The sequence below is a fragment of the Rattus norvegicus genome, chromosome 11 (genome assembly GCF_036323735.1).
Source record: "Rattus norvegicus strain BN/NHsdMcwi chromosome 11, GRCr8, whole genome shotgun sequence".
NCBI lineage: Eukaryota > Metazoa > Chordata > Mammalia > Rodentia > Muridae > Rattus > Rattus norvegicus.
In genome coordinates, this window is record NC_086029.1 from 68837220 (window position 1) to 68981398 (window position 144179).

At 40.0% G+C, this 144179-nt stretch overlaps 2 protein-coding genes across 7 annotated transcripts; both read left to right on the forward strand.

Annotated features, from left to right (window-relative positions):
* The first annotated feature begins 19427 nt into the window (after window positions 1-19427).
* Cd200l1 (CD200 molecule like 1) lies at window positions 19428-86424 on the forward strand. 3 transcript variants are annotated; one of them, XM_039088891.2, is made up of 6 exons: window positions 19428-19572; window positions 23232-23531; window positions 49956-50294; window positions 51381-51680; window positions 68464-68578; window positions 70054-86424. In XM_039088891.2, exons 1-6 carry the CDS (start codon window positions 19509-19511, stop codon window positions 70175-70177), a joined length of 1242 nt encoding a protein of 413 aa, XP_038944819.1. In that variant the 5' UTR covers window positions 19428-19508; the 3' UTR covers window positions 70178-86424. The 3 variants fall into 3 exon arrangements, with proteins under 3 accessions (XP_038944819.1, XP_038944820.1, XP_001065185.4); XM_039088892.2 differs by lacking the exon at window positions 70054-86424 and adding an exon at window positions 56632-56684; XM_001065185.7 differs by lacking the exons at window positions 19428-19572; window positions 23232-23531 and adding an exon at window positions 43367-43493.
* Window positions 78981-106351, forward strand: Cd200 (Cd200 molecule). 4 transcript variants are annotated; one of them, XM_006248325.5, is made up of 6 exons: window positions 79022-79278; window positions 87598-87679; window positions 91323-91649; window positions 93640-93912; window positions 96075-96218; window positions 105020-106351. In XM_006248325.5, exons 1-5 carry the CDS (start codon window positions 79171-79173, stop codon window positions 96215-96217), a joined length of 933 nt encoding a protein of 310 aa, XP_006248387.2. In that variant the 5' UTR covers window positions 79022-79170; the 3' UTR covers window position 96218; window positions 105020-106351. The 4 variants fall into 4 exon arrangements, with proteins under 4 accessions (XP_017453362.1, XP_006248387.2, NP_113706.2 ...); NM_031518.3 differs by having other exon boundaries at window positions 79096-79182; window positions 105020-106349; XM_017597873.2 differs by lacking the exon at window positions 87598-87679 and having other exon boundaries at window positions 78981-79182.
* The last annotated feature ends 37828 nt before the right edge of the window (window positions 106352-144179 follow it).

Here is a 144179-nt window from a genome sequence, read left to right on the forward strand (position 1 = left end):
AACTCTTCAGGTAGCCATTTACTATCCTGAGTCTCAAGACACATTTCTGACTTTTTACCTCCTGGGGGCTGAGGTTAAAGATGTACAACACCATACGTTCACAGACTTGTTTTCAAATGAGGAAGGAGGTGTTACTAGGTATTACTAGTGTTACTTTGCTGTGATGAAATACCATGTGCAGATGCAACTTGGCGGGGGGGGGGAGGTTTATCTTCCTCACAGTTCTGTGTAACAGTTCACTGTCAAAGCAATGAGGGCAGGAACTTATACAGTGAAGAAACCTGGAGGCAGGAGCTGGTGTAGAAGCCACAGAAGGATTCTGGTTACTGGTTTGCTTCATAAGGCATGCTAGGCTAAGAATGCAACCATTAACAATGAATGGGCTGGCAGAATACTGCAAATACAGAGGCGAATGAGAGCAGCAAACCACTGAACTGAGAACGCGACCCCCGTTGAAGGATTCAGAGAAAGGACTGAAAGAGCTTGAAGGGGCTTGAGACCCCATATGAACAACAATGCCAACCAACCAGAGCTTCCAGGGACAAAGCCACGACCCAAAGACTATACATGAACTGACCCTGGGTTCCAACTGCATAGGTAGCAATTAATAGCCTAGTAAGGGCACCAGTGGAAGGGGAAGCCCTTGGTCCTGCCAAGGCTGGACCTCCCCAGTGAACGGGATTCTTGTGGGGAGGGTGGTAATGGTGGGAGGATGGGGAAGGGAACACTCATATAGAAGGGGAGAGGGAGGGGTTAGGGGGATGTTGGTCTGGAAACTGGGAAAGGGAGTTACAATTGAAATGTAAATAAATACCCAATTTAATAAAGATGAAGAAAAAAAACCACAATGAATGATCTGGGCCCACTACCCTTCATCACTAAAACAATTATAATAGGCAAATAATCTTGTTAATGAATAACCATCTGGTGTGGGGCATGAACTTCAGCCTCATTTGGAAGCTTAGCTGGGAAACACGATACTGTAACTGTTAGAAAAAGACCTTCATCATCAGATTCAATGGATTTTTCACTTCTTTGCGTCACCCATCTCTTAATGCTTCCTCTCTGTGCACAAGAATCAGGTAAGTGTATTTTCTTTTATGTATGTTTAGCTGGAAGTGAGTGGCGAATAAATATTAGGTCACAGGACATTTACTTTTGCTCCAGTAGGTAAAGAGGATGTATGCTAGTTTCAGTTTGCTAACCATATACCTATAAAATCACACAGCTAGCAAATCATGTAATGTGAACATACTTGAAACAGTGACTATAGAGGATAGAATGATGAGAACAAAGGCAGGAATACAGATTCTGAGGTGTGTACAACTTGCTCAAATTAGATGATTTCCTCTTTATCTCCTTGATGGAAGGATAAAAAGGCAAAAGACAAGCTAGATCCAAAGCATCTCGTCACAGAATCCCTTGTCTTTGAATTATACCCTGTTTTCAAAATCAAGTATGCAGACCATGTAATGTTAAAAACCTTTTCGTATGTATTAAGACATTTTTATTATATAGACCAGCCTAAAAAAAATGTGCTTTATGGAATTCTCCATGATTACAAGCCGAGCTTTTGTAAGAATTCAACAAACGTTGTCATAGTAATTTTCTGTTTTCTTCAGGTTAAACAATAACTAGTTTCTTGAAGAATTCAGGTGAGGCGTCTTGAGAAGTAGCTCAGTAGATAAGAGTTAGGAGCACATGGCACTCTGTAAGAGAACCCAAGATCTGTCCCAAGCACCTACATCAAAATGCTCAAAAGCACCTTAAACTCAGGTGAAAAGATCGAAAGATCTCTTGCATCCTCTGTGGATCCCTGGGCACACATCCCCATCACAAGCATAATTAAAAATCAGGATTACATGTTTAAAAAATAATTGAGGAGAGAAAACAAAAACTATGCTAAACTGAAAAGAGAAACTGAGGTTTAGGGACAAAGCTTCTGCTTAGCCTGGATAATGTCTGGAGTTCAATCTTTAGTATCAATAAATAATAAATTAGTATTGACTATGTTTGATGAGGAAGACTTCTGTCATGAAATAGCTCAGACTATAAAGGGAAAGAGAATCTGGGAGCAAGTGATGATGAGGGGCTAGACAGTTCGGAAACTGTTGGGTAATCAGTGATGGACAGCTCAGATATTTATTTACTTATTTACTTATTTATTTTTGCTTGTTTGGGTTTTCGTGTGTACTGTTCAGTCCTTTCCTGAGTGCAAGGAACAAACTACATATGGAAATTGCAATGTTTCTGGTGACATATAACTGTCAGATGACCTTGTGTTCTCATTTTATTCAAAGCTATGGAACTGGTAACGTTATACCTATTTTTTTAAATTAAAAATGATATGGTGCAGGAAAAGAAAGAATTTCCAGGAGACCTCAGTCTTAAAAATTAGACCAAGTAAAACATGAGCACAGAACTGATAAGCACAGGGTTTCTCTCACAATAAAGTTGCCTCATGCATTTGAAAGGTCCCTGATACTTTTATACAGTTTAGATTCACTATATTGATTTTTAAAGTATTTGATACAAAATTGCTTGTAATTTGATTGTGAAGATGAAATGAGGGAAAAGCTTATGTCCTAAAATGGATCAAGGTGTGTAGGTTATTTTTTTTTAAGATTTATTTTATGCACATGAGTACACTGTTGCTCTCTTCAGACATACCAGAAGAGGACATCGTATACTATTAGAGATGGTTGTGAGCCACCATGTGGTTGCTAGGAATTAAACTCAAGACTTCTGGAAGAGCAGTCAGTGTTCTTAACTGCTGAGCCATCTTTCCAGTCCCATGGTTGTTTTTTTAATTTTCATATTTAAATAAAGCAGAGACTAAGGAAGATGGACAGCGTTCCACAGCAGAACCCAGACGTCTTTCCTTTTACTCTCTATAGCATATCTCCCTATACTATGGGTTTATTTTATCTGTTGTTGACTTAAAAAAAATAGATGACCACTTGGGATCTATTCATTTCTGTTTTTTTTAAATTTCTTGATAGATATAATCAAAATTTTAGAGGAAATTTAGAGGAATTCATTAAATCTCAAAGTGTCAAATTTATAGCGATTACAAATAAAGCTTCAATAAATATAGTTGAGCAAATGTGCTTGTGGTTCAGTGGGACATCTTTTGAGTATGTGCTCAGAAGTGGTGTAGTTGCTCTTGAGGTAGAACTTTCTGAGAAACCACCAAATTGTTTTCCAAAGTGGTTGTACAGTTTGCCCATCCATCAGCCATGAAGTAGAGTTCCCCTTGTTTCACAACCTTGCCAGCATGCACTGTCACCTGAGTTTATGATCTTGGCCATTCTGATAGATATAAAAGATGGAATCTCAGAGTCATTTTGATTTTCATTTCCCTAATGACTAAGGATGTTGAACATTGCTTTAAATGGTTTTTGTCCATTTGGGATTCCTATATTTAAAATTCTCTGTTTAGCTCTGAACCCTATTTTTAATTGGGTTATCTGGATGTTTTACTGAGCATAAGAAGCAAATAAATTGCTAATCCTAAGGCAGAGAGTTTTTTTAGAATACTCTGCAGAAGTATGTGACAATATATCTATATCTCTTAACAATGGATCTCATTTTCAGAATCTTCACAGAGGATAAAGGACAATTAAGAAATGGCTGTGCTGATTAGGAGATGACATTTGGAATGTCACAAATAAAATCCAAAATGAGAGAGGGAGAGGGAGAGGGAGAGGGAGAGGGAGAGGGAGAGGGAGAGGGAGAGAGAGGGAGGGCGACAGAGAGGGAGAGGGAGGAAAGGTGACCATCTTCTGAAACTTCACAAGTCTAGCAAATGTTGAGCAAATCAATTATCTGGCAGAAAATCCAAGGCTCTTTGCCTCACAATATTGGCACTTACAGTCATAGATATGGAGAAAAGATTTTCCCACCATATGTAAACAGGCTTCAGTGCAAGATTCTGGAACCCAGTGCCTCCTTCATGACAGGTTTGACATCCAAGGAGTGACATTTGACGATGGATCCTGCTGCAGGTGTCTGTTTAACACTTTTCCACAAGGCAGCCATGGAACCTGGCTTAACATTTTAAGTATATAACATCTTCCTCAAGGGTCCCATAATGCGGGGTAGACATTGTAGAGTTATAGTTTTTAAGGCCACTGTCCAGAGAAAGAAAGTTAGGTAATAAAACACTGATGGTGATTAGTTCAAGTTACTTAGACAGGACAAAAGCAATGGAGGCCAATGGACGGTTGTGCCCCGGCAGCACTGTCTCTCACCTAACATCATCTCTTTACATTATGCTGTACTGGCTTCCATTAAATGGAAGGAAAACGCAGGAAAAGTATTTGAGTGTTGTTACTATTCCAGGATGAAGACATGAGAAAAGAAAGAGACATCAGTCAAGAACAGAGAAAGGTAGACACTGTGGAAGTTAGGGTTCAAGCTAGCAGGGTATCTCAGTACTAGTGAGAACGTTAGAGTTCCACATTATGCCTCTGTAATTATGAAGTGCTGAGGATGTGTATAATATAATTTATAGATGTGTTAAAAGAGCAGGCAGTGGACAGAGGAAAAGGTACTGGAAGTTTAATGATATATGTGAGGAAGTATCAGATAGGGATGTGTTTTCAGCATTTGTATGTCATATAGAAATTGGGATAAATGCCATGTTCTCCCAGGAGAGATTTTGGTATGACTTGCTTTTGTTTCCCTCTCTTTGCCTCAGCTGTATCTGAACAAGTAACTGAACTCCAGTCTGTGCCTAGCTCTGAAGATCTTCATAACCTTCATTGTGCTGCTGTGGGAAAGCCTGCCCCTGGAATCTCCATTTACCCATCACAAGTCACAGTACACCCAGCACAAGAGTACCTTGCTCAGAACCCCAATGCCACAGTGGCTGTCACTAAAACCTACAACAACTCTTTGAAAACTGCGAGGATCTTGAGTGTCCGGGATTTGGCTGTGTCCATGACTCACCCTGTGAGATACGAAGAGACGATAGTCCCTCTGCCAGGAAATCAAGGAGGTCAGTAAAAATGACAGTGGAATTAAAGGAGACTGTAGGTGCTGGGAAAACAGCTGAGTCTATAAAACTCTTGTCATGAAAGCATGACTCCAAATTCATGAAAAGCCAAGCGGAGGTGTGTGTCCTTGGAATCTCAGTGCTGGGGATGCAGGGGCAGGCCAGTCCCTTGGGCTTATTGCTTAGACAGCCTAGACTAATCAGTGACCCTCTGCTCTCAGTGAAAGTCTCTAAATTAAAATAATGATGACAAAAACACAAGTCAGACCGTTCCTCTGGTTGATATTTGGCTTTCATAGCACATAAATTACACAACCACATGCATACAATAAGCATGAACTTACATATGCACATGAACTTACAGAAGCATAGATATGCACACACATATACACACACAGGTAAGTTTTCAGGCATTCACTTACACATGTAGATACATGTGCTCACATATACACACATGAGAGGAGAGATAAATATCTTTTTAAAAAATCCATCATGACAAGTATTTGTGTAAATCAACTAATTTTGAAGAAGTAAACCAATACAATGTACACACATGATTAAGGAATCATAGAATGAGGGCTGGTATGGTAGCACCTGGAGGTAGAAGCACAGGGATCTATGTAAATTCAGAGCCAGCCTGGAATGAATATACCAGGAGCAAAACCTCTATAGTTAGACCCTGTCTCCAAAAAGCAAATAAACAAACAAGCAAAAAAAAACAAATACTAAATTAAACAATCTTGACAGTTTTTACCTAACCCTGTATGCTGCTTTTTTCCTATAATATAATAAATATAATATAATATCATTAATATATATATGTATGTATACTCACAAATTCTGTCATTAATACTTTTTGTTTCTGTTTTCCTTTATTTGGGGCTTGCCAATAGCTAATTTTTATCACATTATATATATATAATATTAATATATATTAATATATATTAAGAATCAAGTTGGGAAGGAAGGGGTTTATTCAGCTTACATTTCCACATTGCTGTTCATCACCAAAGGAAGTCAGAACTGAAACTCAAGCAGGTCAGGAAGCAGAGACCATGAAGGGATGTTACTTACTGACTTACATCCCCTACCTTGCTTTCTTGTAGAACCCAAGACTACCAGCCCAGGGATGGTGTCACAAACCAGGTGCCCCCCATCACTAATTGAGAAAATGCCTTACAGCTGGATCTCATGGAGGCATTTCCTCAAGGGAGGCTCCTTTTTCTGTGATAACTCCAGCTTGTGTCAAGTTGTCACACAAAACCAGCCAATACAATTGACCCCTTGTCAACTTGGCACACAAACACATCACTATTAAGCCCCTACCATTACTTACTTATTCAACTAAATTCCACAGTCTTTACAAATTCTTAAATATTAAAATTTCCATCCCTTTAAAATATCCAATGTCTTTTAAAATTCAAAGTCTTTTTTTCAATTCAAAGTCTGTTGGCTCCACGAAAATACTTCCTTTCTTCAAGTGAGAAAAACATCAGAGCACAGTCACAATCAAAATAAGAATCAAACTCTAACCATCCAATATCTGGGATCCACCCACAATCTTCCGGACTCCTCCAAGAGCTTGGGCCACTTCTCCAGCTCTGCCCTTTGTAGCACACACCTTGTCTTCTAGCTGCCGGTTCTCTGCTGCTGCTGCTGTTCTTGGTGGTCACCTCATGGTACCTGCATCTCCAAAACACTGTTGTTTGCCACTGCAACCAGGCTTCACCAATAGCCTCTCAAGGGCTCTCTTCATGGTGCTAAGCCTCAGCTCCTTTGCATGACCCTTTCAGTCCTCTGCCATCAATAGCAAATGAGGCTGCACCTTCACCAATGGCCTTCCATGGCCTCTCACAGTGCTGAGCCTTGGTGACTCTTCATGACGCCTTCTGGCCTTCAAAACCAGTACCACCTGGGTGACTCTTACACATTACCATGTCCAGCTCTGCATGAGGTACAACCTTAGCTACCTCACAACTCCCAAAAAACACTTCCCAGAAGATTTCACCTCAATGATGCTGGTCTCTTCTTAATCACTGATAATTTCTTACCTCTCGCTAACCGGCATCAATAGTTACAGTAATGCAAAGGCTTGCTTTAATAGTTCTGGTATCTTGTTAATCACAATAGATTCTTCAGTTCCAGTTAAACAGATTCTTTAATCTTCCCTCTGAAATTTCACTAGCCAGACCTCCATCGTTTGCACTCTTCTCAAGCTTTTATAGAACATTCCACAGGGCTCTTTTCTTTTTTTCTTTTCTTTTCTTTTCTTTCTTTTTTTTTTGGCTAATTTTTTTTAATTTTTAAAACGTTCTTCATTGGATATTTTTTATTTACATTTCAAATGTTATTCCCTTTCCCAGTTTCCCAGCCATAAGTCCCCTATCACATCCCCCTCCACTTCTTCTATAGGGGTATTCCCCTCCCCAACCACCCCTCTTCCTGTTGCCCCCAGACATTCCCCTACACTGGAGGGTCCAGCCTTGGCAGGACCAAGGTGTTCTCCACCCATTGGTGCTCAACAGGCCAACCTCTGCTACATATGCAGCTGGACCCATGGATCTGTACATGTGTACTCTTTGGGTAGTGGTGGAGTCTTTGGGAGCTCTGGTTGGTTGGTATTGTTTTTATGAAGTTGCAAGCCACTTCAGCTACTTCAATCCTTTCTCTATCTCCTCCAGTGGGGGACCCCATTCTCAGTTCAGTAGTTTGCTGCTAGCATTCGCTTCTGCATTTGTCATGCTCTGGCTGAGCCTCTCAGGAGACAGCTACATCAGCACTTCTTGCCATCAGCAATATTGTCTATATATTTTGTGTGTATATGGGCTGGATCACCAGTTGGGACAAGGCTCTGAATGTCCATTCCTTCAGTCTCTGCTCCAAACTTTGTCTCCTTATCTCCTCCTATGAGTATTTTGTTTCCCTTTCTAAGAAACGCTGAGCCATCTGCACTTCGGTTGCCCTTCTTGAGCTTCATGTGTTCTGTGGATTATATCTTGCCTATTTCGAGCTTTTGAGTAATATCCACTTATCAGTGAGTGCATACCATGTGTGGTTTTTGTGACTGGGTTATGTCACTCAGAGTGATGTTTTCTAGTTCCATCTATTTGCCTAAGAATTTCATGGGGTCATGGTTTTTGATAGCTGAGTGTACTGCATTGTGTAGATGTACCACATTTTCTGTATCCATTCCTCTGTTGAAGGGTATCTGAGTTCTTCCCAGTTTCTGGCTAATATAAAGAAAACTGCTACGAACATAGTGAAGCATGTGTCTTTCTTGTATGTTGCAGCATTATTGGCATTATTAACATATGTCAAAGAGAGGTATAAGTGGGTCCTCAGGTAGTGCACTATCTAATTTTCTGAGGAACCTCCAGAGTAATTTCCAGAGTGGTTGTACCACTTTGCCATCCCACCAACAATGGAGGAGTGTTCCTCTTTCTCCACATCCTCACCAGCATCTGTTGTCACCTGAGTTTTTGATCTTAGCCATTCTGACTGGTGTGAGGTGGAATCTCAGGGTTGTTTTGGTTTGCATTTCCTTGATGACAAAGGATGTTGAACATTTCTTTAGGTACTTCTCAACCGTTCGATATTCCTCAGCTGAGAATTCTTTGTTTAGGTCTGTATCCCATTCTTAGTAGGGTTATTTGGCTCTCTGGAGTCTAGCTTCCTGAGTTCTTTGTATATTTTGGATATTAGCCCTCTGTCTGATGTAGAATTGGTAAAGATCTTTCCCCAATCTGTTGTTTGCCATTTTGTCCTAATGATGGTGTCCTTTGCCTTACAGAAGCTTTGTAGTTTTATGAGGTCCCATTTGTTGATTATTGATCTTAGAGTGTAAGCGATTGGTGTTTTGTTCAGGAAAATTTCCCCTGTACCCATGTGTTCAAGGCTCTTTACCACTTTTTCTTCTATTTGAGTGTATTTGGCTTTCTGTGGAGGTCCTTGAACCACTTGGACTTGAGCTTTGTACAGGGCTATAAAAATGAATTGATTGGCTTTCTTCTACATACTGATCACCAGTTAAACCAGCACCATTTGTTGAAAATGTTGTCCTTTTTTTTTTTTTTATTAACTTGAGTATTTCTTATATACATTTTGAGTGTTATTCCCTTTCCTGGTTTCCGGGCAAACATCCCTCTCCCCCCTCCCCTTCCTTATGGGTGTCCCCGTCCCATCCCTCCCCCCATTGCCGCCCTCCCCCCAACAGTCTAGTTCACTGGGGGTTCAGTCTTAGCAGGACCCAGGGCTTCCCCTTCCACTGGTGCTCTTACTAGGATATTCATTGCTACCTATGAGGTCAGAGTCCAGGGTCAGTCCATGTATAGTCTTTAGGTAGTGGCTTAGTCCCTGGAAGCTCTGGTTGCTTGGCATTGTTGTACTTTTGGGGTCTGGAGCCCCTTCAAGCTCTTCCAGTTCTTTCTCTGATTCCTTCAACGGGGGTCCTATTCTCAGTTCAGTGGTTTGCTGCTGGCATTCGCCTCTGTATTTGCTGTATTCTGGCTGTGTCTCTCAGGAGCAATCTACATCCGGCTCCTGTCGGTCTCCACTTCTTTGCATCATCCATCTTGTCTAATTGGATGGGTGTATATGTATGGGCCACATGTGGGGCAGGCTCTGAATGGGTGTTCCTTCAGTCTCTGTTTTAATCCTATTCCTCTCTCTTCCCTGCCAAGGGTATTCTTGTTCCCCTTTTAAAGAAGGAATGAAGCATTCACAGAAAATGTTGTCTTTTTTTCCCACTGGATTGTTTTAGTTTCTTTGTCAAAGAAAAGCCAGAGGTGTGTGGGTTCATTTCTGGGTCTTCAATTCTATTGCACCGATATACCTGCCTATCTCTGTGCCAATATCATACAATTTTTATCACTATTGCTCTGTAATATCGCTTGAGGACAGGGACAGTGATTCCCCCAGAAGTGTTTTTACTGTTGAGGATAGTTTTTGCTATCCTGGGTTCTTTGTTATTCCAAATGACTTTGCAAATTGCTCTTTCTAAGTCTATGAAAAATTGAGTTGTAATTTTGATGGGGATTGCATTGAATCTGTAGATTACTTTGGGCAAGGTGGCCATTGTAACTATATTAATCCTGACAATCTATGAGCATGGGAGATCTTTCTATCTTCTTCAATTTCTTTCTTCAGAGACTTGAAGTTATTGTCATACAGATCTTTCACTTGCTTGGTTAGAGTCACATTAAGGTATTTTATGTTATTTGTGATTATTGTGAAGGTGTCATTTCCCTCATTTCTTTCTCAGCTTGTTTATCCTTTGAGTAGAGGAAGGCTACTGATTTGTTTGAGTTAATTTTATGCTCAGCCACTTTGCTGAGGTTTTTTTTTTTAAATCAGGCTTAGTAGTTGTCTGGTGGAACTTTTGGGGTCACTTAAATATACTATCATATCACTGGCAAATAGTGATATTTTGACTTTTTCCTTTCCAATTTATATCCCTTTGACCTCATTTTGTTTTCTGATTGCTCTGGGTAGGACTTCGATTACTATATTGAATAAGTAGGGAGAGAGTGGGCAGCCTTTTCTAGTCCCTGATTTTAGTGTATTGCTTCAAATTTCTCTCCGTCTAGTTTTATGTTGGCTACTGGTTTGCTGTATATTGCTTTTACTATGTTTAGGTATGGGTATGAATTCCTGTTCTTTCCAAGACATTTATTATGAAAGGGTGTTGAATTTTGCCAAATGCTTCCTGAGCTTCTAATAAAATGATCATGTGGGTTTTTTTCTTTGCATTTGTTTACATAGTGGATTAAGTTGGTGGATTTCCATATATTGAATCATCCCTGCATCCCTGGAATGAAGCCTACTTGATCATGATGGATGATTGTTTTAGTATGTTCTTGGAATCAGTTTGTGAGGATTTTATGAAGTATTTTTGCATCAGTATTCATAAGGGAAATTGGTCTGAATTTCTCTTTCTTTGTTGGGTCTTTGTGTGGTTTAGGTATAAGCGTAATTGTGGCTTCATAGAAGGAATTAGGTAATGTTCCTTCTGTTTCTGTTTTGTCGAATGATTTGGACAGTATTGGTTTTAGTTCTTCTATAAAGTTCTGATAGAATTCTGCAATAAACTTATCTAGTTCTGAGATTTTTTCAGTTGGGAAACTTGTAATAACTGCTTCTATTTCTTTAGGAGTTATGGAACTATTTAGATGGTTTGTGCGATCCCGATTTAACTTTGGTACCTAGTATCTGTCTAGAAAATTGTCCTTTCCTCAAGATTTTCCAGTTTGGTTGAATATAGGCTTTTGTAGTAGGATCTGGTGATTTTTTTGAATTTCCTCAGATTCTGTCCTTATGTCTTCCTTTACATTTCTGGTTTTGTTAATTGGGACACATTCTCTGTGCCCTCTGGTTAATCTGGCTAAGGGTTTATCTATCTTGTTGATTTTCTCAAAGATTCAGCTTCTGATTTTGTTGATTCTTTATATAGTCCTTTTTGTTTCTACTTGACTGATTTCAGCTCTGAGTTTGATTATTTCCTGCCTTCTATTCCTCTTGGGTGCATTTGCTTCTTTTTCTTCTAGAGTTTTTAGGTGTGCTGTCAAGCTGCAAATGTATGCTCTCTACTGTTTCTTCTTTGAGGCACTCAGAGCTCTGGGTTTTCCTCTTACCACTGCTTTCAATGTGTTCCATAAGTTTGGTTGTGCCTTCATTTTCATTAAATTCTAAAAAGTGTTTAGTTCTTTCTTCCTTCCCTTCCTTCCTTTCTTTCTTTCTTTCTTTCTTTCTTTCTTTCTTTCTTTCTTTCTTTCTTTCTTTCTTTCTTTCTTTCTTTCTTTCTTGACCAAGTTATCATTAAGTAGAGCATTGCTCAACTTCCATGTGTATGTGGGATTTCTGTTGTTATTGTTGCTATTGAAGACCAGCCTTAGTCCGTGGTGATTTGATAGGGTGCATAGGATTATTTTAATCTTCTGGTATCTGTTGAGGCCTGTTTTGTGACAAATTATAGGGTCAATTCTGGAGAAGGTACCATGAGACTCTGAGAAGACGGTATATACTTTTGTTTTCAGATGAAATGTTCTATACATATCTGTTAAATACATTTGGTTCATAACTTCTGTTAGTTTCCCTATGTCTCTGTTAATTTTTGTTTCCGTGATCTGTCCATTGATGAGAGTGGGTGTTGAAATCTCCTACTATTTTTCTGTGAGGTGCAATGTGTGCTTTGAGCTTTAATAAGATTTCTTTTATGAATGTAGTTGCCCTTGCAGTTGAAGCATAGATATTTATGATTGAGAGTTCATCTTGGTAGATGTTTCCTTTGATGAATATGAAGTGTCTTTCCTTATCTTTTTTGATAACTTTTGGTTGAAAGTTGTTTTTATTCGATATTAGAATTGCAACTCCAGCTTGTGACCATTTGCTTCAAAGTTGTTTTCCAGCCTTTTACTCTGAGGTAGTGTCTGTCTTTGTCACTGAGGTATATTCTCTGTATACAAGCGAAATGCTTGGTCCTCTTTATGTATCTCGTCTGTTAGCCTATGTCTTTTTATTGGGGAATTGTGCCTATTGATGTTAAGAGATATTAAAGAAGAGTGATTGTCGTTTCCTGTTATTTTTGTTTTTAGAGGTAGAATTATGTTTGTGTGGCTCTATTCTTTTTGGTTGTAAGGAGGTTACTTTCTTGCTTTTTCTAGGGTGTATTTTCCCTCCGTGTGTTAGAGTTTTCCATCTACTATCCTTTGTAGGGCTGGATTTGAAGAAAGGTATTGGGTGAACTTGGTTTTGTCATGAAATACCTTGGTTTCTCCATCTATATTAATTGAGAGTTTTGCTGGATATAGTAGCCTTGGCTGGCATTTGTGTTCTCTTAGTGTCTGTATGACATCTTCTCCTGATCTTTTGTAGTCTCTAGTGAAAATGTGATGTAATTCTGATAGGTCTGCCTTTATATATATCTTGATCTTCTTCTCTAACTCCTTTTAATGTTCTTACTTTTGTGCATTTGGTGCTTTGACTACTATGTAATGGGGGAAATTTCTTTTCTGGTCCAATCTCTTTGGAGTTCTGTAGAATTCTTGTGTGTTTATTGGCATCTCTTTAGGTTAGGGAAATTTTCTTCTATAATGTTGTTGAAGATATTTACTGGCTCTTTAAGTTGGGAGTCTTCACACTCTTCTCTACCAATTATCCTTAGGTTTGATCTTCTTATTGTTTTCTGTATTTCCTGTATTTTTAAACGTAGAAGCTATATCAGTTACTTTTCACATTGCTGTGACACAATACATGATAAAAGGGGCAAAATGAAGGAAGATGCTATTTGAATTCATGGTTCTAGGGTACACAATAGTGAAGAAAAAACAGCATCAGCAACATGGAACTCTAGTCATATTGCATCTACCATCAGAAAGCAAACAGAGATAACTATTGGTGCTCAGCTCAACTTCTCCATTTTATTTTGTTTGGTTTAGACTATGGAGTGGTTCCTCCCATATTCATGGTCAGTATGTAGACACAGCTAAAATTAATAGTCATTGGAGAGGTGGTATAAACCTAATACACTAGAAGCTTTCTCTAACATGTCCACATTAGAAGTTGATTTAAATGAAATCACTAAATAACAGAGGACATAGATATCCAACTGCTCATTTCTGGTCATCAAGTCAAGCTTCCAGTATAAGGTTTGGATTATATCTAATTGAGTTTTTGGCTAAAGAGGACCCATGGAAATCCCTAACAACCAGGCTGATGGCAAGATTAGAGGTTGCTCTCCTCAAACTCACATCAACGCCCAATTGATGAAGACAGAGTTCATTGAACATGGAGAATATGAACTGGTGCTTATACAGAACCTAGACATGTTTTTAATTAACAGGACTAGCACTGCAGAGCTTGCTTCACTCTTCTGCCCCTTCTCATGTCATTACTACATTCTACCGTGGACCATTTTCCTACACTTGACACCACAGCCTAGGCTTGCTTCTTTGTGAAGTTGATGTATGATGTCTGATGTATCTATGCCTCTGTTTGTGTCTGTATTCTTCACCCTACTTCAGAGGAGAAAGTCTGCTATTGTATATACTCATATCTTATTCATTTCCACTGCTGTCTGCAGGCATAGAACAAATACTCTAAATCATAGTACTGCCTGCTTAGAGTATTCATAATGGCATATTATTATGGATTTATGCTTCATTTAATGGGTCAATTGATTGGGACAGGATCTAGTTCTGTAGACCAGACTGGTCTGGGAATTATATAACCAGGTTTTGTTTCACACATACTTCAATTAATTTGGATTGCCTACCAAGTAATGGGAATACAGACATGAGACACTATGCCTGGCTTAGAGTTTATATTTCATATTGGTGCCACCAATAATGGATTTCATAAACACATGATAATAAATGTGTGTGTACGTGTGTGTGTGTGTGTGTGTGTGTGTGCGTGTGTCTGTAACCCATTATATTCAGTTACCTTTAATATTTTCACTAGAATACATCTACTTACTATTTTATGGTGAACTTTGCTATGTACTTGTTGTCATATCATTGGCAGTTAAATGATACTTTACTGGATATTGTTTTTCTTTAAATCTACTAAAGTCTTAGTCCTAGATTCAGAGATGAGTTATACAACAAGAGAATGAAAGACGATATGAGTAAGCATACAATCCAAAGAACATATATTTCATCAAGACTAATAGAATATTTTTGAATGGAATATTGTAATAAATGGAAAAGTGAATCAAAAGAAGGCTGTAGCATATGCAAAAACATAAATAAGTACCAAATAGTCTATTAAACTTCACATGTATGAAATATTAAATATTAAAGGAATGGAGATCTGAAGGTATGATTATGAGAGTTAGAGAGTATTATGCTAAGCTCTATATTTGGAAACACTTTTAAAGTGGCATTAAAAATAAACATAAGTAGTGGCCTGTGTACAGACAGGTCCCTTCCATTCTGGATGAAGTGGGATGTGACAGGACAACATTGTGGCCTGACCCCAGCACTCAGGAAGTGAATACGTAGATGGTAGAGCAATGGGAGAGAAAGAAGCAATTGTGTAAGGGGTAGGGAAATGGAAGACTAGAGAAACCCAGCAGTTTGTGAACTATGAAGTAAGGAGTAACTGGAGACATGGGGGGACTGATCTTCTTGCTCCTTGGGAAATGGTGAACTATACTGTCCATTGAAGGCTTAGATTTTTCAAATCCTACTTTAGTAAGGGTTCTTAAACACTTCAACCTCCCTTCTAGCCCACTGACCAAAGTTAGGGGAGATTGACAGTTAACAGGACAAGGAGGATATGCCCCTGATTAGAAGTGCTCCAAGCCAATGGACCCAAGAGACAAGCTAGTGTAGTCATTCTAACATCTAACAAAATAGACATCCAACCAAAATTAAACAAAAGAGATGGGAATGGACATTTCATACTCATCAAACGAAAAATGCACCAAAATGACATATCAGTTCTGAATATCTATGCCCCAAATGCAAGTTTGAAAAAGAAACATTGCTAGAGTTTAAATTGCTTATTGAACTACACACATTAAAAGTGGGAGACTTCAACACCCAAATCTCACCAATGGACTCATCATACAGACAGAACTAAACACAGAAATAATGGAGCTAACAGATGTTATGACTCAAATGAACATAACAGATATCTACAGAACATTTAACCCAGACACAAAAGAATATACCTTCTTCTCAGCACCTTACTGAACCTTAGCCAAATTTGATCAAATCCTCACTAACGAACCAGTCTTACCAGATACAAGAAAACTGAAACAACCCACTGTATCTTATCAAACCACCAAAGATTAGAAGTGGACTTCAACAAAAGAAACAACAGAAAACCTACAAACACATGGAAACTGAACGGCTTGCTACTCAATGACCACTGGGTCATAAATTAGAGAATTTTAGAATTCAATGAAAATGAATGCACAGCATACACAAACATATGGGACCCAATGAAAGCAGTGCTAAGAGGAGAGTTCATAGCACTAAGTACCTTCATAAAAAACAGGAAGATCTCATACTAGCAATTTAACAGCGCATCTGAAAGCTCTAGAACAAAAGGAAGCAAATACACGCAACAGGAGAAGATGGCAAGAAATAATCAACTAAGAACTGAAAGCAATAAGATAGAAACAATCAAATAAAAAACAATACAAAGTGTCCCCGCCAGCGGGCACCCAGTTATTCAGGGTCCCGAAGGGGCGCTACCCTTGGGCCTAAATGGGGGGCGAGAGAAGGAGACCAAGCAAGATTCTGTTGTCAAGGTCTCGTTTATTGAGAGAAATGTACAGCATTTAAAGCTCTGAGGCAGGAATAGAAGCAGGAAGTGAAGCTTAGGGTGGGGGAGTTTGGGAAATGCCCAAGGATATAAGGTGAATCACTACACTGCAAGATATCCTCCTATAACAAAGAGGCAACAGTCTTCCGGGGACATGTTCTTTGAAAAGGTCAAACCCTTCTCAGGAATCTGCTCAGGGACATCCGGTGTTTTGCTGAGGCTGAAACATCCTGTCATTGCTCCCAGGGTCTTCCTGGGAGAGGCTTTAGTTCAACAATCTCATGTCTGTATGGCAGTCATTTCAAGGTTGAACCTCTGTGGCCATGCAGCCCAGAGTCACGTAGCCACCTTGAGCTATGCAGTCACAAAACGGCCAGGCCCAAATCCAATATGGCTCACTACACCAAAGATTCAGTTAAAAAATGATTTGGACTCTTTCTGTCCTTAATTGATTTCAGTATCTATTTTTAAACAGAAATGTTTCTCTGGGATATGCTTGAACTGTGGGAGGACTTTAGAACTTTGAGCTAGAAGAACTATTGAGTGTTAAGAACTCTGTGGGGAGAAGTGCAAACAATCCTGAGAGCTCAGAGGAGACAACTACTTCTGCCCACATTCCTGACACAAGAGGAACCCACCTAGTGCCCTCTGTTCCCTCTGGGAAAGAACATTCTTATCCTGGAATCTTGTTGGACCCCTCTCTAGCTCAGCATGAAGAGTTTCAGCACAATTTGATATGAAGAATACTAAAAAAAGAAACAAATCCTCTCCAATTTTGTGTTAAACTATCAACAAATCAGGCTCAGGGTCTGAACATATACGACCTTTAATAAGTCCTTGACGATTTGTTTCTGGATACTTTCTGAGAATTTCAGATGAGGTTATCTTTTAAAAATCTTTCCTACCAGGATGTGGCTGAACACAAACTTCCCATAGGGGTAGAAATATGAGAAGTTGTCCTAATGGGAATAGAATTGTTCATTGGAATAAATGAGCATCATGGTTTGAAAAGGTAGGATTGCCATAGAGTTCTGTGTTTGAATGCTTGGCCCATAGGGAGTGACATTAGTAGGATGTGTGGCCTTGTGGGGTAGGTATGGCCTTGTTAGAGGAAGTTTTTCTCTGTGGAGGCGGGCTATAAGATCTTATATATGCTCAAGCCAATCCCAGTGGAATGGTTTTTGCCTTTTTTTACCTGTGTATCGGGATGTATAATTCTCAGCTCCTCCAGCACCATGGTCTCCAGTACCATGTCAGCCTGGTCACTGCCATGCTTCCCACCATAATGATAACAGACTAAGCCTCTGAAACTATAAGCCAACCTCAATTAAATGTTTTCATTTATAACATTGGCCTTGATCACAGTATCTCTTCAGAGCAAGGAAACCCTAACTAGGACTGTGTATAAGAAAACTTTTTTCCCTTATATAGTGCCTCAACATCTATAGATTGTAGTAAAACAGGATCACATATGTCCCACTCAGATGAACAAATATTTGATAACAGGTGCTGTAGAGCTTTCTTTAATATCTTAAACTGTTTACAAGAATAGTATCTAAACCCTGTTCCCTATTTTATGATGAAGCTTATGTGAACTTAATAGCCTATCTGTCACTCAAGATAAGAATCCATTTCATATCTTTCTCTTAGCTCCTGATTTCCTAGATTCAAAATAGGAACCCCAGGAAAGAACTCATGGTTCTTGGATCCCATATGAGCTTGACCCATTTTTCTGTCTGTAGGTATAATTTCTGCATTACTATTCAATTCATACATGTACCATTTCACTACTGCTTTTCTGGGTCTTATTTAATTCTCTGTCCCCAATACAAAGACCTCTGAATTATATCATAGCAGAACCCCCCCACATCACCTCTGGATCATACGTTTATGAAAAAAAATCTGGAAGGTAGGAAACCTGTGGAAAAAACTAAAGGGTAGGAAACCCAGGAAATTAAAAAACTTTTGCAATAGAATATAAATTAAAATTCTTTTTTCGCTGGGGATTTAGCTCAGTGGTAGAGCGCTTACCTAGGAAGTGCAAGGCCCTGGGTTCGGTCCCCAGCTCCGAAAAAAAAAATTCATTTTTCAAAAAATTTCACATCATGAACACTGTATGTGCATAATTTTCCCTTCCTCTTTCTCACTCCAATACCTCCTCTCTCTTCCCTTCCTCTTTTCCTCTTAAATTAATACACTGTGTCATTCTGAGTATCTGAAACTCTTCAGGTAGCCATTTACTATCCTGAGTCTCAAGACACATTTCTGACTTTTTACCTCCTGGGGGCTGAGGTTAAAGATGTACAACACCATACGTTCACAGACTGTTTTCAAATGAGGAAGGAGGTGTTACTAGGTATTACTAGTGTTACTTTGCTGTGATGAAATACTATGTGCAGATGCAACTTGGCCGGGGGGGAGGGAGGTTTATCTTCCTCACAGTTCTGTGTAACAGTTCACTGTCAAAGCAATGAGGGCAGGAACTTATACAGTGAAGAAACCTGGAGGCAGGAGCTGGTGTAGAAGCCACAGAAGGATTCTGGTTACTGGTTTGCTTCATAAGGCATGCTAGGCTAAGAATGCAACCATTACAAATGAATGGGCTGGCAGAATACTGCAAATACAGAGGCGAATGAGAGCAGAAAACCACTGAACTGAGAACGCGACCCCCGTTGAAGGATTCAGAGAAAGGACTGAAAGAGCTTGAAGGGGCTTGAGACCCCATATGAACAACAATGCCAACCAACCAGAGCTTCCAGGGACAAAGCCACTACCCAAAGACTATACATGAACTGACCCTGGGTTCCAACTGCATAGGTAGCAATTAATAGCCTAGTAAGGGCACCAGTGGAAGGGGAAGCCCTTGGTCCTGCCAAGGCTGGACCCCCCCAGTGAACGGGATTCTTGTGGGGAGGGTGGTAATGGTGGGAGGATGGGGAAGGGAACACTCATATAGAAGGGGAGAGGGAGGGGTTAGGGGGATGTTGGTCTGGAAACTGGGAAAGGGAGTTACAATTGAAATGTAAATAAATACCCAATTTAATAAAGATGAAGAAAAAAACCCACAATGAATGATCTGGGCCCACTTCCCTTCATCACTAAAACAATTATAATAGGCAAATAATCTTGTTAATGAATAACCATCTGGTGTGGGGCATGAACTTCAGCCTCATTTGGAAGCTTAGCTGGGAAACACGATACTGTAACTGTTAGAAAAAGACCTTCATCATCAGATTCAATGGATTTTTCACTTCTTTGCGTCACCCATCTCTTAATGCTTCCTCTCTGTGCACAAGAATCAGGTAAGTGTATTTTCTTTTATGTATGTTTAGCTGGAAGTGAGTGGCGAATAAATATTAGGTCACAGGACATTTACTTTTGCTCCAGTAGGTAAAGAGGATGTATGCTAGTTTCAGTTTGCTAACCATATACCTATAAAATCACACAGCTAGCAAATCATGTAATGTGAACATACTTGAAACAGTGACTATAGAGGATAGAATGATGAGAACAAAGGCAGGAATACAGATTCTGAGGTGTGTACAACTTGCTCAAATTAGATGATTTCCTCTTTATCTCCTTGATGGAAGGATAAAGGCAAAAGACAAGCTAGATCCAAAGCATCTCTTCACAGAATCCCTTGTCTTTGAATTATACCCTGTTTTCAAAATCAAGTATGCAGACCATGTAATGTTAAAAACCTTTTTGTATGTATTAAGACATTTTTATTATATAGACCAGCCTAAAAAAAATGTGCTTTATGGAATTCTCCATGATTACAAGCCGAGCTTTTGTAAGAATTCAACAAACGTTGTCATAGTAATTTTCTGTTTTCTTCAGGTTAAACAATAACTAGTTTCTTGAAGAATTCAGGTGAGGCGTCTTGAGAAGTAGCTCAGTAGATAAGAGTTAGGAGCACATGGCACTCTGTAAGAGAACCCAAGATCTGTCCCAAGCACCTACATCAAAATGCTCAAAAGCACCTTAAACTCAGGTGAAAAGATCGAAAGATCTCTTGCATCCTCTGTGGATCCCTGGGCACACATCCCCATCACAAGCATAATTAAAAATCAGGATTACATGTTTAAAAAATAATTGAGGAGAGAAAACAAAAACTATGCTAAACTGAAAAGAGAAACTGAGGTTTAGGGACAAAGCTTCTGCTTAGCCTGGATAATGTCTGGAGTTCACTCTTTAGTATCAATAAATAATAAATTAGAATTGACTATGTTTGATGAGGAAGACTTCTGTCATGAAATAGCTCAGACTATAAAGGGAAAGAGAATCTGGGAGCAAGTGATGATGAGGGGCTAGACAGTTCGGAAACTGTTGGGTAATCAGTGATGGACAGCTCAGATATTTATTTACTTATTTACTTATTTATTTTTGCTTGTTTGGGTTTTCATGTGTACTGTTCAGTCCTTTCCTGAGTGCAAGGAACAAACTACATATGGAAATTGCAATGTTTCTGGTGACATATAACTGTCAGATGACCTTGTGTTCTCATTTTATTCAAAGCTATGGAGCTGGTAACGTTACACCTATTTTTTTTTAAATTAAAAATGATATGGTGCAGGAAAAGAAAGAATTTCCAGGAGACCTCAGTCTTAAAAATTAGACCAAGTAAAACATGAGCACAGAACTGATAAGCACAGGGTTTCTCTCACAATAAAGTTGCCTCATGCATTTGAAAGGTCCCTGATACTTTTATACAGTTTAGATTCACTATATTGATTTTTAAAGTATTTGATACAAAATTGCTTGTAATTTGATTGTGAAGATGAAATGAGGGAAAAGCTTATGTCCTAAAATGGATCAAGGTGTGTAGGTTATTTTTTTCTTTTTTTTTAAGATTTATTTTATGCACATGAGTACACTGTTGCTCTCTTCAGACATACCAGAAGAGGACATCGTATCCTATTAGAGATGGTTGTGAGCCACCATGTGGTTGCTAGGAATTAAACTCAAGACTTCTGGAAGAGCAGTCAGTGTTCTTAACTGCTGAGCCATCTTTCCAGTCCCATGGTTGTTTTTTTAATTTTCGTATTTAAATAAAGCAGAGACTAAGGAAGATGGACAGCGTTCCACAGCAGAATCCAGACGTCTTTCCTTTTACTCTCTATAGCATATCTCCCTATACTATGGGTTTATTTTATCTGTTGTTGACTTAAAAAAAATAGATGACCACTTGGGATCTATTCATTTCTGTTTTTTTTAAATTTCTTGATAGATTTAATCAAATTTTTAGAGGTAATTTAGAGGAATTCATTAAATCTCAAAATGTCAAATTTATAGCGATTACAAATAAAGCTTCAATAAATATAGTTGAGCAAATGTGCTTGTGGTTCAGTGGGACATCTTTTGAGTATGTGCTCAGAAGTGGTGTAGTTGCTCTTGAGGTAGAACTTTCTGAGAAACCACCAAATTGTTTTCCAAAGTGGTTGTACAGTTTGCCCATCCATCAGCCATGAAGTAGAGTTCCCCTTGTTACACAACCTTGCCAGCATGCACTGTCACTTGAGTTTATGATCTTGGCTATTCTGATAGATATAAAAGATGGAATCTCAGAGTCATTTTGATTTTCATTTCCCTAATGACTAAGGATGTTGAACATTGCTTTAAATGGTTTTTGTCCATTTGGGATTCCTATATTTAAAATTCTCTGTTTAGCTCTGAACCCTATTTTTAATTGGGTTATCTGGATGTTTTACTGAGCATAAGAAGCAAATAAATTGCTAATCCTAAGGCAGAGAGTTTTTTTAGAATACTCTGCAGAAGTATGTGACTATATATCTATATCTCTTAACAATGGATCTCATTTTCAGAATCTTCACAGAGGATAAAGGACAATTAAGAAATGGCTGTGCTGGTTAGGAGATGACATTTGGAATGTCACAAATAAAATCCAAAATGAGAGAGGTAGAGGGAGAGGGAGAGGGAGAGGGAGAGGGAGAAGGAGAGGGAGAGGGAGAGGGAGAGGGAGAGGGAGAGGGAGAGGGAGGGAGGGAGAGAGAGACTGTCCTGGGAGGAAAGGTGACCATCTTCTGAAACTTCACAAGTCTAGCAAATGTTGAGCAAATCAATTATCTGGCAGAAAATCCAAGGCTCTTTGCCTCACAATATTGGCACTTACAGTCATAGATATGGAGAAAAGATTTTCCCACCATATGTAAACAGGCTTCAGTGCAAGATTCTGGAACCCAGTGCCTCCTTCATGACAGGTTTGACATCCAAGGAGTGACATTTGACGATGGATCCTGCTGCAGGTGTCTGTTTAACACTTTTCCACAAGGCAGCCATGGAACCTGGCTTAACATTTTAAGTATATAACATCTTCCTCAAGGGTCCCATAATGCGGGGTAGACATTGTAGAGTTATAGTTTTTAAGGCCACTGTCCAGAGAAAGAAAGTTAGGTAATAAAACACTGATGGTGATTAGTTCAAGTTACTTAGACAGGACAAAAGCAATGGAGGCCAATGGACGGTTGTGCCCTGGCAGCACTGTCTCTCACCTAACATCATCTCTTTACATTATGCTGTACTGGCTTCCATTAAATGGAAGGAAAACGCAGGAAAAGTATTTGAGTGTTGTTACTATTCCAGGATGAAGGCATGGGAAAAGAAAGAGACATCAGTCAAGAACAGAGAAAGGTAGAAACTGTGGAAGTTAGGGTTCAAGCTAGCAGGGTATCTCAGTACTAGTGAGAGCATTAGAGTTCCACATTATGCCTCTGTAATTATGAAGTGCTGAGGATGTGTATAATATAATTTATAGATGTGTTAAAAGAGCAGGCAGTGGACAGAGGAAAAGGTACTGGAAGTTTAATGATATATGTGAGGAGTTATCAGACAGGGATGTGTTTTCAGCATTTGTGTGTCATATAGAAATTGGGGTAAATTCCATGCTCTCACAGGAGAGAATTTGGTATGACTTGCTTTTGTTTCCCTCTCTTTGCCTCAGCTGTATCTGAACAAGTAACTGAACTCCAGTCTGTGCCTAGCTCTGAAGATCTTCATAACCTTCATTGTTCTGCTGTGGGAAAGCCTGCCTCTGGAATCTCCATTTACCCATCACAAGTCACAGTACACCCAGCACAAGAGTACCTTGCTCAGAACCCCAATGCCACAGTGGCTGTCACTAAAACCTACAACAACTCTTTGAAAACTGCGAGGATCTTGAGTGTCCGGGATTTGGCTGTGTCCATGACTCACCCTGTGAGATACGAAGAGATGATAGTCCCTCTGCCAGGAAATAAAGGAGGTAAGTAAAAATAACGGTGGAATTAAAGGAGACTGTTGGTGCTGGGAAAACAGCTGAGTCTATAAAACTCTTGTCATGAAAGCATGACTCCAAATTCATGAAAAGCCAAGCGGAGGTGTGTGTCCTTGGAATCTCAGTGCTGGGGATGCAGGGGCAGGCCAGTCCCTGGGGCTTATTGCTTAGACAGCCTAGACTAATCAGTGACCCTCTGCTCTCAGTGAAAGTCTCTAAATTAAAATAATGATGACAAAAACACAATTCAGACCGTTCCTCTGGTTGATATTTCACTTTCATAGCACATAAATTACACAACCACATGCATACAGTAAGCATGAACTTTCATATGCACTTGAACTTACAGAAGCATAGATATGCACACACATATACACACACAGGTAAGTTTTCAGGCATTCACTTACACATGTAGATACATGTGCTGACATATACACACATGAGAGGAGAGATAAATATCTTTTTAAAAAATCCATCATGACGAGTATTTGTGTAAATCAACTAATTTTGAAGAAGTAAACCAATACAATGTACACACATGATTAAGGAATCATAGAATGAGGGCTGGTATGGTAGCACCTGGAGGTAGAAGCACAGGGATCTATGTAAATTCAGAGCCAGCCTGGAATGAATATACCAGGAGCAAAACCTCTATAGTTAGACCCTGTCTCCAAAAAGCAAATAAACAAACAAGCAAAAAAAACAAATACTAAATTAAACAATCTTGACAGTTTTTACCTAACCCTGTATGCTGCTCTTTTCCTATAATATAATAAATATAATATAATATCATTAATATATATATGTATGTATACACACAAATTCTGTCATTAATACTTTTTGTTTCTGTTTTCCTTTATTTGGGGCTTGCCAATAGCTAATTTTTATCACATTATATATATATATAATATTAATATATATTAAGAATCAAGTTGGGAAGGAAGGGGTTTATTCAGCTTACATTTCCACATTGCTGTTCATCACCAAAGGAAGTCAGAACTGAAACTCAAGCAGGTCAGGAAGCAGAGACCATGAAGGGATGTTACTTACTGACTTACATCCCCTACCTTGCTTTCTTGTAGAACCCAAGACTACCAGCCCAGGGATGGTGTCACAAACCAGGTGCCCCCCATCACTAATTGAGAAAATGCCTTACAGCTGGATCTCATGGAGGCATTTCCTCAAGGGAGGCTCCTTTTTCTGTGATAACTCCAGCTTGTGTCAAGTTGTCACACAAAACCAGCCAATACAATTGACCCCTTGTCAACTTGGCACACAAACACATCACTATTAAGCCCCTACCATTACTTACTTATTCATCTAAATTCCACAGTCTTTACAAATTCTTAAATATTAAAATTTCCATCCCTTTAAAATATCCAATCTCTTTTAAAATTCAAAGTCTTTTTTTCAATTCAAAGTCTGTTGGCTCCACGAAAATACTTCCTTTCTTCAAGTGAGAAAAATATCAGAGCACAGTCATAATCAAAATAAGAATCAAACTCTAACCATCCAATATCTGGGATCCACCCACAATCTTCCGGACTCCTCCAAGAGCTTGGGCCACTTCTCCAGCTCTGCCCTTTGTAGCACACACCTTGTCTTCTAGCTGCCTGTTCTACGCTGCTGCTGCTGTTCTTGGTGGTCACCTCATGGTACCTGCATCTCCAAAACACTGTTGTTTGCCACTGCAACCAGGCTTCACCAATAGCCTCTCAAGGGCTCTCTTCATGGTGCTAAGCCTCAGCTCCTTTGCATGACCCCTTCAGTCCTCGGCCATCAATAGCAACTGAGGCTGCACCTTCAACAATGGCCTTCCATGGCCTCTCACAGTGCTGAGCCTCGGTGACTCTTCATGACCCCTTCTGGCCTTCAAAACCAGTACCACCTGGGTGACTCTTACACATTACCATGTCCAGCTCTGCATGAGGTACACAGCCTTAGCTATCTCACAACTCCCAAAAAACACTTCCCAGAAGATTTCACCTCAATGATGCTGGTCTCTTCTTAATCACTGATAATTTCTTAGCTCTCGCTAACCAGCATCAATAGTTACAGTAATGCAAAGGCTTGCTTTAATAGTTCTGGCATCTTGTTAATCACAATAGATTCTTCAGTTCCAGCTAAACAGATTCTTTAATCTTCCCTCTGAAATTTCACTAGCCAGACCTCCATCGTTTGCACTCTTCTCAAGCTTTTATAGAACATCCCACAGGGCTCTTTTCCTTTTTTTCTTTTCTTTTCTTTCTTTTTTTTGGCTATTTTTTTTATTTTTTAAATTTTTCTTCATTGGATATTTTTTATTTACATTTCAAATGTTATTCCCTTTCCCAGTTTCCCAGCCTAAGCCCCCTATCACATCCCCCTCCACTTCTTCTATAAGGGTATTCCCCCTCCCCAACCACCCCTCTTCCTGTTGCCCCCAGACATTCCCCTACACTGGAGGGTCCAGCCTTGGCAGGACCAAGGTGTTCTCCACCCATTGGTGCTCAACAGGCCAACCTCTGCTACATATGCAGCTGGACCCATGGATCTGTACATGTGTACTCTTTGGGTAGTGGTGGAGTCTTTGGGAGCTCTGGTTGGTTGGTATTGTTTTTATGGAGTTGTAAGCCACTTCAGCTACTTCAATCCTTTCTCTATCTCCTCCAATGGGGGACCCCATTCTCAGTTCAATAGTTTGCTGCTAGCATTCGCCTCTGCATTTGTCATGCTCTGGCTGAGCCTCTCAGGAGACAGCTACATCAGCACTTCTTGCCATCAGCAATATTGTCTATATATTCTGTGTGTATATGGGCTGGATCACCAGTTGGGACAAGGCTCTGAATGTCCATTCCTTCAGTCTCTGCTCCAAACTTTGTCTCCTTATCTCCTCCTATGAGTATTTTGTTTCCCTTTCTAAGAAACGCTGAGCCATCTGCACTTCGGTTGCCCTTCTTGAGCTTCATGTGTTCTGTGGATTATATCTTGCCTATTTCGAGCTTTTGAGTAATATCCACTTATCAGTGAGTGCATACCATGTGTGGTTTTTGTGACTGGGTTATGTCACTCAGGATGATATTTTCTAGTTCCATCTATTTGCCTAAGAATTTCATGGGGTCATTGTTTTTGATAGCTGAGTGTACTGCATTGTGTAGATGTACCACATTTTCTGTATCCATTCCTCTGTTGAAGGGTATCTGAATTCTTCCCGTTTCTGGCTAATATAAAGAAAAACTGCTATGAACGTAGTGAAGCATGTGTCTTTCTTGTATGTTGCAGCATTATTGGTGTATATGTAGAAGAGATGTATAAGTGGGTCCTCAGGTAGTGCATCTAATTTTTTGAGGAACCTCCAGAGTAATTTCCAGAGTGGTTGTACCACTTTGCCATCCCACCAACAATGGAGGAGTGTTCCTCTTTCTCCACATCCTCACCAGCATCTGTTGTCACCTGAGTTTTTGATCTTAGCCATTCTGACTGGTGTGAGGTGGAATCTCAGGGTTGTTTTGATTTACTTTTCCTTGATGACAAAGGATATTGAACATTTCTTTAGGTACTTCTCAACCGTTCGATATTCCTCAGCTGAGAATTCTTTGTTTAGGTCTGTATCCCATTCTTAGCAGGGTTATTTGGCTCTCTGGAGTCTAACTTCCTGAGTTCTTTGTATATTTTGGATATTAGCCCTCTGTCTGATGTAGAATTGGTAAAGATCTTTCCCCAATCTGTTCTTTGCCATTTTGTCCTAATGATGGTGTCCTTTGCCTTACAGGAGCTTTGCAGTTTTATGAGGTCCCATTTGTTGATTATTGATCTTAGAGTGTAAGCGATTGGTGTTTTGTTCAGGAAAATTTCCCCTGTACCCATGTGTTCAAGGCTCTTCACCACTTTTTCTTCTATTTGAGTGTATTTGGTTTTCTGTGGAGGTCCTTGAACCACTTGGACTTGAGCTTTGTACAGGGCTATAAAAATGAATTGATTGGCTTTCTTCTACATACTGATCACCAGTTAAATCAGCACCATTTGTTGAAAATGCTGTCTTTTTTCCCACTGGACGGTTTTAGCTTCTTTGTCAAAGGTCAAGTAACCAGAGGTGCGTGGGTTCATTTCTGGGTCTTCAATTTTATTGCACCAATCTATCTGCCTATCTCTGTACCAATATCATTCAATTTTTATCACTATTGCTCTGTAATATCGCTTGAGGACAGGGACAGAAGTGTTTTTATTTTTGAGGATAGTGTTTGCTATCCTGGGTTCTTTGTTATTCCAAATGACTTTGCATATTGCTCTTTCTAAGTCTATGAAAAATTGAGTTGTAATTTTGATGGGGATTGAATTGAATCTGTAGATTGCTTTTGGCAAGGTGGCCATTGCAACTATATTAATCCTGGCCATCTATGAGCATGGGAGATCTTACCATATTCTTCAATTTCTTTCTTCAGAGACTTGAAGTTATTGTCATACAGATCTTTCACTTGCTTGGTTAGAGTCACATTGAGGTATTTTATGTTATTTGTGACTATTGTGAAGGTGTCATTTCCCTCATTTCTTTCTCAGAATGTTTATCCTTTGAGTAGAGGAAGGCTGCTGATTTGTTTGAGTTAATTTTATGCCCAGCCACTTTGCTGAGATTTTTTTTTATTAACTTGAGTATTTCTTATTTACATTTCAAGTGTTATTCCCTTTCCCGGTTTCCGGGCAAACATCCCCCTCCCCCCTCCCCTTCCTTATGGGTGTTCCCCTCCCAACCCTCCCACATTGCCGCCCTCCCCCCATAGTCTAGATCACTGGGGGTTCAGTCTTAGCAGGACCCAGGGCTTCCCCTTCCACTGGTGCTCTTACTAGATATTCATTGCTACCTATGGGGTCAGAGTCCAGGGTCAGTCCATGTATAGTCTTTAGGTAGTGGCTTAGTCCCTGGAAGCTCTGGTTGCTTGGCATTGTTGTACATATGGGGTCTCGAGCCCCTTCAAGCTCTTCCAGTTCTTTCTCTGATTCCTTCAACGGGGTCCTATTCTCAGTTCAGTGGTTTGCTGCTGGCACTCACCTCTGTATTTGCTGTATTCTGGCTGTGTCTCTCAGGAGCAATCTACATCCGGCTCCTGTCGGTCTGCACTTCTTTGCTTCATCCATCTTGTCTAATTGGGTGGCTCTAAATGTATGGGCCACATGTGGGGCAGGCTCTGAATGGGTGTTCCTTCAGTCGCTGTTTTAATCTTTGCCTCTCCCTTCCCTGCCAAGGGTATTCTTTTTCCTCATTTAAAGAAGGAGTGAAGCATTCACATTTTGATCATCCGTCTTCAGTTTCGTTTGTTCTAGGGAACTAGGGTAATTCAAGCATTTGGGCTAATAGCCACTTATCAATGAGTGCATACCATGTATGTCTTTCTGTGATTGGGTTAGCTCACTCAGGATGATATTTTCCAGTTCCAACCATTTGCCTACGAATTTCATAAAGTCGTTGTTTTTGATAGCTGAGTAATACTCCATTGTGTAGATGTACCACATTTTCTGTATCCATTCCTCTGTTGAAGGGCATCTGGGTTCTTTCCATTTTCTGGCTATTATAAATAAGGCTGCGATGAACATAGTGGAGCACGTGTCTCTTTTATATGTTGAGGCATCTTTTGGGTATATGCCCAAGAGAGGTATAGCTGGATCCTCAGGCAGTTCAATGTCCAATTTTCTGAGGAACCTCCAGACTGATTTCCAGAATGGTTTTACCAGTCTGCAATCCCACCAACAATGGAGGAGTGTTCCTCTTTCTCCACATCCTCGCCAGCATTTGCTGTCACCTGAGTTTTTGATCTTAGCCATTCTCACTGGTGTGAGGTGAAATCTCAGGGTTGTTTTGATTTGCATTTCCCTTATGACTAAAGATGTTGAACATTTCTTTAGGTGTTTCTCAGCCATTCGGCATTCCTCAGCTGTGAATTCTTTGTTTAGCTCTGAACCCCATTTTTTAATAGGGTTATTTGTTTCCCTGCGGTCTAACTTCTTGAGTTCTTTGAATATTTTGGATATAAGGCCTCTATCTGTTGTAGGATTGGTAAAGATCTTTTCCCAATCTGTTGGTTGCCGTTTTGTCCTAACCACAGTGTCCTTTGCCTTACAGAAGCTTTGCAGTTTTATGAGATCCCATTTGTCGATTCTTGATCTTAGAGCATAAGCCATTGGTGTTTTGTTCAGGAAATTTTTTCCAGGGCCCATGTGTTCCAGATGCTTCCCTAGTTTTTCTTCTATTAGTTTGAGTGTGTCTGGTTTGATGTGGAGGTCCTTGATCCACTTGGACTTAAGCTTTGTACAGGGTGATAAGGATGGATCGATCTGCATTCTTCTACATGTTGCCCTCCAGTTGAACCAGCACCATTTGCTGAAAATGCTATCTTTTTTCCATTGGATGGTTTTGGCTCCTTTGTCAAAAATCAAGTGACCATAGGTGTGTGGGTTCATTTCTGGGACTTCAATTCTATTCCATTGGTCTATCTGTCTGTCTCTGTACCAATACCATGCAGTTTTTATCACTATTGCTCTGTAATACTGCTTGAGTTCAGGGATAGTGATTCCCCCTGAAGTCCTTTTATTGTTGAGGATAGCTTTAGCTATCCTGGGTTTTTTGTTATTCCAGATGAATTTGCAAATTGTTCTGTCTAACTCTTTGAAGAATTGGATTGGTATTTTGATGGGGATTGCATTGAATCTGTAGAGTGCTTTTGGTAAAATGGCCATTTTTACTATATTAATCCTGCCAATCGATGAGCATGGGAGATCTTTCCATCTTCTGAGGTCTTCTTCAATTTCTTTCTTCAGTGTCTTGAAGTTCTTATTGTACAGATCTTTTACTTGCTTGGTTAAAGTCACACCGAGGTACTTTATATAATTTGGGTCTATTATGAAGGGTGTCGTTTCCCTAATTTCTTTCTCGGCTTGTTTCTCTTTTGTATAGAGGAAGGCAACTGATTTATTTGAGTTAATTTTATACCCAGCCACTTTGCTGAAGTTGTTTATCAGCTTTAGTAGTTCTCTGGTGGAACTTTTGGGATCACTTAAATATACTATCATGTCATCTGCAAATAGTGATATTTTGACCTCTTCTTTTCCGATCTGTATCCCCTTGATCTCCTTTTGTTGTCTGATTGCTCTGGCTAGAACTTCAAGAACTATATTGAATAAGTAGGGAGAGAGTGGGCAGCCTTGTCTAGTCCCTGATTTTAGTGGGATTGCTTCAAGTTTCTCTCCATTTATTTTAATGTTAGCAACTGGTTTGCTGTATATGGCTTTTGCTATGTTTAGGTATGGGCCTTGAATTCCTATTCTTTCCAGGACTTTTATCATGAAGGGGTGTTGAATTTTGTCAAATGCTTTCTCAGCATCTAATGAAATGATCATGTGGTTCCGTTCTTTCAGTTTGTTTATATAATGGATCACGTTGATGGTTTTCCATATATTAAACCATCCCTGCATGCCTGGGATGAAGCCTACTTGATCATGGTGGATGATTGTTTTGATGTGCTCTTGAATTCGGTTTGCCAGAATTTTGTTGAGTATTTTTGCGTCAATATTCATAAGGGAAATTGGTCTGAAGTTCTCTTTCTTTGTTGTGTCTTTGTGTGGTTTAGGTATAAGAGTAATTGTGGCTTCGTAGAAGGAATTCGGTAGTGCTCCATCTGTTTCAATTTTGTGGAATAGTTTGGATAATATTGGTATGAGGTCTTCTATGAAGGTTTGATAGAATTCTGCACTAAACCCGTCTGGACCTGGGCTCCTTTTGGTTGGGAGACCTTTAATGACTGCTTCTATTTCCTTAGGAGTTATGGGGTTGTTTAACTGGTTTATCTGTTCCTGATTTAACTTCGATACCTGGTATCTGTCTAGGAAATTGTCCATTTCCTGAAGATTTTCAAGTTTTGTTGTATATAGGTTTTTATAGTAAGATCTGATGATTTTTTGAATTTCCTCTGAATCTGTAGTTATGTCTCCCTTTTCATTTCTGATTTTGTGAATTTGGACGCACTCTCTGTGTCCTCTCGTTAGTCTGGCTAAGGGTTTATCTATCTTGTTGATTTTCTCAAAGAACCAACTTTTGGTTCTGTTGATTCTTTCTGTGGTCCTTTTTGTTTGTACTTGGTTAATTTCAGCTCTGCGTTTGATTATTTCCTGCCTTCTACTCCTCCTGGGTGTATTTGCTTCTTTTTGTTCTAGAGCTTTTAGGTGTGCTGTCAAGCTGCTGACATATGCTCTTTCCTGTTTCTTTCTGCAGGCACTCAGCGCTATGAGTTTTCCTCTTAGCACAGCTTTCATTGTGTCCCATAAGTTTGGGTATGTTGTACCTTCATTTTCATTAATTTCTAAAAAGTTTTTAATTTCTTTCTTTATTTCTTCCTTGACCAGGTTATCATTGAGTAGAGCATTGTTCAATTTCCAAGTATATGTGGGCATTCTTCCCTTATTGTTATTGAAGACCAGTTTTAGGCCGTGGTGGTCTGATAGCACTATGGGATTATTTCTATCTTTCTGTACCTGTTGAGGCCCGTTTTTTGACCAATTATATGGTCAATTTTTGAGAAAGTACCATGAGGAGCTGAGAAGAAGGTATATCCTTTTGCTTTAGGATAGAATGTTCTATAAATACCCGATAAGTCCATTTGGTTCATGACTTCTCTTAGTCTGTCGACATCACTGTTTAATTTCTGTTTCCATGATCTGTCCATTGATGAGAGTGGGGTGTTGAAATCTCCCACTATTATTGTGTGAGGTGCAATGTGTGTTTTGAGCTTTAGTAAGGTTTCTTTTACCTATGTAGGTGCCCTTGTATTTGGGGCATAGATATTTAGGATTGAGAGTTCATCTTGGTGGATTTTTCCTTTGATGAATATGAAGTGTCCTTCCTTATCTTTTTTGATGACTTTTAGTTGGAAATTGATTTTATTTGATATTAGAATGGCTATTCCAGCTTGCTTCTTCTGACCATTTGATTGGAAAGTTGTTTTCCAGCCTTTCACTCTGAGGTAGTGTCTGTCTTTGTCTCTGAGGTGTGTTTCCTGTAGGCAGCAGAATGCAGGGTCCTCGTTGCATATCCAGTTTGTTAACCTATGTCTTTTTATTGGAGAGTTGAGGCCATTGATATTGAGAGATATTAAGCAATAGTGATTATTGCTTCCCATTATATTCATATTTGGATGTGAGGTTATGTTTGTGTGTTTTCATTCCCTTTGTTTTGTTGCCAAGACGAGTAGTTTCTTGCTTCTTCTAGGGTATAGCTTGCCTCCTTATGTTGGGCTTTACCATTTATTATCCTTTGTAGTGCTGGATTTGTAGAAAGATATTGTGTAAATTTGGTTTTGTCATGGAATATCTTGGTTTCTCCATCAATGTTAATTGAGAGTTTTGCTGGATACAGTAACCTGGGCTGGCATTTGTGTTCTCTTAGGGTCTGTATGACATCAGTCCAGGATCTTCTGGCCTTCATAGTTTCTGGCGAGAAGTCTGGTGTGATTCTGATAGGTCTGCCTTTATATGTTACTTGACCTTTTTCCCTTACTGCTTTTAATATTCTTTCTTTATTTTGTGCGTTTGGTGTTTTGACAATTATGTGACGGGAGGTGTTTCTTTTCTGGTTCAATCTATTTGGAGTTCTGTAGGCTTCTTGTATGCCTATGGGTATCTCTTTTTTTAGGTTAGGGAAGTTTTCTTCTATGATTTTGTTGAAGATATTTACTGGTCCTTTGAGCTGGGAGTCTTCACTCTCTTCTATACCTATTATCCTTAGGTTTGATCTTCTCATTGAGTCCTGGATTTCCTGTATGTTTTGGACCAGTAGCTTTTTCCACTTTACATTATCTTTAACAGTTGAGTCAATGATTTCTATGGAATCTTCTGCTCCTGAGATTCTCTCTTCCATCTCTTGTATTCTGTTGGTGAAGCTTGTATCTACAGCTCCTTGTCTCTTCTTTTGGTTTTCTATATCCAGGGTTGTTTCCATGTGTTCTTTCTTGATTGCTTCTATTTCCATTTTTAATTCCTTCAACTGTTTGATTGTGTTTTCCTGTAATTCTTTCAGGGATTTTTGTGTCTCCTCTCTGTGGGCTTCTACTTGTTTATTTATGTTTTCCTGTAATTCTTTCAGGGTTTTTTGTGTCTCCTCTCTATGGGCTTCTACTTGTTTATTTATGTTTTCCTGTAATTCTTTCAGGGTTTTTTGTGTCTCCTCTCTATGGGCTTCTACTTGTTTATTTATGTTTTCCTGGAATTCTTTCAGGCATTTTTGCGATTCCTCTCTGTAGGCTTCTACTTGTTCTCTAAGGGAGTTCTTCACGTCTTTCTTGAAGTCCTCCAGCATCATGATCAAAAATGATTTTGAAACTAGATCTTGCTTTTCTGGTGTGTTTGGATATTCCATGTTTGTTTTGATGGGAGAATTGGGCTCCTATGGTGCCATGTAGTCTTGGTTTCTGTTGCTTGGGTTCCTGCGCTTGCCTCTCGCCATCAGATTATCTCTAGTGTTACTTTGTTCTGCTATTTCTGACAGTGGCTAGACTGTCCTATAAGCCTGTGTGTCAGGAGTGCTGTAGACCTGTTTTCCTCTCTTTCAGTCAGTTATGGGGACAGAGTGTTCTGCTTTCAGGCGTGTAGTTTTTCCTCTCTACAGGTCTTCAGCTGTTCCTGTGGGCCTGTGTCTTGAGTTCACCAGGCAGCTTTCTTGCAGCAGAAAAGTTGGTCTTACCTGTGGTCCTGAGGCTCAAGTTCGCTCGTGGGGTGCTGCCCACGGGCTCTCTGCAGCGGCAGCAACCAGGAAGACGTGTGCTGCCCCTTCTGGGAGCTTCAGTGCACCAGGGTTCCAGATGGTCTTTGGCTTTTTCCTCTGGCGTCCAAGATGTGTGTGCAGAGAGCAGTCTCTTCTGGTTTCCCAGGCTTGTCTGCCTCTCTGAAGGTTTAGCTCTCCCTCCCACGGGATTTGGGTGCAGAGAAATGTTTATCCGGTCTGTTTCCTTCAGGTTCAGGCAGTGTCTCAGGCAGGGGTCCTGCCGCTCCTGGGCCCTCCCCCACGGGAGCCCAGAGGCCTTATACAGTTTCCTCTTGGGCCAGGGATGTGGGCAGGGGTGAGCAGTGTTGGTGGTCTCTTCCGCTCTGCAGCCTCAGGAGTGCCCACCTGACCAGGCGGTGAGGTCTCTCTCTCTCACAGGGTCTGGGAGCAGAGAGCTGCTGCGGGCCAGGATCCGCGGGTGTGGGACTTCCGGTAAACACAGAACGTGCCCGGTCCTAGAGGAATTCTGCTTCCGTGTGTCCCAAGCTCACCAGGCAGCTTTCTTGCAGCAGAAAAGTTGGTCTTACCCGTGGTCCGGAGGCTCAAGTTCGCTAGTGGGGTGCTGCCCACGGGCTCTCTGCAGCAGCAGCAACCAGGAAGACCTGTGTCGAGATTTTTTTTTTTTTTTTAATCAGGCTTAGTAGTTCTCTGGTGGAACTTTTGGGGTCACTTAAATATACTATCATATCACTGGCAAATAGTGATATTTTGACTTCTTCCTTTCCAATTTATATCCCTTTGACCTCATTTTGTTTTCTGATTGCTCTGGGTAGGACTTCGATTACTATATTGAATAAGTAGGGAGAGAGTGGGCAGCCTTGTCTAGTCCCTGATTTTAGTGTATTGCTTCAAATTTCTCTCCGTCTAGTTTTATGTTGGCTACTGGTTTGCTGTATATTGCTTTTACTATGTTTAGGTATGGGTATGAATTCCTGTTCTTTCCAAGACATTTATCATGAAAGGGTGTTGAATTTTGCCAAATGCTTCCTGAGCTTCTAATAAAATGATCATGTGGGTTTTTTTCTTTGCATTTGTTTACATAGTGGATTAAGTTGGTGGATTTCCATATATTGAATCATCCCTGCATCCCTGGAATGAAGCCTACTTGATCATGATGGATGATTGTTTTAGTATGTTCTTGGAATCAGTTTGTGAGGATTTTATGAAGTATTTTTGCATCAGTATTCATAAGGGAAATTGGTCTGAATTTCTCTTTCTTTGTTGGGTCTTTGTGTGGTTTAGGTATAAGCGTAATTGTGGCTTCATAGAAGGAATTAGGTAATGTTCCTTCTGTTTCTGTTCTGTCGAATGATTTGGACAGTATTGGTTTTAGTTCTTCTATAAAGGTCTGATAGAATTCTGCATTAAACCTATCTAGTTCTGGGATTTTTTCAGTTGGGAAACTTGTAATAACTGCTTCTATTTCTTTAGGAGTTATGGAACTATTTAGATGGTTTGTGCGATCCCGATTTAACTTTGGTACCTAGTATCTGTCTAGAAAATTGTCCTTTCCTCAAGATTTTCCAGTTTTGTTGAATATAGGCTTTTGTAGTAGGATCTGGTGATTTCTTGAATTTCCTCAGATTCTGTCCTCATGTCTTCCTTTACATTTCTGGTTTTGTTAATTGGGACACATTCTCTGTGCCCTCTGGTTAATCTGGCTAAGGGTTTATCTATCTTGTTGATTTTCTCAAAGATTCAGCTTCTGATTTTGTTGATTCTTTATATAGTCCTTTTTGTTTCTACTTGGTTGATTTCAGCTCTGAGTTTGATTAATTTCTGCCTTCTATTCCTCTTGGGTGCATTTGCTTCTTTTTCTCCTAGAGTTTTTAGGTGTGCTGTCAAGCTGCAAAATGTATGCTCTCTACTGTTTCTTCTTGGAGGCACTCAGAGCTCTGGGTTTTCCTCTTACCACTGCTTTCAATGTGTTCCATAAGTTTGGTTGTGCCTTCATTTTCATTAAATTCTAAAAAGTGTTTAGTTCTTCCTTCCTTCCTTCCTTCCTTCCTTTCTTTCTTTCTTTCTTTCTTTCTTTCTTTCTTTCTTTCTTGACCAAGTTATCATTAAGTAGAGCATTGTTCAACTTCCATGTGTATATGGATTTCTGTTGTTATTGTTGTTATTAAAGACCAGCCTTAGTCTGTGGTGATTTGATAGGATGCATAGGATTATTTTAATCTTCTGGTATCTGTTGAGGCCTGTTTTGTGACAAATTATAGGGTCAATTCTGGAGAAGGTACCATGAGGCTCTGAGAAGACGGTATATTCTTTTGTTTTCAGATGAAATGTTCTATAAATATCTGTTAAATACATTTGGTTCATAACTTCTGTTAGTTTCCCTATGTGTCTGTTAATTTTTGTTTCCATGATCTGTCCATTGATGAGAGTGGGTGTTGAAATCTGCTACTATTATTGTGTGAGGTGCAATGTGTGCTTTGACCTTTAATAAGATTTCTTTATGAATGTAGTTGCCCTTGCAGTTGAAGCATAGATATTTAGGATTGAGAGTTCATCTTGGTAGATGTTTCCTTTGATGACTATGAAGTGTCTTTCCTTATCTTTTTTGATAACTTTTGGCTGAAAGTTGATTTTATTCGATATTAGAACTGCAACTCCAGCTTGTGACCATTTGCTTCAAAGTTGTTTTCCAGCCTTTTACTCTGAGGTAGTGTCTGTCTTAGTCACTGAGGTATATTCTCCGTATACAGCAAAATGCTTGGTCCTCTTTATGTATCTCGTCTGTTAGCCTATGTCTTTTTATTGGGGAATCGTGCCTATTGATGTTAAGAGATATTAAAGAAGAGTGATTGTTGTTTCCTGTTATTTTTGTTGTTAGAGGTGGAATTATGTTTGTGTGGCTCTATTCTTTTTGGTTGTAAGGAGGTTACTTTCTTGCTTTTTCTAGGGTGTATTTTCCTTCCGTGTGTTAGAGTTTTCCATCTACTATCCTTTGTAGGGCTGGATTTGTACAAAGGTATTGTGTAAACTTGGTTTCTCCATCTATGTTAATTGAGAGTTTTGCTGGATATAGTAGCCTTGGCTGGCATTTGTGTTCTCTTAGGGTCTGTATGACATCTTCCCCGGACCTTCCATCTTTTGGAGTCTCTAGTGAAAATCTGATGTAATTCTGATAGGTCTGCCTTTATATATAACTTGATCTTCTTCCCTAACTCCTTTTAATGTTCTTACTTTTGTGCATTTGGTGCTTTGACTACTATGTGATGGGAGAAATTTCTTTTCTGGTCCAATCTCTTTGGAGTTCTGTAGAATTCTTGTGTGTTTATTGGCATCTCTTTAGGTTAGGGAAATTTTCTTCTATAATGTTGTTGAAGATATTTACTGGCTCTTTAAGTTGGGAGTCTTCACACTCTTCTCTACCAATTATCCTTAGGTTTGATCTTCTCATTGTTTTCTGTATTTCCTGTATTTTTAAACTTAGAAGCTGTATGAGTTACTTTTCACATTGCTGTGACACAATACATGATAAAAGGGGCAAAATGAAGGAAGATGCTATTTGAATTCATGGTTCTAGGGTACACAATAGTGAAGAAAAAACAGCATCAGCAACATGGAACTCTAGTCATATTGCATCTACCATCAGAAAGCAAACAGAGATAACTATTGGTGCTCAGCTCAACTTCTCCATTTTATTTTGTTTGGTTTAGACTATGGAGTGGTTCCTCCCATATTCATGGTCAGTATGTAGACACAGCTAAAATTAATAGTCATTGGAGAGGTGGTATAAACCTAATACACTAGAAGCTTTCTCTAACATGTCCACATTAGAAGTTGATTTAAATGAAATCACTAAATAACAGAGGACATAGATATCCAACTGCTCATTTCTGGTCATCAAGTCAAGCTTCCAGTATAAGGTTTGGATTATATCTAATTGAGTTTTTGGCTAAAGAGGACCCATGGAAATCCCTAACAACCAGGCTGATGGCAAGATTAGAGGTTGCTCTCCTCAAACTCACATCAACGCCCAATTGATGAAGACAGAGTTCATTGAACATGGAGAATATGAACTGGTGCTTATACAGAACCTAGACATGTTTTTAATTAACAGGACTAGCACTGCAGAGCTTGCTTCACTCTTCTGCCCCTTCTCATGTCATTACTACATTCTACCGTGGACCATTTTCCTACACTTGTCACCACAGCCTAGGCTTGCTTCTTTGTGAAGTTGATGTATGATGTCTGATGTATCTATGCCTCTGTTTGTGTCTGTATTTTCACCCTACTTCAGGGGAGAAAGTCTGCTATTGTATATACGCGTATCTTATTCATTTCCACTGCTGTCTGCAGGCATAGAACAAATACTCTAAATCATAGTACTGCCTGCTTAGAGTATTCATAATGGCATATTATTATAGATTTATGCTTGATTTAATGGGTCATTTGATTGGGACAGGATCTAGTTCTGTAGACCAGACTGGTCTGGGAATTATATAACCTGGTTTTGTTTCACACATACTTCAATTAATTTGGATTGCCTACCAAGTAATGGGAATACAGACAAGAGCCACTATGTCTGGCTTAGAGTTTATATTTCATATTGGTGCCACCAATAGATGAATTTCATAAACACATGATAATAAATGTGTGTGTACGTGTGTGTGTGTGTGTGTGTGTGTGTGTGTGTAACCCATTATATTCTGTTACCTTTAATATTTTTGCTAGAATACATCCACTTACTATTTTATGGTGAACTTTGCTATGTACTTGTTGTCATATCATTGGCAGTTAAATGATACTTTACTGGATATTGTTTTTCTTTAAATCTACTAAAGTCTTAGTCCTAGATTCAGAGATGAGTTATACAACAAGAGAATGAAAGACGATATGAGTAAGCATACAATCCAAAGAACATGTATTTCATCAAGACTAATAGAATATTTTTGAATGGAATATTGTAATAAATGGAAAAGTGAATCAAAAGAAGGCTGTAGCATATGCAAAAACATAAATAAGTACCAAATAGTCTATTAAACTTCACATGTATGAAATATTAAATATTAAAGGAATGGAGATCTGAAGGTATGATTATGAGAGTTAGAGAGTATTATGCTAAGCTCTATATTTGGAAACACTTTTAAAGTGGCATTAAAAATAAACATAAGTAGTGGCCTGTGTACAGACAGGTCCCTTCCATTCTGGATGAAGTGGGATGTGACAGGACAACATTGTGGCCTGACCCCAGCACTCAGGAAGTGAATACGTAGATGGTAGAGCAATGGGAGAGAAAGAAGCAATTGTGTAAGGGGTAGGGAAATGGAAGACTAGAGAAACCCAGCAGCTTGTGAACTATGAAGTAAGGAGTAACTGGAGACATGGGGGGACTGATCTTCTTGCTCCTTGGGAAATGGTGAACTATACTGTCCATTGAAGGCTTAGATTTTTCAAATCCTACTTTAGTAAGGGTTCTTAAACACTTCAACCTCCCTTCTAGCCCACTGACCAAAGTTAGGGGAGATTGACAGTTAACAGGACAAGGAGGATATGCCCCTGATTAGAAGTGCTCCAAGCCAATGGACCCAAGAGACAAGCTGGTGTAGTCATTCTAACATCTAACAAAATAGACATCCGACCAAAATTAAACAAAAGAGATGGGAAAGGACATTTCATACTCATCAAACGAAAAATGCACCAAAATGACATATCAGTTCTGAATATCTATGCCCCAAATGCAAGTTTGAAAAAGAAACATTGCTAGAGTTTAAATTCCTTATTGAACTACACACATTAAAAGTGGGAGACTTCAACACCCAAATCTCACCAATGGACTCATCATACAGACAGAACTAAACACAGAAATAATGGAGCTAACAGATGTTATGACTCAAATGAACATAACAGATATCTACAGAACATTTAACCCAGACACAAAAGAATATACCTTCTTCTCAGCACCTTACTGAACCTTAGCCAAAATCGACCATATACTCACTAACAAACAAGTCTTACCAGATACAAGAAAACTGAAACAACCCACTGTATCTTATCAAACCACCAAAGATTAGAAGTGGACTTCAACAAAAGAAACAACAGAAAACCTAAAAACACATGGAAACTGAACAGCTTTCTACTCAATGACCACTGGGTAATAAATTAGAGAATTTCTAGAATTCAATGAAAATGAATGCACAGCATACACAAACATATGGGACCCAATGAAAGCAGTGCTAAGAGGAAAGTTCGTAGCACTAAGTGCCTTCATAAAAAACAGGGAGATCTAATACTAGCAATTTAACAGCGCATCTGAAAGCTCTAGAACAAAAGGAAGCAAATACATGCAACAGGAGAAGATGGCAGGAAATAATCAACTAAGAACTGAAAGCAATAAGATAGAAACAAACAAATAAAAAACAATACAAAGATTCAGTTAAAAAATGATTTGGTCTCTTTCTGTCCTTAATTGATTTCAGTATCTATTTTTAAACAGAAATGTTTCTCTTGGATATGCTTGAACTGTGGGAGGACTTTAGAACTTTGAGCTAGAAGAACTATTGAGTGTTAAGAACTCTGTGGGGAGAAGTGCAAACAATCCTGAGAGCTCAGAGGAGACAACTACTTCTGCCCACATTCCTGACACAAGAGGAACCCACCCAGTGCCCTCCGTTCCCTCTGGGAAAGAACATTCTTATCCTGGAATCTTGTTGGACCCCTCTCTAGCTCAGCATGAAGAGTTTCAGCACAATTTGATATAAAGAATACTAACAAAAAGAAACAAATCCTCTCCAATTTTGTGTTAAACTATCAACAAATCAGGCTCAGGGTCTGAACATATACGACCTTTAATAAGTCCTTGACCATTTATTTCTGGATACTTTCTGAGAATTTCAGATGAGGCTATCTTTTAAAAATCTTTCCTACCAGGATGTGGCTGAACACAAACTTCCCATAGGGGTAGAAATATGAGAAGTTGTCCTAATGGGAATAGAATTGGTCATTGGAATAAATGAACATCATGATTTGAAAAGGTAGGGTTGCCATAGAGTTGTGTGTTTGAATGCTTGGCCTATAGGGAGTGACATTAGTAGGATGTGTGGCCTTGTGGGGTAGGTATGGCCTTGTTAGAGGAAGTGTTTCTCTGTGGAGGCGGGCTATAAGATCTTATATATGCTCAAGCCAATCCCAGTGAAATGGTTTCTGCCTTTTTTACCTGTGTATCGGGATGTATAATTCTCAGCTCCTCCAGCACCATGGTCTCCAGTACCATGTCAGCCTGGTCACTGCCATGCTTCCCACCATAATGATAACGGACTAAGCCTCTGAAACTATAAGCCAACCTCAATTAAATGTTTTCATTTATAACATTGGCCTTGATCACAGTGTCTCTTCAGAGCAAGGAAACCCTAACTAGGACTGTGTGTATGACAACTTTTTTCCCTTACATAGTGCCTCAACACCTATAGATTGTAGTAAAACAGGATCACATATGTCCCACTCAGATGAACAAATATTTGATAACAGGTGCTGTAGAGCTTCCTTTAATATCTTAAACTGTTTACTTCAATATTATCTAATCCCTGTTCCCTATTTTATGATGAAGCTTATGTGAACTTAATATCCCATCTGTCACTCAAGATAAGAATCCATTTCATATCTTTCTCTTAGCTCCTCATTTCCTAGATTCAAAATAGGAACCCCAGGAAAGAACTCATGGTTCTTGGATCCCATATGAGCTTGACCCATTTTTCTGTCTGTAGGTATAATTTCTGCATTATTATTCAATTCATACATGTACCATTTCACTACTGCTTTTCTGGGTCTTATTTAATTCTCTGTCCCCAATACAAAGAACCTCTGAATTATATCATAGTAGAACCCCACATCACCTCTGGAACATACGTTTATGAAAAAAAATCTAGAAGGTAGGAAACCTGTGAAAAAAAATTAAAGGTTAGGAAACCCAGGAAATTAAAAACTTTTGCAATAGAATATAAATTAAAATTCTTTTTTCAAAGAATTTCACATCATGAACATTGTATGTGCATAATTTTCCCTTCCTCTTTCTCACTCCAGTTCCTCCTCTCTCTTCCCTTCCTCTTTTCCTCTTAAATTAATCCACTGTGTCATTCTGAGTATCTGAAACTCTTCAGGTAGCCATTTACGATCCTGAGTCTCAAGACACATTTCTGACTTTTTACCTCCTGGGGGCTGAGGTTAAAGATGTACAACACCATACGTTCACAGACTGTTTTCAAATGAGGAAGGAGGTGTTACTAGGTATTACTAGTGTTACTTTGCTGTGATGAAATACTATGTGCAGATGCAACTTGGGGGGGGGGAGGTTTATCTTCCTCACAGTTCTGTGTAACAGTTCACCGTCCAAGCAACGAGGGCAGGAACTTACACAGTGAAGAAACCTGGAGGCAGGAGCTGGTGTAGAAGCCACAGAAGGATTCTGGTTACTGGTTTGCTTCATAAGGCATGCTAGGCTAAGAATGCAACCATTACAAATGAATGGGCTGGCAGAATACTGCAAATACAGAGGCGAATGAGAGCAGCAAACCACTGAACTGAGAACACCCGTTGAAGGATTCAGAGAAAGGACTGAAAGAGCTTGAAGGGGCTTGAGACCCCCATATGAACAACAATGCCAAGCAGCCAGAGCTTCCAGGGACTAAGCCACTACCCAAAGACTATACATGAACTGACCCTGGGTTCCAACTGCATATGTAGCAATGAATAGCCTAGTAAGGGCACCAGTGGAAGGGAAAGCCCTTGGTCCTGCCAAGGCTGGACCCCCCAGTGAACGGGATTCTTGTGGGGAGGGTAGTAATGGTGGGAGGATGGGGAAGGGAACACTCATATAGAAGGGGAGAGGGAGGGGTTAGGGGGATATTGGTCTGGAAACTGGGAAAGGGAGTTACAATTGAAATGTAAATAAATACCCAATTTAATAAAGATGAAGAAAAAAACCACAATGAATGATCTGGGCCCACTTCCCTTCATCACTAAAACAACTATAATAGGTAAATAATCTTGTTAATGAATAACCATCTGGTGTGGGGCATGAATTTCAGCCTCCTTTGGAAGCTTAGCTGGGAAACACGATACTGTAACTGTTAGAAAAAGACCTTCATCATCAGATTCAATGGATTTTTCACTTCTTTGCGTCACCCATCTCTTAATGCTTCCTCTCTGTGCACAAGAATCAGGTAAGTGTATTTTCTTTTATGTATGTTTAGCTGGAAGTGAGTGGCAAATAAATATTAGGTCACAGGACATTTACTTTTTCTCCAGTAGGTAAAGAGAATGTATGCTACTTTCAGTTTGCTAACCATATACCTATAAAATCACACAGCTAGCAAATCATGTAATGTGAGCATATTTGAAACAATGACTATAGAGAATAGAAGAATAGTGAGAACAAAGGCAGGAATACAGCTTCTGAGGTGTGCACAACTTGCTCAAATTAGATAGTTTCCTCTTTATCTGCTTTATGTAACGATGAAGCTTGAAGGCCAATTAGGTGCTAAGGATCTTTTTGTCTTTGTATTATGCCCTGTGTAAACAGTCAACAGCACACACACCTTTCATTGCTGAGAATGGCTTGTTTTAAGCCTCTTCTCTGTCATTAAACACTTCTCTTACATGGCAAGTCTAATTTGCCTTATGGATTTCTCTATCCTTATAAACTGAGCTAATGTAAGAACTCAACAAACGGTCTTTTTTTTTTTCTTGCTAATTTTGAACAATTGATTTAATCCATCAGCTTTCTTCAGGTTAGGGCAATATCCAGTGTCATTTAAGAATCCTGGAGAAGAGTCTGGGGACCTGGCTCAGAACAAAAGAGTCATGGGAACATGGTACCCTGTTGAAGGACTCGGGTTCTGTTCCAAGCACCTACATAAGAAGGCTCAAAAGCACCTGTAAATCCAGCTCGAGGGGATCCAAAGGCCTCTTGTATCTCCTGAGCTCCATGCACTCAAGGGTACATACCCCATGCCACCAGCATAATTTAACGTGATAAAAAGAAATAGGATCCTGTTATGAAAAAATCAGGAGCAGAAACAAAATGAAACAAACAAACAAAAGGAACATGGTAAACTGAAAAAAGGTTCTGAAATTTCATGATAAAGCTTCTGCTTAGCATGGATGAGGTCCTGGGTTCAATCCATAACAACAGTAATGCATTTTATCATATTTATCCCATACTTCTATCCCTATTCCTCTCCAGAGACATCCTCACCTTCTCAGGCCAGCCAAATTCATGTTCTTTTTAAAAAAATAATCTACTGAATCCAAATTTTCCTGCCCCTCTACCAATGACTGGATTCATCCACTGCAGTGTCTCATGAAGTCTATTCTAGATTTGCAATTCAGTTTTGATCATGATAAATGTTCCTATGAACAGCTTTGTTCCTATTTTTGAAGAAAACATATGTGCATATCTATTAGTTTTATGTTATGATTGGTCATACTGATTGTAGAGATGCTTTTATTCATTGATAAGATAACCCCAAGGTTTCCATCGAGTACCCAAGAGAATTCAAAATCCCCTCAGCACTGTGTGAGGTATGTTCTTTCTACACCTTGTCAATCAAACTTGACTTTGCTCATCTTTCATATAGACATCTGATATATGTGGTCCTTAGTTTAACTTGTATTTCCTCAATAACCAAGTTGAACACCTTAAGTGTATAGGCTATCCAGCCAGGTGTGGAATAATGCATACTTCAGGGTACATATGTACATACATACATTAGAATTAAAATACAAATTTGGTCATACATATGTATATGTATATATATTATTTATTTTATATTGGCTAATTTATAATTTTTATTTTATGCCCCTAATAAATATTTATTAGGTAATATGTGTTGGGTATCATTTTAGAAAGTTGATATTCAGTGTTGAAGAGTATGCTGTAGTTCTGTGCCGCTTTTCTAGGTCTGAGGATTCAGTGCAGGGCCTAGAATGTTAGGCAAGCATTCCACCAATGATAATGTATATAGAATCTCCAACCATATTACTTTTTATTGATACACAGTCTCAGTATGTACCATAGGTTGGTCGTCAATGCATGATCCTCTTTCCTCACTCTGGAGTGTGTTACCTTCTATTGTTAAAAAAAAAGCAAATAAAACGTTAATCATTAGGGAGAGAGATAAGGAAGATTTGAATACCCCACTGTAATATGGAAATATATATCTCTTAACACTGGCATTTGTTTCCAGAACCTTCACCAAGGACTGAGCATATGGACTATGAGATGGTTGTCCTGAAAAGAGTCCGTTTTATCAGTCTCAATTTGATTGCCAATGAAAACAGAAACCTGTTCATCTATATTAAAAAGATTTAAAACTTTAAATTTGTATTTATTTAAACATAAGAAATGGAGAAGAAACCCTAGCAATTGTATTTCTCATGTGTATTTCACTGTGGCACAGACAGTTTCTGGCCACAAACCCATGAAGCAGTGTTTTCTCTGCTTTCAAGTAGAAGGAAGCCTTCTTGATCCGACAGGTCTGTAGCTACTGTGAAATGTAACAACTCCAGTTGGGGTTAGGAGCTTGGGGTTGGAGCCTGGGTTCTGGGCACATAAAAGAATGTAATTAAAAGTGATAGGATAGCTTTTCATTCGTCCTGAGATAAGTGATGATGGCTTCAGAAATATTGATATATATCTGTGTACTCTTTGAAATATATATAAAGAATAATTCAGTTGAAATATATTTGTAGCAGTATTATTGGGGAATCAAGTTTTATATTATTGTATTCTTGTTTGTATGAGTCAGTTTTATCTAGAGAAAGAGAACCTGTAGGTGAATGCGTACAGTCTAATTTGTGGATAGGTGAGTTTCTAAGCAATCATCACAGTAGTCTAAGAAAATATTTCGGGAGATATTTCGTAATGCTTTCAGAATCTGGGTCATCTTTGGGCATGAAGGAGAGCACTTTGTATTCCGACTCACAGAAAGATTTACGAGTATATTCGTGTGCCTATGAGATGGGATGAACAGAGAAATAAGAGACTTGGCACTGTGCAAGAAATGCAGGCACCTGTTAGGTTGCTCTCCTGGCTGAGTGAGAAGCATCTCCACTTTCATCAGCCTGATGGCCCCAAGTGACAGGGATCACTGAAGGAAATTATCTCCATAAGTTAACAATGTAAATCCCTGTTAGCGAACGCCTGAAGAAACCATGAAAGCACTTAAAAACTGATAAACTAATGTAAAGTTTTGATAAAATAAGGGTTAGGATTATTTCTGACTAATCATTAAGATGGAATTTATGAGGATAGAATGCATATTTTCTGTTAGAGATAGAATTAGATTATTAAATGAAATAATCTCTGTATGCTTACACTTTAGAAAGATTGATGCTATTGACATCAATTGTGGGTTTCATAATGACAACTATCTTTCGAGTACACCATGTAGTACCCATATTCACTTCCCATAACCTCCCCTTCCACTCTCTTCCCCTGTTCTCCCTTTGTCTTCTCGCTATTACCATTCTTTCCTGCTTTCGTGTCTTATATAGAAATACATACATGTACTTTACATATAGCTATACAAAATCTTGGATCCACGAGTGACAGAAATCTTGATATTTGTCTTTCTGAAGCTGGCTACCTTTTTAAAAGTTGGTTGATTTGGGGGTTGGAGGTTTTGGTTTCTTTGGTTTCATTTGGTTTGATTGTATTTGTTGTTGTGTGTATAGTTGGTTGGTTGACTGGTTGGTTGGTTGGTTGGTTGGTTGGTTGGTTGGTTGGTTGGTTGACTGGTTGACTGGTTGACTGGTTGGTTGGTTGGTTGGTTGGTTGGTTGGTTAGCTGGCTGGCTGGCTGGTTGGTTGGTTGGTTAGCTGGCTGGCTGGCTGGTTGGTTGGTTGGTGGGCTAGTTGGTTGGTTTGATTTTGGAGGAGAGTAGTGTGAATATTATGTTCTTAAATTGTAGTCTGACTACTCGTTCTAGTGCAGCGAAAGCAAACCAAATGCATCCTTCATAAAGTAGCATTATTTCATGTTTCACGGTCATATTCCAGGTTCGTGCCAATAATTTATCTGGGTGGTTTTATTTACTGCTGTTTAGATAAGTCAGAGGTATAGGAAGAAGGATGGGAAAAAGGGAAGTGAAAGGAACCTCTTTCCTCGGCGTCTTGTTGGGGTCATTCTCTAGCTGAGAACGAAGCTTGAGAATTTACATTTGATAGTAAATGATACATTTAGTAGCATAACTATATGATTCCTTTTTTATATAGGTATTTTATGTTAAAATGGTAAGAACCAGGCTTAAGGACTGAAAATATATGACTGTAAGTAGAATCTCATTCCCTTTTCTAGACACTTTCTGGGAATCCTAAATTTTAAAAATCACTCCTACCAGGGTACGCCTATAAATACTTTGCCTTGTGGATGTCTCGGTCACTACAAGCTGTCCTAATTTAAGAATTCAACAAATACTGTCTTATTGTTTTCTGCTCATTCTGCATTCAGATTGAATTAACAGCATTTAGTCCATCCACTTTCTTTAGGTTAAGGCAATAGCTAGTGTTTGGGTGAGGAGATTTGAGAGGTGGCTCAGGAAGTAAGAGTTAGGAGCACATGGCGTTCTATACGAGTACCCAAGTTCTTTTCCAAGCACCTATAAATCAAGCTCCAGGAGGCTCATAGACCTCCTCTATCCTCTGGGGGTTATATGCACTCAAGGACACATACCCCATGTCACAAGCATAATTTAAAAAAAAATAAATCTCTCAAATTTAATTCAGGACTAAAAAGTATGATAAACTAAAGAGAGGGGCTGAGGTTTAATGAGGAAGCTTCTGCTTAGCGTGAAGGAGATCCTTCATTCAATCAGAGCAGCACGTAAAACAAACAAACTAGCAAACAAACAACAAAAAAGCAGGACGAGGAAAACTTCTGTCAGGAAATAGCCCCAACTATAGTGGAGAACAGAACCTGGGAGGACATGAGGAAGAAGAGGAGCAGAGCAGTAGATAAACTGTTGTAGGGTCAGGGATGAACACCATGGTGTTTTGTTTTTGATCTATGTTTCTTTGGTATTTTTTTTTTTTTTGGTTTTTGGTTTGGTTTGGGTATTTTGTTTGTTTGTTTTTGTTTTTGTTTGTTTTGGGGTTTTGTTTTGGTTGCTAGTTTGGGTTTTCATGTCTTCTGTTTAATCCTTCCCTGAAGGCAAGGACCAAGCTACCTATGGAAACTAAAATGTTTGTGGTGACTTATAACTGTCAGAGGACCTCGTGTTCTCATTGTATTCAATGCTGTGAGTCAGGTAACATTACGCGTGTTACAGAGATGAAAATGGTGAGGTGCAGAGAGGTGAAAGGTTATTAGCAGACCGCAGTCTTACTCAGCCCCAGTAAATCATGAGCACAGAACAAGCTGATGAACTCAGGTTCATTAAATCTCATTTTGAATGAATTTCTTTGTGTAATAATATAATTCATTTAATATATTTTATTAATTTGAGATTTTCATATGATGTGTTTTGGTCACATATACCCCCTACTCCTCAAAGCTCCTCTCACCTCCCTATGACAAATTTATGACTTTAAAAAAAAGTAACCTAACTAGTCTAATGTGTCCAGCTGTTACATTCATAAATGTGGGCCTATGCACTGCAGTGTGACATAAAATATATTCTTAATCTGCAATTCAGTTTTCATTGTGACAAATAATGCTTCTATGCTCTTTATTCATATTTTTGGAGAACACATGCATGTACTTCTATGAAGTTTATGTTCTGAGTAGCCTCACTTCCTTTAGAGAATGCTTATGCTCAGAGATAACATTAACAGTTTCTACTGAGTACAACAGAATTTATACCCCCTTCAGCAGTGTGTACGTGAGGTGTATTGTTTCCTCAAATTCTCTATCAAATGATACTGGTTGACTTTCATTTCAAATATTTGGTGCATATGTAGTCCTCGGGTTCACCTATATTTCCTTGATGAACAAGTAAAGTGATTTAAGTATACACACAAAAAATTTGAGGAATAATACCTACTTTGGGCTACATATGTACACATATTCATTAAAAATATGATAGACCTTGATTTACACACATATATGGTTATATGTCAATATATATGCATATATATGTAGTGCCTTGTGTTAGTTAATTTATCATTCTTAATTTTTACTTTTAATAAGTATTTATTAGGTAATATGTGCCAGAAACTATTTTAGAAAATAAATATTCAATGTTAAAAAACATACTAGAGCTCTCTCTTTTTTCCTTTTCTTCTGTCTGTTTCTCTGTTTCTCTAGGTCTCTCTAACTCTCTGTTTCTCTCTCTGTTTTTCTCTCTCTGTCTCTGTCTCTGTTTCTCTCTCTCTAGCTCTCTCTCTCTCTCTGCTTGGGATCCAATGCAGGCCCTTGAATTTGCCAGGTAATTGTTAATGTACATAGGATAGCTAGGATTTTTCATTTTTAGTGAGACACAGTGTCAACTATATATCATAGGCTGCCCTTGAATACATAATCTGACTTCCTCAGTCTGAACTGTGTCGTTACACATAACTCATTTTTTTATTGAGCAGAAGAAGCAACTAAAATAGTAATCATTCATAAGACAGAGAGACAAGTGTTATTAGAATACTGTACTGTATGGAAGAATATATCTCTTAACAATGGATCTCATTTTCAGAGTCTTCACAGAGGATAAAGTATAACACTTTTGAGACAGCGGTCCTGGGAGGAAACGTGACCATCTTCTGCAACTTCACAAGTCTGGCAAATGTTGAGCAAATCACCTGGCAGAAAATCCAAGGCTCTTTGCCTCACAATATTGGCACTTACAGTCATAAATATGGAGAAAAGATTCTCCCACCATACATAAACAGGCTTCAGTGCAAGATTCTGGAACCCAGCGCCTCCTTCATGACTATCCAAGGAGTGACATTTGAAGATGAAGCCTGCTACAAGTGCCTGTTTAACACTTTTCCACAAGGCAGCCATGGAGGGCAAACCTGCCTTAACATTTTAAGTATATAACCCCTTCCTGAAAGGTTCTGTAGTGACTGGTCTACGTTATGGAGTTACAGCTTTTAAGGACACTGTCCTGAAAATGAAAGATAATGAAAAGTTGACGGCGATGGGTCCAAGTTACTTAGACAGGGGAAAGTAATGGAGGTAGTGGAGATTTGTGCTCAGGCAGGATCTTTTCCCTCTGCACATCATTTCTTCACATTGTGCTGCACTGGCTTCCATTAAATGGAAAAAAAACCGGAAAAGCATCAGAATGTTGTTACTAAAAAAAGATGAATATATGAGAAAAGAGACATCCAAGAAAAACAAGATGTGAAGCTATGAGAATTGGGGTTACCCCGTCTTCAGATAAGCACAATGTCACAGTATGAGTGAGGACACTAGAGTTCCTTATTAGGTCACTATAAGATGACTATTAATATTCTGTATATATTAATTAATGCTGGAAATTAATATGGAAGCAGTTATTTCTTAAACAGCTATTTCCTCCAAATAACCACGCAGAGAGAGTTTAATATTTCGAAGCATAGGCCTTAGCTAGGCAGACTCTTAGCTGGGAAGACTCTGAACTAGTTCTTCTATGTTAACCCAACCACTTAACCCAACCAGCCATGTGGTTAATTCTATCATCCAGGCCAGTAGTTACTTCTGTCCCCTCTCATATTCTTGGAGAAAGGCCTTCTTTCTTTTTCCCAGAGTTCCTTTCTCCCTCCCAGGAAGCCCCACTTTCAACTTCCTGCCAAGATAATTGGCCACTAGGTTTTTATTAAGGCCAATCAGAGAATGCCTTAGGTAGGTGAGGAAGGACAGAGACACAACTTCACACAGTGTACCCCAACATGTCTCTGTGAGTGTGAAGTGCTGAGATGTGTATAATATAATTTATAGTTGTATGGAAGTTGAGGCGGCAGTCAGTGGACAGAGGAAAAGGTGCTGGAAGTTCAAGGATGTGTGTGAGGAAGTATCAGGGATAGCTTTTCAGCATTTGTGTGTCATATAGAAATTGGGGAAATGCCATCCTCTCACAGCTGAGAATTTGGTATGACTTGCCTTTCTAGTAATTTTGTTTCCCTCTTTGCCTCAGCTGTATCTGAACTAGTAACTGAACTCCAGTCTGTATCTGGCTCTGAAGATCTTCAAAACCTTCAGTGTTCCGCTGTGGGAAAGCCTGCCCCTGGAATCTCCATTTACCCATCACAAGTCACAGTACACCCAGCACAAGAATACCTTGCTCAGAACCCCAATGCCACAGTGACTGTCACTAAGAGCTACAGCATCTCTTTGAAAACTGCGAGGTCCCTGGGTCTCCAGAACGTGGTTGTGTCCATGACTCACCCAGTAAGACATGAAGAGAAGATAGTCCCTCTGCCACGAAATCAAGGAGGTAAGTAAAAGTGACAGGGAAGTTAAAGGGGGTAGCTGGTGTTGGGAAAACAGCTTAGTCTGTAAAACACTTGCCATGAAAGCACGGAGCCCAAATTTGATGCCCACATGAAAAGCCAGACCAATAATCCCAACACTGCAAGTATAGACAAAGTTAGAGAGCACTTTGTGTTGACTGCTAGCATCCACAGCACATACTTTTACACACACACACACACACACACACACACACGACAGAAGGAAATAGCATAGATATTTATCTTTTTAAAAATGTATAAGAAATAATGATATAAATCAACTAATTTCAATGACATAAGCCAATATAATGCAGATGCATGATTAAGAAATCAAACAATGATTCGATGTAATCCCCATCAAAATTCCTACTCAATTCTTTATAGAGATAGAAAGAACAATTTGCAAATTCATTTGGAATAAAAAAAAACCCAGGATATCGAAAACTATACTCAACAATAAAAGAACTTCTGGGGGAATCACCATCCCTGACTTCAAGCAGTATTACAGAGCAATAGTCATAAAAACTGTATGATATTGGTACAGAGACACACAGGTAGATCAGTCGAACAAAATTGAAGACCCAGAAATGAACCCGCGCACCTAGGGTCACTTGGTCTTTGACAAAGGAGCTAAAACCATCCAATGGAAGAAAGATAGTATTTTCAACAAATGGTGCTGGTTCAACTGGAGGTCAGCATGTAGAAGAATGTAAATTGATCCATTCTTATCACCATGTACAAAGCTTAAGTCCAAGTGGATCAAGAACCTCCACATCAAACCAGATACACTCAAACTAATAGAAGAAAAAGTGGGGAAGAGTCTCAAACACATGGGCACTGGGGAAAATTTCCTGAAATTGGTACAGAGACACGCAGGTAGATCAATGGAACAGAATTGAAGACCCAAAAATGAACCCACACACCTAGGGTCACTTGGTCTTTGACAAAGGAGCTAAACTCAATTCAACTGAGGATTATCAAATGGCTGAAAATCTCCTAAAGAAATGTTCAACATCCTTAGTCATCAGGGAAATGCAAATCAAAACAACCCTGAGATTCCACCTCACACCAGTCAGAATGGCTAAGATCAAAAATCTCAGGTGATAGCAGATGCTGGCGAAGATGTGGAGAAAGAGGAACACTTCTCCATTGTTAGTGGGATTGCAAACTGGTACAACCACTCTGGAAATCAGTCTGGAGGTTCCTCAGAAAATTGGACATTACACTACCTGAGGACCCAGCTATACATCTCCTGGGCATATACCCAAAAGATGCTCCAGCATACAACAAAGACACGTGCTCCACTATGTTCATAGCAGCCTTATTTATAATAGCCAGAAGCTGGAAAGGACCCAGATGCCCTTCAACAGAGGAATGTATTTAAAAAATGTGGTACATCTACACAATGGTGTATACTCAGCTATCAAAAACAATGACTTCATGAAATTCATAGGCAAATGGAATGAACTAGAAAATATCATCCTGAGTGAGGTAACCCAATCAATGAAAAACACACTTGGTATGTACTCATTGATAAGTGGATATTAGCCCAAAAGCTCGAATTACCTAAGATGCAATCCACAGACCACAGGAAGCTCAAGAAGAAGGATGATCAAAATGTAGATGTTCCCACTCCTTCTTAAAAGGGGGAAAATATCCATGGAGGGGATATGGAAGCAAAGTTTAGAGCACCAACTGAAGGAACAGCCATTCAGAGCATTCAGAGTCTGCCCCACATGTGGCATATATATATATATATATATATATATATCACCACCAAAACTAGACAAGATTGATGAAGCTAAAAAAAATGCATGATGGCATGATGAAGGGGACTGGATATAGATCTCTCCTGAGAGACACAGCCAGAACATGTCCAATACAGAGGTCAATGCTAGCAGCAAACCACTGAACTGAGAGCAGGACTCTCTTGGGGGAATTAGAGGAAGGATTGAAAGAGTTGAAGGAGTTTGCAACCCCGTAAGAACAACAATGCCAACCAACCAGAGCTTCTAGGGACTAAACCACTACCAAAAGACTATACATGGACTGACCCAGGGCTCCAACTGCATATGTAGTACAGAATAGCCTTGTTGGGACACCAGCCCTTGGTCCTGACAAGGTTGAACCCCCAGTGCAGGGTAATATGGGGGGGCAGTAAGGGGGACGGATGGGGGAAAACCTGTGGAGGGGGAGGGGGAGGGGATGGAGGTTTATGGACAGGAAACCGGGAAAGGGAATAACATTTGAAATATAAGTAAAGACATATATCTAATAAAAAAAACGAAATCAAACAATGAAGCCAATTCTAGGGTCCTAAGTCTTTAATCCAAGTAGTTGGGAAGCAGAGGTTGGATGACATCCGTGAACTCAAGGCCAGCCTGATCTACACAGTGAGTTCCAGGACAGTCAGAGCTTCTTAGTAAAACCCTGTCATAACTAAACAAAGACAACAGCACCACCACCACCAAAATCAAATCATACAATGTCAGCAGCCTTCACCCTAACCATGCATCCTGGGTATGCTGGTTTTTACAGACAACTTATAACTGTCTCTTGAATCCTTTTTAATCCTTCACAGAGAATTCTCTTCAGGTTTTCCTTTAGTTTAGGGTTGCTGATAGCTATATTTATTCATTCATTCATTCATTCATTCATTGATTCTTTTTTCATATGCTATCTTTATTATTTATTTATTTATTTATTTATTTATTTATTTATTTAAACTTCTTATTGATTCTTTGTGTCACATCATGAACCCCAGTCCCACTCACGGCCCCATCCTTTGTAGCCTTCCTCTGCCCTTGCAAATGAAAAGAACATAAGACAGAATTTAAAAAAAAAAAAGGAAAGGAAAAAAACCCAAAGAACAACAACAAAAAACCCCAAAAAGCAAAAAACAAAAAACTTGTCATGGAAGCTGTAGTGTGTCAGTTTGTCACCCACCATACCCTTTTGTGCATACATTTTTACTTGCAAATGTTCATTGTAATGAGTCACTGGACTGGTTTGAGGCCTCACTACACTGCTACACTATTAATAGTGTATCCTCACTGGGATTCCTCTTGGCTATCCTGTTGTTACCCTGTGTCATGGAGATCCTGCACCTTTGGATATGCAGGACCTGCCCTTTCATGTTGTTTGAGCAGTTCATAGGTGGGGTAGATGTTGGGGTGGGTCTGAGTGTGTAGTTCAATTGGTCAGCTCACCAGCTGTCCTGTTCCTGGATCACCAGAGTGAGCTCTCCAGCACTGCCACACCTAAATACCCAATGCTGCAGCCAGCAAGATGCAGGGTCAACTTTCCTATTCTGCTGCCTTCAGGGCCAGCTCACCTGTACCCCACCCTCAACCTGGGTCAGCTGGACTGTGCTGCTCAGGCAAGGTACAGGACCTGCTCTCCGGAGTGCTGTAGCCAGTGAAGGGCAGGGACAGTTCCACAGCTCTTATGACATCAGGCCCAACTGACCTACCTGACTTAGGTGAGGGGGGACAAGGCATCTCTCCCTCACCCACATTGCCTTAAAACAGATGATGGGTGGGGCCAGCTTTCACACACTCACATCCTCATCCATTCCCCTGCCACCAGGGTGAGCTCTACTGGGTTACCCTGGCAGGGGTTGAGCCAGCTCTTCTGAATGTGGTAACCAAGGAGGAACAGAGCCAGCTCAGCAAAATGCCTCATGTGGCCGTCCAGACCAGGGATATCTGCATGGCCTTCAGTGCTAACACAGGCCTGGGACATCAACACAGTCCCCAGTTGCCATAGGACCACAGACTCAGACTTGGTTCCAGCAGCAGCATGGCAATGAAAGCCAGTCAGATCAGCTCCTCTCACCCACCCTCTACAGCAGCATGACTCCCAGACACCCACACGGTCTCTGGTGGCGGGCAGACCAGACCACAAAAGTCTTCTTGGTTTTGGTGGTAACTTTGTAGCATTCTACCTTGGTGGCAGCGTGGGCCAAGGTCTCCCCATGGCCTTATCACTGTCCCCGATCCTCACATCTGCCTCTTCCTCCCTGTCACTGAGTCTCCAGTTCTACCTTTCTGTGATCTTTGTCTGCCATCCCTCCACTGAGCATTCCGTCTTTCCCACCTCCTCATCACGTATTTGCTCATTACAGTGGTGCCCTTGGCGGGTGCTTAGGTGCTTTCCTTAAGACCACCCTGACATGACAATAATTTTAAAGGAACATTTCCATTGCACTGTAATTCATGTTAGGTAGGTTTTTTTTTTTCTTTCTTTCATCAATTTGGTGACACCATTGACTTTCCCTCATTTGTAAAGTTTATTTTTAAATTATCATATAATGTGCTAGATAGTATAATGACAGTTTGGAACAAAGTGACATTTTATCACTTTCCTTCCTTCCATTTCGTCCATATCCTTGCCTCCCCATGCCTCCTGCCATAGAACATACTTAGTCCCAGATCATTTCTCTGTTCTATAACTTACCTGTCCTTGTATTCACACTCCCCCCCTCCCCATTTCTTTACCTACAGTTGATCTTGTTTATGCAGATACAAAAAGAGATGGACAGACAGGCACACACACACACACACACACACACACACAAACATGGTAAAATTCACATTTGAGGCAGAATATATGGGTTTTGTCATATGAGTTTGTTATCACTTTGCTTAATATTCATGCTTTTCAGATCCATCATTTTTGTACAAATTTCATGATTTTGTTTTTATTTACAATTGAATAATATTATATTGTATATATATATGTATATATATGTATATATATATATATCACATTTTTCTTATTAATTCATCTGTTGATGGACATCTAGGCCCTGAACATAATAGCAAAAAGCATGGATGTACAAATGCCTCTATGGTAGAATCTGGAGTCCTTAGGGTATATGCCTGGGAGTGTACAGCTGGATCATTTCGTAATTCTCTTTTTAATTCCTTGCAGAACTGCCAAACCAATTTCCATAGTATCTGTATTAATTTGCATCACCACCAGCAGTAAGTAAATGTTCCTCTTCCCCGACCCCTCCACATCCTCTTGACCATCTGTTGTCGGTTTCCTTCTTAATAGTCCTCTGATTGAGATGGTGTGGTGTCTCAAAGTAACGTTAATTCACATTTCCCTGAATACTGGGGATATTAAATACTCTTAAAAAATACTTACTGGAGGGCTGGAAAAATGGTTCACTGATTAAAAGCACTGGCTTCTCTTCCAGATGATGAGATTGGATCCCCGTCACTTACATAGCAGCTAAAAACTCTGCAATTCCAACTCTAGCCTTTTCTCTGGCCAGTTTTTGAAGATCTTCTTTTATAAAAGTTGTTGTAGTCATGGCATCTCTTTAGAGCAGTGGAGCAGTGACCAAGACAATTATAAATATAAATTGAATTGAATTGAATTGAAGTTCTAGTAAAAGCCTAGGAAACCCAACCCGGGGACCCACAAGCAGCACAGAGCTGGTCAGTAATCGAAAGGCTTTCAGGGTAGGATGCACCATGTGCACAGTAGGGTAGGATGCACCATGTGAACAAAAGGGAGCTGAAAATCACTGGGGCCAGCAGTTCTGACACAAGGACTCCTTCCTATTATGATGACCTTAGGCTATTCTTAAGGGACTGCTACCATGACTCAAGCATGTCTTGTAGGTGGGACCTTTTGATATTGTTGCACTGGCAATTAAATTTTCTCTTTTCAAATTTAATTTTTCAGTACTAAAGAGTACTAGACATCATTAGCATTTTCATCTGTGTGTATTATTATACTTTATTCTTTTTCTCCCTCTTTCACTGTGCTCTCCCTGTTGTCTCTGTATTTCCTTTTCACCAGCTCCATTACTATATCCCCTCATAGCCCATGTATTTATATTCCATTTAAGGTCTTAGGGTTTCCTAAACTTCTATTTTCAGGTGAAGAAGAGTGGGAACTGAAGACAGGCCATGGGCATGCTCACACACAAAGATGGACACATTCCTAGAGTCTGTTTTCCTCCCTCCCTCCCTCCCTCCCTCCCTCCCTCCCTCCCTTCCTTCCTTTATCCTTTCCTTTTCCCTTCTTTTCTTTCCTTTTTTTGATGTTATTAAGTTGTCCAGGTTATACTTGAACTCATTCAGCTCACTCTATAGTCCAGGCTGGATTTAAATTTTCAGTCTTCTGCCTCAGCCTCCCAAGTAGCTTAAATGACAGTCTTATTCCACTGACCCAGCCTTTCTAAATATCTCCGTCTGAGGGTTACAATTTCTCATTACTTTTGGAGGAACAATGACTACTATCTCTTTAAAAGATGATAGTATCCAATCTTCTTATAGTCCTCCTCACCTCTGGAATACCACATTGAATTGTATTATGTACATTAAAATCATTACATAAATCAGAAACCCTAATGTTCGCATTTTGGGTACTTTTTTTGTTCCATTACCTATAAGAGTCTACACACATTGTTTTTCACTCTTTTAACTTCATGCTTCATGCTGGTTGTTTTTGTGCACTAGACCTTGTCCATGAGAAACTGCAAACATAAGTGACTCTTCAAGTTTGATAACAGCTTTATTTAAATGTCACCTAAACAATGTACAACTTACTCATTGCAAGTATGCAAGTTAATTAATTAATTACATTTAATATATTTATAACATTACAGTTATCAGTAAATCCATCTTAGAATATCTTTATGAGTTTTCACCAAAAAGACCCATAGTCTTTTTCCCCTTGGCATTTTGTTTTTATTAAGATAGAACTTACCCTACTAAAGTATACGATTTAGAGATTACTGGTATGTTCTAAGTATTTTGCAAAAGATGCTGATGTTTACTTAGGATATTTCTACCATTCTCTGAAGAAACCAAACACCTCCTACCAGTGGCAAAATTTTCAATGCCTTGAAATGAGCGGTCTTCTTATTCCCTGGTAGTCAATAACTTTTTTATGCTAGTGAATTTATCTCTTGTGGTTACTTCATACAAATGCAATAACAGTATATGTTGCTATTTGGATGTTACTTCTTTCATATACCGGAATATTCAAGGTTCATCCATAGGGTGACATGTGTCAGTACTTCAATTTTATATAAATAAAAAGTACTCTACCGAATAAGCATACCATACTTCCTTTATCTATGCTTCAACTGGTACATGTTTGGATTTTTTTGTATTTTTTGACTTTTGTGTAAAATTCATCTTAAGCATTTGTGCACAAGGTTTTACATAAACATATATTCTCAGTTCCCTGGTAATAATACACACAGAAGTGGATTTGTTGGTTATATGTAAATAAAATATTCCATACTTTCAAGACATGCCAGTAGTCAAACTATTTTAAGTTCCCAGCAGTCGTGTAAGTCTGTTTGCTGTTTGTCTGCATCCTGCCAATACTTTTAATTCTATTTTCAAAAACGAGTGTATCAACCATAGCAATGGGTGTGCCTGATGAGTATATCATTGTGGCACCCCATACTTTTTACCACAACTATCAAATCCTCATTGCCTACATCAAGGAAGCTCATAAACTAATGTGTGTCACACACACACACACACACACACACACCCGAAGAAAAAATTATACATATAAACATTATGTAGTGAATGGCTTTATAATATCTTCCTCTAACGTACATTTGCTGTAGCTGTGTTTATGGTAGACATAGTTTCCTTACTCCAGGTAAAATCAGATAGGAAAGCATTGGGGGTATGGCTTAGTGGTACAATATTTGGTTGCCAGGAGCAAGGCTTTAGGTTTGATTTCTAGCACTGGAAAAAATGGAAAGAACAGAAATCATTTAACATATGCCCCTTAGAAAAGCAGAGCTCTTTCTGCTTCACCCTTGGGATGTAACTATGGAGATTTAAGCCTCCAGGAGATATCACAGTTCTTTGCCCTGGCAAATATTTACCTTCAGTGTTTATTGCTAAATTTTAATATTGACATTTCGGCTCAGCTCTCAGCAGCTTGGTTTTAACTTTGAATTTAATAATTGGTACTTTTGTTAGGTGAAATATGTTTCTAAATGTCAAGCTTGTCACCTGGAAGCTTCCTCTTACTAGATCTAGATCTTTATGATTTAGTAAATCTTTGATATTTTAAAAAGATGTTAAAATAATTTATTAATATTTTCTTAATAGTCTAAAGTTAAGTGTGGGTTCAAATTAATTAGGTCTTTTGGAGTCAAAGTAGCCTGTATTATATAATTTTACATCAACCATTAGACTTTGGTTTTGTCGACAAATTTTTGCTACCATCCATGTGCGCTGAGCTCTGATTCCCAGAAGTTCAAGACTGTTGCTTTCGATCTTCATCAGACCCTTAGATGCTCTGTGGAAGTGGAGGAGATCCTTGGCTTACCTACTGTTTTCCATCTCTTCCTCTTGACAAGTGGTAGAAATGTTGTTCCTAATCTACGTTTGGCTTTCATAATTTCTTCATGTTAGTGTAAATGCTATGAACATAATATGGATGGATGTTCAGTTGTGGTAATTGTCTCAGCCACTGTTTTATTGCTGTGAAGAGACACTGTGACCACAGTAAGTTTCATGAATGGAAACATTTAACTGGGGCTTGCTTACAGGTTCAGAGAGTAATAATTCATTATCATCATGGTGAGGAACATGGAGGCATGTAGGTAAACACGGTCTGGGAAAAGTGGCTGAGAGTTCAACATGGGAGAGCCACAGGCAGCAGGAAGAGAGAGACACTGGGCCTGATTTGGGCAATTGAAACTTCAAAGCCTAACCAACCCCTGTGGGCTGTTGCCAATGAGGCAACACAAAAGGGTACATCTTCTATTTCTTGTTAGGTAGTACCACTTCCTGATGATTAAGCATTCAAATATATGTATACTATGCACACTATGCTGGATAGTATTATGTCACACCAGTAAGCAGCACCTCTCCATGGCTTCTGCATGAGCTTATGCCTCCAAGTTCCTGCCTCATTTGAGTTCCTGTCCTGACTTCATTTGATAATGAATAGCGAAATAGAACCTACCTACCTTAACTTTTTGGTCATGGTGTTTCATTGCAGCAATAAAAATCCTAACTAGGAAAAGTTTATATCAGAATAATAGGGTACTATTGTAACAGACCTGGCCATGTTGTTTTTCTAGAGGACTATAGAAGCATTTTGGAACTTTGGGCTAACAAAGCCATTGAGTATTAAGTACTCAGTGGGATATTTTATAGGAGCTTGAAAGATTGAAATGTTGAGAGCAGTGTAGACAATGAAGACCTTGACTTGTGAAATTTCAAGAGAGAGCATTAAAGTTTACATCAGGGCCATTTGCAATTTTGAGTTGCAAGTCTGTTGTTCTGGTTAGCTGGGACTGACAGATCAGCTGGGACTGACAGATCAACTGTGATGAACAAGATGCCAGAACCAATAAAGTAAAATCTTTGCATTGCTAGGACGATACTAGTCAGCAGAAGCAAAGGAATTAGTGGTGATTTTTAAGAAGAGACCAGCGTCACTGAATTGAAGTCTTCTGAAAAATGTTTACTCAAACTCTGTACAAAGAAGCTGTCTTACAGACATTGCCGAGGCTGTACCTTGCACAGATAGTCAAATGTGGAAGTGTAACAGTATCCCAGGGAGTACTGGCTTTGAAGGCATGAAAGGATCATGAAAAGCAGCTAAAGATTGGCTCTGTGTGGCAGGGTAAAAGTATACCCCAGATGTAACAAGGCACCCTAGCATTTTGGAGATGCCAGTACCATTGGGTGACCAATAAGAATGTGAGGAACAGAGGTATGGAGCCAGTAGGAGCTTAGAAGACAAGCTGTGTGCACTGCAGATGGCCCAGGCAGAGAAGCAATTCTTTGGAGGAGCACAGATTGTGAGTGAATCCCAGTCATTGTATTGAGTTATTTTGGAGGTGGGTTTTTTTTTTGTTTTTTTTTTTTTTGTTTTTTTTTTTTTGTTTTTTGTTTGTTTTTTTGTTTGGTTTTTTTGTTTTTTTTTTTTTTTTTTGCTTTGATTTGATTGTGACTGTGTCCTCGTTGCTTTTTCTTAAAATATGAAAGTACTTAATTTATTTTTTGCTTTTTAGGAGCCCATGATTTGGTTTTCCCCTTGAGCACCTGACTGAGCTGTACTACATTTCTGGTGTTTCTTCTCTCCTCAAACTGTGTCCTGTGCATTTTTCCTTGCTCAACTTGATCCTTTTCATAGAGATGTGCATAAAGAGTGATTACTAATAAGCACATAACAGACTCAACACTAGACTTTCTTGAAATCTCCTCTTCCAATCCATAAATCAAAAACTCTTCAATTTAGCCTCAGGCAGATTTTTAATGACAAGGATAAAAAGCCAAAAATATCACAATAATCATCTAGGCTTCTTCATAATATTATTCTCTTCTGAAACTTCTTGAGCTGTGCCTCTGCATTTCCCATTGCCTGAGCACCAGTCTTCCATGATTCTCCTAAGCCTAGATTCAAGTGTCCAAGTGATTTTCTGGACTTAAGGTCTTCCCTATTCCTCTGAGAGACAGCATGGTCAGGAAGAAGTCAAAATATCACTATTTGCCAATGATATGATATTATATTCAAGTGACCCCAAAAGTTCCACCAGAAAACTGCTAAGCCTGATAAACAACTTCAGCAAAGTGGATAGATATAAAATTAACTCAAACAAATCTGTAGCCTTCCTCTACTCAAAGGATAAACATGCTGAGAAAGAAATGAGGGAAATAACACCCTTCACAATAATCACAAATAACATAAAATACCTCGGTGTGACTCTAACCAAGCAAGTGAAAGATCTTTATGTCAATAACTTCAAGTCTCTGAAGAAAGAAATTGAAGAAGATCTCAGAAGATGGAAAGACCTCCCGTGTTCATGGATGGGCAGGATTAATATAGTAAAAATGACCATTTTGCCAAAAGCAATCTGCAGATTCAATGCAATCCCCATCAAAATTCTAACTCAATTCTTTATAGACTTAGAAAGAGAAATTTGAAAATTCATTTGGAATAACAAAAATCCCAAGATAGTGAAAACTATCTTCAACAATAAAAGAACTCCTGGGGAAATCACCATCCCTGACCTCAAGCTGTATTATAGAGAAATAGTCATAAAAACTATACGGTATTGGTACAGAGACAGGCAGATAGATCAATGGAATAGAATTGAATCCACACACCTGTGGTCACTTGATCTTTGACAAAGGAGTTAAAACCATACAGTGGGGAAAAAAAGACAGCATTTTCAAAAAATGGTGCTGGTTCAAGTGGAGGTCAGCGTGTAAAAGAATGCAAATCAATCCATTGTTATCTCCTTTTATTAAGCTCAATTCTAAGTGGATCAAGGACCTCTATATCAAATCAGATACACTGAAACTAAGAGAAAGAGTGGGGAAGAGCCTCAAACACATGGGCACTGGGAACAATTTTCTGAACAGAACACTAATGGCTTATGCTCCAAGATCAAGAATCGACAAATGGGACCTCAAAAAAAATCACAAAGCTTCTGTAAGGCAAAGGACACTGTCATTTGGACAAAACAGCAACCAAAAGTTTAGGAAAAGATCTTTACCAATCCTACATCTGATAGAGGGCTAAAATCCAATATATACAAAGAACTCAAGAAGTTAGATTCCAGAGAATCAAATAACCCTATTAAAAAATGAGAGCTAAACAAAGAATTCTCAGCTGAGGAATATCAAATGGCTGAGAAGTACCTAAAGAAATGTTCAACATCCTTAGTCATCAGGGAAATGCAAATCAAAACAATCCTGAGATTCCACCTCACACCTGTCAGAATGGTTAAGATTAAAAAATTCAGTTGACAACAGATGTTGGTGGGGATATGGAGAAAGAGGAACACTCCTCCATTCTTGGTGGGATTGCAAGCTAGTACAACCACTCTGGAAATCAATCTGGAGGTTCCTCAGAAAATTGGACATAGTACTACTTGAGGGCCCAGCTATATAACTCCTGGGCATATACCTAAAAGATGCTCCAACATATAACAAGGACACATGCTCCACTATGTTTATAGCAGCCCTCTTTATAACAGCCAGAAGCTGTAAAGAACACAGATGTTCTTCAACATAGGAATGTATACAGAAAATGTATCTATACGTCTATACAATGGAATACTACTCAGCTATTAAAAACAATGACTTCATGAAATCCATAGGCAAATGGATGGATAGAAAAATTCATCCTGAGTGAGGTAGCCCAATCACACAAAAAAAAAAAAACCCACATGGTATGCATTCACTGATAAATAGAAATTATCCCAAAAGCTGGAATTACCCAAGATACAATCCACAGACCCCATGAAGCTCAAGGAGAAGGATGACCAAATTGCAGAAGCTTCAGTCCTTCTTAAAAGCGGGAACAAAAATATTCATAGGAGAAAATATGGAGACAAATTTTGGAGCAGAGACTGAAGGAATGGTCATTCAGAGCCTGCTCCACCTGGGGATCCAGTCCACATACATACAGCCACTAAACGTAGACTATATTGCTGATGCCAAAGAAGTGCATACTAAGAGAAGCCTGATATAGCTGTCTTCTGAGAAGCTGTGTCTGAGCATGACAAATACAGAGGAGAAAGCAGCCAACCATTGAACTGAGAATGGGGTCCCCATTGGAAAAGTTAGAGAAAGGATTGAAGGAGCTGAAGGGATTAGTAACTCTATAGAAAGAAGAACAATATCAACCAACCAGACCCCACTATAGTTCACAGGGACTAAACCACCATGAAATACACATGGAGGGACCCATGACTCCAGCTACATATATACATTGTTGGGCATCAATGGGAGGAGACTCCCTTATACTGTAAAAGCTCGATGCTCCAGTGTAGGGGAGTGTCAGGTGGGAGGGAGTGATTGGGTTGCTGGTTAGGAAGCACTCTCATAGATGTACAGGGTTGGGGAATGGGGTAGGGATGTCTGGAGGGGAAACCAGGAAAGGGAATAACATTTGAAATGTAAATAAAGAAAATATCAAATAAAAATAAAATAAATAAATAAAATGATACGAAGCTAGAATAACATTTGAATACATTAGGAACAGTCTAATAAAATCTCTAATCACAAAATTTTTACCAAATAAAGGGTTTTTCTGAATTTTCAAAAAGCCAGGGGTATTAACCTATTCTTTTCTCAGTATGATCATGTAAGATTCTCAACTCTCCACTTTCTAAACTGGGAGAGAATTTGAACTTTGTTTCCAGTACCCTTCCAGCTTTTTCATTTTAACAATGCAATTTATGGCAAAATACAGTGCCTCATATAGTGACTACCTAAGAATTCAGCACCAAGCAAAACAGCCTTTATTATTCTCCAATGTCAAGGAACAGGGTCTTCTCCCTTCTTGAATAAACTGTGGGGAGTTAAGACAACAGTGGATCTTTCACACTGTAGAGAAACCCTCTAAATTATTTTGTTCCATAGATCAGATTTTGGTACCTATCTTGACACGAGATATACCATGTTGATATATTACCCAATTATTTGGAATAACAAAAATATGTTTGAAATAGAATGTTCATCTGGGTTGCTATTGAACATCAAGGCTTTTACTTTAATATCCAAGATGTTTTCATTTCTTCATAGTATCTGGGAGATTGTACAAACATTTTCTTCAAGTTCTTTCATGGACTTTTTTTTCTTCTTCTTTCAAGAAGCAAGGTTTTGTTTGTGTTTCTCCCCCCCCCATCCCATTTATTTATTTATTTATTTATTTATTTATTTATTTATTTATTTTACATCCTGATTGCTATCCCTACCTCCCAAACACCCCCTCACACAGTCCCTCACCCATCCCTATTCCCCTTCTCCTCTGAGAGTGTAGAGCACCCCCACACACACTGCCCAGGTGTACCCCTCAACCCTGGTACATCAAGTCTCTGCAGTTAGGTGCATCCTCTCCCTTTAAGTCCAGAAAACTCAGCCCAGTCAGGGGAATGGATTCCACAGACAGGAATCAGCTTTAGGTACAGTCCCCACTTCTTCTGTTGGGGGATCCACATGAAGACTAAGTTCCACATCTGCTACATATGTGCCAGGGGCCTTGGTCCAGCCCATGTATGCTCTTTTGTTGGTGGCTCAGTCTCCGAGAGGCTCCGAGACTCCAGGTTAGTTGACTCTGTTGGTCTACTGTAGAGTTCCGATCCCCTCCCCTCAGGGCCCTCAATCTTTTGCCCAGATCATCTATATGAGTGCCTGAGGGCCATCTAATGTGTTGGCTATGGGCCTCTGCATCTGTTTCAGTCAGCTACTTGGTGGAGCCTCTCAGAGGACAGTTATGCTAGATCCCGTCTTCAAGCATAAGAGAGCATCATTGATAATGTCAGGGATTGGTGCTTGCCTGTGGGGTGGGCCTTAAGTTGGGCCCATTATTGGTTGGCCACTCCCTCAGTCTCTGCTCCATCCTTGTCCCTGCATTTCTTTTAGACAGGACAAATTTTGGGTCTAGAGTTTTGTAGGTGGGTTGTTATCCTTATCCTTCCACTGGGGATCCTGTCTGGCTATAGGAGGTGGTCTCTTTGCTTCCATATCCCCACTATTAGGAATCTCAGCTAAGGTTCCTGCACTGACTCCCAGGAGCCTCCCCCGACATCCTTAGTCATCAGGGAAATGCCAATCAAAACAACTCTAACATTCCTTATTACACCTAACCCAGTGGCTAAGGGCAAAATCTCAAGAAACGACACATGCTAGTAAGGATGTGGAGAAAGGGGACACCCCTCCCTTGCTGGTAGGAGTGCAAATTTGTACAACCAATCAATCTGGCAGTTTCTCAGAAAATTGGAAATAGTTCTACCTGAAGAGCCAGCTATACCACTCCTGGACAAATACCCAAAAGATGCTCCACCATACCACAAGGACGTGTGTTCCACTCTGCTCGTAGCAGCCTTATTCGTAATAGGCAGAATAACCCAGTTGTCCCTTAACTCAAGAATGGATACAGAAAATGTGGTCCATTTACACAATGGACTATTATTCAGCTATTAAAAACAAGGACATCATGAATTCTGCAGGCAAATGGATGGAACTGGAAAATATCCTGAGTGAGGTAACCCAGACCCAAAAAGACATGCATGGTGTGTACTCACTCGTGATATTAGCCATAAAGTACAGGATGCCCGCCATACGCTCCACAGACACAAGAAACTAAACGAGAAGGAAGGTACAAGTGAGGATGCTTGAATCTCAATTAGGAGGGTGAATAAAATAGTCATAGGAGGTAGAGGGAAGGAGGAACCTGGGTGAGGAAGGGAATTGAAGGGGAATGAAAGGGTTCAGGATCAAAGAATACCCTTGGCAGGGAAGGGAGAGGCAAAGATTAAAACAGAGACTGAAGGAACACCCATTCAGAACCTGCCCCACATGTGGCCCATACATATACAGCCACCCAATTAGACAAGATGGATGAAGCAAAGAAGTGCAGACCGACAGGAGCCGGATGTAGATCGCTCCTGAGAGACACAGCCAGAATACAGCAAATACAGAGGCGAATGCCAGCAGCAAACCACTGAACTGAGAATAGGACCCCCGTTGAAGGAATCAGAGAAAGAACTGGAAGAGCTTGAAGGGGCTCGAGACCCCATATGTACAACAATGCCAAGCAACCAGAGCTTCCAGGGACTAAGCCACTACCTAAAGACTATACATGGACAGACCCTGGACTCTGACCTCATAGGTAGCAATGAATATCCTAGTAAGAGCACCAGTGGAAGGGGAAGCCCTGGGTCCTGCTAAGACTGAACCCCCAGTGAACTAGACTGGTGGGGGGAGGGCGGCAATGGGGGGAGGGTTGGGAGGGGAACACCCATAAGGAAGGGGAGGGGGGAGGGGGATGTTTGCCCGGAAACCGGGAAAGGGAATAACACTCGAAATGTATATAAGAAATACTCAAGTTAATGTAAAAAAAAAAAAAGAATCTCCTTAATTATTTATTTTAATGAAACTATATCTTTTCCAGTCTGAAAATAATGTCCCCAAAGTCTTCAGTCATTTTCTGCTTCGTTCCTGGTTTTTGTCACCTTTAAAGCTCATTCTTCTGTTCATGTTACATTTTCTAAGTCTGTTTTCTCACAAGTTATTGTCCCAGAAGGTCATGTCAATATTCTCGCTATTGTTCTTTTTCTTTTAATGCTAATTTTAAGAATTTTCAAAAATTTATAGGTAATATGTGTGTTCTGTTTGTCTCTTGAAACTGAAGTTGGCCAACTCCTTTTTTCTGGTCAATGTTTCCAACTCAAACAGCTTGATTGTATGAGTTTAATACCATCAGTATCTTCCTAAATCTGTTGGCTGTATCATTATGCTCCATTTTAATTATTTATTAAAATGCACTTATCAATAATAGGCAATTTATCAATGCAGAAAAAGGCTATGCCTTGCTTATTTTATGTTAAATATGAGAGATGTGAATTCCATATGTAGTTTCTGCTTTATTGGAATTACCTTCAGAAAAGAGTTCATTTTTCTATATAAATCTTCATGTTCATTCTCCTCCACCTATCTAAAATGGCTATGTGGTATTTTGTTGGAAAAGAATAGTAAAAAACTAGATAAAATCTCGTCGGTGCAGCCAAAGGTGAAGCCACAGTGCCTCTCTGAAAAGCATGCGCATTCCTAATTATAAAGAGAAGTAGCACCTGCCATCTGGGATCTTACTTTTCATTCCGTGGTAATGACAAAGCCTCTCATAGAGTACGTCTGATGGCAATGAAGCTGTAGCAAGACAAGAAAGCTTTACAAATTTAAGGCCCCAGGATAGTCACGTAGTGTAACCAGAGAAACAATTTGTCTGGTTTATGGTTTTCAGGTACCACAAATTCTTGTTTAAACTGGAAGATAACAGCAACTATATTCATCATATTGTTTCTCATTTCATGGATCATCATTGGGGCCCTTCGCTTTATTCATTTCAAAAAGAAAAGGTAAGATATACGGACAGACAGACAGACAGATATAGCAATAGTGACCTGATGTGTCAGAGAAACTAGATACAATAGAGCTAGATGGAAATATTTTTTTAATTCCAGGGGTTCTGGAAAAAATCTATCGAGAAAAGAATAGTGAAGGAAATCTTGTTCCCATGTGCTAGACAGTTCTTGATATCCGGTGATTAAAAATTTGACCACTAGCAGGCATTTTATGTTATAGTGAATTGAGTGTACTAATTTTTAAAGCAAAATGTTTATTTTTATATTATGAGCTTCTTTTATTTGTGTGTTTCTGTATGTTACATGCATGTTTGGTGCCAGTGAGGACCTGAAGAGAGTGTGAAAATTGAGTTGCAGGCAGTTATGAGACCTCCATATGGGTGCTGGGAACTGAACCAGGGTCCTCTGATGAAGCTACAAGTTGTCTTAACTGGTGAGCCATCCCCCCATCACAAGTTTAAGATTCTTTATTGAGAATGAGTTTTCACAGAAGAAAGCACAAGGTCCAGGGAAACGGGTGAAAGAGAGATCTAGAGCCAGGAAGCCTGGGACAGATCCAACTGAGCCATAAGGTGAAATGGAAATCTTACTTTGTAGGGTTAATATAATAAAATACACATCCATTTATCCAGCTCCGTGGTGGATGGCAATGCACGATGGAAGATAAGTGTAAATACGATACTAGGCAGTGACAGGAAAAACTGTAGACCTAATTGGTGGCGTGTGATTTGTTTTTCTGTCATTATATATTCTTTAAATTTAAAAACCTTTGGTGTATTTGTTCTACCACATTGCAATCCAAGGAAATGTATAAACCAAAGAAGCTTGAGAATCTTCTCTATAATCTAGAAAGCTCTGTCACTGGAGTGCGGAAGACATACCTTATAAGAGAAGAATGTAGAGACTGCTACACTAGTCAGGATGACATATGTCTGGAATCAAGAGGTTGAAAAGAGGAGGAGGGATTAAAGCTATATGCAGGATGGGATTTCCTGAATGACAGCTGCGGAGAGAGAGTGACTTATCTTACTTATCTTACTCAAGTGATTTAACACTAAGGAAAACTTGCATAAACATGTGAAAGAATAGAAAAATGGCAATCTTTGCAGGGAGGATTAAGAATTCTGTTTGGAACATTGTCACTTTTAAATGTCTACTTTATACCCAGGAGCTATGTTAATTAAGTATCCACATGTAAAACTTGGGATTTTTTGGAGCAAATGATAAATAAGTTTGCTAATATAGAAGGTATGATCACTGTGAAGACAGATCATAAATTACTGTTTTCACAATTTAAGGTAAAAACAAAGTCAAGTTATAGTAATTGGGACAAACTCTCAAGGGGTTTTCTGTATAAATGTCTCAAATTCTAACTGGTAGCCTATTCTTGCAATGAGCTGCCATGGAGGGGAAGGGGAATGTTTGGTCAGTATTCAGTTTATTCTTATGTCAGTGTCATGGTTCTCCAGGTCAGAGAACACACCTGAGCCATCATCAACACAGACACCTAACCCACTGTCAACACTGGTACCTACACCACCATCAACAGAGACTGACAACTTAATGAGACACCGTCGCCAGACAGAGACATAATTGGTTGTATATGATTTCTTTTTTCTGTCACTACATCTTTAAATTTAAGAAGTTTCAAAAATTTGAACATGCATTCGCTAGCAGCAATTATCATGTTAGAAGTAAGTGGAGTATTTGTTCCAAGTGAGGTTTTATTTATGTTAATGTCTTTACATTTTGAAATTAAAATTTGATTTAACTGATACATAATAATTATAGATATTTCTGGAGTATCATGTACATTTTGATAGCAGGCTAAGCATATCTGTTTACTCAAGACATTTATCATTTCTTTGTGCCTAAAACTTTTCAAATCTTTCCTGTAAGGTTTTAAAAATATACAGTACACAGTCATTATCTATAATTACCCTACTGTGCAGAAGCACAAAACGTCTCACTTCTGTCTAACTTTAACTTAGTTTTGATCACCCTTTCCTCATCCCTCCTACCCTCTACTTACCCAGTCACCAATCAACATCATTCTACTCTCAACTCTATGACATGAACTTTGTATTCCTTTTCTTGATCAGACCATGTAGTAATTGTCTTTAAGTACCTGGATTCTTTTGATTGACATGGATGAACCCCAAGTTTTAACCACATTGTTGCAAATGCCAGAATTTCCCTTTATGGCCAAGTACTTTTCATACAGCTGTGTGTATCATGCTTTCTTACTCTCCTCCTCAGTGCTGGACAGGTTTCTGCTTTAGTCTTCCTCTGCTGTGAATACGCTACAAAAGCTATGGAAGCTCAGATGTCTTCTCAACATTTTCAACACACCATTTCTTTTCCTCTTAGAGATATAGCTAATAATGGGATGGTCTGATTATATAGTAGTTTTATCTTTAACTTAAGAATTCTTCATGGGTTTTTTTCAGTAATGGCCATATTCATTTATATTCACTTACAGTATGTGAAGATTCCCTTCTCCAAATCCATACATCAGTTTCCTTCAGTGTCTTAAATAATAAATATTATGGGGTAAGCTGCTACCTTTTGGTGGTTTTGATTTTCATTTCCACGATGACTAATGAAAGCATTTCTTCAGGTCCCATTAAATGCCCTTTTGTATGCTTTTTTTGAGATATGCCTATTTAAGTTTATTACCCATAAAATCAAGTAATTTTTATTGAACTCTTAAGTTCCTTATTTGTCTTTAAATATCAAAGCCTTGACAGATGTGGACTTTGCAAATCTTTTCTTCTTCTCAGAAGATGGTCTTTTGTGTTATTGGCAGCTGTTTCCCTTGTTGACTGGAAGGGTTTTAGTATCATGTGATCCATTTGTCTGTTTTGATTTTGCTGCCTGAGCTTTTGGGAATCTTGTCTGAAATGGCCTTATCGATTGCTCTTTCCTGAGTATTTTCCCCAAGATTATTTCTAGTAGTTTTATACTCTATATTTATGGAATTCGATATTTATATTTAATACTGACAATTCTGTATTTATAGAATTTGATATTTATATTTGATATGTATTTGAAACCTGTATAATGTAATATGATATGTAAGTTTTCAAATCCAATATCTGAACCTTCCCTCTAGCTGCATTTGATTTTTGCAATTTCTGTGAGAAACAGTTCTAGATTCCATCCCCTTGCATGTGGGTTATCCAATCTCCCCAACATTATTCGCCAACAACACTGTCTTTTCCTAGTAAATGTGTGTGTGTGTGTGTGTGTGTGTTTGTGTGTGTGTGTGTTCTTAGCACCTTTATTGAAAATTAGAAGATGTGTGGGTTTATCACAAATTCTCTATTCTGTTCTTTTCTTCTATGTGTCTATGTTTGGCAAATACCATGCCTTTTGACTCCAAGCAGCTTCATGGTATATTTTTGTCTTAGTTAGGGTTTTACTGCTGTGAACAGACACTATGACCAAGGCAAGTCTTAAAAAGACAAGATTTAATTGGGACCGGCTTACAGGTTCAGAGGTTCAGTCAATTATCATCAAGGTGGGAACATGGAAACATCCAGGCAGGCACGGTGCCGAAGGAGCTGAGAGTTCTACATCTTCATCTGAGGGCTACTAGTGGAAGACTCACTTCCTGGCAGCTAGGGTGAGGGTCTTACAACCCACACCCACAGTGACACACCTACTCCATCAGGGTCATACCTTCTAATAGTGCCACTCCCTGGGCCGAGCGCATGAAACCATAACTATTTTGAAGTCAGGAGATTTTCAGGGTTCTTTTGTTAGTTCTGTGTAGAACTGCACTGAAATCATATGGACTTTTTGGATCACTGTGAGTAGAACAGAAATTCTTGATGATTTGAATTTCCTAGTCTTTGAGTACAGGATGTCTATTCAGTGTGTATCTTCTTTGATTTCATTATCTGATGTTTTGTGACTGTTTTTCATTGTTGAGACCTTTGGGAAGGCCGATAACAATTTTAGTGTAATTTCTCTCACCTCGTCTTTGATATACATTTCTTCAAGTCTCTATTCTTTAGGAAAGCTGTTTTCTTTGCATGTGAGTTGTGTAAGTTTCCATGAACTAACGGCCTAGTTCTTCTCATTTGTTTTCTGTCATGAACGATACCTTGCTTAGAGTGAAATCTTGGTGGCTGTCAGTGTTGAGGAAAATTCCTAAGTATTGTAATATAGTTTGTATTTGGAATGCTTTTTTAAAAATTTCTTTTATTGAATATTTTCTTTATTTACATTTCAAATGTTATCCCCTTTCCTGCTTTCCCCTCCAGAAACCCTCATACCCCTTCCCCTTGCTTCTATGAGGGTGTTCCTCCATCCTCCCATCCATTCCCTCCTGCCTCCCCACCCTGGAATTCCCCTACACTGAGGCATGGAGTCTTCACAGGACCAAGGACCTCTTCTTCCATTGATGCCTGACAAGGCCATAAGCAGCTGGAGCCATTGATTGTTCCATGTGTACTCTTTGGTTGGTGTTTTAGTCCCTGGGAACTCTGGGGTGTCTGGTTGGTTGATATTCTTGTTCTTCCTATGTGATTGCAAACCCTTTCAGCTCCTTCAGTCCTTTCTCTAACTCCTCCATTGGGGATCCCAATCTTAGTTCAATGGTTGGCTGCAACCATCTGCCTCTGTATTTGTCAGACTCTAGTGAAGTCTCTCAGGAAACAACTCTATCACACTCCTGTCAGCATGCACTTCTTGGCATCTACAATAGTGTCTGGGTTTGGTGACTCTCTCTATGGGATAAATCCCCAGGTGGGCAGTCTCTGCATGGCCTTTCCTTCAGTCTCTGCTCCACATTTTGTCTCCGAAGGGGGAACAAAATACTCATAGGAGAAAATACGGAGACAAATAAGAATTCTCCTTAATCTTTATAGAGTCAAACTGGCTAGTTTTGTGTCAACTTGACAGAAGCTAGAGTCACTGGAGAGGGAGAGAGCCTCAGTTGAGAAAATGCCTCAATAAAATTGGGCTGCAGGTAAGTCTATAGGTTATTTCTTTGTTAGTGATTGATGTGGGAGGGCCCAGGCCATTTTGGGTGGTGCCATCCCTAAGCTGGTGCTCGTGGGTTCTATAAGAAAGCAAGCTGGGCATGCCATAGATGGCAAACCAATAATGAATACTCCTCAGTGTTGCCTTATCAGTTCCTGTCTCCATGTTCCTCCCCTGTTGAGTTCCTTTCCTGACTTCCTTTGATGATGAACAGTAATCCAAGTACAAGCCAAATAAACACTTCTTCCCCAACTTGCTTTTGTCATAGTGTTTCATTGAAGAAACAGAACCCTAACTAAAGCCAGTTGATGCCAGGGTTGTAGGGTATTTCTGTAACAAATCTAAGCATGTTGTTTGGGGGAGGATTGGAACTCTGTGCAAATAAAAGCCACTGAGTGTTCATCTAATGCTTGGTGAGTTGTCCTGTAGGCTCATGGAAGATAAGAATGTTGGGGGTACACAACTGGAATGGCGGCTGCTCCTAAATCTGTTGCCTGCCTGTGACTCCCATTCCCCCAACTGGGCAGTTTTGTCTGGCCTCAGTGAGAAACACTGCACCCAGTCATACAGTAACTGATGTGCTAGGGTTGAGGGGAGATACCCAGGGGGGTTTCCCTTCTCAGAAGAGAACGGATTGGGGAAGAGCTTCAAATGGGGGTGGAGACTGGGAGAAAAGGTGGGCTGATATCTGAATGTAAAGTGACTGAATAAAATAAATAAAATAAAATAAAAGTAAGATTCTGTTTCGGGTTAGCTGGGGGCTGAAGAATCTGTGATTCATGTGATATCAGAACTACCAAAGTGAAATCTTTGATTTGCTGGCGTGGTCGATGCTGGTTTGCTGGAGCTGAGGGAGTAGTGGTGATTAAGAGAAATCAGTATCACTGAGGACAAATCTTCTGGGAAGGGTTTTACTTGAGTCAGCACACAGAAGTTGTGTTCCAGTGATGGCTAAGGTTATAGCTGATGGTACCAACTGAATTTGGTAGTGTAGGAGTGAGTCACCCAGGTTTTGAAGGCATGAGGGGATCATGGAGAGCAGCTGAGGTTTGGCACCAGAAGAGGTCAGGAGAGGACTTTGAAGGTGCAGAATTGAATGGGTCATGCAGAGAAATGGATGTTAGCTTTGTCACCATGAAGAGAATCTAGGAGAGGATATTGGTGAAGGTACAGCCTGACTGGAGCAGCAGACCCTAGAATTTTGGAGATACAAGAAACACGAGATGACCACCAAGACTAGCAACAGCAGAGGAGAGGAGCCAACAGGGAGGCTAGAATACAAGCTATGTATGCTGAAGAGAGCAGAGCCAGAGCAAGGCCTCAGGATATCATGAGTAAATTGTAGATGTTGGATGTTGAGTTATTTATATTGTTGAAATTTAGTTGTGCTTAGTTCAGATTCTGGCTGCGCCCTGGGTCTTCCCTCTTGAAGTAAGAAAGTACTTCGTTGATTTTTTTTTTATTTTTTAATTTTTAGGAACATGTAACTGAGAGATTGCATTTAAAAGATACTTTGATTTTCTTAAAGAGGCTGAATATTAACATGCTTGAATTTGTACAACCCATGAGACTCTTAAAGCTATTTGGGTATTTAATGTGAGATCTTGGATGAATAAGAAAAAAAAAAAAAGGTCGTGGTGTAACAATGATAAACTTGTGGGTTAGGCTGACAAGGGGTTAACTGTGCTTGCTAGTTTTATGTCAACTAACCAGAAGAGGGCACACCAGGACAGGGCATCAGATCCCATTAGAGATGGTTGTGAGACACCATGTGGTTTCCTGGGAATGGAACTTAAGTAGTAATTGATGTGGGTGGGCCTAGCCTTTTGTGGCAGGTGGTCCTGAGTTCAATAAGAAATAGACTGAGGAAGACCTCCGGTTTAGACTCTCTCCACAAAATGTCTGGCACCAGAGCTTATCTGTGGCTGCCTCTCTGATGACAGCTAGACAATGTACCTGTCTTTTAGTAAAGCAAAATGTCATTACGAATCTTTTTTTCCTTCCTTCCTTCCTTCCTTCCTTCCTTCCTTCCTTCCATTCTCTTCTTTCTTTCTTCCTTTCTTTCTTATTTTCTTTTTTCTTCCTTTCTTTCACCAGCTGTGTAATGTTCTACCCTAGGACTCTGGGCTATCCAATATCTGGGTATTGGCCATCCAGGCAGTATAGGCACTGGCTGCCTCTTACAGGGTGGGCCTTGGGTTAAACTAAACATTGGTTGGTCACTCCCTCCTGTTTTCTACTAACATCTTGTAGGCAGGACATATTGGAGGTAGAGGATTTAGAGGCTGGTTTGGTGTCTGGGTTTGCCTCTCCATGGTCTGTAGAGTACCCTCTCGCAGCAGCAAAGAGACTAGAATGTGGAGGTGCAGGCTCCAAACCTTAGCTCTACCCTCTCTATCTTCAGTGAGCTGAAAGAAAGTTGTCCTCAGCAATGGATTCCACTGTGAGGTTTTAGAGGGTGACCTTCAGTCCTAGCATTGTTTAGGGATCTCCACTGTATGTCCTCAACTAAAAACTTAACTGGATATAACCCAGTCCACTGCTAGAAGCCTTTCCTGGCTACAAAAGATGGCCAGTTCAAACTTTATATCCTCTAACATTAGGAGTTCTCACTAGGGCCACCCTCATAGAATACAAGAAGTTTCCACTGCACTGGATTTCCGTACTACCTCCCAAATCCTCCCTAATTCTGTCTTTCTTCTGTTTTTCGTTCCATCCCCCGAAATATGATCCCTCCCCTTCCCATCCCCGCCCACCTCCAATCCACACACAGAATCTATTATTTTCTCTTCCCAGGAAAAAATCCATGCTTCCTCCTGTAGCCCCACTTTTATAGACCTCCCCTTCACCTACCCGGGTCTGTGGATGGTAGCTTTCTGTCATTCACTTAACATTTTTTACCAGCAGACACAGGGTGTCTCCACCCATTATAAAACTTGTGCTTTATGCGCCACCTAGTGGTCATAACATGTAAGTGACCGTGTCTCAATGAGCAAGACCTGAGCAGTGTACTTCTTGGACTTGCAGTTGAATGTATAAACTATCATTGCCTCCAGCATGAAGCAGCGGGTCTGACGTGCTATGGGATGTCAGCACACGCTGGAAGACAAAAATTTTTCTTCATTTTTCTACGGTCAGTTGGGTAGAGTTCCTGTCACTGGATGGCTCTATCAGAAAGAGCTTTATTTCTTTTTTTTCTTTTTTTTCTTTTTTCTTTTTTTCGGAGCTGGGGACCGAACCCAGGGCCTTGTGCTCGCTAGGCAAGCGCTCTTCCGCTGAGCTAAATCCCCAACCCCTATTTTAAATTATCTTTAATCTTTTTTTTTTTTTTTTTTACAGTCCAGCCACTATCCCCCTCCAGATCCGGCCTCTGAGAGTTCCTCATCCCATCCCCCCCCCCCCCCCCCCCCCGTCTCTGAGAGGATCTCCCCCTCCCAGTCCCCACACGGACCTGCCAGGCCTCCCCACTCCCTAGGACCTCAAGTCTCTTCACTCACTGAGTCAAGAGCCAGCAGTTCTCTACTGTATATGTGTCAGAGGCCACCAGCTAATGTATGCTTCCTGGTTGGTGAGAGGCTCAGTGTCTTGAGAGATCTGGGGGTGTCCAGGTTAGTTGAGACTGCTGGTCTTCCTATGGGATCCCCCTCTTCCTCAACTTCCAGTCTTTCCCTAACTCAACCACAGAGGTCCCTGACTTCAGACCATTGGTTGGATGTAAGTATCTGTGTCTGTCTTGATCAGCTGCCCATTTTTGGTGGGATTGCGAGCTGGTACAACCACTCTGGATATCAATCTGGAGGTTCCTCAGAAAATTGGAAATAAATCTATCAGGAAATAAATGTACCACTCTTGGGCATATAGTCAAAAGATACCCCACCATGCCACAGGGGCAAATACTCCACTATGTTCATGGCAACCTTATTTGTGATAGCCAGAAGCTGGAAACAACCCAAATGTCCCACAAAAGAAGAAAGGATACAGAAAACGTGGTTCCTCTACACAATGGAATACTACTCAGCTATTAAGAGCAAGGGCATCATGAGTTTTGCAGGCAAATGGATGGAACTAGAAAATATCATCCTGAATGAGGTAACTCAGACCCAAAGGGACGTGCATGGTATGTACTTACTAATAAATGGGTATTAGGCAAAAAGGTACAGAATCCTCAGGATACAATCCATAGAACTCAAGAAGGTTAGCAAGCAGGAGGGCCCAAATGAGGACACTTCATTTGGGATGGAGAAGAAAACAATCATGGGGGCAGAGGAATGGAGGGACCTGGGTGGGTGAGGGGAGGGGAAATGGGTAGATGGTTCTAGCACCTATAAGAAACCTTTCTAGACCCATCTCAATTTTGTGATCAGAAAAGTCTTCCATAAGCCAGGTATTTAAACTCTTGGTCCCCAATTGATGGCATTGTTTGAAGAATGTTTCAGAATCTTTTGGAAGTGTGGCCTTGATGGAAGGAGTAGGTAACTGGGGCCAGGCTTTGAGTATGGAGAGTGCTTTCCTCCCAGTGTTCTCTCTGCTTTGTACTTGTGGTTGAAGATGTGATCTCTCTGGCTGCTGTGCCTTCTGGTCACTTAGGGACGCTCACTCCTCTTGCAGCCGTAAGCCCAATAAATCTTTTTCCATATGCTGCTGCTGCTGCTCTTAGTCATGCTGCTTTAGCCCAGCTAGAAAAATGTAACCAATATAGTTAAGTGTTCCTGTAAAGCTTTCAGCAAGGCGAAGCTTCAGTTCCAGGGCTTCCTGTGATTCATTTAATCTATCCCTTGGTTCTTAATCTGTTTTAAGGAACACTGCAGGGCAGTCCAATAGCCAGAAGGAAAGCGCCTTTGGATTTTCAGGAAGTGTGTTTACAGGTAGCTCTGAGCCCTTAGGACCTCTAAAGCTCTAGATAAGGTCTCATACCTGGTAACTATAGTCACTCACACGTGCGCGCGCGCACACACATACATGCATGCATTCACGCACGTACACACACACACACACACACGCGCGCGCGCGCGCACACACGCACTCACGCACGCACACACACACTGGCCTTTAATATACCAAATTGTAAAATAAAGTTTTTCATTTTTTTCTAGGGTGTCTGTATGAATCCCCTTACCCCCTTACCTTTTTCCAGATCATTGTTCTGCTCTCTGTACAAGACCACAGGATGAACCAGGTTTCCGAATCAATTTATTGTCCACTTCAATTGTGTCGCCCTCTACTGCCTTCTGGCACCCAGTGATGAGAATGCAGACAAAACATTCATACACATAAAATAAGATAAGTAAATCTTAAAAAATATATAGAGTGATTCTTTTACGTTTTTGCTATATTACTCTAACATAACAAGCAGAGGCGAGAACCTGAGTTCTCTGAGGAACGGGGAGGGGGAACTTGGAGGGGGAAGGTCGGAGAAGAGAGGGCGTGGTCCGCGCTCGCCTCATCCACACTAGGAGCTGTAGCGACTGCGTGTGCGTGTGCGGTAGAGGGGGCTGAATGGTCGTGTCCCTGTGACAGGTGTTGCGGAGATACCCTCCACAGTGGAAGAGCTCAGACCCGGAGACGCTGGTGTCTTACTGCGGCCCAGAGCAAGGATGGGCAGTCCGGTGAGTGGAGATGCGAAAGAGGGCGGAATGGGGCGATCTGGAGCCGCGGAGCGGAGCCAGCGAGGGAAGCCAAGAGGCTGTTCGTTGGAGAACCGGGTATCGGGGATTAGGGCTCTGTAAGGAGTCACGGGCTGGGCTGGGGCCGGGAAAAAGCCCAGGAACGCGTGTCCCTGGGGTAGGCGGCTTTGCACATTGCTGCTATTCCATGGCGAAAACATGGCCAGAGCTCCATGGAGCCTCACGTCCCCTGTGTTGGTCTTCTACCTGCAGCAGGGGTGTAGCCTAGTAATCTTGCTTTCTCTCTCTCTCTTGCTGCATCTCTGGTCCTTGCCTAGGAAGCCATCAAGCATCTAGTAGTGCTGGGGCGAGCAAGCTTCCAAAAGGACTGTCAGCTCCAGCTCAGTGGTCTTGTTAAAAACCAAGATATTTAGAGAGGCCGACATCTTGAGTCTTCAGTAGCGTTTATGAGGCAGAATTTTTTTTAAAAGAGGGGTGGTCATAATCCCTATTCTTTATACACAGGGGATTGGTAGAATTGGGTGAGAATCTAAATGCAATTAAACCCCTCAGGTACTGCTTTTCACGGGGCTGGCAAAGACCACAGACCCATTATTGCGTTACCTTTCTTAACAAAGAGGAACGCTGCTCTGCCAGCTAGATGCTTTTAATGTTCTACAAGGGATTGCTTTCCAATGTTTTACAAATTATCGGGGAGAGAGGTTCATCTTTTTTTTTCTTCTAAGTTCCTGTGGCTGCAATGAAGATACAAAATCACACCTAGAAAGAATAGGAGAATGAGAGCTGTGCACCCAGCCTGTGTGTAGTTGCCAGCTAAGCCCCAGGAGCTAATGAGCATCCACCTTCTTGATAAAAATTATAGTAGGATTTTTTTTTTTTTTTTTTGGCTTCATGACTGGACTCTCTGGTAAATTCTTGATTGGTTAATCTTTTAGCATCTGTTAAATTCAAGGCACTACATTCAGTGCTTTAACTGAGGAATTGTCACCACACCTGGGATCTCGCTGCAGCATTGACTTGCTGCTTTGCAGACGAGCTCCTAGGATCTTTACCACTCGAAAATGCCATTTTAGATTTTTGAATATTTGCATATGCACAATAAGATCTCTTGGGAGCGGGACTCTGGACTAAGCAGGGAATCCATTCATTTCTCATGTAGGTCTTACATACACAGATAATGCCATGATTATACGGTTCCCTCTTGGCGACTGTAACCGTCGCATGATGGCAGGTGTGGAATTTTTTTACAAGACGACTGCCAGTACTTGGAAGTTTTAGATATTAAAGCATTATGATTTTCCAATTTCCCACCTATGTTTCATTTAACCCTGAGACTAGTACTGACGTCTTCCCCCAGGCTCCAGAGAGGTTAATAATGTGTCTTACCTAGTACATTTAGGATTCACTTTAGACTGGCGTGTGCCCTGGTTACCACCCGGCAATCCCACATCATCTTTCTGAGAAACAGGAAGCCTACCACTGTCCGGCATGGACCAGAGAAGAATATAAATAAACGTGAAATCTTAATAGTGAAGCCTCTCCTTTGACTCCCTGGTCCCCAATCTCTGTGGTTTTTGTTTTTCACCATCCCCAGGACCCACTTCTCAGTCTTACGCATGCATCTGCTTTTCCTCTTGTCCTACAACACTGTTATTTTTCACAACAAAAGCCAGGTATTCCTGCATTTTCTTATTACAGCTTTCTTATTTTCTTATTACTGCTAGGGTCTAGGCTTCATTGTGAAAGAAAGGCATAATGGTTAAAAATAATGGTGTGGAATTAGCATGCCACAATCTGCTAAATGGAGATAAGTAAAATAGATTGATCCTTTGCTGCAGAACCAGAGGATACATTTAGCTAGATCGTTCCAGCTACCTTACATGATAGAAAGAATGGAGAACAGGCTGAACAATATGGAGAAAAAATTCCCGAAGTCCCCAGGGTACTTCAGAGCTAAAGCCCTTTTATAAGGTGGTGTGGATGTACAGGAAAAGGAGAGGGAGAGCAAAGGTTGCATGCATCATTTTAGGGAGCTTGTCACTTAACTTCCTAAAGGGTAGTGACTTTGTTGTGACCCTTAGATCAATGAAGTCAAGAGAAGTCTCAAGGTAGGCATGGCGTACTTGAGTCCTCACCCCCAGCCAAACATCCATCATCTGTGTAAACAACAATTTGTACCAAGGATCGCTCAGATGATAGAATTTTTAATTTTTCTGTAGCCTTAAGTTTGTAAGGAAAACCCAACTATGCCATGTGGGTGGATACCAGAGCACCCAACTTTGTGGTTCTCCAGAAAGTCTGAAAAACTGGGGTGTGAAAACAGAAAAGCACTCAGGTCTGGGGTGGCATTGGAGATGTCCACAGGACAAAACATCACCTCTATCAGGGTGATGAAAGATCACAAAGAATACCAGGACAAGGACTATAATGGGGGTTCTATGTTTGTGACCCAGAATTTCAGTGAGTGTGGGCAAAGCCAGGTCTTCTCTCTGACTGCCTACACCTACAGGGTACAGTTGGCCTCAACAGAGGCACCCACACTTTGTTCCACTGTTCATTTTGTATGACTTCAAATTGCAGACCATGGCTAGGACGACTCTCCTTCTTGTGCTACCTAAACCCAACAGAAGATGAGTATGGACTTTTCCAGTTAAGTTTTTGCCCTATTTATAAAGTCACTGTTTAGGAAAACTCAAGTTTACATAATGAGATTAATGAACTGGTGTGTCACTTCTCCCGGTAACATTCCCTCCACTAAGTTTTAAGTCGTGGCATACACAAACCAAAGCAAAAATTCCATACAGTGGGAAAGAAAAGGATATTAAAATTGAAGTGCTCTCACTGGGTAGAGGAATTCTTGTACCACATCAAAATTACTTCCAGATCTTCAAACACTGTTTTCCAGCGCTGGGTGTGGTAGAACACACCAGCAATTCCAACTCGGGAAACAGAAACAGGAGGACTAGGAGTTCAAGGCTATCCTTGGCTACATATCAAATGCCAAGACCACCCTAGACTACATGCTATTCTACTTCATCCTACCCCAACCAGACTCTTCATTTTTTTAAAGACTCTATTCAATTTCTCTACTATCTAACCCTAAGACCATAGGAAAACAGAAATCAGAAGACAACGAGAATTTAGGGCAATGAGATTGACTCACTTTAGAGATGTTGTGGAAAATAATCTCTAGAGGTCACTGTATCTGAGAGGTCTGGCAAAAACAGGGCTTCATTCAGGCACACCTTGAGAATGACAAGAGTCCCTCAGATGGCAAACCATCCTTTGACAACCATCTCTTGCCAAACCCCCAAACCAAGGCAATTTAAATGGATATGGTTCAATGATTTAGAAATAATCTTCAATTTATCAAGGTAGCAGAGGCTGTCTCTATGTAGAGGTTGATAACATACACGTTTAGAATAGGGTGTCCACACAGATTTGTTATATCAGTAGATCAGAGCAATTTGATTTGGTGAATATTGACATTCTTGTGAGCCAAGAAAAGGGGGAAAAGTGAAATAACACTGATTCTATATACATTGCCTTTGCCCTAACTCCAGGAACCCAGTGCTCTCTGAGAGTGGTATTTTCTGGGAGTGTGGCAAACCACACTGTAGTGTTATATTTTCCCCATTCACAAGGAAGAAGAGAAAGAAGGGCAGTCTTGGGAAGGGGGAAGGGAAATGCTAGGCAGGTGGTTAATATATTGGAGTCAGAGTCTAGGTTTGAAGGCATATGGTGGACTGTGTTTTGGAAGAAGTTATGGCCAAAAGCAGACTAGTAAGCTCAGTCAAGACATAAACATGGGAAGATGGTCTGCAAAGAATTAAGGCCCATTAGACCCTTAAGGAGGAAGTTCTACTCTGAAGCATGAGCTTCAAACTGACACAAACAAGAAAAGTACTTTAGAGGGAAAGCCTATGAAAATGCACACCTAAGTCAGTGAGGGCAATGCACACAGGGGGGTGCATCACAGTAAACTACCAAGGCAGAGAATGATGTGTGCACTTCAAAGCAGGGAAGGTAAGCTCCTCTACTACGAAGCTATAGAGAGTTTTTGGGAGAAAGATCATGAGGCCTCCCCCTCATGATCTAGGCAAAGAATTACAGGAAGCTAAGGAATGCTGAGACCAAGAGAAATAACCTTCCCAATGGAAGAACATGCACTTGATTATCCAATAGAAAATGGTCAGCCCTGAAAATATATGCAAACAACTAACTATATATTTTCAGCCCTGAAAATATATGCAAACAACTAACAACTAAACATGTACTGAGCATGTATATACAACAACAAGATAAAGAGTCTAAGAATTTGAAAGACAGCAAGGGAAAGGGGAATAATATTATACATATTGTATATATATTCATATATAAAATACATATATAATGTTAATATGTACATATGCACATTATACATATATAAATTTCTCTGTGTGTTATATATACACATATATATGTATATATAAATCTTTCCTCTTTCCTTTGCTGACTTTCAAATCCTTGGACTCTTTAATTGTTGTTGCATATATATATATATTTATATATATACATATATTACATATACATAAATACACAGTATGTATATATACATGTATTATATGTGTATAATATAATATATTACATACAACTTGTAATATATTATTGAAAGAGAACAAAGAAAAGGGGAAGTATACTTATTATAATCTCAAAAATATTTAAATGAAAAAAGAAAGTGCCAACCCATGCAACAATGAATTTAAGGAAGATTACTTTAATAACATGTAAGTATTTTCCAATATGTAAAATGGGTTAGTAGAGTAGGGGGTCTCTACTTTATCTCTCAAGGTCTCCAAAGCACCGGTCAGAGTGCTTAGCACAGATAAACTCAATAGATGAGGAAAGAAAAGAAGCATTGCCCGAGGCTCAGGTAGATCTGCTTGGAGGTTTTACAATGCAACTTCCTCTTCTGTACAAGTAGTTTGCTATGAAAATAATTAAAAATAGTACAAAAGTCCCAATGACAAGTGCTGAGACCAGGGTACTAGAGCAAGGACTTCACATGGGAGAATTTCTTGTGTAAAGTGACTAAGTAAATATCTGGGAAGGAGAAGAGTCTGGCAGCCAGTGAGACTTTCTCGTCTAGGGGGGAAAAACGTCCAAAAGAAACACTTCACACAGTAAAGTGATGATGAATTTCCTGTCATTGATAAAGTTGTTAACCCATGCTGTTCCATTTTTCCTTTCAATTGGTGTGGAAGGAAGAGGCAAAGGAACCAGAGTACTAGAAAACTCGGCAGTTTGAAGGGTCTGAAAGGTTGGCCAGGAAGAGCTTGGTGTGCAAGGAGGAAACACAGAGGTATAAGGCCTGCAAGCACCCACGTGGGTGCTGAGCTCCAGGGGATGGGCCTCTAGGACTTCATGGAGCATCTGGTGGGAACTTTTAGCCAATTTCATAATGCCTGTCAGATTGCTCGGGCCTAGAAACTTATTAAATGCGATCCTGACAAATCAGCAAAAGCTTGATAATCCTCACGATCACATTTTTTTGAGATAGAAAGGTACAAAAAATATTTTTACATTCGTAACTAATTTTAAAAACCAACAGTGCTATAGTTGTCCCCTAGGAGGCTTTGCCAGTGCTTGACCAATACAGAGGCGGATGCTCGAAGACAACCACTAGACTGATCAAAGGGATCCCAGTGGAGGAGTTAAGGGAAGGACTGGAGGAGCTGAAGGGATTTGCAGCCCCATTAGAAGAACAATATCAATCAACCAGACTCCCCAGAGCTCCCAGGGACTAAACCACCAACCAAAGAATACACATGGAGGGATCCATGGTTCCAGCTGTCTATGTAGCAGAGGATGGACTTATCTAGCATCAGTGGGAGGGGAGACCCTTGGTCTTGTGAAGTCTCGATACCCCAGCACAGGGGAATGCTAGGGTGGTGAGGTGGGAGTGAGTGGGTGGGTGGGGGAGCACCCTCATAAAAGCAGGGGTGAGGGGGGATGAGGTAAAGGGTTTGTAGAGAGGAAACCAGAAACGAGGATAACGTTTGAAAGGTAAATAAATAAAATAACCAATAAAAATCCAACAGTGTTTTATGCACAGGGTCAGACAGTTTGTCGGTGTGGTTATGATTGTATGAAGTTTGGAGCCAGTGCTTGGGTTTGAGTCTTGTCTCTACTACTTCCTGTCTATGCTACCTGAAGAAAGCTACTTAAAATCTCTCCTTCACATTCTACATTGTGCAAGCGTTGATATGAACAGCACCTTCTTCGTAGCTTCCTGAAGTGTTGGGTGAAGTAGTTGATCTCAAGTGTTAATGACAGCGCCAGGTACATTATGTGTTCAATATATGTTAGTCTTGTGACTATTAGTAGCTTAGTCACCAAAAGCAAACTAAAGTTGAAATAAATGTTTTGATACATTTATCATGTATGTATCTATTCCCGTCATTTATTCTTGTCCCCTGGTCTTTCAGACCAGATAGTCATGTATCTACTACCCTAGGTGAAGAACATTATCACTGAAAGTCAGAGAAGTTTCCGAAAACAAAGTTTTGTGATAATATTAGCCTAGATACTCAAGCTTTAAAACCCCACACGCTGAAAGAGGAGGGAAAAGTTCATTCCAGAAAGAATTGTTGACAAGCTCCAGAGTGGTGGAAGAACCAGCTTTTCTGACCCTAGGGAGATAAGGGTATTCCAGTCCAAGAGAAGGAAAAGGCTGACTGGTGTCTACAGCCAAAGCCAGGCACCAACTTGTATAAAAGAAGGAATATTGTATCCTACCCCCTTGCAACTGAGAATCAAACATAGAACCTGTATATAGGTCTTGAGTCCCAAAGAAGACAGAATGAACTATAGCAGACTGCCACAGGCACTTAGATAATGAATTTCCTTTGCTCAGTTCAAGGAGAACCTGGAGTAGTTTACAAGAGAGCTGCAGTTGGCCTGTGAAGTAATAATTATATGAAGCATGGTCTTAGTGACTGAGAGAAACACAGCTATCTTAGCAAACACAAGGTAGAAAAATGGTTGTAATAAAAGACCAGAGCAGCCCCATGCTGTGCCTTGGTGTGCCGTAAGCCTCCATACCTTCCTGGATTGCAGATGTAATGCCAGAACTGGGGAGCTTCATAGAGTGTTGGGGTGCTTGGAAGCTGAATGGACAGAAGGTACTACTTTGACTGAAAGGAAGTTTCTAGCCCCAGTTGGAATGGCAAGGTGAAATAAAAATGAAATTCAGTTCATGAAAATTACAGAGAAAGTTAGCAGTAGTATAAAAAAAATATAGAATTATGGCTACTGAGATGGCTCAGTGTCTTGAGGCCCCTGCTGCACAAGTCTGGTGACCCAAGTTCAGTCCCTGAAACTCACATGAAGGTGAAAGGAGAGAACCGAATTCCATCAGCCTGGTTCCTGACACACCCTGACCTTCACACATAAAGCATAGTTCTTGACTCCCATGCACATCACATGCATGCGTAGATGCACACACACACACACACACACACACACACACACACACACACACAGATACAGAGACACACACACAGAGAGAAAGAGAGTTACACACACAGACACACATACACAGAGACACACACAGACACACACACAGACAAACAGACACACACAGACACACAACCCCCCACACCACACACACACCCCCACACCCCCACACAAAGTTAGCTACAAACATATACATCTGAGAAAGTACACTTTAGGCCCAGTGAAACAGTTCTGAGGCAAGCATAAAGGGTAGCTGATCAGAACACTCTGTCTCCTCAGTTTATTGCAAGGCAATGCCCAGAATAATATTTTCTTAAATAGTACCAGGACATCTATCAGGGCACCTCTGACCAGTTCCTGACCAGTTAAAGAAAAGTAAAGCACTGAAGGAATAAACAAAGTTAATATTAGTGCTGGCTTCAATTTTTTTTTTTTTTTTGAAACTGCATTTTCAAGAACCGGCCTCAGCGAAGCTCAGGGCAGTAACATTTCTGAGAAATGTTTTCCTTTTGAGCTTTGTCCTTGATATTAACAGTAGCTGATTATTTAGAAGGGTAAGCTGTCTGACATTTATACTTTCTGTATTTTTCTCTATTAACGTAAGGCAGTTTGACTCAGGGAGCCTACGTATCCAAGACTTTGCTCTCCACAAGACAATGGTGGCTTTAAAAGCAAGGCTCACATGGCCAGGGCTATGAAAGAACCACACAGTAGCTTTCCCCTCCTCACATCCCGAGCACTCTGTGATTTCTTCTATGTATAGCCTTGGCTTCTGTTTCCACAAAACTCTGGCGGGTAAACGCTTGACTCCTGCATTTCCTAGCATGGGTATCATAAGGACTTCTCCCCGGCTCTGTCCAAACGCAACCTCTCTTTCTGTCATTTGCTTTCTGTCTTCAGGTATTCAGGAGACCTTTCTGCCATCTGTCCACCTACAGCCTGCTCTGGGCCATAGCAGCAGTAGCGCTGAGCACAGCTCAAGGTAAAGACCCTCAGTTCTTCACCTCTTCATCGGGAGAGCCTCTGGGGCGAAGCTCGGCCACTCCTATGCCTATTAGGCTAGTCCATTCATCTGCATGAACTACTTGGGCATGCTATCAGCCTTGGAACAGTGGGAGCGGTTCTTCCCGGATTTCCATGCTTTTGGTTTCAGAGTAGCAGAACAATTTGGCACTCTGAAGCGATTCCCGTAGATAAACTAGATTTAAGAAAAAACATCCCCTCCCTAGTAAAATAAAATGCCAGATTTTTGCCCCCCCCCAGAGAACTGGGGGAGGGGGATATATTTGAAAAATAATTCCCTGGACTTAATTTTAAAGACCTGGGAATACTTGGAAGGCCATCCTTAAAACAGAGTTCATCTGCTTCTTACAAAAAAGTAAAAGGTAGAAAAAAAAAAAAACAACAAAAAAACAAAAAACACTGTCACTCAGAGGTACATAAGTTTACATTGTCTCCTGTATAGCAATTCTGCCCATTTCACCATGTCTGAATTTTCTATTTTTTCTTGTCATTTTGAAGGAGCTTGCTGCTCCCTTTCTGTTGGTTCTTTTCTAATCACTGTGGTGTGATGTCATCATTAGTCTCTGAGAAGGATGCTGACGATGAAGGACTGGCAGGCTTTGCCCCCACCCAGAGCCCTCACACACTATGTCCATGACAGGATTTACTGACCAACTAGCAGAATTGAAAAGGATTCCAAACAAGCACCAAACAAGAATTGGTAACTTTCCCACTGTGGGATATCCTCTCCAGTCAAGCATAGCTTACCACATGCCCAATACTAGTTTCAATCGCCTTTCCATTGTACACTCTAAAAGCAACATTTTTTTTCAAACACATTCTGCAAGCTGTCAAAGGTTCTCAGGAAACCCTAACATCATCAGCGAGATCCTGCTTTCTATACTTGTCCTTGCCTTCAAGGAGTTCCGTCACTAAATGACCATTAAATGGTGGTCCGAGGTAGACTGGCTGCTATGCCCTCTTTAGTCTCTGATACTCCGGGGAAAGTTTGTGCAGACTTTATTTCCTGCTTCCACTTGTTAGTATTTTGTCTGCTTGGTTACCCTTAATGAACACATTTTAGTTCATCTATATGTTGTCCATCATTTTATGGTTTAGTTCCTGGCTATTGTTTGGTGTGTGGACGGGGAGATTTGGACGTAGGCATCCATTCATGTTCAGTCTCTGGTTCCCAGTGAACGTAGTTACGTTGAATCTTTCCATCAGAGAAATGCATCACCAAGCTTTATAGACACTGAGTGTATTATGTTCTGGTGACCATTTGGTTCTGGTAATTTATGAATCTTGTTATGAGTTCAGCTATAATTAGAGTATAGAAGGGAACTTGGGGAATTTTTGGTCTTATTGTATTGTGAAGAGTGTTCAGAAAGAGTAAATTTTTAAGACCAATTTCAAGTTCAGTTTGGGGAACTATTTTATTTTTTGAAAACATTATACATTTTATGACTCAGTGGTGTACATATCTGAGTAATACATATTCGTATATATGTATATATATAAACATATAATGGCTGTGTAAATCTAGTGTATTCAAATTAAATATAAAAACACCTATAAGCATATTTTTAAATGTTCTATATTATCGTATTTAAATTTTTGCCTTAATGGTTTAAAATTATGGAATTGGTTCTGAGAGACATACAGAAAACTCTCATATTATCACTGTGGATTTATAAATTGCTATTGTAGTTCAGCAGTGTTTGCTTTGTGTGTCTCAGGGCGAGGTTGCCAGGTACATGAGGTTTCATGGTTAATATGTTGTCTCACATTGGACTGCTCCCTGGTCCTTATCCTTTTGTTTTTCCATGTGAAAAATGCTGCTGGACTGGTGTTAGAATGTGTAAGCATATTTCTTGGGTTTTTCTTTAATTCTTTGCCTATACACACCCCTGTGTATTACATTCTTGGGGAATGCCAAAACCTGGCCCTTCTGGCCTACAAATTCTTCATTCTGTGGCAGCCATTCTACTAAGGTGAACATGTGTTGAGATTTTGTATTTCCTGTTTTCCAGATCTCTAATTCTTCCATTTAAATATGTCTTTTTTTTTTACTCACCCATCTTCATTCCAAAGTGCTTCTTGATGTATGACGCCCAGATTCATTTGTTGTTAGTTCTTGGATATAGCATTTATCACTTTCTTTGTGTCCCTTTTCTCAAAGGGTTGGTCCTTTGCTATTGGTTATTTCCTATTACACAGATGCTAATACATTAAGTCACCTGTCAGAGTATAAGTGGCCCATACTGCAGAGATGAAGTCCTTGCAATAATATCTAATAAAAATAGAGTAGAATGACAGTTGGTTGTCAAACTCTTTTGATCATGCTGGCTAGATCAAGTCTCCCAGAACATCATCCTGTTTATCACTCTCATTTTCCAGAGCCCTCTGTGATATTGTGCACGCACATGGGTGTGTGTGTGTGTGTGTATGTGTGTGTGTCAGTCTGTGTGAGTGTGTGTGTGAGTGTGTGTGTGAGTGTGTGTATGTGAGTGTGTGTGTGTGACTGTGTGTGTGACTGTGTGTGTATGTGAGTGTGTGTATGTGAGTGTGTGAGTGTGTGTATGTGAGTGTGTGTGAGTGTATGTGTATGTGAGTGTGTGTGTATGTGAGTGTGTGTGAGTGTGAGTGTGGTGTATGTGAGTGTGTTTGAGTGTGTGTGTGAGTGTGTGTATGTGTGTGTGAGTGTGTGTGAGTGTGAGTGTGTGTATGTGTGTGAGTGTGTGAGTGTGTGTGTATGTGAGTGTGTGTATGTGAGTGTGTGTATGTGAGTGTGTGTGTGTGTGTGTGTGTGTGTGTGTGTAGCACCTCCATCACTTTTGCTTAAGCTGTTCACCCTGGTGAACAGTTCTTTACTGTTGGCTCACATATCACTAAGCATGAACTCACTTAATGGACCTGTTCCATCGGGCAGTTTTCACACTCAGTCACTCTACTTCCTCTCCAGCTCACAGAGATTCTTCACACTTTCTGGTTACTGAGCATGGTCTTGTTATTGTCCTCTGCCTCTGCTCTTCAAAGTCAAACGGACATATACATATTTCTCTGCTAGCACTTAAGCACGTACATAAATGTTGTTTTCTTCTTTGCCTTTTTTTTTATTCTTTTCTATATTTGAGTTTCAGCACACATCTATTGATTACGAGGAGTGTGTGTGTGTGTCTGTGTGTGTGTCTGTGTGTGTGTGTCTGTGTGTGTGTGTCTGTGTGTGTGTCTGTGTGTGTCTCTGTGTGTGTCTGTGTGTGTGTCTGTGTGTGTCTGTGTGTGTGTCTCTGTGTGTGTGTCTGTGTGTGTGTCTGTGTGTGTGTCTGTGTGTGTGTGTCTGTGTGTGTGTCTGTGTGTGTGTGTCTGTGTGTGTGTCTGTGTGTGTGTCTGTGTGTGTGTCTGTGTGTGTGTCTGTGTGTGTGTCTGTGTGTGTGTGTGTCTCTGTGTGTGTGTCTGTGTGTGTGTCTGTGTGTGTGTCTCTGTGTGTGTCTGTGTGTGTGTGTGTCTGTGTGTGTGTGTCTGTGTGTGTGTGTGTGTCTGTCTGTGTGTGTGTGTGTGTGTGTGTGTGTGTCTGTGTGTGATAAGGTTCTATAATAGAAATGTTCTTTTTGGCTCCACAGTGGAAGTGGTGACCCAGGATGAAAGAAAGCTGCTGCACACAACTGCATCCTTACGCTGTTCTCTAAAAACAACCCAGGAACCCTTGATTGTGACATGGCAGAAAAAGAAAGCCGTAGGCCCAGAAAACATGGTCACTTACAGCAAAGCCCATGGGGTTGTCATTCAGCCCACCTACAGAGACAGGATAAACATCACTGAGCTGGGACTCTTGAACACAAGCATCACCTTCTGGAACACAACCCTGGATGATGAGGGTTGCTACATGTGTCTCTTCAACATGTTTGGATCTGGGAAGGTCTCTGGGACAGCTTGCCTTACTCTCTATGGTGAGAATCTTTGAGAATACATTCTCTCTTCTTTCAGAAATATAATTTCCAGGAGCACTGGGTATGTGGTTATGGTGCCTGGATTTTTTTTTTTTTTGATTTATAAACTTGGATGGGTTCACTAGAAGGCTCTTAGCCTTTCGTGACTGCTGTCACTATCCCTGCAGAATTTGGAGAGCTGACGTCACTGCACTAAGTGTTTTGGTTGAAACTATTTTCTCTCTAGGATCTTGCCATCACCAAAATTGAAGGCAATGATGAGGGTGCCACATTCTCCACGACAGTGAATTCATCGATTCACTAACTCGGCTTTTAGATAGCAAATGTGCAATACGTTATCTCTAGAGCCCTTTACAACTTTGGAAACCAGCAGCCGAGGCAGAGTAATGTAGCCTGTAGCCAATAGGATGTCTTTCTTGTTTTAGCTCAAGGAAGCAGTTTCTAAGATTTCTAAGGGTACAGCCAGCAGATGCTTTTCATAATGAACTGACACCACTGGGACTGTAACAGTGTATAAGGCATTCTTTAAACATCCCATAGGCTTAGGGCTGGGATGAGAGTATTTCCTCTTTACTAAAACATGGCTGCCATGAAGCATAAGAAGTGGGACTAAGGAAGACTTTGTAACATCCAATGTGATGTGGTTTTAGGAGGGAGAAGACAAACCTAGCGAAGACATTACAAATAATGAAGCAAGGCTTTCAGCTTGCTAAGAGAATTGGCCATAGGAAAGGAGAGATTTACTACAAGGTACAATGATGTGGGAAATCAGATGGATGCCAGAATCTTCTACTTCCTCTGTCAGTGATGGACCTTCTCAATGCCATGTCAGGCTTCCCTCCCAATTTCCACTTCTCTGTCTGTTTCTCTTACTCTCTTTCTTCCTTTCCCCCCCTCCTCCCACCCTCTTGTCTTCCTTTCCTTCTTTACTGCTTCTCACTTCATATTTTATAAGTTCTTCAATTTTTCCCTAATTCTTTCCTCTCCTGCTCATTCTTCCTCTATTTCCCAAATGGGAAACCTTTTGCTTTCTATCAAACCATACAATGTGCATCTAAGTCATTCTCTGATATCCCCATAGACTATGATACACCGTCTAATTGCATACGCCATGCTCATTTTTCCTTACTTTTACCTCTCCTGGCACCCTGAGTCTTGGAATTTGAGCACTCATCTTACAGCTCCACTCCCCCAGCTCCTGACATCTACCCAGCTCTTGAACCTACAGGCACAAACAAGCTTTCACTTATCACTGGCTTCTAATTAACTCATAGGTTGCAAAGCCAGCTACCGAAGGGTTGATTTGTACTGGTTGGCAGAAAGAAGGCTGACATTCCAACAGAAATAAAGTTGTTAGCTGGGGAGGCCTTTACAAAGAGAACAGGCTGCAACTAGTGTTGAAATTAGATCCTTTTCTTCTAAACATATTTTTCCAGCTTTGTCAGGTTATCCCTGAGGCCCTTCCAATAGTCACTCTCTGATTTCCTTAGTTATGGATTCTGAGTTCCTAGCTTGCATTTTGAGTAGGTTTTCAAACTAGGCAATTTGGGGAGGGGGAGCGAGACTCTCTGTCTTATTCAGCTTTTTTTTAATGGATTTTTCTCTAAATACCAGGCTCTGGGAACTGCGCCCTACCTGTTGCTTCTGATAGGTAAAGGGTATACATAGAAACACATAACAAAAGATTACTCACACAAAAGATACAGAATAATTAGGATTACACTATATGGAGGAGAAAAATATCATTTCATATCTTATCTTCATGTTTCTATCTAATCAGCCAGTTATGCTAGAGACAAAGTACAGATATGACATTTCTCATGCAAGGTTTGAACTCACTGGCAGAGATTGGGAAGGAGTGTCATTTTATCTGTCTATCTCCCATTGTCTTTCTATGAGGATTTCCCCCTCATTCCTGTTAGAAAATGCAGAACTCATTCGAGCTGCTTAACTGATGGCAGGCCATGTGTTTTTTTTTCTTTTGTCGCAGTACAGCCCATAGTACACCTTCACTACAACTATTTTGAAGACCACCTAAACATCACGTGCTCTGCAACTGCCCGCCCAGCCCCTGCCATCTCCTGGAAGGGCACTGGGTCAGGAATTGAGAATAGTACTGAGAGTCACTCCCATTCAAATGGGACTACATCTGTCACCAGCATCCTCCGGGTCAAAGACCCCAAAACTCAGGTTGGAAAGGAAGTGATCTGCCAGGTTTTATACTTGGGGAATGTGATTGACTACAAGCAGAGTCTGGACAAAGGTAAGAGAGTCTGGGCAAGGGAGACTGTGGTATGTCTGTTTATGTACTGGGAAGATAACAATGTTCTTCAGAGACTCTCAACTGCTTAGCAGAGGCCATAGTTAGAACATGGGGCAAGAGCAGGAAGAGCTTAAGGGAGCAAATACAAGTTTTGCTGCAGTCTTCCTATCCACAGAGATGACATTCTAAGACCTCCAGTAGATGCATGAAGCTGCAGAGAGTATTGAACCCTGTGTTACACACACACACACACACACACACACACGCACACACACACTGCTATCTGTAGTTAACTCAGCTCTCTAATTACATATGGTAAGAAATTAAGAAAATACAATCACAGAAATCTACTTTAACATTTGTATTTAGAATTCCTTTATGCAAAAAATCATTGAATATAAGAATGAGGTACAAAATCCAGTCAATATAAAAGTCAAGGCAGCTACTCCATGGTTAGAAGAAAGATAGCACACACAGAGTCCTTACACCAGACAATTCACATCCTTGGTGAGGTAGGATGAGGTGACATCAGATGTTATCCATTCACTCCCAATAGCACATGAGCTAAAATTTATGGATTGTGTCTTTCTGGGATTTCTTTTTCATATTTTTGAGCTACACAACAGCCAACTCATGCTCTAGAAAGTAAAATTGCCACAAAGTGTTCATGGGAAACATATTGCTTACATACCCATGGTTGAAATTCATCAACAGGGAAATATTGTCTAGGCAATCACAAAACTGTATGTCCAATAGCCACAGTAGACCATGAAAGTACCTAAGGGGAAGGAGGTGGGCCTTAGCTCAGTCTGGGGATGAGGAAGGTTTCCTAGAAGACCCCATTGACATCTGTGATGAATCTTTAGATGATCATCACTGAGAAAATCCCCATCTGAAGGCTCACCACTCTTTTAAGAAAAACGGCATTACCATTTGTTTTTCTAGCTTCTCACATGATTCCTTCCAAATGACTCTCTCTGGGACTCATGGATACAAGTTTGAGAATGGCGTGTGGGTGACTATAGAGAACTTGGTTTCAAGCATGGCTTTCTCTCTCATTTTGAAACAGTAGTCCTGGGAGTAGCCCCCAGTGATGAGCACCTGAAATGACGGCAGCCCTGTGCGAGTATTTTTCAATAAATAAAACCTGGAAGAGTTGTCCATGTTACCTTCTTGTGCAGTGGCCTCCTAGGAGTAGCTCCTACACACGTGTCTGGATGAGCCCCTTAAAACCTCAATGTTAGTTAGAAATTGGGTGTTTAGGTAAATGTTAGTCAAAAAGCCTTGTGTGGTGCATTTGGACTTTCACCCAGGGAGTCTCGGGATCAGCCAAGGCCAAGAGCAAACGTCCTTGAAAAATGAGAACTTGAAAAGGTAAATAAGCTCTTTTCCAGGAATCCTGAATTTGACTTACATGACATACAGTGTTTTCTATTGCTTGCACAGCATTTATTTATTCTGTGAATATTTACTGATGACGCAAAAACCCCATATGCACCTGTAGAAACCATGGGAATGAGGCAACCCTAAGGCTTTCAGTTCAGTTGTGAAAAGCCTGCTACAGAGAAGGTTCTAGAAGTTTCCTCTCCCTTTGCGTTCTCTACACCAAAGAGCCAGTGTTTAGCTGAGCTCCACTGAGCACACCTGGGAAGAGATTTAGTAATGAAAACATAGATTGGAAGAGACGCGGTAGAACAATGAATGAATTGTTTCCAGTGGTCTACATCATGGGATTCGTGAATTTTTCCCCCTTCCTAATTTCCAGTGTATTTAATTTTAAAGAACATGAGGTTTGAAGGCACAAAGATTTGACTAAGCCTCAACTTTTAAATGTTCTACCCTGATATTGAGTTCAATTGGTTTTCTGAGTTAGGAGTGGTTTCAATTTTAAGTCTTTAACTCCTTGAATGTTTTCAGGATTAAGTGGCATTCAAAAAATCTTTTTATTATATGTAACTGCATGAAATATGGTGGCTGTTACTAACATCTAATGGTTTCACAAACCCTATGAGGTCATGACTGTAAGTTGTAACTATGTATGCACTTCAGGATAATTTTAGAAGAGCTCTCAGGAGTCATAAAAACTTACTTTTTGCTTTTTCACCTTTTACTTAGCAGACTCCTCTTCTGACTCCCCTTTCTCTCTCTCCCCCTCTGTACAGGATTTTGGTTTTCAGTCCCACTGCTGCTGAGCATTGTTTCTCTGGTAATTCTTCTGGTCTTGATCTCCATCTTATTATACTGGAAACGGCACCGAAATCAGGAGCGGGGTGAGTCATCACAGGGGATGCAAAGAATGAAATAAGGTAAATATTCTTTTCTTTATAATAACTTGTGGTTTGTTTGAGTATATAAATAAGGGGGCAGCATTGTTAGATTTATTTTTTATAAATACATGAATGCCAATGCTGTTTAAGAAAAGCTACAAGCTCGCTTTCTTGCAAGTGGACATTTTGGATTTCCATTTTTTGGGATGTTTTAAAGGCTATTTCATAAGTGAAGAGTAAGAACTCTTAGAAAGAAAATAGGAGTATAGTGATTGGATAATAGTAAAATATTGTGAAACCAGATAAAAAAAATCCTGCACCCACACAGGACCTCTTCACATGCTAATAAGGCCAATCTTTTCTTCTTTTACATCAAGCCACAGCCATCTGACCAGTTAAGAGACTGTGAAATTGTCCAATACCATCTCATAAAGAGCACTTCCTATGCTGCACTCCCATGATTCCTCAAACACTCTCCACATACAAGTGATTCACACATGTTCTTGTTACCTCATAGTATTCTTCATGCCTTTCCAGGCTGTGAGTTTCTCTTCATCCTCCACCACCAACATTGGCCACAGTATCATATACATATTGCCATATATAACATATATTCCAATAATTATATATATATAGCTCCATAAATGTTCATTTATTGAGTGAACAGATGCAACTAGCATGAGTAAGATATTTTCCAAATTCACTTCTTCTTGCAGTACCTTATGAACACCAGCCAAGTCTTAGATATTGTAAAACATCATATAAGATTGCCACCAAAACAAGAGACATGAGCTATATCTCAGGAAACAAACGCATTTCTTTGCTTTCTCAAGCCTGTGCTTGACTTATTAAGCACAAAGCTGGGATTTTTTTTCTTTGAAATGGGAATTTCCTAGGGTTAAGAAAGGGTAATGTGAGAGTTCCTTCTATCTTAGATAACTGAACTTCAGGGTCAGGGAAGAAAAAAAAAACAGTTGGTCTTAAAGTAATATTTTAGATTTTTATTTAAAAATCTAATCTCAAATTCTACCTCATTTCCCTTTTCGCTTTATGGTTCCTGGGCTGTTGCTGTTGTTGTTGCTGCTGTTGTTGTTGTTGTTGTGTGTGTGTCCTCACAACGTTTTTGATCACCTTATCTTGCCTAAATCTTAAACACCAGATTACTTCATATGAATTTGCAAAATGAGCAATGAGCCGCAAATGTCTGTTCCCCTTGTTCTGCAACAATATCGAATGGTATATAAACAGAAGCCATAGAACATCAAGCCCTCCCCCACAATATCAAGGGCAGAAATCTCTCTGATTCTATCTTATCCAAACATTTCCATTTTTCAATTAGGTAGTGTGTGAGCCCAGCAAGGGGAACCAATTTTTTTCTTTGAGGTCAGAATCAGTTCTTATCAGCAGGTTACAACAGCAAGACTGCTTTCCTGTCTCTCTCTCAACTCAGGAAAAAAAAAAAAAAGAGCTATGGTTATCAATGGCATTCACTGTACAATATTCTCTGTTTCAAGTAAAATGTCCAAAGTCTTCAAATTCATTTATTCAAGTTCACTTTTGACTAAGAGTTGTGTTTAAGCCCAAGGTAAATTTCACTAAACAGGGATATTTGCAAGGTAATAGTTCTTTGTCCATTTAGCGAGTCTTAGATTTTCTAAGGAATAGAATGGCTAAACTCTAGAAAGAGGCAGTCAATGTCTACTAAGTCTTCGCCTTACTTAAGAAATAAATATTCCTGCTCCAGATGAACCTTGTGAACACTTAATTGCCATTTTGTTTGCAAATATTGACACGGCATATGGCCACGTCAATTCCTCTAAATGCTCAGATTTTGAGTAACTTGATTTTTTTTTTAAGATTTCAGAACTTTAGCAGCCATAGTATTTGATTGTGTATACTTACAGCTACTAAAATCAAGTGCCAATTATTTTGGAAGTCTTAGAGCTAAGGAAATACTGTCATGGAGAGCCATTTTTTAAGCTATGCAGAACTTTGTGAGAAAGAGAAAAAAGTTAAAGAATATAGTAACACTTCTCCCTTTTTTCATGCAATAGGTGCACCCACATCTCTCCATTTGCCTTCATACTTCCCTCCTTTACTTCTGTGCTCTTTCACTTTTTCTTCCTGTCATTTTTTGAGGTCATAGAACTTTCAGATATGAAAGAAAACGCAGTCAAAAGCATCGAAGTTCCAACACCAGTGATCACAAAGCTTCTGCTGTGAACATGAAAGAGGAAATGAGAAAGTCAAACTGAATGTGGTGTGTGTGTGTGTGTGTGTGTGTGTGTATGAATGTGTGTGAATGTGCATGAGTGTGTATGTGTGTATATGAATATGTGTGTATGAATGTGTGTGAATGTATATGAGTGTGTGTGTATATGAATGTGTGTGTATGAGTGTGTATGTGTGTAAATGAATATGTGTGTGTATGAATGTGTGTGAATGAATGAATGAATGAATGAATGAGAAAGTCGAACTGAATGTGGTGTGTGTGTGTGTATGAATGTGTGTGAATGTATATGAGTGTATATGAGTGTGTATGTGTGTATATGAGTGTGTGTGTGTGTGTGTGTGTGTGTGTGTGTGTGAATGAGCAAGTGTGTACTTGGCAGTTAGATAAGAAGAAAGAGAAATGATGCTTGTCCTAACTGAATCTAAACAGACTCATCTCCATGGAGGGCACAGAAGCCAATGCGAATGTGTTCAGTTAGGTCAACATTTATTTGCTAGTCCATCAAAACAAAACTCCTTTTACATCCCAATCACAATTCATGGTCCACAAAAATGAAAACAGATTTAGTTTTACCCAGAGGGGCAATCTGTAATAACTGCTGTTGTCTTTGCTTAGAGGTCAGCCTCCCCCAACTCCTCTTGTGATGCAGAACAGTGTAGGACATTGTCCTTTATTCTCTTTTCTGTCATACCATGTGCTCTGGAGGAAGTCGTGATAGCTACTAAGCCACTTTCCACCCAACTCCTAGCAGGATCACCACAGTCGTTTCCCTCGAGTCTACCCTTACAAGACTCAGAATCCTTTCAGGAATATCCTTACTTTGTTTTGCTTCCATGAATCAGTATTTTATTATTGAAATAGAAAGTGAGAAAGAATTCAAAGTTTCCTGGGGAAATTTTCTACCATCCCAAACCATTTTTTCTAGTAACAGTTGATGATGTCATAAGTTCGTAACTTCTCCATATAGGACAATGAAGTAAAATTGAGGCTGAGAATTACCTTTCATTTCACAATAATCACTCACCATTTATTATGTAGTATTATTCAGAAATCGATGAATGAAATTTTGGGTCTGCTGTGGAACAGATCACAGTAGACATCACCACATGCTAGAACTCTTTGTTTTAAGCAGCTAAGTTATTTTCTTCACTTTGGTTTAGTTAATTCAAGACTGGGTTGAAAACAAAAGAACACAGACACTCAAATGAGACATATATTCTGGACTTCACTTCTTTCATATAGAATATATTTTTGGTCACATTATATTTATCTTGACTTCCCTTGCTTCCTAGTAACCTGAGATATGAATGGGCTTTTGACAAAGCACAATGATTATATTAATAATTTACTATTTCCTGGATAGGAGCATACACTGATTCCTATTTTAAGCACACTATTATGTCAAGCAGTAAAGATTTTTTCAGTGAACTTTGTGGTGATAAAATTCATCATTAGCTAGCAAGATAATTCAAAGAGGATTCATTTTTAAAGCAATTAGAACCTTTGTTTTTAAACTATAATGCAATGATCTCCAGATTAAAGGACTGGGTAAGTGAGAACCCATAACCCTATCCCAGTAACTTCCTAATCTTAGGAAGGAATATGATGCCCTATATGAGTGAAGCAACGGGGAACCTCTAATAAACTATTCAGGCTAGCATTACTGGGAAAATGTACTCCAAGCCTATATGAAAAAATGTGCATGTTTTCTCATGTGTAAAACTGGTACTCATCATTTCACAATGGCATGACAAAATCTGATCACCAATTTCTTGGCTGCCAGGCTCTCAAAGCCTGGGTTTTCTTGTATGGAACTCTTCTCCAAAACCCTACAAAACATCATGGAATAAATGAATCAAATCCTGAGTTTCACTCTATGGCAAGAACACCTGAGGAATGAAGGCATCATAATATTCTGTACAGTAACTAAGTGGCAGTTTAGCTCTAAGGTGGACCTCCAACTCCTTAGCTGCTTCACCATGGAGATCTAGATCGCCTGTTCACATTAGCATTATTTATTACACAAATTAATGAAATAACAAGGATTAGAACATTTTTAAGCTGCATAATCCTCTGCTGTCATTATTACTTTGAAGTTTAGCTTATGTGAAAGAACGTAATAGTCTTGTCTATTACCAGTTGTGTTCTTTCGAACTGCTGTGCCTCCTACCCTTGTTGTCTTCACTTTGAATCTCGGCTGTACAGATCCACACTTCATTATTAGAATAACCAACTTTATGTTATCTAAATTGGAAGAGGTTGAGTTACTTTACAAAAGTATACAAATAGCCTAGTCAAAGGAAGATAAATACTATGTTTTCTATTGTTTCTTCATCAAATAGTCAGAAACTTGGTAGCTTACAACACAAAAATTCATTTTCCTACAGTCCTTCAGGTCAGAAATTCAACAAAGGAGTCATTGGGCTAAAATCAAAGTACCTTTAAAGCTATCTTCCTTTCTGCAAATTCTAGAAGAAAATCAATTACCTGTGTCTATTCAGGTGTTTCAGACTGAGTTCATTCCTTGTTTTTTGATTTTGTTTGTTTGTTTGTTTGTTTGTTTGTTTTACTTGTTTCCATGGATACAGAGGTAGTGATGGCCATTTAGGCCATTCTCAAATTGAGTTTCTCGCTGACTCCTCTTACCTTCATAAAGACTTGTGTGCTTGCAGCAGGCTTATCTCTATTTCTGGGCTCTTAATTAAATCATACAGACAAACCCATTCTTCCATGGAAGGTATTCCTTCCCACTTTCTGGAGACTGAGATGGGGATGAAACAGTACAACCATGTTCCTACCACACAGGCAGAGGTAGACTGGAGTAAGTGGAGAGACAGATGTTACCTGACCTCCAAGTACAGGCATCCATTCAATATCTTACCCTTGCTTAGTTCAGGACAAGGTTGTATCCAAGAGCATGGTCAGACCCTCTGAACACATCACTTTAGCTTTCTCATTCAAGCCTTGCCTCCTTCCAACAAAGCAAGACTTTACCATATTTTTCAAGATTATATTATATTTTCTGTGTCTCAAGTCTTGAACACACACAAAAAAATATGTAATTTCTGTTTTCTGTTCTTCATTAGTCATCACTGACTGTGACATTACCAAAATGGGTTCTTTTCATTGGAACCTCAATTCTTACATACTTCCTGCATCTCTGTACCCACACACAAATCACAGCAGCCAGCGTTACTGACCTTGTCCTGATATCTTAGTCATAAGTCCATTTGAATTCTCTGCAAGAGCAAGGTAAAATAGTACACTTAGCACTGTACATCACAATATCAGATAAGACCAAACTGATCTTTCCCGTCCATCATAACTTAGTAAGACACAAGTTTCTAACTAGGCATGATGGTACATGCCTGTAATATCAACAACTGAGATGTTGAAACGAAGGAATTTCAAGTTTAAGATTGGCCTGTGCTATGTGGTCAAAGACTGTCTAAAGAGGGGGGAAAATGGAGATTTCTGAGTCTCTGATATTGAGAGAACAATATTATGGGGTCATTGTAGATATCAAGTACCTGGGTATTTTCCTCATCACTCTTTAATGCACACACTCCTTTCACACACACACACACACACACACACACACACACACACACACACCCCTCAGTATAGCATGTAGACGTATCTTCTCTCGGTGACTTTTTCCTTTCACAACCTTCAATACAACCTTCTATTTCACAATAGAGTGTTATGGAAGTTTCTGTAGAGCAGAGAGCACCACAATACGGCTTATTTCTCTCTTCAGTAAAGCAAACTAGAAAGAACTTGCTCATTAGTTCTCCCAACTCTAAAATCTCTGTGGTCAATGGTTTATGACATTTATACAACAAAAAAGAAAAGATTAGCCTTGTATTTTGTAGCTCTTTTGAAGGTTTTTTTACTAAATATCATTGGGGCTTTTCATCTTCACAGTGTGTGTATCAATAATTTCAGCTCGATTATTTGTATCACGTTTTAGACTGACAAAATTATATTAATAACACAATACAATGCTTTGAGTGTATGTACAGGTTAAAACAAGCTAAGGAATACCACTTGTTCACTACATGTTAAACTATTTTATTAAAACACTTACAAGCTAAGATTTTAGTCCTTTTCAAGTGCTTGATAACCTTGTTACCATAGTCACCATGTGTTACAATAGGTTTCTGGAACTCGTTGTCTGTTTAACTGAAATTCCCTTCATCTTCCCAGTGCTACTTGAGAAAATTCTATAATTGTATTCCTGTCTTTAATAAGTCAATATTTTAACTTTCTCTTTTAACAAAGGGTATTATAAATGACCTACAGAGTTGGTTATTTTCTAATTACTCATTTGTTTTATTCTCAACTACAACCACTTCTTCACCGATTCTGATAAAGTCCTATTTGTTTAAAACAAATAGCTGGGTACCTATGCTCCTTTCTCTGCATTTGGAAATTAGGAGCAATTACTGTAGCTATACAAATGCTGTGAAGGTTTTAAAGGAAATGCATGCAATTAGAAAAATGCTAAAAAAAAAAAAAGAAGAAAGAGAAAAAGCCAGCGCCAGCTAGCTTAGGGGATTGCCAGCAGAGTTGCTCTTGTCAAGTTATTTAGTACAAATGATTTCATCATTTATAATTTCAAGCTACCAGCAATTTGACCATTGGCCTATGCCATTAAGACTCCATTCAAGGAGTTGGGGATTTAGCTCAGTGGTAGAGCGCTTGCCTAGCAAGCACAAGGCCCTGGGTTCGGTCCCCAGCTCTGAAAAAAAAAAAAAAGACTTCATTCACATCACTGAATCATAGGAAGGTTCCAATAAGTGCTGGTTTTTATTGTTTCTAAGTCTATGGTCCCTTTTGGTTTTAGCAATGTGTATTTAAGCATTTGCACACATGATAACAGGAGGAGAGCTCATAGAGGTGAACAGAGAAAAGGACATGGGGGTTACAGCAAGTGGGATTTGAGAGAACAGAACTCAGAAACTGATTTGAACACAGGAGTAGGCATAATTGGGAAGCAGAACACACAGTATTTGTTTCACAAGCAGGTTTAGAAGTTCAAAAGCAAGATAAGGTGAGAAGGGAGAAAGGGCAGAAGATGCATATACTGAAATGAGCTTATTATGCCTAACATTGATTTATTGATATGGATAATATAAATTGCTTCATTTAGAAGATTTAGAATTATTTTGGCTAAACTGAGTTGTTTGGGAAGGATGTTGAGGGCTAGGAGGATGAGGAAGCTGGTTATTTAACACATTTAGGTATTATAATATATAATATAAATTGCTTCATTTAGAAGATTTAGAATTATTTTGGCTAAACTGAGTTGTTTGGGAAGGATGTTGAGGGCTAGGAGGATGAGGAAGCTGGTTATTTAACACATTTAGGTATTATAATATATATTATACATGATTCATTATAGAGACATTTATATTAGACAGAAAAACCATAGATGGACTAACAGTGAAGGACACTATGAAAAACTAAAAATAGCATTGTGAGCAAACCATATATAGCATACAATGAAAGGAAAGATTGGGGAGCAAGAACCACTTATTTAAGAGAAGTAGTCTGAGATCAGCTTCTCTGGGTTGTTTAGACTAAGGACCTGGAAATAGAAAACAAACCAGCCATGGAGGAAAGCAGAGATAGTTGACCTCTAGCAAAAGAGTTACAAATTCAAAGTCTCAAAGAAAGAGAAACCATTAAGAGTTTAGAACACTCCGACATGGAGTAGTCTGAGAGGCTCTGCCCACCCTAAACCTACTTCTTACTCATCTGCAGTAAAGTGTAAGTTCAGACTAAATGGATGATTTAAAAACAACTTGACAGGGCAAGTTCATGTCTGTTAAGTACAATAATTAAAAAAAAATCAATTTTGGCATAAATTCTTCTCTTTTATTTTCTTTTTGTTATAATAATTCACTTGTATTAAAATATTGGGGTATATTAAGGGGGAAGATAGTGAATTACTGACAGCTGCTGAAAATGTTGGCATCTAAAATATGTAGAACTCTGGAAGATCCAGTAAAGTGACCTAAGAGGACACAAAATGGGAGGGAGGGACCAAGGTTAAATACCAAGTCTGATATCTCACTATCTAGATTCCTTGTGGGGAATCTGACATCATCCCATTCCAGGCAGTCAGTAACTCTTGAAAACATTTTTGACTTAATAGTGATTATTCTCAGTCTGATGTCCTCAAGCTACAACCCAGAGAGAACAAAGCCCAGGGTTCTTCTTAGTTAGACCTCTCCAATCACTTGGTATTCTTGAACATGTGCCTTGCTTTGTAACCTTAGGTGATTCTCTAATCGATTACTAGGTCAAAAGTGTGGGATCAAGAGCTTAAAGACGAAGGAGATAGGGTCCTTGAACTAGAGCATTGTTAGTTCAAAGCCATTCTGAGCTTCACAGTGAGTGAAGTTCCTGGACAACCTCCTGGACTATAGAGTGAAAGTTGATATCCAAAAGGAAAGGAAAAAACGGAGAGAGGGGAGAAGGAGGGGGAAACTGTACACTGAGAGATCCCTGTATTTCTTAATTCTGCTGTTAATTGCTTAAAGTATGTTGAGAAATAAGAAATGTCCAATGTTGACACACTTCTCTTTCTTTTATTCAGAGCTCTAGAGAAATTATACAGAACCCTGAACGTGTTTCCCTGGTCTACTTGAATCTGATGTTAAAGAAAAGCAGGAGGGAAAAGGTCATTCTCCATAGGACCTAAAAAAGAGCAAAAGATGCAGAAGGAAGCCTGTGAGGGATTTGACTTTTTGCTGCTGTCCCGGGTCCTCAGTATTTACATTCCAAGAGGAAGTTGTGTGCCTCGGGTCTGTTGCAGGACTTGATTTTTGTGGAGCAATGCAGCGTCATTGCTGTTAGAAAGGCACCAGACTTAGAATCACCAGTGCCAAGCCGGCTCGCAGACCGACTAGGGCTCCCACCGGAGGGACAAATCATAGTCAACTTACCTCACAGAGCTTCCTGGTCTTTATACAAAGTAGAAAGGAGTGGGACCAGAAAATTTGCCATGTCTGAGATCTGATGGAATTTTAGGAAGAAAACTGAAGAGCGATCAAAAGAAGAAGAGAGAACACAGAAGGGTCAAAGAGCTTCGGAGAGTACCTTTTGCCTTTCTGTTGGGGTCCCACCTCTGGTTTTGTTCTTAGGTCCACCAGTTTGTTTCCCTGTTGTTTGAGTATCTAATTGACTACCTGCTACTGTTCCGCTGATTGTTGGCCTTGCTAAAATCCCTGATTCCCCTGCCGTTCTCTATGTGCTTCTATGAGGGTTACTATGATGAAAATAGAGAAGAATTTAGTGTGAAGTAACATTGGCAACCGTAATGTGTCCATTTAACTTATTTTTATAGCACGTAGGCAAATACCGTTAGTCTTAGCAAGTAGTTCACATCTTTACAAAAGCATGCTTTCCCTGTCCATTTGGCCCAGGATATCACCCTCTTTGAGGCCATTCTGAATCCTGTCTCGTGTAACGATAATATATTATGAAAACAGATGTGTTAAGAATTTCCTGTACAGCAGTCAGTTGTATATTCTCTCTCTCTCTCTCTCTCTCTCTCTCTCTCTCTCTCTCTCTCTCTCAACTTCTTTTTCTGTGACTTTATTTTTCACAAAGAGAAGGCAACTCTGGAATACAATCGCTTTGTTCTGAAGACATTTGTGGACATCTTAACCCTTTGACAGAACTAGTGACGTTGTTTTCTGTATCTTTTGCTTCATCTGTCTCTGTAGAGTGACCTAGGAATTCAAGTGTAAGTTGTTTTCATTGTCAAACTCGATATTTATATACTTGGTATGCTTTTCATGTGTTATTTAATTCCGTATAATTTTCCTATATTTGTATTAAAATACTGAGCAATTAAAAGTGTCAACTAAATAGTTGATGTGTGACATTCCCTTGAGAAATATAGAAATAAAGAATAACACTTGGATTTTTTTTTCTCTGTATTCAAAACCTTCAGTTGACCTTTCTGCTTACTCATGGGTGGTATCTGAGGTGGTCAATGAGAATTACTGTAGGTAAGTCTCTTTTGATGTTTTTCTAGAGTTAAGGAGTTTCCTAGGTATGCTCTCTTGGTTTTACCTTTAAATGCCAGACTTCACAAAAGAATAGCTTAGATTGTTTCTGGCGCCATAGTAATTAGCACTCTGTCTTGCTGTGTTCCTGGTACCTTGGCTGAATCACTGCTGTGTCAGGCAGGAAGAATGAAAGAAATGTCTCCAAAGTGCCGTTCTCAGGACTCACTCCTCTCATTATTCAAGGACATTATTGAGACCCACAAAGAGGTTTTTTTATTTACATTTCAAATGTTATCCCCTTTCTGAGTTTCCCATCTATAAACCTCTTATACCTTCTCCCCTCCCCCTTCTTCTATGAGGGTGTTCCCCCTCCGCAACCACCCATCCCTTCCTGCCTCCCCACCCTGACATTCCCTACTCTGAGGGAGTCCAGCCTTGGCAGGACCAACGGCTTATTCTCTCATTGGTGCCCAACAAGGCCATCCTCAGCTCCATATGCAGTTGGAACCATGGGTCAGTCCACCACAGTTTCTAGGTGACACTAATTATATATCTTGATAGCTACCATATCTGAGCTGGAAACATAACATTTAAAAGGAAATTGTATAAGCACATGAAGCTGTCAATGTTGTGAACCCCACCTGTCAGAGTTTATGGTCAACTCCACAGCACACTTGCAAAAGAATTAGAGTGAAAAGGACAAATAGGTCCCTGGTGCTGTTGGGAAAGTAGTTTTCATTCAGTGGACCCATTGCAATGGCCTTGGAACAAAAGTAAGGATGGGTAAATTAAAGAATAGGTAATGAAGCCTTATGTTCCTTTCTCAACGCAACTCGTACCTAGGTAGATACGTCCATACGACCTAAGATTTTGATCATTCATCCCGTCCCTTTATTGAGGCCATTGCTTTTCTTACAGTTCATCTTCCAAGTAGACTTCAGAGAGCGCTACATTAATTTTTTTAATTTTTTTTTACAATTTACATTTTTATTCACTTTACATCCCACCTCAGCCCTCTCTCTCCTCTCCTCCTAATCCCACCCTTACAAATCTGCCCTCCCCGCACCCCGCCCATTCTCCTCAGAGAAGGTGGAGTTCCCTTAGGTACCATACACCCCCATCCCCCCCCAGACAGCTAGTCCCAGCAGGACTAGGCACGTCCTCTCCCACTGAAGCCCAACCAGGTGGTTCAGGTAGAGGAGGAGATCCAATAGCAGGGAACAGACCTAGAAAGTTCTTGCTCCACTTGTTAAAGGATCCACATGAAGACAAAGCTGCACATTTGATACAAATGTTTAAGGGGGCATATTCCAGTCCATGCATGCTCCTTAGTTTGTGGCCCAGTCTCTGTGAGCTCTTATCGGCCTGGGTTAGTTGACTCTGTGGGTCTTCTTGTGGTGCCCTTGATTCCTCAGACCTGCTCAATTTTATTCCCCACTCTGCACAAGATACCCCGAACTCCACTTGATATTTGGCTATGAGTCTCTGCATCTGCCTCCGTCTGCTGCCGGATGAAGTCTCTCAGGGGACAATTATTCTCCATTCCTGTCTGCTAGCATAGCAGAGTGCCATTAATAGTGTCAGGGGTTGGCTCTCTCACATGGGATGAGGCTCAACATGGGGCAGTCATTCGTTAGCTGTTTCTTCAGTCTCTGCTCCATCTTCATCACTGCTCATCTTGTAGGCAAGACAAAATTTGGGTTGAAGGTTTTTGTGGGTGGATTAATGCTCCCTCCCCTCCTCTGAAAGTCCTTCTTGGCTACAGAAGATGGCCAGTTCAGTCTCCAGATCTCTATCCGGTAGGAACCTGAGCTAAGGCCATCCCCCCACACTCCTGGATGAGGGAGGATACCTGGATTAATTATTTTTGGTTCACTAATTTACATCAGCATGCTGATTGGCTCATCAATTGCCCATCAGAATACTGAGACAATTGTACTTAAGCCAGGTGTGTTTCATGGACATATCAAGTAGTAGGGTTGGAAAGAAATAAAAAAAAAAAGAAAAAATGTAATTAAGAACATGTTCCCTTGTCTGAGAAGGCAGACAAACCAAACTTGGAGTCTCACTTTCTCTCTGCATGCTTCCTTCTACTGCCTCTAGACCAGCACTCCCACACTCATTCTAAAATTTCAATTATGAAGGATCCTTTGCATGTTTATGCATTAGAAAGAATAGGTTGAACTTTGCACAGTAAAGCAACCCGGGAAAGTTGTAAAGTTTTTGGTTCACAATAGTTCAGCCACATCCATCTCTGCTAAAATTTTAGAAAAATTCCGTGATAGAGGTAGCCCATTCAGAACCAAGGGGGAAACAAAAGAATTCTTTGATGCTGAGCTGAAACTGAAAATGATGTTTGGTTCTCTCACAACTTAGACATTCACCTTGAGAATGATTCACAGCCCTGGTCACAAAGAGAACAAACCCATGTTATTACTAGACACTGTAGTTCCCTCTACATAGAAAGTTCCAGATCTTCCAGGATAATACAGTACCCCTTGTCTCAAACTAATATACAAACAAAGCAAACTAAGCAACCAAACTAGTTATTCTTAGATAAAGATTTTCACTTCCTGAAATAAACTTTGAAAATGATTCCCCCCATATGTTTTAGTGATTAAATTGTTTTGTGTTCTCAAAATATTCTCATTTGACCTTCACATTCCTTAGAGTTGCTCAGGCAAATTAATTCTTAGGAGGCCACAGAGAGCTATGATACAACTCAAGCAATTCACCCTATGCACAGGTATCATAACCATTAGAGCCTCCAGAGTAGGAAAGGTATTAAATTCCATTTTTGTGGATATCAAAAATGAGAGTGCAGACAACAGTGGGCATTTGAAATAGGGTTAAAGTTCTAGTTCCAACTTCTAGACTTCCTGTCCAGTATTTTCCCTTCAAACTTCCGTCTACACCCATTACTGTACTGTGACCCACCTCACATCCGATGTATCAGAGTTTCCTGTTTGTTCTATCAAGATGGTCAGTCTCTGTCACCTACTCTAACTCTGTCCCCTGGTCTAAATCATCACCTTTCAATCCTGAATCATTCCTAGAGCTTCCTAATTAATTTCCCTGCTTCTCTTTCCTACTCTTTCCAGTATATTTTAAACATGGCTGTTTTAAAACATAACAAGTCAGACTCTTGCACAGATGTCTTAAGTGACTTTTTAGTTCACATTGTATAGAAGCAAATGTCTATGTGGGCCTTCAGGATGCTGCTGACACTTACGGTCACTAACAGCTCTGATATTTTGCCAATATTCTGGACACATTTCTACCTCTGAGCCCTGGTGTTTGTCTCCCTGTCTAAAGTCTCTCACATCACTTCACAGTTCTTACCTTTCTGCTGACAGATTACCCCCACCTCCCTCTGCTGGCTTTCCCCCATTGCTTGCTTCCCTAGGTAGCATATTGTACCTGGTACATGTTTAATCTGTCCGTTATCTACCTCCCTTGCTATTTCATAAGCATCATGGGGGATTATTTTATTGGCTAATAAATCTTTACTGGGCTTGAGATATTGCTCAATAGGTAAAACATTTGCCTAGAATGCACAAAGCTTCAAATTCAAACCCCAACACGCGTGAGCCAGGTATGGTGGTGCACACTCAGAATCCCACAACAGAGGAGGTGGAGGTGGGTGGATCAAAAATTCAAGGTCATTCTTGGCTGCATAGCAAGTTCAAGGCCAGCTTAGGATACAAAAGACTGCCTAAATCAAAACAAATCAATCAATTCACCTAATCAACATTCCCTGAGCAAAGTTTTTGATTTATAAATTATGGAAGGGAGGAGAAATCCATACAACTTTGCCTTTGTGCATCCTTTCTGTCCGATAGAGCAGCATGTGTCTATGTTCTCCAGTACAAAACAAGTTTTAAAAGTTGGCAGTTATGGTGCCATGGAGATGGTTTAGTCAAGTTTACTCCCAGGCCCATGTGAAAATTCATGTGCAATAGTACATGCCTGTAACTCGAGTTCTGAGAAGGCAACACTGGAATCTCTGGATTACAACCAAGCACTGCCACATCTATGTTTTAAGCACTGAGGGTCTAACTCAGACCCTCATGATTGTAACCCCAGGCTAGGAGACAGTCAAGAAGATCCTGGGGAGCTCTAGGAACAGCGGAAAGCCCTCATTTCTAAATTAATAGATAGGGAGATATATAGGTAGGTAGTGTGTGTGTGTGTGTGTGTGAGAGAGAGAGAGAGAGAGAGAGAGAGAGAGAGAGAGAGAGAGAGAGAGAGACCAAAAACAAGTACATGGACAAAAATTGGCAGACTTAGAGATAAAATGGAGTTCCTATTTTCTTCATGGCTTTTATGCCTGACCACTAAATCCAATAAGAACAATATTCAGTAGGTCCAGTAAAATCAGAGCTGGAATAAATCTCTTTCAGTGGGTGGACTCAGGAATGGTTGGTGAAATTTATAACTTGTGCAAGTTCATGTGCTGAGCTCATTCTTTCTGGTGACATCAAAACCCCCTGTTGACACTCTAGTGTCATGCCCCTCTTGCCCTCGGTTTTGTTTTCCAGCTCCTCTAAGCCAGAGTCTGTATAAGGTGGACACTTGAGACCTGACTGTGGGGACTGTGGTTGGACTGAGGAAGCAGAAAGAAAAGCCCCTGACTTCAATGGCTGCTGAGTCACAGACAGAACTGGCATCTTTCTGTGCTGAGAAGTAAATGTCAAAGTTCATGGTCCTGCTTCCATGATTTCTGTTGATTCTCCTAGCGTAGTGTTGTAATGTGTCTGAACTTCTTTCCTGCTCTGTGATAGAACACTCTGACAAAAGCCAAGAGAGAAGAAAGGTTGGCTCTGGTTCACAGTTCAAGTTACAGCCCATCATGGGGGTGGGGATGTGGAGGGTTCAGAGCCATGGTAACGAGAGGAAGCTGATCACATTGCCGTCAGCAGTCATGAAACAGAGCACACTCTTTGCTCTTAATCTAACACTGTCCTGGGTCTCTGCCTAGGGAATGGGCTTGAGTCTTGTTAAGACAGGTTTTTCCACATCAATCAACCTAAAAAAAAAGAAGACAATCCTTCATGGGCATGTCTAGGGCATCATCTTCCAAGGGATTCTAAATCCTGTCAAGCAGGCATTAGCACTGACCATCAACCCATTGACCTTAAAATCTGGAGTATGTGACCTTTTCCATGATGACAGTTATGTTCCAGATGACTTAAGTAGGATGTCACAATTGGCCTCCAGGGTTCTTTCTCCAGACAGATATCACTAAACCAGAGGTAAGACCATCAGGAGATGTCCAAAGGTCGAGAGTTCCCTGGGAACTCAGCAGTTACTTTGAGATTTTTTTCTTTCTGATTCATGTTAATCAAGAAATTAGAAAAATCCCACTTATACCACATACAATTTGAATGTGATAAATCTTCACTTGTTTTTTTTAACTAAAAGAAAACAAAAACCAAACAAACAAATCAGGAACTCAACAAAATCAGTTTCAGGTTTTTTGGGCGTAGCCTTTGTGTCCCAGTTTGGTCCTGCTTCCATGATTTCCGTTGACTCTCCTAACGTAGTGTTGTAATGTGTCTGGTTACAGAGACAGACAGAAGCTCAGCTGCTCCAATATGCTTTTCAAACACCACACAATTCTGGTCATGGTTGCCTCTGTATCTAAAAATTTCCTTAAATTTTAGGAAACATATTGGTTTCCCTTTTTATAAATAAAAGACACTATCATTTCTATCTCACGTAAAAATAAATGAGATGGTGGCTTTAATGAAATGATGGTAAGTAACATATTTCGAGGCCAGATGGCTCTGTGTGCAATTCTGGGAAACATTAAATTTCCAGTGAGCAGCTAAACAAACAGTGAGAAGTCTGGCGGAGGCAGCAGGTCACTTCAAATGGATGAGATTGGCCTATCAGGGCTTGTGAAATGCACCTGAAAGGGATCTGTATTTTAAGTGGGAAAGGTTTCCTTTTCCCCGTGAAGTTTTTAAAAGGACTGTCCAGTTCAGGGGCTGCTAAGACATGATTGGGAGCCATTCAGAGCAATGGGACACTTTTCCGTGTTGGAGGCAATGTTAATTTACTCATGCGAAGAGGAACATAACCTCAAGAGAATTCCGGGTCTAGTAGATTCACAGTGTGTTTGACTTGGCCAGAGCCTATCCAAGTGGCAGTTTAGCTAATAGACAGCACTCTTGTATTAGCAGAAGTTAGCAATAGAGGTTGTTTCAGAGATTGGGCAACACACAGCCACTGGGTAAACTGAAACTTCTTGCTGTATGTAGTCTATGAGACACAGTGGCCTCTGAGTCTCCATGGACAAAGCTGAATGACATTCCCAGATGTTTGAAAAGTCTCACAAGGATCTTTTCTTAGATCTCACTCAAGGAGTTCCCACAAGCCTTTCTAGTGTGGCTTAGAAGTCAGGCAGTTGAAACTTCAATGTTGTTAATGACACTTATGTGGTCTGATAGAGTATTAATTTCTAGCACACCTGAGCAAACTATTTCTCTATTTATAAAGAGTGTTAGTGTTAGAACTCCAGAGTTTACTGGAAGCTAAATGTTTTCTAAACTGGTTTCCTATACAAGGTTTAAAGCTATCTCCAATATGAGCTTTGCACTGACTTCCTGAATCTTTGGCAATGAAAATTACACAGCAGGACAGATTTTTTTTCTCTCCAGTAAAATGGTTTTGATTGTTTAAACCAGGGTGTTTATTTCCCTTGGAAGCAAAGAGGTGTGTTCCAGTACATTCTTAGCTGGGGAAAGACAAGACATGTCTGAAGATAACAGATTAACAACAAAATATAAATATATATTAAAAACAAAAGAACCAAATCAAAGAAGCAAATACATAAATCCAAACTTGAATTAGATTTTATTGAAAGTCCTGTTTTTAAAACCTAAACATACCATAGGGAACATGGACAAAAGATGACGAGAAAGAAAACAAACTATTGACAAACTTAGGGACCACATAGGTTTTGATTTTCAAGGATAGAATATAAGTACTAATGCCACTTAGAAAGGAGTTCCTATTACTGCATTTTATACTAAAAACATGAGAATAATTTTTATATAGTTCTTAGGAGATGAAGTGCATCATTTCTCCATAGTATATTATACAATGTATTTCTGTATTAGAATAGTGTTTTAAGTGATTAAATAAGCAATGTATATCCAGCAATGTGCAATCTTTGAGCAAAATGTCATTCCACAGACACATAACATGCTGAGCATGAGAAATAGGAACAGCAGAAGGAACTAATAAACCCCTGCTGGAGAAAATTTCAGCAGTTAAGAAAACATAAAATAAAGCTATTTGCATGTATTCAGAGGCAACCTGTGGAAATTCATAACGTAATGTCATATATAGTGAAACAAAATGTCCAAATGCAGATTGGGTGCCCCTGATGCAAAGTATTCATACTTGAAAGTAGAGGTATTTTAGCTAATTATAATTTTAAATTTATGTATGGCATGGTTATCTTGGAATTTGTGTTAGACCCAAGTCTAAAGACAATTTATGTTTCATATAAATCAACATATATATATATATGCTAAATGGAATTTGTACACTATTTTTGTTTTTAAATTTTTTATTACCTGTGCATTGCCTAAAGGAAATGTGATGTTTGTATGTACACAAGTACACAAGCATGCACGTTCATGCATACAAATGCTCACGTTCATGCCACAGCACATGTAGCACATGTGCCACTCAGAGAACAGTATTTGAGACTTGATTCTTCCCTTCCATTGTGCCTTCTGAGGGATCAGAGCTCTAGTCATCAGGCTTGTGAAGCAAGAGCTTTTGCCTGCTGAGCCATCTCCGAGGCACTCACATGGAGACCGTGGTCCATCATGTGAGGTCACATGACTCACTCCCCACATGACATTGTAGTCAGTTGAAATGTTTTGATTTTTGCAACATTTTAGATTATGTACATTCAGCCAGTATGCAATTCAGTTTTCAGAGCGATTTCATATAATTACAAATGTAACACTGTGATCCATTAAGCATAGGTGATAGGAATCCCTCTCTCAGTAATTGTCATTCTAGAAATGAGTTAACAAGGATCCAGGTACTGAACATGTATTTGAACACGTGGTCCCAGTTGGTGTTTGAGAGGGTTTATAGCATGTGGTGGTAGTTTGAAAGAGAACATATAGGCTCATATATTTAAATATTCATGGTCTGCACTTGCTGGAACTATTTAGGAAAGATTAGGAGATGTGGCCTTACTGGAAATAGTTTGCCACTGGGGTTGAGCTTTGAAATTTTCAAAATCCCACCCTATTCCTGATGTCTTGCCCTCTCTCTCTACCTCATTCTTATGGATCAAGATATGAAGTCTCAACTACTGTTCCAGTGCCATGCCTACCTGCCTGCTGCCATGCTCTCCCATCATAATGGTCATGGGCTCACTGTCTGAAACTATAAGCCTCCAATAGACCTTTTGTCTAAGTTGCATTGGTCATGGTGTCTTATCAGAGCTATAATTAAGACATGGAACTTTTAGAAGGGGGAGCCTTGCTATGATGGCTATGTCACTGGGGGTGGACTTTGAAGACTTAGAGCATGGCTCCACTTCCTGTTCCCTGTCTTTGCTAATGATAATGGGATCAGCCAGCTTCCTGTGTCATCCGTCTCTTTCCTGCTGTAACAAATTCATCCCTCTGCCACCATAATCTAAAAGCTTTTCTTTCTTAAATTGTATCGGTCATGGTATTTTTCACAGCAACAAAAAATAAGGCATCTTGTTGGACTTCATTCTTGGATTGCATAATGGTCATGTGTTACAGTATTGCTTGGCCCTTCTGTTCTTTTCAGACACCTTTTGCTCCTTTTTAGCCACTGTCAGTGTGCTCATGAAGCCATGGTACTCAGAGCTCCAAGCTGAAAATCAATACCAGAAGGATTATTTCTTCCCTGAAGGAACTAGCTGACTCCCTCCTTTCTAATTCTAACCATATAAATGTCTTTTCCCCTTCTTGCCTTGACTCAAGAGAATCCAAAACCCAATCTAGTGCTATGAAGTGCAGAAGGGAAAAGCATAAGGCATGAAAGACACAAAATGAAAAACAACAAGAAAAACAAAACTAATCCACTATAGAGCTCACTGTCCCGAAAAGCTACTCTGATCATATTTTGTAAATTTAAACATGACATTCCATTTATGAAATTGTATTTGCTATTATGGTTGATATCAAAATGCTCATCTATTTGGTTCCAAATTTCCCACTGTATTATTTTTAAAACTTAAACTTATTTAGTGTGTATGAGTGTGTGTGCATGTGTGTGTGTGTGTGTGTGTGTGTGTGTGTGTGTGTGCTGTGTGTGCTTATGTGTCCTTCTGTGTGCCTCAGGGCACATGAAGAAGTTAGAGGGCAATTTTGGAGAGTCAGCTCTATTCTTCTATGTAGGTCCCAGGGATAGAAATCAGGTTAGCAGACTTGATGACAGGTTCTTCCTGGAAAGAAAAGAACAAACAAAAATGACCCTTAAATCAACTGATATGGTGACAATATGAGGCAGTTTCATCAAGCCTAAGTTTCTTGACATAATCCTCACCCAACTATGAGACTATAATTTGTTGGCTACAGTGGGAAATTGAAAAGTAATGGTATATAATGGTGACAAAAGCAGTCAACTTATATTGATGACTTTGTTGTCTTATCAGGCTTAGTACAGATTGCTGCTCACATCGCATGTTATTTAATATTCACAACTCTGTAAGAGGGACTGTGATTTTGACCTACAATCAATAACAGCAAACTCAAGAGGCATAGGTTAAGTAAGTTTTCTAATTATAAAGTAGAAAAGCTAGCTATTACCATATGGAAACAGTTTTGATGTCTTTGACATTCAGAAAGTTGTGGTTTTGTTGTTGTTTTAAACCTTTTAAAGAATTTCTTCAGGAAAGAATACCTGGATTCTAGTCTGGTTATTATACAATAGTTCATACCACTATCTTGTAAGGTAGAGGAAAAGTAAACCAAGGTTACATTTTGAGGTTAGTGTAACTATGTAGAAATATCATTCCTCAGCCAGGTGTGATGATACATCCTGGATATTCCATTACTTGAAAGACAGAGACAGAAGATCGGGATTTTAAGATTGTCCTTAGCTATTCAGAGTTGAAAGCTACCCTGGGTTACACTATACACGCTCTCCAAAAAAAAGAAAAAGGAAGGAAGAAGAGGAGGAAACAACAATGTTGAAAGAAAGTTTGCTTTGTCTCATGGTTTCAGAATTATTTTAGCCCATCACAATGGTGGTGACACGGCTACATGACTCCACCCACGTGGTGTGGGTGTGTGGTGCCTCCTACTCACGAGGCAGTGAACCATAAAGAAGAGAGTTAGTTACGAATCCAGGGGAGGCTATTATCTTCAGCCTATTCCTACTGGTCTATTTCAATGGCCAGGCTCCTACTTCTAGAGGCTCCTTAGCCATCAAAACAGTGCCTCAAGCTGAGCACCAAGTACTTATTGCTGCCGACCACCCAGGGGAGTGTGTCAGCAGAGGGACCAAGGCTTGGATTTCAGGTAGAGAATGGATTTGGTGTGACAGACAGACACCAACTCAAGGTGTGTGCTGTTGCAAGAAGCTTTACTTCTTGGCATAGATTTAAGCAGTTAGAACAGGTGCATCATAATTGGCAATCATCCAACTCTTATTCATCACCCCAACAATGTCCCTTGTAAGGAGAAAAGCTGAACATACAGTCTATGAAACAGTTCTCAGCCACAAACAATAGTTTAAAAAGCTACAGTTATACTGCCAGATTTGTGGGCACCAGGTATGCATTCATCATTTATCTTTGTCATAATAAAGTTTAAACTCTAGATTTACGGCCCCTCAGAATAGTAAGGAAACTTGTAACCATAGTTAACTCTTGATAAGTTTGTTCAACTTGTTGGAACTTGTCTATGATCTTTTTAAAAGAATCATTACTATTTTGAATCATGCTAAACAAAACTTATCCAAAAGGAGGAAAGGCTTATCTGGCACACTCATGTTGTTAATAACTGCAATTAATTTCTCTCCTATTTACTGGGAGCCAATGGGTACAGCAGTTGAATTCATCGCAGCCATTGAGTTCATCAGGATCATGATGGTGTGAGACATTTCCGCCTCTGAACTTTCAGTTCCTGAGACATCTAAAGGTACATGACCATCTTGCCACACTGCTATATTCTTAAAATCAGATATTGTTGACAGACTTAAAAGTGTTAAGATCACCAAGGCTAGAACACAGAAGGCACCTCCACCGCAAGCATAGACCCTAGTCATCATCTTTTCGTAGGAAGACTGCCAGGGACCTCCAGGAGGCCAAGCCATTCTAGGCACAGGCCTCTGTTCTGGACAGAAATGAAACACAAGAGCTTCACGTCACATAGACTCTACTGGAGTGGGTGTGGCAACTTACAACCTTACTTTTGGGGGATATTTGAAATTTACACTATAACACCTCTTCAAAAACTATTTCACTAGAGTTCAATGAAGCTGAGAGATTAAAAGAGGAAACAGACCTATGTGAACTGAAGAAAGGTGGAATGATGTAGGAAGAGAACCTCCTCCACTCTGACATCCAATCAGGAAGCATAGAAAAACTACCTTTGGCCTCTATATAGCCACATATTCATTTCAACAAAAAGGGGTTTTTATTTTTTTGCTTGTTTTGTTTTGTTTTTTTAAAGCAGAATATGAGTAAGGTTTTCTAGTTAGCTCCAATGATCTAAGATAAGACAGAATCATTTCTCTAGAGAGGCTCTAAGTGAATTGCATAATACAGAACAGTGATGGAGTATAGTGTAGTTAACAAATATTCCAGGAACACATCTGTGGAGCACCAAGTGTGGATAAGGCATGAAAGCAAGAAGCAGAAGGATACGGTGGATAGCCAGAAAAGAACAGAGAAGGGAGGCTGTGTTAGATACCCCACCTATGGTATACAGGGAGTTTGAGATGCCTCTTCACTATAGCTTACAACACATTGACTTAGCGTGAAATACTATACATTGATAAATACACCTCACAATGAAAAAATCTGATTCACTGAGGTTTGACATATTTTACTTGGACCAGTGGCAGTGCGTGCCCAATTCATAAATAGAAATTTCCTGGCTATGCTCATGTTACACAACATAAAGGGAAAAGGGGAATTGGATGCTATTTCTAGACTCTGTTGTTTTTCCCACACTGAATGTGGGAAATGTTTCCTCTTTCAGCTGACGGTAAAACCAGTGAGCCAAAGCAACCTCAGGGTGTGTCAGATCTGACCTCCATATGTTGAACATAAATGACAGGAATTCACTAAACAGTCTGTTCACACAGGTAATGATGAGGATTTTATCTTGGGTTGAAAAGTTTTCACAAGTGTCTTCATGAAGAAATGAACACAAAAAACAAGTTGACACTTTGTAACTGTGTCATCTGTGAATGTGTCCTACTTCACTGTCTTGTATGTCAGACCAGAACTTTATATTTAGCTCATGCTGTGGAAAGAGCTGAGATGATGTTCACATAGCATTCTGCCTACTGCTTACAATCACCACTGCAGCTACTCATGTTGTCTTTGTTCATAGGGTTTCTAGAACTCCCCATGTCTCCAGTCTATTCATCCTCTTCCCCAAGGGCTTGGGATGTTAGCATTTAGTATAACATAAATAAGTTAATGATATTTCCCCATACTTTTTCCTGAGATCATGAGAAAAGTAATTGTGTTGGTTTGAATGAAAATGGATCCCATTTGCCCATATAGAATGGCACTATTAGGAGGCTTCTCACCCTAATAGTTACTGGAGGAAGTGTGTCACTGGGTGTAGGATTCAAGTTTCAGAAGCTCAAGCCAGGCACAGTGTCTCTTTTTCTTCTGTTTGTCTATGGATCCTATGTAGACCTCTCAGCTATTTCTCCTGCACCACGTCCACTGTGTGCCACTGTGCTTCCTGCCCTGACAATAATACAAAAATCCAGTTCAATCTCTGAATTGTGAGCCAGTTCCAATTAAATATTTTCTTATATAAGAGTTTCTGTGGTCATGGTGTCTCATCACAGCATTAGAAACTCTAAGACCAAAGTTTTCTTGTATAAAGCAGAAAAGGGGAATATTAACAGCTATCAATGTGGGGAAATAGAAATTAACACTTAATATTATTTTGACATGTGCTTGAAACATAATAGGTGTTCAGTAATGATGATCATTGTTTCCTTTATCTCATCAAGAGGAGAGCTGAAAGATACTTTCACACAAATGAAAGAAGATTTGGGAAAGAGGAAATAGATGTGTTTGGGGGTGGAGGTTTAATTGTAACTGTATAGTTCCCCATTCTTGCCCCCAGAAAATGACTATGACTTTATTTTGGAAAATGGATCATGAAGGTAGAATTTAAGATAAGGATCTTGAGGTAAGATCCTCCTGGAATCTGAAAATGCTCTAAATCCAGTTGAAGATGATGGTGAAAGCAGACACCAGAACAATGTAGCCACAGGACAAAACAGTAGCATCACCAAAATCTGGAGGAGTCCAGGGACAGTTTTTCTCTGAAGACCTTAAGGAACTCAGACCTGCCAAAACTTTGCTTGTGGCTTCAGGCCTCCAGAACTGCAAGGTAGTTCATTTCTAATGACTTTCCAAAGCCAGGAAACAAATAATCTCAATAGTGGATGACCTTGTCTCAAATAGGTAGATAAATAAATATTTCAGTATAATTACTGAGTTAATGATCATGTACCACATTAGAAGTCGATTGAGATTTTCCCTTTTAATATTTGTTATATTTGCATATTTCTGAGCATAATATCCTGGACTGACTCCTCGGGAATCCCCAGACTTTATTCCCATTATTGCTCATTGTTCCTGGCTGGGGTAAGAATAATAGAATGAAATCCAAACACAAAGTCTCTGTTGACCTGGCCTGGAAAACAGACAGACATAGCAGACATAGTTTCTTATCTGGGCAGCTGCCTCCCTAAAACAGGTTCATTTACCATCTTCTATTTCTAGGAGAGCCTTCACTATGAGCAAATAAAGAAGTTGCCATCCTTGTATTACTATCTTGTTTCTTTGGACTGCTAGACTATCAGAGACAAAAAGTAATTTCATTGACTTTAAATACAGATTAAATAATACTCTTTGTTCTTGTGATCATAAAGAATTAGTATTTTGGAGGTGCTGGAGGCAAAATTCAGAACACATGGTGTGTGTGTGTGTGTGTGTGAGAGTGTGTGTGTGTGTGTGTGTGTGTGTACCTACCAAGTATCTACTTTATAGTCAACTCAATCTAAACAAGTCTAAGGATAAACTATTTGTCCTGCACACATATTCTCTCCTGGATCCAAAATGAATAACTGTGACCTCTGCTTTGAAATGTCTAACAACCTTCCTATCACCTGCATACAAAGCAGAGGGGGTATTCCTACTGCATAGCAGTATGTCTCCAGCCCTGAGCATAACACCTCACAGAGAGATGAGGTACTCAATACAGCTTTGTTACATAAAGATCAAACACCGATGACCAAGGTAAGAACCCATAGATTTCACTAGAGTCTTCAATGTGTTGTCACTTTCTTCTGCCTGTGATGGAAAAGAAAGATTCATTTTTGCTCATTGTTTCAGAGGCCTACACTAGCTTGTTCCAGTATGTCTGTGCCTGTGGTGAACCTCGATGCAGAGGGAATAGAAAGGGTAGGAAGCTAATGAAAAAAAATACAATCCACGGAAATCCATGTTCCGTGAGACCCCTATCCTCAACTAGGCCCCACCTCCTCACAGCCCACTCAGCTGTGAGTCCATTGACAGGCTTAATATCCTCATGAGCCAATCAGATCTCAGTAGTATCTCCAACTGGGAACCAATCCTTCAACAGAAGAGTCTTTTAGGAGGACACTTCGTTTCCAGAACTTTAGCAGACTTCACCTAAAAAGCTAAGAACTGTTTGGGGAGGATAACATGACCCTGGGGAGCTGATGGCCTGGGCTTATGTAAAAGCCAGAGAGACTCCAGGATCCTGTTGAGGCTTTGGTAGCAAGACAGTCACAGAAAGCAAACTTCCTCTGCTTCATGCTTCTACCTTCTCCTCCTGCCATTTTTGTTGCAGTTGATTATTTTTTAGATTGTAATTTACTTACATTTCTCTTCTCTCTTTCTTCTCTACAACCCTTCTACAAACCCGTCCCCATTCTCCTTCAAATTCATGGTCTCTTTTTTAAATTAAATGTTATTGTATGTATGTGTGTTTATATGTGTATACATAATACACATACATACCTATGTATATGTGCATATACATATATAGATACACACACACACACACACACACACACACACACACACCCTCTGCTCTCTCCCATCCAGCTTTACCCAGTTGCCTGGAGCTCTCTGTACAGAGTAGAGGCCTCATGGACTTTTCCCTGTCCAGTTTCATGTGTTTATTGGTGTCATTATTGTTCAGCTTACAATTGGGCAACCTGACACTGGGCAGTCAGATTGATGAGATGGACCGGTGTAGCTCCTGATGTTACGAAGAGACACAATCTCACAGCGAACTCCTTGACCTCCTGGCTCTTACTATCTTTGTGCTCCTCTTCCTCAATATTCCCCGGCTGTAGGTGCAGGTGTATTTTGTAGATGTGTCCCTTGGGATCTTCTTGAGCCACTTTGCAGACTAATTCCTGTTGGAATTGTCATGCCTATGAAGAGATTGTGGAATCAAATTTTAACAGATAACTTCAAGATAAAATGAGGTTTTTTTTAAAGAAGTGGTGGGAAATTGGATATGTTTGTAGTTTACTACTAGCCAGGCACCATGAAAGCTGGCTTATCTTGCTTCATTCTATTTTATTATGGAATGTTCAATGTCTTGCCCTTACACACAGTATACAAGCAAAGAAACCAAAGAGCTAATTAATCACGGTTCCATAGTTTTATTTTAATAGTGTATATTTTCAATTTTCTTCTTTTTGTTCTTTTGTGGCTGTGAAATGGGGCATTGGGTCATGGCAGAGAGAGTCCAAGGAAAGTATCCTGGCTTCAGTCTCTCTGTTTCCCAGCTCATTCCTCTGTTTGTTTTAGTGTCTGGCCTAACTTTTCACCTTTCTTCTCTGTTTTTTTATGCCAAAGCATTTCCTGGTATCACTGGCCTCTGAGACACTGGAGAGAAAGCTTTAGCTCCTTCCTCAGTTTCATAAGAATCTCAGAAATGCTGGTAACTTTCTCCCTGAGTCGCCAAAAGATTAAATACACAGAGTTTTGGAGTCTGGGGATGTGAGATAGAAACTTAACTGTGCTGATCATCAAGCAGTCCTGTAGGCTTGAAGACATTTCAGTCTTGGGGAAACTAATGGGGGAAATCTATCCTTATTCCAACAAGGTAGCTTCAAATTGGTTACAACTAAATTAATAAGGGGCCTGCTGCTAGAAAAGCAAAAGAGAAAGCAGACTGGGAAGGTTTATTGGACAAACCCCAGACACTAAACTAACTCCCTGGAAGGAAAATTTGGAAGTGCATCAGGAAAATAAGTTGCAAAACATAACACAGGTGGACCTCCACAGAGATTTTGAAACAAGTCTCCCTCCCTTTGAGCAATCAGATCTACAGGGTTCATTACAGCGCCTGGTCTGATGCTTGATATCTGCCCAAAGAAAAGGCTTGATTGTTCCCTCCTGTACTGAATGAATTCCACTCTCTTTTTTTTCCTTTTCTATTTTTTTATTGATTATTTTATTTATTTACATTTCAAATGTTGTTTCCCTTCCCAGTCACATACCATCCCCCAGCCCTTTGCCTCTAAGAGTGTACTCCATCACCCATCCTCGCACCCACTCTTGCCTCACCCCTCTAGCATCCCCCTTCACTGGGGTATCAGACCTCCACAGGACCAATCGTCTCCCCTCCCATTGATGCCAGAAAGGCAATCCTCTGCTACATATGCAGCAGGAGCCATGAACCCACCCATGTATTCTCTTTGGTTGGTGGTGTAGTCTCTGGGAGCTCTGAAGGGTCCTGTTAGTTAATGTTGTTCTTCCACTCTTAAAAACAATCCTGTTATCTGCTTTGAAGTCTCTATGTGTCAAAGGGCAGGGCAGCAAGAACCTGGCAAATGGCAGAGTTCAGAATTGTGTTTGAGCAAGAGAAGCTCGCTGTGCAACTCAGGATGGCTCAAACTTATAAAATGGCACCCAGGTTGACTTTGAGCTTAGCTTCCTGAGTACTAAGGTTACTGGCATGTACCACCACACCCAGATTCAGGAAAGAAAAATCTTATCATCAAGCATATCCAATGGGGGAACCTACCCTCTTGCAAACGATATGCTTGTCTTTGATTGACTCATTTGATTTCTTTGCAACAACACAACTCCAATCTGGGATGACAACAGCGTTTACTCAGGAGTTATTCACAGGGTACACCCTTTATGTGACATTTTAGGATTTCATTACTCTCCCAGGGAAAAGTTCGAGATCTTCCATTACATCTGAAGTAAATATTAGTTTGACTGAAAATTGTGATAACTATAAACAAAAAGTTGTGGTAAGGTCCATCAAGGTTCTCAGAGGTGAGGTGTGCTCTTTGGCCTTTTACAAACTTTTGCTGTATATGGTGCTTGCATGACCTGACCTTTGTCTCTCTGAATGTCAAGGCTTTCCTTAGGGCTCCGCTCTGGTGAAATATGTGCAGTTCCACTAACAGACTCGCAAACTGTGGTCCAGTGCTTTGCTCTTCCGATCCTTTCAAACTCAATGTACTCAGTTGTTTGTCTCCCTTAAGGAATGGGGCAGTGCAAAGAGCAGGAAAGACAATGAGAAGACAGGAAGGAAGTGTGCAGTTCATCTCTCACTACCGGACTTCTGCCTCTGTGTGGAGAAAACTTTCTTATGTGCACCACATGTAACTTACAGTTTTTCATTCCTTCTCCCTTCACCTGTCTCCTTCACTTTCACCCCCTATAGTCTACCAAGTGGAAGGGTTCAGAGGAGGTCAAAATACCGGAGACTCATGGCCATAATCTGGGTTGGATTCATTACAAAGAATAACAATCGGTATTTGTTATATAGAATTTGCTCACTAATGACCTGAACCACTAACAAATATGTTTTGTTTGGTATAGGAAGTGTTCGATAAAATTTGGAAAGTTCCTCTAAAAAGATGAATTCCTTGATTTTGTAAGGAAACAGCACAGTAACTCCAACCGGCCCACACTTGCCTGGGTGTCCGGCTCCCACACAAACCCATGGCTTCTTACAGGCAACAATTATGCTTTGCTGGAGAAAATGAAAAAGAAAATATTTATAACTCAGAATAGTAGCCAGAGCTCTCTCTTGCTGTAGACAGAATAGTAGCCAGAGATCTCTCCTGCTATATATAGAATCTAATTTCTCCCAACTGTGCTATGAAAGGGGCAAGAGGAGACCATACTTCAGAGATATGATTGCTTTCTCTTCTACAGCCAAGCCACTGTGTCTACGACATTTAGAGTTAGCTTTCTGGACGTGGCCCACAAGAGATACTTAAAAGGGGCTAGTTCCCGTTACTGCAATTAACGCATGCTTTCAAAACATTGCCATTTTTAACTAGTGGATTCTGTAAACAGTTTATTAATGGAGCAGACATCAGAATTTGGTCACTAATGAACACAACCACTAGCAGATGTGTTTGGCTTGGCATATGAAGTGTTGGATAGCATTTGGAAATCTCCTGTAAAGGTATGAATTCCTTGATTTTGGAAATACAAAGTAACTCCAGGGTGCCCATGCTTGGCCAGGTGTCTGGCTCCCACATAAACCTATGGCTCTCCACAAGCAGCAGTTACACTTTGCCAGAGCCCAGCACATCTTGTTGCTTTTTCTATGGGGGCTGAGGGGAACATTCCTTTTGGTTAACTGCCTGGCTACTCTAGAGACTGGATTTGTGTCTTCTGATCAACAGGAATTAACATACATCTGGATGGCAGGCTCTGCCTCCTTAGGGAAGCTCCCTGGGAGATCCACTCCACCCTTCTAAAGCTCCACTAATCTCCTCCTCTCCTCCCCTGAGCTTGTCTATCCCCATTCCTGGCACCACTAAGCATCTTAAATATAGTTTTAGCTCTCCTGAACCTTGCATATTCAACATGGTGAAGATACCTGGTCAGCAGATCAGGTCTTCCCCAGCTCAGAATGAACTCCGATAGATCCCTTCCAAAGACTTGTTTAGTTCCTCACAGTTGAGGGCAAGTGGATCACATTCTGTGACTCCCTTCAGAGGATGACTTTGGAAGCTACAGTTAGGCACTCAAGAGCAGAACAATTCTATATAAACAAAAGAGTTTTTCCCTAAAATCTAGGAAATATGACAGATGAGATGAATTGAATTTCCGAACAATAGGACAAGGCATTATTTACATAAACCATAACTTCTTTATGTGGCTACCTATAAGATGCAAACATCTGGAGCAGATGTTTTGTGTTTACACATGTTCTTTCCCCCACTCAAACACAGGCTAAGCATCCTCTCCTCTCTATCCTGCTTTCAGGTTCCCCAGGCTAATATGTGTTAGCACTTCTCCAGCTTCATATTTTTTCTATTTTATTTGGGAATATTTCTGTGTTTTTTTTCTTCAGTGGTCTGCAAGACAAAAATCTATCTATATTTTTTTTCTGTTTATCACCAGTAGCTACGAGAACTAGGTGCACAATGTTTGATACGTGTTTGTAGACTGGAGTTGCTCCAAATTTAAGACCCGCAAATGAACTTCAATTGTTTCTATTAGACACTATAGATAAGATTGACTGCCTGAGTCATGTGATGTGGTAAGGGCATGTACAGATTCGTGAAAAGCTTTCAAATATGAGCTCTCAGTCATGACCTGTTTCCTACTTCTTCCGGATCATGTGAAGGATCATAGAAGGTGCTGGATTAAAATGTAGCTGAAAATGTTAAGATAATGTGTGGAGACCTTCACGTGGTTGAGTGATGATCAGGAATAATCATCTTTTAGGAAACTCTTACTAATGGAAAAAGACAGACTGAGAACAATAGAAGACCAAAGTCCAGGCTTCTTTCTCATTAGCTGCTGTGATTTGGCATGGCTTGTTTTCCAAAGGTTTGTAGGGTGGAAGTGTGGTATTCATTGAGTTGGTCAAGTGGTTAAGTTCTGAACCTGCTGGAAGACATTCAGGTCAAGGAGGCTTGATCCTCATAATTAGATTAAATAATATATTAAACCTATCTTGCAAAAGGCTGTTTAAAAGTGAAGTAATTCACACCCATTAGCCTTTATTCAAGTAGAGTCTTCATTTTTACTTTTCTACTATGCTGTGACATAGCCAGGGTAGCATTTACCAGGTCACTGCTTCCATAATTTCTGGACCATCTAGTCGTCTGTGTTATATATAATACAGGTAAAACTCGTTTTGTAAACAAAGCTCCCAGCCTGGGATATTTCATTTTAGCAACTCAAAATCAGCTAAGATAAGAAATTGATACCAAGAAGATGGACTATTGTTATAGTGATAGGTAGAAATTTGCAATAAGCTTTAGACTTGAGTAATCAGTAGAGGTTAGAATAATTTGGGGTGCAGGCTAGAAAAGGTCTTCATAGATGGAATGTAACAGTGATTCTAGTGAGAGCTCAGAAAGCAGGGAAACTAGAAAAGGGCTGGAATTTCTTAGACAGGCATTGAGTGCTCTTGACCATAACACTGATGGAAACGGTGGAAAGCAACTACTTGATGAGAGGAGCTGATGAAACAAACATGATCCTGTTGGAAATTAGAATCAACCCTGCCCTTTCTGCCACAATATTGGAAAGAACCCGGCTATGTTGTACCAATGCCTAGGGATTTATGGAAATTCACATTTGAAAGTGTGGCCTAAGGAGTGTCTATAACAAGAGTTGTTTCTACACAAAATATAGAAGAGCCTATGTGGGAAATTTAAAGCAGTTTTGATAGACAAAAGAGGTTATTTAAAAGAGAAAACAGGACAGAAAATCTGGTTGGAAAGTTTCAGGCTGGTCAGGAAAGGGCATGAAAGAAATGTATAAGGTTATGTCCCAGCAGCTGGCTGCCAAAGATTAGCATAAACTAAAAGGAGCCGGGTGTGATACATCCTTCCAAGAGAAAACAATATGTTGGGGTCATAGAAAGAATTTGCGAAGCCGTCTCTCTCCTTAGAATGAGCTCATATGCCTTAGAGATAGTGTGGGTTCAAGAAATGGGCCTGGTGTGATTTCTACAGTCTCTTTGAATAAGGTCACCTCAAGACTTAACTGCATGCTTTGCAGCACACTGCTCTGAGCCCGTCCAGCTGTCAAAGAGAGCTTCTCAGGCTGCCACCCTGGAGGAAGCCAAGCAGAAAGCTATACACAAGGTCTATTCTTGTGTACAGACATACAAAATGCAAAAGTGGTAGGGTCCTGGCAAGTTCCATCAAAACTTCAAAGACACTGTGGGAAGACCGGCTTGTGGTAGAAGAAAAACTGTCACAGCGCTGTCCTTCTGTTCTACTTCCGGGTTCTGATAACCAATGGAGAATAGTTGTCTTTGCAACCATTTTTTTTTTTGTCTCACAGTCTGCATATTGCTGGGAGAGGGGTGTGATTTTTCTCCTTATTTCCCCTAGGATATGCTTTTTCTTTACTACTCCATGGAAAGATGCTGCTTTGGGCCTCAAGGTAACTTGATGATTTACCAACTTACACTCTTTGTTATATAGTCCAAGTTCCCCAGGTCATTCTTTCCTTTGCCTTAAAGATGTCTGTGGTATAAGCTCTACATACACAAAGCATCTGCATTGGTTATAACAGAGCGAAAATGAATAGTCCTTTTAATTATCTATCTTCATCTAATATCCATGATTTTCATGTGAGGGTTATTTTGACTCCAATTATAACTCCAATTATACCAAAAGATACTTGTAGTTTTTAAGAACAGTTTATGGACTGCTACTGATACCTTGCTGACAGAGGCCAGGGGTGCTAGTAAGCATCCTGCAGTATCCTCTCACATCCTCCATAGCAAGGGATGGTCCAGTTAGTCTCAAAGGGGCTATGCTTGAAAATGTTTATCTAACACTATGCAAACACTACTTCCTTGCTAGAACTGGGTACTCCAAGATAAGAGGTGTTCAAGTCTTAACTCTCAGGTATACAGAATATCTTATTTGAACATAGTCGTTACAGATGCAATTAAGTTGGATCCACACTTCCTCGCATGGTACCCAGAGCCAATATGATTTCGTACCTATAAATCCCACATACCTGACTCTGTTCTACTCAACTGTAAGCAATTATCTTTGCAAGCACAAGATTTTAAATATACATGGAGCAAATCAAAGAAGAAAGCTAAATTCAGTATTGTTGCTTTATCTAGTTTTTATTTTTGTCAAGTATGAGTCTCGAATTCATTGTATTTCCCTTGAAGACTTTGTATTGAAGATATTTAAGAGAAGCTAACATCACCAATAGAGGACTTTGGCTAAAGCACTGGGAGATTTTTCCCTATTTGTGTCTGTCATAAATTCTAAGTAATTAAGGTAATCTCATTTACTGGATTTGTGAATTCAGGTTTTAAAATGCAGAAATGCTTAAGGGAACCACATGGGGTTACAGGTTTTAGCAGTCAACTATACTAAAGTTGACTGCTTTAAGAAGGTTTTTCTTTTAGAGTTTCCATATTGCTCTCTGAGGCACTCGAGGAAAGCCACTATTGTAACAATAATGATGTGTGACTACAGCTGGAGATGTTTTCAGGAATCAATCAGGTGGATGGAACATGTTGAACTCAGGAGCAAGCAAATTGTCACATGTCAGCATTTTGCATGTTGGATACATATTCTGGAAAGAACGAAATGCTTTAAGTTTACATGCAATATCTAATATTTTCTATACGTTCTGTGAAATACGGAAGCTAATCAAGCAAGTATAAACTGTACTTGGTTTTAGTATATTTCCCGTATTTAGAAATTTTACTAGTTTTTTTTCCTAAAGTTGTGTTAACAGGTTTTTTTCCCAAGCCATTTCCAGTTTGTAACTGCAGTGCTCTGAAATTCCAGAACAGCACAAGCTACAGCAAGTGTTGTTTTCTGTAAACAAAAGCTTCTAAGGAACATAAAACCAAAAATGTTCGGAGGACACCATCTTAGGATCGTTCCAAAGCACTGTTCTGATGAAAACGGTATCAGTGCCAAAAGCAAAGAGTCTGACAGGATGAGGCAAATAGGGCATGTGCAGGGGGAGATGGGATAGCGATGGATTGGGAATGCTAAGAGACCAGTCTTGGAATATGAAGAACAAATGAAACTCCTTAGACAGAAGCCAAAATTCCATAACAGGCAAAGTATGCAGGAGGCAGCGGAAAAACACTCCTCAGTGAGTGCCTCCCACTTTCTGCAAGCAATAATTTCTAAAACACACAAAGTGAAACCAACTGGTCCTCTCGACATCTTTTACCAGAAGTGGCTGTGATACTCAAAGTTATAAAGCAAATGAGGCTTTGACTGCCCAGCTCTGTCACTTACTTCCTTTTCTTTGTAACCTTTGAGAATAATAAAATTCTTATTAAAAAAAAAAAACAACAGCAACAAACCCTGACAAGTTACACACTTGTGCTGCCGTCAAACACTGGGTCTCTTGGGCAGGAGTACCCTCAATTGAGGAACTGTCTTCAGCAAATTGGCCTGTGGACATGTCTGTATTTTCTGAATTAAAACCTGTTGAAGGGCCCGCCCCACTGTGTGTGTGCCACCTCTAGGCAGATGTTCCTGAATGTATAAGAAAGCACACCGAAAAGCCATGAAAAGCAAGCCAGTTAGTAAGCTCCTCCATGGTCTTCACTTCAGTTCCTGCCTACAGGTTCCTGCACTGCGTTCCTGCCCTGACTTCCTTGCTGATAGAGTCTATCCTGAACAGTATAATAAACCCTTTCCCCTGCAGCATGCTTTTGGCCATGATCTTCTTCAGAAGCAACAGAAAACAACAAGGACATGTGCTACTCCATGTATGCTGTCTGTCCCTTTTCTCAAAGTCAGCTCTTCTGTGAAGTTGCCCCGGAAACATTCCTTGACTGGGTTCTATACAGACCAAAGGGATAAAAAGAAAACCATCTGGATCCTTTGCTCCAGGTTTTTGAATTCCCTTGTGATGAGAACAGAAGGCAGAAAGAAGTGGGCCAGATAAGGCAGCATTCCCAAAGTAGCAGTTCTGAGAAATGGCCTTGCCCAAGACCAGGAAGGGAGGAAGGCAGGTCTGTCCCTGGTTTCTTCCTTATCTCCTAAATGAGCATCTCTGGATAATGGCTGTAATTGATGAGTGGACTGAAACTGAGGACACCTGGCTGGTCCAACTGGAATGACCAGTTTTTCTCCTTCTCCATAGGTCGTCATAGCTTTTGCCTTTAATCTTTTACAAAGCACCCAGACTAGAGGATAGTATTCTAAAAGACAGATTTTATGGGAAGGTTAAAAACACCTTGTCTGTACAAGAACAACTTGAATATGTCAACAAATGGCACTCCCAAAGAACAAGGGCCAGGGAAGCCACGACCATGTGCTCTCCCAGATGTGTAATCCCCATGGTGCTTGCTCCTGGTGGTAAGGTGCTTGGCTAGTTCATTTAACATACTAACATACTGGATGAACTTGTTCTGCCCTACTTACCTGCAAAACAGCATTCTCCTGGGCATGGCAGTACGTGCCTTTAAAGTCAGCCCCAAGAAGGCAGAGGCAGGTAGATAACCTGTGAGCTGAAAGTAGTGAAATTCTGCTTGAAAAACAAAACAAAACAAAACAAAGTAGGGCAGTAGTGATGCACAACTTCAATCCCAGTCTCTGTAGGCAGAAGAAGGAGGATCTCTATGAGTTCAAGGCCAGCCTGGTCTGTGAAGCAAATTTCAGGATAGCTGGGGCTACACAGAAAGACCCTGTCTTGATAAACCAAAACAAACAAAAACAAAAACAAGAAAATAGCATCTCTCTTTAAGGAGTAAGCAGGCTCCCTCCTGTGCTACTCTAAGACCATTGTGTCTGTTAGTACAATTGTCCTCATTATTTTAACCTGACTTCAGGAGAGAGAGCATGTGGGCTGGAAATGCTGACAAATATCGCGATGACTACATACTGAGAATGTGGCAAGGAAGGAAATCTAATGGTGGAGTAAGTTATAGGAGATTAGCTTGAGGTTATGAAGGCAGATAAGCGTCCTGACAGGCAGACAAGACAGGAAACAAGGCCATAGGTAAATGTCAAGATGACAAACAGTCTTAGATTCTTCATCCAGAACAAAGGAGCTGAGGAAGGGTTGCCGTAACTTCAAAGGTCCGAGGCTTTGGAGACGCGCCATGACTGTAACAACATGTGTCCACATGTTCCTAGTCACACACACTCACTCCGTGTGTCCTCTGCTCCCTCTGCATAGGGTTCTAAATAGAACATATTTACATTAAAAAATTAATATACAAGGCCAGGCGGCAATGGTGTATGCCTTTAATTCCAGCACTCAGAAGGCAGAGGCAGGCAGATCATTGTTGCGGTAAATATTAAAAATAGGTAACCATTTATCCCGCGCTAGTGCAGGCACTGTAGGGCCACATGGCACTGTAGAGTACCTTTATCTTAGAGGCTCCACGCTGACCCCAAGTACTTTCTGACCGAGAAGATCTGTGAGCCATTCCAGTGTGGCTCCTTGCCACACTGGTCCCTAGAGTTAGTTCCAGCACCGGGTCATATGGAACTAACCATAATTTATCTCTGGTTAGTATCCCTCCCTTCGGGTCTCTACTAGCCGAAAACTTTCTGGTTCCAGCTACCCAGTAAAATCAAGGCTCTAGAAGTCCAGCATGGGACTGACCTATTGTGGCTCTCTGCTACGGACTGCCCACACTCCCCACAACTGCCCCCTGGTAGTTGAGGTTAAAAACTCTCAACTACTGGGTGAAATCATGACTCAATAAATTGTAACTTAACAATCAGATTTAGATGTTAAATTCTCAATCCACAATACACCCACACAGTAAACTCACAACCAATTGATAAAGATATAAACCTCCCAACCTAGATAAGATAAATTGACCTATAGAAATCCATCCCTTAAGAAATATATATAACTACCTAGGGCCATTTAAGGCCTCCCGGACCTGGGTCATCCTTCTCCATCTCCATCTTGCTTCTCCCACTTTCCCTCCTCTCTCCCCTTACAGAAACTTTGTCCCCGCTTTACCTTTTTGCTATCAAATCATGGCCTTGACCTAATTTATGCCAGCCCTCCCCTGCATATAGATATCAACCTATAGATCACTGAGTTTGAGGCCAACCTGGTCTATAGAGCAAGTTCCAGGGCAGCCAAGGCTACACAGAGAAACACTGTCTTTAAAAAAAAAAACAACAACAACAACAAAGGAAAACAACAAAATTTATATGTATGTGTTTGTGTGTGTGTGTGTGTATGTGTGTGTGTGTGTGTGTATGTATGTATGTTTATGTGGCCTTATTCTTAGGATACACTTGATGGCATGTATACAGAAGGGAGAAGTTTTATTCTAGAGAAGTTCCTGCTCTCTTTCAATATGACTGAGGTAGGTCTCTATCCCACCTGAGAGGTAGGTTTCTTTCTATTTTGAGATTATTAGCACCCATCGGAAGATATTTATACCCTTGACAGAGGTAGCACTAAAGTAAAATTTCATTGCCATTAATCTCCTCAGAATGTGTACCCTTTGTACTGGGTAAAGCAAAGGTGGATGCTTGACTTCACATCCCAGGCTATCACAGACAGGGCAGACAGGCCCTTCTGACTTCAGGATCATGATCCTTTTTCCCAAAGACACAATTAACTAGAACATTTAATGTCTGTCTTTTGAGGTATCAAGAATCATAAATTCTCTCAATAACTTCCCCCTTTTGCTTAGAACAACAGAATATTACATTCCCCTGGAATCCACCGGGCATTTTGGTTAGTCTAACTACTGGGTGCTCATTCCGTCTCTGCTTATGTATAAGTAGATTTGTCTTTAATTATAGAACAGGAAAGGTATCCGAGGAATTTTGTAGTTTCATTTATCATATCACCATAGCTGCCATAGCTACTGTAGCTCATAAGTGACCTAGCCATTCATGTGTTACAGAATGTCAGGGAAGTGAGTTGGGGTCCCAAAAATGTAACCTAACGTTTAGGTGAGTACACCAATTTTAGGCCTTGTCACTAGGCTGTGTATCTGGCAGTTCCAAAACTGGGGCTGGCAACTCTTTTGACTCTTGGAAAAGTCTACCATACTTATGACTATACAGGTTCACTGAGTGAGGCAAGCTGAAATATCTGTAAGGCAGAGAACAAAGCTTCATATTGCCACGTCAAGAGTGCTTCGAGATACCTCCATTGTTATATATAGTCACTTGGGGGTCAACATCACCAGTGAGCTCATGGCGCTTCAGTCTTTATGGGTGAGCATTGTTGGAGCTGATGGTCCACCCTCCCGTGGTGGGTAGATTATCTTTTCTTACATGTTGGAATTCCTCTGGGTTACCACACAATGGGACGATTCACTCCTTGGATCCTGTTCTACGTGGAGTTTCTCTGAGGTAACAGGTACATATGTGCCAGGGGAATTCCCCAGGACTAAGGTTGTCACCTGGCCTTGTCCTTTGGTTTGCGATAATTTCTCCTAGACTTTGGGATTCTATTTTATTTCTGTTCTTGAAAACCTCAAAACCCCAAAATTTAAAAGTTAAACTGGCGTGTCTGGGGTCCCACTGCCTCCTTTTACAGCTTCTTCCAAATGTCTGGAGTAGATGGATGGATAAGTACCCAGCCAAAACTGACCAGAGAAAAAGATGAACTTGAACGCTAGGAGTCTTTGTTTGGTCTTCTACGCAATGTGGCTGCAGGAGGGAAATCGCCTCTGAAAAAATAAGTAAGTAAGTAAATAAATAAATAAATAAATAAATAAATAAATAAATAAATCTCCTCTGCTTTTTATTTTAATGTGACCTTAATAAAAATTTACTGACCTTTCCTCATGGGAAACTTAACCATCTACATGCTATCTTGTAACATTTTGTCTTTTATGAACCAGTTCGTGACTCAGACTTTCTGTGATGGGCTTAGGTGTTCTCATTTTGTCTTTACTGATGACTGATTTCTATTTCTGTTTTGGAACAACCCTCTCATAGAAGAGAAAACTGCCATCTCAATTCCCTTCTCATCTAACAGCGTCTCTCTTTTTCTCCTTAACTACCTTTACCAATAATATATTTAATATATTAACTTTCAAAGTTTTTTCTTTAATACGATGGTCCTGGCCTTATTTTTTGTTTGTTTGTTTGTTTGTTTGTTAATAAAATAACTGCATTCCAGTAAATACACAGAAAGCTGTATCTGAGGTGCAAGCAAAGACAGTTAACAGTCCTTGAGATGTTTCTGTTCTCCCTCTCTCGTGATGGAGACACAATAGCTTATAGAGAGTGATCTGGGAGGTCTGGCCCAAAGCTTTACAAAATTAGCGTATGAAAAAATAAAATGAGCTGGCAAAGAGAAAGGCTGGAAATTCCTGCCTAATTAAAGCCAATCACAGACTCTGCCACAGAGGTACCCCAGAGTCTGACTTACAGCTCATTATAACACTAAAATGTACATCTCTGGAAAGAGATTCAAGATGCTAATGAGACATGCAAGGCACGGTGTGATATGGAACTCCATGGAACAGAGAGCACGCTTTAAAAAGCCAGTGCCATGCAAATGAGTCCCAAAGCCTTCACTACCCAAACAAGCCCACATGTCCACAGTGACTCTCCACTCTGGGCGGTGATGCCTTTGAGCTACTCACCCTCTCGTTTTCTGGATATTTCCTCCCTTTGCAGTGTGTCTCTTTTCTAAATGAACTGTCCACGCTCCTGTCAGGAGTAGGCATCTGTTCAATTTCACATGTGGAGACACAAGAACGTTAAACCTCTTGCCCTAGTTTGCTTTTCTGTTGTTTTGATAAAACACTGATCAAAAGCAACTTGGGAAGGAAAGCGCTTACTCCATTTTTTATACTTTATATCACCCAGAAAAGCAAAGGCAAGAGTGAAGGCAGGAGCTTGAAGCTGAAATCACAGAAGAATGCCGCGTACTGGTTTGCTCTGCTCTCTTTCTCTATAGTCCAGGATAGAACCACCCTCATCAACAAAATGCCCCAATACAGGCCCAAGGGTTAATCTGATGGAGCCAATTCCACAGGGGGTATACTCTCTCCTCCAAGATATGTCTAGGTTTGTATCAAGTTAACAAAATCTATGCAATCCCTCCAGTGGTTCCCATCAACCCCTGATACTGGCTGATACCAATTTCAAGTGCCTGTAGAGTATAAGAAGTAAATAAAGTTAAATGGTCCAATAAAAATAAGAAATTTTAGGATTCACACCAAAAGCCCCAAACACTACATAATAGGGAATATAATTGCCAGCAAAGTCAGGAATTGCACTAGGATATTGGTATGTGGTAGATATTAATTACTATTTTTAAATATAAGGTTTGGTGGTACTTTTTAATAGTCCCAAAATGTCTTTTTTAACTGGGTTCCTGAGCAATTTTTCTAAAATTTCTCAATGGCATATCCAGTCTGGCTTAATATTTTTGACTTTGTTATCCCTAGAGGATAAAGTTGGAATTGAGATTCTTCAGTGAAGTATAAAAGGTAATTTTTTTTAAAGTGAGCTTAGAAGCCTATAGACAGAGCAGGGAGAGCCTTCTCTGGTTGCCTGAATGGTGCAGGGATTCACCCATGATCTTTGTGAGCTCTCCCGGGTTTGCCTCGCTGTCCTCATCTGGATCTCCAGAGCTGCCCTGTAACTCACCTTGTGACCTTTGAAGGGATTCTTTATTTGACTACTTAACTCTTAACCCCATTTCTTTCAAAGATTCTGCCTTCGATTTCCACTGTGACTAAACAGTGATTCTTTTGTGGATTTTCCTGTCATAGTCAGCTCGGCAACTCAGTCAAGGGTAAAACCCACAGTTCCCAACTCAGTAATAAGGAACGAAGTTGAGACAGGGGAATATTGCAAGAAAACCAAGGAAGCTGACAGGAAGTGTTAGCCCAAGTAGATTGAGAGCGTCAGTATGAATATTTAAGTAGAAAGAGGACCTTTAGAATATTGGCCCTGGTAATGGCCGGCAGGACTCTATGCAACTTAGGGTGGGCAGCTTCACCAGGTAGCAGCCAGATCCCTGACGTGACACTGTAAATCCCACATACGGCTGGGGTACCTTATTCATTGTGTGAGAGCATGCACAAGCAAGTCCAGGAACTCAGAATATATATCATAGTCAAAACAAAGGGTGAAACTCTTGCAGGAGGAGAGGAAGGAAGTGTGGGAGGGACAAGTCTGGAAAACAAACAAATGCATGGTACTTTGTTGTCCTTCCTCTTGCTGTTAGATCCCCAGGAAGAAGGGGCCCAGATGTTTCCTTTGCAAATGCTGAATGCAAGAGTGCTCCAGCTCTTCTGGGCTTGGAGCGAGGAGATCCAAATTTACACCTGAGTGTAGCCATCCTCCGGATATCTCACAAGTTAGGTTGGTCCACTTGGAATCTTGGCTCCCGACTCTTAAGAAATGAGATGATATAAAAAATATTCATCTTCTGCTGCTCTGGAGCAAAATATGTAAGAAAAATTATGAAAAAGAAAACACTAAGATAGCGTATCAATGTGGAATTGCGTTTCTAGTTAGACAAACAAACAAAGAAGCTGGTTCCCAAACGACATTATTTGTTAACGGAGCCAAGTTCTGCAGAACAAACACAGCGCTTACTGAATGCTGTGAAGCACAAAGATAAACAACAGGAGCAAGCTATTCCAACACAGCAACCAATAACTGAATAACGTGTGTTTTCAAAGAAAGCAGGTACCACGGGGCAGAGGGAAATGCTTTGCAGAAATAACAGACTGCTGAAGGAAGGAGTTGGTGATCCCAGGGTTAAGTATTTTTAAACTAAGTTTAAACAAGTTTCCAGAAGGAGTGTTTTTCACTTCTGAACAAGGGAGCTTTTATGTTAAGACTCTTATGCGTTACATGTACTCTGAACCATATTCAGCTCATTTCGAGAACAAGATCCACCATCATTAGCTCACACACAATTTAAGCCCTTCCCAAACTAGGCATTGCATCTGGTAAAATGTAGTTACAATTGTTAATAAGCAGGACCAAGGACATCTATTGCTATATGAGCAACATAGAATGGTATATACACCACTCTGAGAGTTTATTAAAAATACCACTATTAGATTTTAATCTTCCGACCTTTAAAAACTATTTGAATGTTCTAGTAAAATGGGATGAAGGGAAATATAGTGAAAATTCCAGAAAACTTTCAAACTACAAGTTTTAATCCAATTGTTTTTTCTAATTTACTAAACCTAACATAGCTGGGGTTGTAAATAAAAACCTTGCTCATGGATAGCTGTCATTCAGTTATGTCATAGACTTCAAGGCTACCTCCCTGTCACTTTGCCATCTGCTAGAAAGGAGAATAGAAGGAAATAATTTCAAAAAGTTTCCGAGCCTGAGCATTAAAGATTCCCTACACTATTGTTTAGTATCCTATTTTATCACTATGGATTATATAGATTTGTTATTTTTTCTGCTGCTACAATAAACTATCATAGCCAGAAGCTACCTATGGAAGAAACAGTTATTTTTGGCTCATGGTCCCAGACAGATTAGAGTTCATTATGGTGGGAAATATGGCGGCCAGTGGAGCAGGAACCTGAGAGACAGATGACCTCTTCAACATGAGGCAGAGAGAATGAACCAGAAGTAGGATGAGGCTACCAACTCTCAAAGCCCACCACAGTGTTATGCCTCCCCCAGTAAACCTGCACCACCTTCCCAAACAGTGGTCACATGCTTGAGCTTGTGGGGAAGCTCAAACCACCCCAAACAGCTGGTCAGTTCAGCTAGCCCATCCATGAGGTATGTGTCTTGCCACTGACAGATGAACTGGGATTTCTGGCCAGAACATTTCTAATATTTCTGGCCAGAAGAGCACACAAGCTAGGACACGAATTGGAATCTCTAATGGGAACAATTGTGCATTCTTGGCCAAAGTTACTGATTGTTTTCAAAGTTTCTGCTTGCCTGGTTTGCTTCATGTTCACACTCACCATTATTGTCTTCTTTTCTCTAGCAGAAAAGGAGATGTTCTTCTGAATAAATAAAAGCCATTCAATGATGAGATTTCTCCACCCACATGTTCACTTCTTTTTTCCATAAAACCTCTTCACATCTCTGAGGCCCTTTCCTCAAAGTAGAGATTCGAGCTAGAAAATGTTTGGTGGTTTTCCCCAGAGCACATTTCACTTAACATCTGTCTCCCAGTTGTCTATGCCACGTGAGTATGATAACCACAGACTGCACTTAAAATTACAACCCATACTGTAGATATTGATGGACATTGGGGGTCAGAAGTATTTTCAAAGGGGTTCCAGATAATTCTGTCCCCAGGCAAAGAGGTGAGCAGACACATTAGTAGAAGAAACAGAGTTTTTAAGAAAAGACACACTTCCAAAGGACAAAGCAGGCCAGAGCAGAGAGTTGAGTAGTTCAAATGACTCCACCTTGCAGTGTTGAGATCTGTATGTTACATCAGATGATCATTGAGGTTCATATACATAGTGGTGACTTGGGAGCTCTTTTGCACAGTGCAGTCTTTCTAAAACATACGAGCATCATCTCTCATCAGCATCTTAAATCTTCCCTTATGGGGTGTATGTTTTAGTTATCAACTGAAGTTTCCAGAAAAGAAAAAGTTGCACTCACGTTAACTATTAAAGCTTTAATGACTGTAGAGAGCTGGAAGGGAACACACTAGCTTACACTCCACCCTAATAGATTTTGTAATTCACTTCAGTGTGTAACTTAACATCTTTGTGACTCTTAGGTACTTTTTTAAAATGTATAAACACACTGCTGACTTCCACCAACCCAAAGACTAAGAGCATCTGAGACCTCTGGCAAACCCCTGCCTATTGTGCTGTAACCCATCACCTGATATTTGTTTTCAAGTCCACAATGACATTAAGACATGACAAAAGTTATTTTTAAATGAATTTTCTTTAAAGTAATGGCTTTTAAAAACATGAAAGTGGGATTGCTTCAAGCATGTCTCCATTTAATATTTGGTTATTTGATATTGGCTGTTGGTTTGCTGCATATTGCCTTTACAATGTTTAGGTATGGGCCTTGAATTCCTTATCTCTCCGATACTTTTAACATGAAGGGGTGTTGTATTTTGTCAAATGATTTTTTCAAATGTTGAAGGGCAGAATGGGATGGGGGTAATGACAGGACTGTAAAAAGAGATTAAGATTAAACATAAAAACCATGAAAGTAATTTGTCTTCATGCAGTATATTCTGATCACAGTTTCCCCCCTTCTTCACTTCCAAGATCTTCTTTACCTCCCCACCTGTCCAACTCCATGTCTCCTTTCTCTAGAAAACAGAAAGGTCAGTTTAAAAAAAAGGCAAACAAACCAGAACAAAACAAGGCGAACTGATAAACAGAGAAGGGGAAAGGGAGGGGGCACAAGAAACACATACACAAGGACAGACACATGCAAGCACCCATGAAAACACAAAATGGAAAACCATAATAGACAACCAAAAGACAAGTAAGGTGAAAATGCCCAAAGCATTAGGGAACAAAACATTGCTAATACCATTGAGTTCTTCTTGTGTTAGCCATCTGCTGCTGGGCTTGCCACCACTCCCACCCCCCCACACCTCACCCCTCCCCCCGTAAGTGTCATTTGTCTACCCAGAGAGACTCCATTGGAGAACACTTGTGTGTTCCTTTGTGAACTGTTGTCAGCTGGAGAAAGCATTTGGGTTAGGGATGCAGGCTCATGTCCAACTCCTTAACATTGAAACCCCACTAACGGACTTTTAATAACTGCACTACAACATGTTCTGCTTCAACATTACTGTGTAGAGACTGTATTGCTCTTTCAATTATCCTTTTTAATTAATGTTTGATTTATATTCTTTGTCATAATCCAAGAAATATTTTTTAATATCTACCCCCTATTCCTTTCTATTCTCCCTAAGATTATCCTCAACATGTTCCCTAATACCTTAAGTCTACTACTCTCTTTCTTCTCTCTTGAGTCCTGTTGATGTTTTTTCTTATATGCACATGAGTGTAAAGAAATCTAGTGGAGGATGGACAATCTACCAGTGGCTACATTCCCAATGAAAAATGATTCTGCTTACCATAGCTGTCAACTCCCTTCGCAGTAGAGCTTTGTAAGTTTCTGTCCTATTCGTGTTTGAATGGTAATCAGCTTGGTCTTATGGCGATCTTATAAAGGAAACCACAGTTGTTATGAATTCATGACTGTAGTGGTCACATCCTGTCCAGATGACAGCATTTCACAGTTCTTCTCATGATTCACCAGCTCCTGAATTCTTCCATCCCATCATTCACAATGTGCACTGAGCCTTGGGCTGGGTGGAGAAGGGATGTAAAATTTCCAGTTATGGCTAAACATTCAAAAGTCATTTATCCTCAGCACTTTTATCAGCTGGAATATCTGCATCAACTGCTCCCCACTGCAAAATGAAGCTTCTCTGACCAACATTGAGAACAGCATTACTCTATAGAAATAAACATAAATATATAGAAGGCAATTTCCAGGACATGAACATTTAGCAAAACCACAATAATAGGCTCTTCCATTAGCGCCTGTGACCTGAGTCGTGGTCATTTGCCCAGGTTTACAGGCAAGAATTTCTTTCTATGAAGCAAGTCTAAAATTCAATTTAAAAGCAGTTGGTTAATCCTGTAACAGTCATGCCACTATTACACTATTATACTTTACTGCCTGGGAGGTTAGTATCGTTAGGGGTAGACACCCTTCTTACTGTACAGAGCTTCCTGATAGCCTTCTGAGTGTCAGAAGCTATCTCAAAAAAATATTCAAGAGAACCCTTTATGTTGTTGTAAAAATATATAAGTAATAAAGTATTGTTGTCTTTTACCCCGCTAGCTCTGGCACCATATCTAGCAGATATCTTGGCGGAAACACATCCCAACTCCGTGGCGGCCCAGACCAGTCGCCCCACATTCCACTCCATTACTTAAATCTACACATTAAAGAACACGCAACACAATAATCTTTGACCCAATTGGTAAGATATAATTGCCCACTTAAACATACAAAGCCCAGTACCATCCATCCCTTAGGAATATTGATAACAACCTGTAAATACACAGAGCAGAATCTTAACATCACCTGCCATGGCTTCTCCCCTCTCTCTCTCCTCTGTCTCTCTTCCTTCCTCTAGTCTCCTCCTCTTCCTTCAAACTTCTCTCCCGCCCATCCTTCCTTCTCCTCCAATGACAGGCCTCCTTCTATCCTGTACCTGCCCCTCACCAGTACTTTACAGATTTAATGGAGAGGTGGTTCTGGTGAAGTCACCTGGATTCTGAGTCTTTGACTAGGCAGCTGTCCTTGGGGCAGTGGAATTAGCATCAAAATACAGATAACTTCAGGGCAAACCACAATACTCCCCCCCCCACCCCCACCCCCCCACCCCCCCACCCCCCCACCTCCAGCTGGGGATCGAACCCAGGGCCTTGCCTTTGCTAGGCAAGCACTCTACCACTGAGCTAAATCCCCAACCCCTCATAATACCTTTATGTAGTAAAATCCTCTCAATGAATGAAACAGCAGGAGGCCACAGGAATTGACAGAAATCTTTAACTACTTTAGTAACTGTAGAAACAGATTTCTGCAGAACCTGGCTGTGACTTTTGGTAGGTTCAGGATTTGTCCCCTTTCCCACCAGGCTTGATTCACTTGTCCCCAGTTTTGCTATTTTCACTTATTTTTATTCCTTCAAGACCCACTGGAGTCAAACTGTTTGGAAAAGGATGTCCATTATGCTTGGTGCTTTTTTGTCTTATAGATAGCCTGTAAGACTCAACCTATAACTTTAGTGGAGGGTATGCATTCCTGTCTCAGCCATCAAGACTCCCACACTTCAGCTACAGAAGTGCAGTGTGAACAGTTAGTTAACCATGTAGTCATCTTCCTAGTCCCTTTTATTAAAACATTGTGCATAACACACAATGTAATCAACTAAATATTTTGTATAATTTTTATTAATGCTATTATTTTATAAACTAAAGTTCTAGTTGATTTTATTAAATATGTACCAAAAGTATACACTGGAGAAAGGATAGCCTCTTTAAAAGATGTTATTGGGAAAACTAGATATCCAGTTTTAGAAGCATTGAAGATATTCTAAAGAGAGACTTGTGTTCCTCCCTTTGGCTTTCAGAATATTTAAGTAGCAGTCCTTAAGTTGTTTTGTGACTTATCTTGGGGATAGGTAAAGAAATATCCAGTTATCCTAGAAGGGCATCCATCAATTACAGACCAATGAGATGATTTCACTTCCATCTCGTGTTGTGAGTCAGGGCATTTACTAGAGTTACTTACAGGAACATGGGTGACTTACCAAAAGTCCAGCATGGATGTTGACACATGAAGGCTGCATCCTTGGAGCTCTCTGCAACATTTACAGGCATGATGGGAAAAATCTTCCTCCCATTAATTGTTAGTGCTTTTATAACCAAGGGGTGGGGCCTTAAAACTCTTCAAAGTTTCAGCTTTCTGAATATGAAACTACTTCTTGAATTTTGTAAGCCTCTCCCACTCTTTCCAGGAGGGAATGATTCTGTTCATAGGAAATCACTAAACAGTGCTCAGTATTCTGCCAGGATGCTAGGTAGGGGAAATTTTTCATCTATTTCTGACAATTAATTAGACTGCCTTGAAAAGGAGACTGAAGCCAGATAACAAAAGATAGCTGATGGTTGTGACCAGAACTACTTAGTTATAAATATTCCTAACCTTCTATTTAGCCCCAAAGCTCATGACATAATCTGGAAAATGGAATTAGGGACTTGCTTGAACCTCTTGGTTTTGCTTCCTGGTGAATGAATTTCCCTTCCTGTTCTCTTCATTGTTGTCTGTTTAATTGGCCTATTGAGAACAGATGGTCAAAGCTGGTTTGTTAGAGCTGTCCAGAGCTCAGGTTCTGACCCTAACCACTCAAACAGCAAATGTAGAAGGATAAAACTAGATGCCTGGATGCCTCCCACCCCAAAGTCAATTCAAAATTCATCACAAGACCTGAAACTTTAAAACAGCTAATGGAAAGTATAAGGAAAATAATTGAAAGATAATAGTCTGAGCAAGTATTTCCCCAATAGGACTCTATGCTCACCAGAAACAAAAGCAAGATTTGACAAATAAGGTTTGTATCTAATTAAAAATCAAAAGACAGTTTACAAAATGGGGAAATATATTTCCAAGTATTCATCTGACAGATTCATAACTAGAATATATGAGAGATTCAAAATATGTAATAACAAAAGCCAAGTAATTAAATTAAAGATGGGTAGATGATCTGAATAGATGCTTCCGAAGATAAGAAAACCAAATGACTAATAAATACGTGGAGAACATTCTCTGTTTTACTCCATCTGAAAAATGCAGATCACGACTGTAATGAGACTCCATCTCTTCCCAGTGAGAATGTGTGTTAACAAAAGAATAAAAAAATAATATTGGCAACAATGTGAAGCAAAAAGGAACTCTCGTATACTGTTGGTGAGAAAATAATTAGTATCGTCACCATGGACAATAATTCTTTATAACCTAAAAATTGGAACACCATGAGATTCAGTTGCCAATTTCCTGGAAATATAATTATCTATCTATATG

Excerpts from the sequence above, each read along its gene's own strand:
- Cd200l1 (XM_039088891.2), top strand. The coding sequence starts at position 19,509 with ATGGATTTTTCACTTCTTTGCGTCACCCATCTCTTAATGCTTCCTCTC. Across the intron at positions 23,532-49,955 it reads TCTGCCAGGAAATAAAGGAG|AGTCTTCACAGAGGATAAAG; the intron begins GTAAGTAAAAAT and ends TCTCATTTTCAG. Across the intron at positions 50,295-51,380 it reads AACCTGCCTTAACATTTTAA|CTGTATCTGAACTAGTAACT; the intron begins GTATATAACCCC and ends TCTTTGCCTCAG.
- Cd200 (XM_006248325.5), top strand. The coding sequence starts at position 79,171 with ATGGGCAGTCCGGTGAGTGGAGATGCGAAAGAGGGCGGAATGGGGCGA. Across the intron at positions 91,650-93,639 it reads AGCTTGCCTTACTCTCTATG|TACAGCCCATAGTACACCTT; the intron begins GTGAGAATCTTT and ends CTTTTGTCGCAG. Across the intron at positions 93,913-96,074 it reads CAAGCAGAGTCTGGACAAAG|GATTTTGGTTTTCAGTCCCA; the intron begins GTAAGAGAGTCT and ends CCCTCTGTACAG.